Source organism: Aulostomus chinensis, chromosome 2, assembly GCF_037954235.1.
Source record: "Aulostomus chinensis isolate RoL2024-O1b breed Wild chromosome 2, RoL_Achi_v1.0, whole genome shotgun sequence".
In the NCBI taxonomy this organism is placed as follows: domain Eukaryota; kingdom Metazoa; phylum Chordata; class Actinopteri; order Syngnathiformes; family Aulostomidae; genus Aulostomus; species Aulostomus chinensis.
Genome location: NC_141321.1, coordinates 31840314 through 31979340, shown reverse-complemented (window position 1 = coordinate 31979340; position 139027 = coordinate 31840314). Strand labels below are relative to the sequence as shown.

The 139027-nt window shown below is 44.7% G+C and overlaps 8 protein-coding genes and 1 long non-coding RNA gene across 16 annotated transcripts in view; 5 read left to right on the top strand and 4 right to left on the bottom strand.

Annotated features, from left to right (window-relative positions):
• Positions 1-44311: 44311 nt before the first annotated feature.
• On the bottom strand, positions 44312-50472 carry ccne1 (cyclin E1). Of its 2 annotated transcripts, none has more exons than XM_086190313.1 (12): positions 49813-49911; positions 49564-49614; positions 49280-49367; positions 48995-49057; positions 47825-47994; positions 47587-47722; positions 47019-47165; positions 46685-46780; positions 46202-46336; positions 45755-45866; positions 45489-45646; positions 44312-45288 (listed from the first exon to the last, which is right to left on the bottom strand). In XM_086190313.1, the coding sequence occupies exons 2-12, from the start codon at positions 49575-49577 to the stop codon at positions 45103-45105; spliced, it is 1305 nt and encodes a 434-aa protein (XP_086046439.1). In that variant the 5' UTR covers positions 49578-49614; positions 49813-49911; the 3' UTR covers positions 44312-45102. The 2 variants fall into 2 exon arrangements, with proteins under 2 accessions (XP_086046439.1, XP_086046432.1); XM_086190306.1 differs by lacking the exon at positions 49813-49911 and adding an exon at positions 50149-50472 and having other exon boundaries at positions 44313-45288.
• On the top strand, positions 49709-56053 carry LOC147269753 (uncharacterized protein F13E9.13, mitochondrial). 2 transcript variants are annotated; one of them, XM_086190331.1, is made up of 6 exons: positions 49709-49750; positions 51657-51739; positions 51824-52004; positions 52398-52548; positions 53159-53286; positions 55220-56053. In XM_086190331.1, exons 2-6 carry the CDS (start codon positions 51674-51676, stop codon positions 55420-55422), a joined length of 729 nt encoding a protein of 242 aa, XP_086046457.1. In that variant the 5' UTR covers positions 49709-49750; positions 51657-51673; the 3' UTR covers positions 55423-56053. The 2 variants fall into 2 exon arrangements, with proteins under 2 accessions (XP_086046457.1, XP_086046449.1); XM_086190323.1 differs by lacking the exon at positions 49709-49750 and adding an exon at positions 51031-51160 and having other exon boundaries at positions 55220-56050.
• On the bottom strand, positions 55456-58205 carry LOC147269752 (tumor protein p53-inducible nuclear protein 2). The gene is made up of 4 exons (XM_086190355.1): positions 58028-58205; positions 56988-57117; positions 56732-56885; positions 55456-56218 (listed from the first exon to the last, which is right to left on the bottom strand). The coding sequence occupies exons 2-4, from the start codon at positions 57115-57117 to the stop codon at positions 55990-55992; spliced, it is 513 nt and encodes a 170-aa protein (XP_086046481.1). The 5' UTR covers positions 58028-58205; the 3' UTR covers positions 55456-55989.
• Positions 58206-59253: 1048 nt separating this feature from the next.
• On the top strand, positions 59254-62297 carry LOC147269751 (protein C19orf12 homolog). The gene is made up of 3 exons (XM_086190343.1): positions 59254-59430; positions 60886-61064; positions 61356-62297. Exons 1-3 carry the CDS (start codon positions 59342-59344, stop codon positions 61619-61621), a joined length of 534 nt encoding a protein of 177 aa, XP_086046469.1. The 5' UTR covers positions 59254-59341; the 3' UTR covers positions 61622-62297.
• Positions 62298-63181: 884 nt separating this feature from the next.
• Positions 63182-77796, bottom strand: LOC147269750 (AP-2 complex subunit alpha-2). Of its 2 annotated transcripts, XM_086190287.1 has the most exons (23): positions 77224-77796; positions 76235-76303; positions 74423-74565; positions 74126-74319; positions 72975-73104; positions 72764-72865; positions 72577-72685; positions 72067-72217; positions 71676-71844; positions 70352-70489; positions 70086-70268; positions 69535-69632; positions 69045-69276; positions 68665-68829; positions 68406-68492; positions 67773-67915; positions 67530-67612; positions 67051-67137; positions 66736-66862; positions 66257-66373; positions 65717-65786; positions 64843-64977; positions 63182-64763 (listed from the first exon to the last, which is right to left on the bottom strand). In XM_086190287.1, the coding sequence occupies exons 1-23, from the start codon at positions 77288-77290 to the stop codon at positions 64686-64688; spliced, it is 2877 nt and encodes a 958-aa protein (XP_086046413.1). In that variant the 5' UTR covers positions 77291-77796; the 3' UTR covers positions 63182-64685. The 2 variants fall into 2 exon arrangements, with proteins under 2 accessions (XP_086046413.1, XP_086046421.1); XM_086190295.1 differs by lacking the exon at positions 68406-68492 and having other exon boundaries at positions 77224-77791.
• Positions 77797-87953: 10157 nt separating this feature from the next.
• LOC147269749 (tryptophan 5-hydroxylase 1-like) lies at positions 87954-95133 on the top strand. Its single transcript, XM_086190276.1, has 11 exons — positions 87954-88144; positions 89234-89389; positions 89499-89682; positions 90091-90191; positions 90310-90377; positions 90775-90971; positions 91621-91756; positions 92185-92311; positions 92909-93004; positions 93240-93373; positions 93459-95133. Exons 1-11 carry the CDS (start codon positions 88049-88051, stop codon positions 93631-93633), a joined length of 1470 nt encoding a protein of 489 aa, XP_086046402.1. The 5' UTR covers positions 87954-88048; the 3' UTR covers positions 93634-95133.
• Positions 95134-102058: 6925 nt separating this feature from the next.
• On the top strand, positions 102059-125452 carry LOC147269748 (CD81 protein-like). The gene is made up of 8 exons (XM_086190242.1): positions 102059-102270; positions 109759-109873; positions 120704-120801; positions 120887-120961; positions 121396-121515; positions 121947-122045; positions 122560-122643; positions 122783-125452. The coding sequence occupies exons 1-8, from the start codon at positions 102205-102207 to the stop codon at positions 122843-122845; spliced, it is 720 nt and encodes a 239-aa protein (XP_086046368.1). The 5' UTR covers positions 102059-102204; the 3' UTR covers positions 122846-125452.
• LOC147269747 (uncharacterized) lies at positions 114206-126807 on the bottom strand. Of its 5 annotated transcripts, XR_015110710.1 has the most exons (8): positions 126714-126807; positions 126476-126620; positions 125637-125858; positions 121910-122121; positions 120371-120959; positions 120161-120274; positions 114941-115027; positions 114206-114323 (listed from the first exon to the last, which is right to left on the bottom strand). It is a non-coding gene; the product is annotated as an uncharacterized LOC147269747 (long non-coding RNA). The 5 variants fall into 5 exon arrangements; XR_015110705.1 differs by having other exon boundaries at positions 120161-120959; XR_015110707.1 differs by having other exon boundaries at positions 120161-120942.
• A 6745-nt stretch (positions 126808-133552) lies between these two features.
• Positions 133553-139027, top strand: part of LOC147269746 (plakophilin-3-like) — a 32060-nt gene continuing 26585 nt past the window's right edge. Inside the window, exon 1 of the mRNA XM_086190207.1 lies at positions 133553-134113. Within this exon, the coding sequence (XP_086046333.1) occupies positions 133909-134113 (205 nt within the window). The 5' untranslated portion in view covers positions 133553-133908. The remainder of the gene's footprint in view (positions 134114-139027) is intronic.

Sequence of the window (139027 nt, the reverse complement as noted above, 5' to 3'; positions counted from 1 at the left end):
CCCATCTCCTGATGTGCAGTTTGAGTTCAGTCTGACTGACGTGTGACGTGTTCACAAAAACAGTAGATCAACTTTTTCTACCATCGTTTAAACATCCCGACGTGCTTCTGCCAGGTAAGTTCCAGTGTCGCCTCTCCAGAGGCAGAGTGGTTTGACAGCACCGGACGTACCATCACTGGCCTGATGAGGATAGAGTTACGAACTGCACCTTTAAAATGGAAGAAATTAAAAGTACTTGGCCACATCCTGCTACATTTTCCATTCCGTGTTTGGATGAAGGGTGAAACCCAGAGATCCCTGTTACAGAGCTCCGTTGCTGAGCCCTGCACCTCCTCCTATTTCGCAGTTGTATTTGAAATCACTAGCGGAGTGTTGCCATTTCAAGGGAAGGGAGGGATGGTGAGTCACATGAAAGTTCCTTAGGCACTTTTAAGGAAATAACTTATTTGAATATTTGAGATATTGTTGTGAAATTATACTTCTAATCTACTAGATAAGGACTCAAATGTTGTTCAGTGGTATGTTTGTGTCTTTGGTCGCTTAATTAATCTGCTGGAGGATGAAAGCAGAACACAAATGCCCTGTGTGATTTTCAACCAGCCACTTCTTGAAGGAAAAAGTCTTCAAAAGCAAAAGTGGATGACTTCTTTATTGCGAGCAGTGTGTGTGTGTGTGTGCCTGTGTGTGTGTGCGTGCGTGCCTGTGTGTGTGTGTGTGTGTGCCTGTGTGTGTGTGCGTGCGTGCCTGTGTGTGTGCGCATGCGTGTGTGGCTAAGGGCAAACCTAAGCACAGGAACAAGGCCCTTTGCTTCCCTCCTATCACCATGTCAAGCGATGCACACAAACACACACATGCACTCTCTTGCCATGGAAGGGGGGGGGGTGGGGTACGTTGGTTGCCTTGGAAACACTTCGGTCCAGATAATTATTACTGTAACTGTCTCTGCACACCCCACCTATAATAGAAATGGATCATAAATTAGAATCGCTGAGTGGCAGCCTTCTGCTGGGGCTGCGTGCTCGCTGCTGCCACCCGCTGGCCGCCGGCGGAACTGAAGGACACATTGAAGCTGCTTCACTCCTCCATCTGCTGTCACTGCCCTTGCCTGGAGAGAAAAAAAAAATCAACTTTTTTTTTGTTTTGTTTTCTCTATTTTTAGCGAATTATTTTCACTCCAAACGTCAAACCCAGATGACAATAACAATCATTTAAAAACATTAATGGCAGAATGGAAATACGGCATCATGCTGGATCTGTTTAAATATTTACAAAGGCCTATTCCCATGGCCCATTCCTAAGTAATCAAAAAACAATTAAATATTCTTCCCAGTTGAAAGACACTTTTTTGTTTGTTTGTTTTTAAAACAAAATAATTCAGAGGCTTATAAAGAAGAAGTCTGGGGCTGCCGTCGTAATTGCAAAGTGAGCGCCCCACTTTTTGTCCCCCCCCCCCTTTTTTTTTTTTTTGCGAGAGCTGGGAAGGAACGACCAAAAAATGAAAAACAAGGAGGGGGGAGGGAGGGAATGAATAAACAAACAAAAAAAATAAATTAAAGTAGCATTAAGAATATAAACTAGCAGCCAAAGGAAATAAGCTAATTGCCTGGGTGTGTATTTATCATGTGCTTTGTTTAGCAATCTTATTCCACACAAATGATGAGTTTCTGGCTCCAGTTTGATAGCTATAGCTGTGTTAGCGGACGACACAGGCATTCTCTTTAGCTTAAAACTATTCATCACATTTGTGTCCCCACAACTGAAAGCTGCCGTTATAAAAGCAGCTCGACGGCTGATTTCAACTCCTATGAAGTGTTTTCTGCGCCACACCGCCAATTACTGGCAAGACGTCTCAAATCAGTTCATAAATGAACCGCAGCACCTCTTCTTCCTCGCCCTTAAGTGAGTTCGGGTGGAGCCTCATCATTATGTCGGTCATTGCAGCAGCAGCTTTAAAAGCCAAACCTCAACAGAATTGAGGCTCACCTTTTTGTTTTGTTTTTTTTTAAAAATGGGACGCAGCAAAGTTTGAGCGCGTTCAAATGACATCAGCAGTACGATTGTAGCTCCGCAGAAAGAAGCGCTCGGCAATAAAAAACCTTTTAATCATCATTTGTTGTGTCTGCTGAAATCTCTGTCTTTCTCCCATGCGCACGCACGCACACACACACACACACACGCACACACCTGCACAATCACACAGATTCTCTTTCAAAATAAAGCAAAGGGAAACATCAATCCGGCAAGGGAACAACTTTAAATTACAGTGGCTCACAACTTCATTTCAAACGACTGTTTTCACGGGACCTTTGAAAAGTTTATGGTTCCTTGTGTTAGCAGTTTACGGCCAGGGGTTTTGCTCACTGCACAAATCACAGGTGGGCTTCCTCATTAGGCGCTATTGACAAGCCACATAAAAAAGAATCCTCGGCAGCCACCTTCTACCGGGCCCGCTCTTCTCCTCTCGTCCTGGTCATGCATATTTCAGATCAGGGATGGATGTCAGGCGGTGCGTAGGAATTATTAATCTCAGGTTCTGTACTTGTGCTGAGCTGTTTAAGGATTCACACTAACAAAGGGCAGCAGAGTCACGCAACAGGGCTGACAATCTTTCCACCTCCACCTGTCTCTCGTCCAGCCGTCCACACACTCTCTGTATCTCTCTCTGGCTGACCTTTGGAGCCGCTTAGGTTCACAAAACACCTCCAAACACTTCCTCTCTAATGGCCCGCTGCTCAAACAATCGGTAGAACGACCTGACGAAGATGATTGATCTCTGACAAGCAGCTCGATGCATTCCTATGAGTCATTAGATCAGCCTGGATGGAAGACGGAGAGACAGAGGAGAGGGAGAGAGACCTATCGGAGAATTGCTGGAGCTGCGCGTACAATCAGACCAGGCATTTATCTAATGTCAAGATGTGCACACAACCTTTAGTCTGATTTTGATGTTGGAGGAGCTCAAGAATGACAACGCCATTCACACATACACACACACACACACACACACACACACACAGAAATAAAAGGCAACACTGTCCTCAAATGAAACGTGTGAGTAGAGAAGATGAGCCGTCAGCGGCGTAGCAGTATCGCTGGAGTGGCTCAGCGCCGTGCAAAAGAGAAATGTCTTCTTTAAAGATCCTCTTGTTGTGTTGTCGCGCTGGGAGATAAGGACGGATTAGGCTGTGAGACGCTCTGAGCTGAGACACGCAAACATGCTGTTGAACATGGAAGTGAAGCACTAGAAACTCTCTCCCCAGCCAATCAACACACACGCACGCACGCGCACACACACGCAATGAAGTACTGGCACTCACGTTCAGGTAAGTTTCAGAGGTGCCGATGGGACATCAGTCTCTCCACACTGGGTGTTTGGGTACTGATCTTAAGACCTTATGGATCACCTTTAAGGTTCCTCATGACCTCTGAATCCTTTATGTACTTTAGCGTAGCACAGAAATCCTTCTGTCTCCTGCAGAGTCCAGGAGGAAAACCAAAGGGGACGTGGCTCCGACCTCGGGACTGACAAAGTCTTTTAGTCTTTCCAACACTCACGTAACAAGTCAGTGGGATCCGGAAGCAAATAACTTCCCCTCAGAGTCGGATTTTGTAGTTACTGAAAATCTAACTTCAGTTTTTCCCCTTAAACAAAGCAAAATTAAATTATGGAATGTAATTTTTTTTTTTTTTTTTTTTTTACCAAAAATGAAGTTCCAGCTGCCTAACAATAAAATGAAACTGGAAATAACTGCCTCACGACTGTGGTGTCACATTGACCTCTGACCAAAAACATATTGTCTGTTCATCCTCGAGTCCAGTGGACGCTTGTTCCAAATTTGAAGAAACTACTTGAAGGCGTTCCCGAGACATGGCCTGAGCGACACTGGAACAGACGGACGGACAACCTGAAAACAGGAACGCCGCGGTGCTTCCGCGTGCATGAAAGCAGCACAAGCGTTCGAGGGTTTGTCGTTGTTGGCAAAAAAAACAAAAAAACACTTTAAGTTCCAACAAGACTGAAATAGTTTCAGATAAATTCCAGAGTTTAGTTCAAATACTCTTGACTGGACTCCACTACGTCTCTTTATCCTGATCCAGTTGTTTATCCCGGAACGTTTCCTACACAAAGACGGACTCATTTGTGGAGCAAGACATAAAGATTTTTGTTCTTTTTATCTGTGAATAAAGACGGTGCTTTTTTTTTTTTTTTAAATCACTGGCGGCGTTGAAGTTGACCTCAGATAAGAATCTGATTCCGTGGTTCCAGATGTGTTGAAAACACTGATTGGAAGTGACGGGAAGTGTCGCAGCGATTGGCCCCCATCCCGTCGTGTCCTCATCGTTTCCACCGATGACGATTGTCTCCGCTCACTTTTTATCACATGACCGCAGTGACTTCATGACTGCCTGGGTCTTGTTAGGCTTCAAACAGAGAGGGACCACCGGCCACAGAAGGTAGCCAGGATGTGGGATATTTCATATGGGGGGGGGGCATGATAGGAAGCATGTGTGTGCATAAAAGTGACACGCTGCCGATTTGATAACCTTCAACACACACAGCAAAGACCCTCCTCAGCTGTCATTCCTCCAAATAAAACATCTTTACCACTTACAGATTCACACCATAACAAACACACGCACACACACACACACACACACACCACACACGCATCACACACGTTCACATCACATTCAGGCGCCATGGGAACAAAGCAATCAGGTCGAGGGTCAGCCAATCATGTTGAGGCTCATTTCCTGGCGGCTTGTGTTTCGCCTGAGGTCTTTGATACACGGCTCGTCCACGCCGCTGCTAAACGCTCATCCTTAACAACTTCCTGCTATCGTGGCCATCATCTGTAATCCACAGAACACACAGCGGAAAAACACGTTAATGACACTCGCTGGTGGATGAAAACAGCTGGGAACGGGACGAGTGAGCAAGGAATACAGTGGCGCATGATAGACGGCACGGACAGACAGAGGACAGGAGGGAGGTTTCAAGGAGAGGAGAGAGAAACAGACGGGGGAAGGAAGGATAAATGAGGGGTGAGTGAATGATGGAGAGAAAGAGAAAAATGGGGTGCGGGAAAGAGACAGACTGAGTGAAGGAGAAGAAGGAGAGACAGCGTGGCTGCAGAGGCGATGGAGGAAATGTGAGGGAACACATCTTGGTATCTGTCGATATGTGAATCAGGTTACTGTGAAGGTGTCTGCCTCTCCAGCATCGCACAGACAAACCTTAACTCAAGCAAGATGACGACGACTACGACGACGATGATGATGACGACGATGATGATGATGATGCTTGAGTGCGGTGGAGGAGGGACCCCTCACTAGCTGGTGGGTCGATCATGAACATGCCTGAAGAAGCTCTGTGACAACAAACGGGTGTCAGGGCCAAAAGACTTCAGCTTGCATGTCCAGCTAGCACCTACAATACCAGCGTGGGAGGAAATACCTCCCCGTACCTGCAGGGGGTGGTAGCGTGTCTTTCTGAATGGGAAACCGGAAACAACAGGGCGTCTCTGTAACCTTGTGCAGACCTGGACACTCCTGAAACTGTGTTCCTGCTTTGAATTCCTTTTTTCTTTTATTTCACCAACACCTACCAATTTTCATTTGACACCGATTCACTGAACCTGACCAGCTGCCAACAATGGCTGACAAAGCGCTCACCCGTACATCCCATTTTTCATTAATGCGGTATCTCTGAAAAGCCTCGGGGTGGGGGGGGGGGGATTTCTTCACGTTAATCTCCAAATTTACCAAAAAAATTTCAATGGATTTGAAGGAGGAACTGAAAAAAGAATGTTGGTGGTCAAAGGTCAGCGTCACCACTCACCAAATGTGGTACAAACAGCCATTTGCGTAAAGGTCAAGGTCACTGTGACATCGCCAAGGCAAACAACCACCATGCTGGGTTTGTGGTCTGCAGATGTAGCATCCACTACCTTCAGTAGTCTAGAGCAACCACCATCACCCCCCCCCCCCCCCCCCCACAACAGAACTTCAAGATCCTCACGTGTCATGTCAGAGGTCGAGGGGAAATAAATAAAGACACAGCAGAACCTGCTAAACCCTGCTAGCTGCCACAGTGCTAACACTAACAGTCCGGCAGAGAGGGGAGAGTAGTTTGGACTGGCGGGCAGCAGCCGATGAATCGCACAGAGGTACTGGGGGGGTCATTCTTGATCCTGTCCAGGATTAAAAATGAAGACAACAAATGGACGCGGGACAGCGTTTGTCCTCAGTCTGACCCTGCATCAGGATGCCGGTGGAACGTAATACCAGCCCGTGAATAAGGGAAATTAGCATCAATTAACAATAACCTCCACACATCGAGACGTGTTCGCTCAGTTTCAGCTGAATTTGATGTTTGTGTTGGACATGTTTCCATTCTTTTTTTTTTATTTATTTAATGTTGCAGACGTTTCAATCTCAAGGGACTTCTTGATTGATTGAAAGTTTAAAAATAATATATACTCCGTACGTGTCCACCCACACACACATATACTTCTCCGTAGCCCCGCCCACACCTACTCTATCCACCACCATCGACCACCGCCACAATCCAGTCCCGTGCCAAGGCAGCACAGATGCAAACTCCCCCCTGACCGGGCCGTTGCCAAGGCGGTGCTTCCGAAGCCTCTCCACCAGCTGGAGACACTCTGATGAGGCCAACACATCCATTTCCCTGGTAACCGACGAGCCCGGGCACACACACACACACACACACACACACACACACACACACACACACACACACACACACACACACACAGGGACACTCTTGCATATAAACATGTATATGCCCCCATGTGAATATGTATAAGCAGTAGCACACATCACATCTCTACCCCCCCCCCCCCCCCCCCCACTTGCCCTATTTGCTGCCAGGTCTATTATCACATAGGGTGGGATGCAGGGCCACAACACAACAGCGAGACACATTTACACCCCTCTACCATATGCACTATACCTCTGATTAGCAGCACCAGAGATGTCACCTTTGCTTTACCATGCAAGTTCTGAGACGATTCAATTTGAGTCATAAATAAAACATTCAAGATGTGGATGTAAATCATTGTTTTCTGTGGAAAAATATGTCAAGTCTAAATTTGGAAACAGTTAAAGGTGTGTGTGTGTGTGTGTGTGTGTGTGTGTGTGTGTGTGTAGTGTCAGGGTATTGTCTGAAGAAATATGACATGTTTGAATGTGAATTCAGTGTGAAAGAGCATAAAGCAACACAGTTTTGGGGTGAATGTGTTGATTCTGTGTCAGCAGTTGCTCAGGTTCTCCTCCTGACGTGAAGACATATATATATATATATATATATATATATATATATATATATATATATATATATATATATATATATATATATATATATAAAAACACCGCTTTAACTAACAGCTTGTGTCTGACGTTTTCTCCACAAAAACGGTTTACCTGCGAAAAACAAACAAACAAACAAAAAACCCTAAAATGATGTACACTCCTCCAACTGCTGTATCCAAGATGTCTCCTGCTCCACTGAAAAGATCTCGCTGTCATCATTAAAGCACCGGAGGCTTCGACTTTCCATTCCTCGCTTATTTGTTGCATATTGAACTTCTGGCTCCGAAGCTGTGATGTCACTAATCGTGCTCACCCTGGATCCTGGGACCCGACTGAGAGGGTTTGATTTGCTCTTTTTGTTTCAGTGTTTTTGTGTCTTTCATGGATAAGACGGCGATGCAATGAAATGTATATATGTGTGTGTGTGTGTGTGTGTGTGTGTGTGTGTGTGTGTGTGTGTGTATATATATATACACACGTATATATATATATGTGTGTATATATATATATATATATATATATATATATACACACGTATATATATATATATGTGTGTATATATATATACACATGTATATATGTGTATATATATATGTGTGTATATATATACACATATATACAGTATATATACTGTATATATGTTTATATATATATACATGTGTATATACTGTATATATGTATATATACATGTGTGTATATATGCATGTGTATGTATGTGTATATATATACACGTGTATATATACGTGTATATATACATATATATGTGTATATATATACAGTATATATATACTGCATATATTTACACATATATACGTGTGTATATATGTGTGTGCATATATACATATATATATACATATATACACATACATACATATATACATACATATATATACACATACATATATATACATACATATATACATAAATATAAATATATGTATATATACATACATACATAAATATATGTATATATACATACATACATATATACATAAATATATGTATATATATACATACATACATATATATACATAAATATATGTATATATATACATACATACATATATATACATAAATATATGTATATATATACATACATACATATATATACATACATATATGTATATATACATACATACATACACACAAACACACACACACATATATATATATATATATATATATATATATATATATATATATACACACGTGAATATATTTAAGGAACTAGAGCTATATTGTCGTGCTTGTATGCTTCCACGATGTGTCCTGGTCGTAGTGATCGTGACCTTTCACCTCTGACTCTTTCTTTTTAGGGTCATCCTTGAGCCCTAGCGGATGCATGTGCTAAATCTGACAAAATGTCCTCAAGATGTTCCTGAGGAAATGTGTTCATGTTAGGCGACCTTTGACCTTTAACTACAAAACCCTTTTCAGTTAACGTTTGTGACAAATAAGGAGGAATTTGCTCAAAGGGTTCCAGAAATACAGTGTCTAAGACATCCCTCCAGCCCCGTCTGTCACATGATCTGTCCAGAAAGTGGGTGTGGCTTGAGAACAAAATCAGGCCGGAGACGTGGCAGTGGAGGTGGCGCTGGGAACAGCTAGGAACTGAACTCCTGGGGACAGAATTTAGGTAACTTCAGTGTAAATACCTCAGAGAATAAAGAGAGAGTGGCGGCGGTCAAACAGGAAAGAGCACAATCTGGACAGCCGCCGTTCATGCGCTGCAGCACACCTCGGAGATGAAGAAGGCCGGCAGGTGCGCAGGACCAGCTGAGACCAGGAGGGCAGGTTACGTTTACATCGGCAGGGGAAACAAAACACAAACACACACACACACACATCACGTAACATCCAGAAATGTAAAATATCAAAACAAATTTTTCTTTTGGCAAAAACTCTCGAATCATGGAATTCATCCTTGACTCCCAGTGGACATCTGCGTGACGTTTGAAGAAATTCTCCACGGCCCTCCTGAGATGACGGATAACCTTAAAAAAAACATAATGCAAAACAGAGGAGACCTCAAGGGGGCGCCACAGAGGAGGATCCTTCTCCCAGGATGGACAGACCTACAAAATTACAGAACGAACAATAACTGAAATCAAAACAGCCAAAAATGCCGTGAGTAGCATCTTTCTAGGAAAAGGGGAACCCCGCTGGTCGAGTAGAGCAGAGACGGCTGCTAAATATTTAATCTCGTCAAGCAGGGTCAAACTGACACCAACTGTGTGTGTCGGATCAACACGGAATGGAAGGAAGTAGCGTAGCATTGCATGGAACGACAGAGGGAGAGAGGAGGAATGTGGCTGCTGGAAGGGGATCAGTGGCTGAGCTTTAACCTTGGGCTCTTTGTGTTGGAAAAGGAGACGGCCCTTAGCCTACTTTGTCTCTCTCTGTCACACTGTCACACAGACACACACACAGGGCCAAACAGGGGTCTGAGGATACCCCTACCTCCCCTCACAGGCAGCCACTGCACTCATCGTCAGAGAACCAGGGAAGGTTCAGCAATGTTCATGTCGACGGAGCTCTGCCAAAGCCTTTTGATGTCCCTCTTTTTGAGGGGACCGCAGAAAGGCTGGAGGACTTTTGGAAGTGGTGCCAAGAACAACAAGCGAGGAGGCAGCTGTGTGCTCGGAGAGGCGGATCGGCGCAGGAATCAAAGATGGCTGGCGAAGAAAGGAAACCAGCTTATCAAAGGCCGGGTCCCACGTAATTGGAGTTAGTCAGTGTCTTTAAATAAATTGACTTGGGCGGAGGCCACTGAAGGAACCCTCACACACAGGCAGAGTGAGCAGGAGAGCTTATCAAGAACTTCTCAGGACACACAGTTTGGAGTAATTACATGTTAGAGAACATTTCAGCTGAAAAAAAAAACACAAAAAAACCCCAGTAGGACTTGTTACGTCACAAGCAGAGATCAGTTCGCTCGCTGCTGAAGCTGCTCTAATTAGTGTTTTTAGACGGTTGGTAATAAGTTTAGAAGTGCTGACAGGCACAAGATGCGTCTCAACTGCAGGCCGATCTCACGGAGATGACATGAAGCTGCCACCGCTAACCAACGCTGGACTTTACAGCGGGAGACGTGCGTTCAAGTCCCGTTTGAGTCCGGTTCACACAGCTTTCACCCGAGACGGCATTACCTCATCCCGAGGGCACGTAAAATAGCAGGTAGTGGATGCAAGACCCGTCGTGAGCTCTTATCAAGACACATTTGATTGAAGCACACATATCGTGAAGAGGGCACCTCATCACGTTCTCAGAGCAGATCGTCTGAAAAGAGAACCGACGGTGAAGCCAGATCTGAGCGATTGTGTGGTTTCCTACGTCCAGTTGCTCAGTAAATGAGACGACAACAAAGCAGCCGGTGCAGTCATCACGTTGTGCAGCGATGATTCTGGCGATGACTGCAAATACGATTTGATTGACTACCGAACACAGTTTAGATAAAAATCCGGGATTTCACACTATGGACCCACTGAGCGACACGGTCCTGACTGGTTAACCAGACTGGTTACTTATCTATCTGGCTGCTACGTGTCTCAAACTCTGTAGCATTCTGTCACTTAACACCAACTAAAGAAAAAAAAATTAAACTAATATCAACTCATACATTCGATAAATAAAGACAGCCATTCAGTGCAGCTGTACTTATACTTGTAACGTGTTATTATCTTCAGGATATTATAATTATACTGTACTCAGCATACTGTTTAGCCTCTGGTGTTTCTACAGGGCACCGCTTCAAGTGCAGCGTGTAACCCGGCGTCTCTCCTGATCCACAGTTAACTGAACATGAAGTGAACTTTACGCTTCGAGTACACACCGTTTTGTATGTTCCACACTCCATTACAGCTGCTGGGAGGTGGGAGTGAGGAGGGGGATGGGGAGGCAAGGGGGGCCTCCTAAGAGCAGCCCAGACATTTCCCGAGGCTCCGTGCCCCGGGGGCCTCCTCCTCTCTTTACCCTCAGCAGCTACAGCAACACTATCTCCTTTCCCTGCGGCGACTCCGACCAAACACGTGTACCACTAATGTCTGAAAATCGCATTTCCCCATCACTTTACCACCGCCGCCCCTTAAAAGCCTGCTTTTTTCCCCCACCAGTTTAAGAAAAGCGAGGAGCTAAAAGGGGATAACGCTGGAGAAAGATGCTGTTTTTTTTTTTTTAAGTGAAGCCTCACAGAGTGAAGCGTCCCACAGAAACAAAACCTTCCGCTCGTGTTTACCCACGTCATGTGTGGGAATCACTGAGTGACAGGCCGACTGAGAGAACAGTTTTTGTAATGACAAGCCTGCCTCTGTGGAAGTCGAGCAAGTGACTGACATGCTAACCGCGCTGTATGATCGTCTGTCTACCACTTGTCTTCTCACCTTCCCATCATCTCACTCTCTTCAGATGGATTTCAGCTCCAGACGACTGCAGCAACCTGAGAACGGGACGCAAAAGAATTTGATACAGTGCAGATCAAAACGACTTGGCCATTAACACCAAGGGGCGGCACCGTGGTGCAGTGGTCAGCACTGTGGCCTCACAGCAAGAAGGTTCCAGGTTCCAGCCCCGGCTGGAGCACTGGGTCTTTCCGTATGAGTCTCCATGTTCTCCCTGTTCCTGCTGGGTTCTCTCTGGTACTCCAGCTTCCTCCCACAGTCCAAAGACATCAAGAGGGGACCAGGTTAATCCAGACTCTAAATTGACCGTAGGTGTGGCTGGGAGAGCCAATGGTTGTCTGTCTCTATGTGTTGGCCCTGCCATGGACTGGTGACCCGTCCAGGGTGAACACCGCCTCTCGCCCCCCTCCCTTAACAGGATAAGCAGTAGAAAATGGATGGATGGATGGATTAACCCCAGGGAGGTCTGGGTAGGTCCTTGGCTGGAAGGCCAGACTGTGAGTGGGAAACGGGTGAGTGTCTCATCAGGGGCTGATCTGAACTCTAAAACTCATTTTCATACCTGACAGTCAGAAGTAGGAGGGCTGTTCTTAAACTTTCCCAGTGACTGAACTGTCCGTCACGTGTTTTTCAGGCTCGGTTTGATCCAGACTTCCCCTGTAGGTTTGTAGCGGATTTTGATCCTGGGGTTTTGATGGTGGACAAGCAAATAATTCTCATTTGCACACTCAAATAAGTCTAACTTGATTTCCCAGGTGTGCAGCAGCCCTGTCACACTTTTGTACTATTTCATGCCTTCTTCAACAAGTCTTCCTGCATCCACATCACCTGTACTCTCCTTCTTCTCGTTTCACACCTCTTCCTCTCCCTTCGTCACTGCTGCTTGTGCAGAGTCGTTGTTCCCACACCTTCAACCCCTCAACACCTTTACGATGACATGTCACCTGAAAACGGTGTTAGAACAATACGTTGCAACAATTTTTTTTAAAAAGCCACGCCATTTAAGATGCAGTGGCGTTTCAAACTCACTTTGTCGTTTCCCGTGGGTAGAGATGTCGCACGGTGGTTAATGATTTAATGGTATTTCATCTGGGACTTGTGATTTATACGATGCTGGGCGTCTGTGGTGCGCTCAGGTCGTGCAGCTGTCGGCTACCGTGCCTACCAACACAGGGGACACAGGATGTTGGTCTGGGTCCATTTTAAGCGACCAGTGGAACTGTCGCAGTAAAGGAAGCACAATTGTTTGACTGAAGCAGAGTAAAGAAGAGCGCAGAGACAAAGTTTGGGCTCCGACCAGTAAGGCATTCCTGTACTTGAAGCGCTTTTTTAACAGTTCAAATCCACCTTAAATGAGCATAAAAACTTCTATGGGTGAAATTTGAGTTTTGTTTTGTTTTTTTTTGGTTTTGTTGTTTCCACACCCTTCACCTCACATTATACATCCAAATAAGTTGATGGAACCAAAGGCCTGCCCGACATATCGAATGTTCCCAGCCTACCACGGATTTGTCGAATCTGGATGTTTCCAACATGCAGCGATGTCAGAATACTTTTTTGACAACACATAAATTGCAGAAACAAAAACTGCAATGATTTTAAAATGGCGTAACGCAGCGCATCCTGCAAAGAGCGCTCCAACACCTCCGCCTCCTTTATTTTGATATTTTATTTAGTCTTTATTTAAATGGTCAGGGTTGACAATCTTGACTGCTTTTTCAAGCCGTTTAAGAAATTAGCCTCTTACCTTTACGTAGTCACATCAGTGGGAAAATGGTGCACAACTCACGATGCGTTTGCGTTAAATGGTGAATTTGATCTCAGTGGATATGGGTTGTAAAACTTGCCATTATACTTTTTGTTTCGGTATTATTCTGCATTTTCTGAAATTGCGTGTCTGCGTGTGGAACTTTCCACTTCCTCCGCTGATCGCGTCTACCTTCATCTACCCTCCTCACCTGCCTTTCATGTTTCCGCCCCTCGTCTTCCTCTTAACCTCATCAGCTCACTCACAGTCGCCTCACAAATGAAAACCCTCCAGCGCTGCTGTTTTCCTAGCGTCTCATTGACAGAAGTTGTTTGTTTTTTTTTGTGAAGTGTTTAACTACAGAAACAGAAAAACGATGAATGTTTTTAGTTTGTGTGCCTGGCACAAGAAAAAGAAAAGTGATCACATCCATTTGTGCTCAAGTGCAAAAAAAAACCCCATCAGAATCGCAACATGTTGAGGTGTTAAGACGTTTACTTGCAGCAGTTTTGGCGCTCGCTCATCATATAAGTGACTCCCAACTGACTTACAAGTGAGGAGAACCAGGCAACCAAAAAAAAACCCCAACACTTTAGCACTTTTTTTGCTTACAAAGCCCGATGAAGAATGGAATGGAGAGAGTATACAAAAGTGATAATGAGTCCCCTTTTCAGTGATGAAAAACTCATTTGAAACTGTCCAGATTTCTCCCACAAAGACACAGGCAGGCTTCGGCCGTCTCGTCAGAATGTGCGTTCACAGCCTCGAATCATCCCACTGAAGCAGAAATCTCTCTGAGCGCCGCTGCTGAACCGTCTTCAACCACCTCCAGGATGCCTTCATGGAGGATCTCCCTCTGAATCATACAGATGTCAGTTTGTTCGCGCAACACTCGGCAGTTGGTCATCAGGGGTGTCCGTCTGATGCGTTTTCATAAGGAGCCGGTATTTGAAATGGAATCTGTGGAGTTCTGCTGGTGGTAAACACTCCTTTCAGGCAGACAGCTAAGCCCTACAAGGCTTTTACGCCTAAAGGCTCCACTTAAAGCAAATTATCATTTACCTTTCGACGCGTGCCAGATCATTAGGCAGAGACATTAAAACCAGCCACCGCAGCACCAGAGGGGGCCCGAGTGAACCGCTGCCCGCTACATCGCTGTACGTGTGGGGGAGTAAGTGAAAGGGTGTGTGGGCTTGTGAGAGTATTTTCATGTCAGTGCTCAAGAAAGATTGTGTGTGTGTGTGTGTGTGTGTGTGTGTGTGCGTGCACGTGTGTGACATCAAAGGGGCCCTGGGTTTCGCCTTGTGCCCAGAATCATTTGACACGAGCAGATGCATCATTAAAACACTGCCACGCTCAGTCGCCAGGCGAGAGACCGGGCAGCCGCTCGCTCTCCTGAACATTAGCATTTCTGTTTTGCCCTCGTTCTTTGCTCCCAAATTCCACAAAGACGTGAAAATTCGGAGAGGTTGACACATCCAGGATGGGCTTTTTCTGTTTTCATATTTTCCCTGTGACTTTTCAAGAGAGGCGTGTGAGTTTCGACGAGCGAGTGTGATTTCAGAGAGTGACGTGGCGGTGTCTGCCCTCACCATCCATGGCAACCCAGCCCTGCTCATTAAATGAGCCAGAGCAGCTCGTGTCTGGGGGTCGAGTCTGGCCTCATACTGAACACACACTCTCACACAAACACTCACACACACACACGGCGTGACAGCGGGGCCAACGGCGGGCCAACGGCGGCCTGTGATGTGCAGCCAGAGGATCGATGAGGACAGACGTCACCTTCTTCTGCTGCTGCTGCTGTTGGGGAATGCAGCAGATGGCTGATGGACAACCACCTTTCTCCTGACTTTCTTTCTGTCTCTTCCTTCCTGGTTTCAAATTCATCCTTCCTCCTCGATCCGTCCATCATTCCCTCTCTGTCCTGTCCTCTGACCTGCCCCAGACTTGCAGCTGGAAACAGGATTCAAACAGCTGTGTTCTGCAGCCCAGTGCTTGGAGACTCACTGGCTTTGTATGGACATCGCCACAATAACTATTATAACAGAGAACACCAGGCCTGTACTGGAAGCCGGCTTGCACAGGAGAAAGATCTGTAATTCTAATTCCCTCTGATGTTTTAGGGGGCCTTCAGTGTCCAGGAGCATGGAGACCAGGGCCCGAGTCAGCCCACGACCAGTCGTCTGTTTCTGCGTTGAGCAAACACGGTAATAGACACATTTTAATGTCTCTTCCATCTCCTCATCCAGGAGGGCAGCAACTTCCATGAGCATGTTGCTGTTGAACATTTGCTTAGTAGAAAAAGTCCACACTTTGAGCAACAAACAAACACATACACACACACACAAAGGTTAAAGGTCATGTAAGATCTTATAAACCACTACTAAAAGGATCCATTTAATCATGAGTATTAAAAAAAGAGAGCAAACAAACAAACCCTGATCTAAATTATATAGGAGCCAGCAGATGTGGTTGGATTCAGACCAGATACTGCAGAAAGGGACCTCAACTTTCCTTCCATGTATGCTTAGTGATTGAATTACAATTTCTCCATGTCAATAACCAAAACAAGCAACCACTTCCTAAAGCACGGGGGAGCGTCAGTATCACAGTGTGAGTGTGTTGAGGGAGAGTTTGAGAGAGAGAGAGAGAGAGAGAGAGAGAGTGACAGAATTGTTCAGTTGAACGCAGACAGACAAAAAAAGCAGAATTTGTGGACGGTCCCGAATCAAATGCACCTCGAACTTTTTGTGAAAGAGCAGATATATTTAAAGTTATATAAAGTTTTTTGACTTTCTGCACATACACGTCGGTCGTACCAACATGTCTGAGATATTCTGGCCTCCCATATCAAGTAGAACACATTGTATATACATTTTATAAATGAACTGGAATCATTGCAACGCTGTTATATTAGTTACAGTAAAGGTCGAGAAGTGACTCAGGACACAGTGAAGCTCTTAGCTGAACTTCACCTGCCGTGATCCTGCTATCAGGGTCATTAGCAATGCTGCTTCGCCTCCTCCTGGACTTAAGTGTCTCACAAACACACACACTGTGTGTAGAAGTGAGACAAGACATCTTAAAGTCAACATTTTGCTGTTCCGGTCTCTGCGATTCCCAGAGAGGAAGAGGATGTTTGGTCTAGGGTCTCGTGTCGACTGTCTAAGGAACTATAAATACACACCTAGACACTTCCAGGTGAAAGGACGGGGCAACGCAAACACACAAACTCTGCTAGCCCCCCGTGGAAAAGGAGCATGGGAGAGTGAGAGAGGGAGGGGTAATGCAGCCAAATAAAAAATCTATTGAGTTTAACAATGGTGTTATAAAAACGTACAGAGGTAGTTTTGAACAATGTGGTAGGAAGAGACGGTGTAAATACATCTGGGAATGATGGGCTTGGCTCGCCATCAAAGCCCTGGCGAGCACACAGCATTGTCTTTAAATTCACTCTATTGTCTGCTTCACTCACACACACACACACACACACACACACACATCTAAAATGATGATGTGGAGGATATTTTGGGGCCTAAAACCCTTTTTGTTTTGACACTGGGATTCTGAATCAAAGCTAACGGCACAGCTAAAGAGCAGAATTGATATATAACAAATATTTTAAATAGTTTAGTTCACAAAGATTAAATTCTAATCTGAAGACGATCAAGAACTCTGTTGGCCTGTAGGACTCCAAACACGACGCTGAAGAATCTTTGTGTACCAGGAAAAGTACCACCTAAGCAGCATGTATCAGGTCCAGGATCGTCCAGCACCGATCCTCCTCAAGTCAGACGTGACTCCCAGCAGCAGTCACTCGTCCAGTCGCCAACCAACATTTTGGAGCTTTTGAGGCGCTACAACAAATCACTGTGACAAATCAGTAAAAAGTAGTTCCGGCCACATGCCTGACGCTAAAACTGCAACGTCTACATCTTTTTTAATTATTTCGTAACAAATGTTATACACAGGCATGGATCACTTTGGAGAAAAATTTTAATTACTTTTTACAGGTTTATGCTAACACTTCCCTATCACTTACATTTACTGTGCTAAGCTAACCAGCGCGGGTTTCATCTCTCTGAAGCAGCACAGAGGAGAGAAGGGTCTCTATCTCCTTGTCTGGCTCTTAAGGACGATTGAAAATAAAAGATGGCGCGCTACTACAAGTATTTTACTTTGTAAAGTCTAATAAGTCGCCCAGCTGTTGTGGTAAATTACAAGCGCCTGCAAATTTACACTCTAGCAGCATTTGTGTGAATGTTTTTTGTCATGTTCCAGGCAGGAGAGTGTTTGATTCCGGTCACTTCATCACCAGTGACGGTCAACTTGTCCATTTTAGGTAAAACTATTCAAAACTTAATGGCTTAACATCACCAGGCTCCGACAACCCATGTGTGGACGGGACCACAACAGCCACATCTCCCTCATGCCTGTAATCCTCCAGTGTGCCAAGATGAGCCTCCAGCTGAAATAAAATTGATAAAAACACAAATATCCCCGACATAAAAGGAGGATTGGTAGTAAATAAGAAACATGAATATTTGTGCTCAGCCTTTTTGCTCACCGTTCAGAAAATCATCACAACATACTTACAAAGACAGACGAGGCGCGCTGCAACTCCTCCGATAGCACCTTCAATAGTTCAGGCAATAAAGTGCAGATTTATGGCAAATGTTTTCATCGTTTCGCCTCTATCAGTGCCCCCACTTCAAAATTAATTATTGATTAATCACTTTCCTTTTTAAGCAAAAATGCAGACCAGCAATATCAAACTGCCACAAAAAAATGATTACGCCCCCAAATCACATTTATCTGGGTCATTCATTCCTTTTGTATTGACAAGGAGCGAGTTGCTAATCGTCAAAGCTGAAGAAATAAAGGCTGTCAGCATTCCGGGCTCAACCAGATACACGACAGGAAGTGAGTACGTGGATTGATCTGAGCAGGAGGCAGGGCGAGGAGCACCAAGGTGCATGTGTACAATCATCAGTTTGGTCTACAGCAAAACAGCACTGAGACATGATGATACTGTGTGTGTGTGTGTCAGGGTGTGTGTGTGTCGGCATATTGAAACTGCGGCACGATCGCCAGTGCAGGCGGCCAGCAAGAAAAGGTCAAGGCAAAGTTTAGATGGCGTGTACCAGGGGCCTTAAGATATTCATAGCCAGCGTTTTAGCCGGAACATAATGAGATGGAACTGGTAAATATTTGCTGATGGCCAGAAAAATTCCAAACCATGCTGGGAGCCTATTTTGAATACAAAAGATGTCGGGGGAGGATGATAAGTGAGGGCGGCGGGGGCGGGTGGGCACCTGATAGCTAATTAGTACATTTGCCCAAATAATTAGAATGAGCGCTCATGGCTGATATCACACAGAGGAGCGGTGTGTGCAGCATCCTGAATGGGGAAATCTGCATTTCATAGGCCACTGGCCACTTATAATCCTGCCCCCGGGGGCCTTTAATGGACATGTTTACCTTTGCTGCATGTTGGTTATCTGTGATTAAGATTGGCAGGTCGATGCACCAATGAGTGTACACTTCTTAACCCTGACATATCCTGAACAACTCACCTCTCTAAAACTCCTCCTGCTGGAGGAAACCTTCTCAGGACGAGAAGAGGGGAAGACGGCTGACAGCTCCGCCCCTCCCACCACACCGCCGAAAGAGAGACGTCCACGTGTCTTTTAACGGCGTCTGGAGACACACACATTACTCTGTGCAAATAGATCCTTCGTCTCATTATCCTGTCCTTTAAGGAAAAGCCGAGCCTGGCTGTTTGTGGTGCCCCTACTATTATTACCTCCTCACTTAGAATTCAAATATGGACAGACGGGAAATGGAGGAAGACGGAGACGGTCTGAGGGTGAGGGGAGGAGAAAAGAGGGGTGGGGATGATAATTGTGCGAGAATTTGTCTCAGTAGCATAAATGCAGATATACTGAAGCCTGCAAACAAACGACTGGGCCTCGCACGCGCATGATTCAGTAGAGGTCAGAGGTCATGATAGTGAATAGGCTGCAAAAACCAAAGTCTTGACTCTTTTTTTTAAGTCAAAATGTCATTCCAGAAAATAAAATAAAAAACATGGTTTAAAGAGTAAAGGGGCCTTTTTAAGTTACGATCACATCATATTAAGAGACGCAAAACAACTAGATCAAGCTAAATGGCCGGACCGTGAGTCGGTGGTGGCTGAAACTGCTGCCATTTTGTCACGAGTGTCAACGATGCAATTTCCTACTCGCTCCTCTGCAGGTTTCCACTGGTTCCAGTAAAAGGTTTCCTGTTATGGTTGAACAGTAACATAAGATTGTTCCGTCTCGGTCAGGTAGCCTACCTTAAGGAGACGACAGTAAGAATTTCAACCACGTTTGGTGTTTCTGACCAAAACCAGGCGGAGGCACTTCCCAGCAGGTCAAAAACACCGTTGGGTCTCCACTGAGATCTCCACTTCAACATGGCGGCAGGGCTGAGGTCTTAAAAGCGCCAGATGATCCACTCTTGTTCTACTCCACCATCACCGTCCCATTGGCTCTCTATGGAGAGCCCTGGTGCATTATGGGTCCGGCGTGGTGATGAAACTCAAACTTCATGCAACTCTCCTGCGCTGATCTAACAAGAACCAAACGTCTGTGACTGTATTGTCTTTTTCTCACCTTGGATCTGGGGCGGCATCAGCAGGTATGCATCCCTTCAGTGAGAAACTCCACAACACAACCGCAGACCGATAGCACAGCCGTGGTCTATGAGCTACATGATCCATGGTCACCATCCATCCATCCATCCATCCATTTCCTTACACTTATCCTGTCTGTTAAGGGTGGTGGGGGGTGGAGCCTATCCCAGCAGCCTTCCGGAAAGAGGCGGGGTTCACCCTGGACAGGTCACCAGTCCATGGCAGGGCCAACACATAGAGACAGACAACCATTGGCTCTCCCATTCACACCTACGGTCAATTTAGAGTCTGGATTAACCTGGTCCCCTCTTGATGTCTTTGGACTGTGGGAGGAAGCCGGAGTACCAGAGAGAACCCACGCAGGCACAGGGAGAACATGGAGACTCACACAGAAAGACCCCCTGCTCCAGCCGGGACTCGAACCCGGAACCTTCTCTCTGCAAGGCAGCAGTGCTGACCACTGCGCCACTGTGCTGCCCGATCATTGGTCACTTAGCAACCAAAAAAAATGGAAATAACGTACGTGCTTATTTGCATTCAAAGCAGGAAAGTGACATCCGATGACAAGTGATCTGAAGTGACGTCAACTCAAGATGCTTTTATACGGGTGTAAACGTGCCCTCAATCCAGTGTTCAATGGGAAGTAAAAGAACTTGATAGAGGATCATCCTGCTGCAGGGACCCGTGATGTGGAGTCACACCAGTAACTGACAGCTCAACGTTTGACTTGAAGGAGAAATGAACTCTGGGTGTGAGGAGGGACGCGGCCGAGAGAGCCAGCAATGAGGTGAGAAGTAGAGAGGAACGCGGCGCGGGAGGCTTCTGCTTGAAACTTTGAGATGGAAAGTTTGTCAAGGTCCTCCACATATCTGGCCTCTCCATGTTTCACCACTTTGCTATCCTGTGTTTTTCTACTTCTCTTCGTCTGGCTGAGACAGGAGGAGGAGGAGGAGGAGGAGGGAAGTCAACATAACTGAAATAGAAATCTGAATTAGAAGCAGGGATACAGATCAAAATGTAATCCTGCTTATGGCTCGCTCAGGCCGTGGAGAGGGGGAGATCATGTGATACCTTACCCTATCTTTACAATTAGTTTCCTGCTGGCTCTGAAATCACATTGAACAACTTCGCTAACAGGGTCAAGGAAAAGATGATTTAAGCCTCGACTATATTTACGTGCCAGGCTATAACAGCATGGCACCATTTGTCTCTGTCTCGCTGTGTTTTAGCAACATCTGGCGCCCAGAGATTTAGGTTAGACAAGTAATTAGTGGCACATATTTGTCCTAAAGACAGGTGTATTTTCAATTAAGAGACACTCCATCACTTCCAAGCCTGCTGGTGTTTTCATTTTCAGGATTCTGTGAGTGAGTTTGATGATGGCGAAGACACTTAAAGAGCGACATCGCTGGCGGCGCATGTTGGCATGTCGCTCCAAGCCCTACTTTCATGACACAACCCTTGCATGATTGCAAGGTTTGGCACAGACCATCCAAAAATGTTTTCCTGCCTAAGTATGAGGCATTACTCTGTGTTAACAAGCTCACGCAGGATTAAGTATCTAATAGCTACGTCCCTCTAAAAGCACCATCTCTTTCCTGCCTCCTCTTCAGCTGCACAGTTGTCCCGTCTTGAACTGTCGCTCCACGTTAGGATAACAAAATTATCATCTTTTCATAATTCCTCTCCAATTTAAATGAGTCCGACTCTCTCCTCTGCTCATTCTCGTCGCTTTCCTTCACTCTTCCCCCTCTATCACATGACACCATACAGTCTTTTAAAATGGAAATGCACTCCATCATGGTCACTCGACTCACGGTTCTAATAAATCAAGGGCAGACCAGCATTGCCGCTCCTCGCTAGAAAACAAACTGCCACCGCAAGGAGCTTCTCAGCTGCTCCTAATGGAGGTCACATTCACAGAGCCGTATTTACCAACACGCCTAGAGGGGAGGAAACAAACACACGCTAAACGTCTTAAATCTAGAGTAGAGAAAGAGGCGCTTAACTCGTCACATGCACCAGCAAATTCTTTATACCAAGAGATTTATGCCAGGAACCAAGACAACCAGCGAGCAAATGAATCATGACCATAAAATATGACATTTGGCGCAAAAAGATTAGAGGAAAAAAAAGGGGGGGGAAAGGCAAACCTACAGAACTGCAAACATACAGACTTTTGTCTCCATCTTGTGACAAAGACAGATACTACAAGCAGCCGTTCACACGCGCTGACATCATAACCTCCACGTCAGTTCACGATTTGAATCCCTACATGAGACTCACCTGAGTCGCTCATGTGGTTTAAGGTCCGCCATCTTGGAAAGCTAGCTGCGACGACACGACTTGGACAATCCACAACTCCGGCCCCTTCGCGATCTGAGGCGGTTGCAACGCTCTTGATTGATTCATTTTAAGCTGCAGAAAGGCGGCAAGAGGGAGAAAGAGCTCGACAGGGAGCTCTGCTCTCATAGCACTGAAAATAAGATATTTAATGAACAACTGGAATATAAAATCCTGTTGAGAATCAAGTGAGATTCAGCCACCTCACAGCGCGTAGGGTTAGACCACTGTGACGCGGTTTGTCCAGGAAGTGTCGACGTAGCTAGCAGCCCAAGATGGTGGACCTCATCACGCACGCCCGACTACCATCGTGTAGGGACTCAAATTGTGTACTGACACCATTGTTGCTCTTGTAGAGGATAATTTGTTATGACTGTATCACACAACCCCCAACAAATGACTCATGTCACAATCACATTTTGGCCCATTGGGTCTGATAACATTTGCAAAGTCTTGAAGAGCCACACAACTAAATTACTTCTCCAGAGCGCTAACTGGAAATGGCAGGTTAGCAATGGCACCTTTAAATAGGGTCGTGTTTACCACGTTCACAAGGAGGGGCGAGACAAACACGCCCCTCTTGTGCTAGTCACAGCATCATAGACAGAAAGCTTTGAACGAATACGATGTGAAGTGTTTGAGGATAATTCCAGAAATGGCAGATCCCATGGAGTTCAGTTTTCTGGTAGAAGGATTTACATTTCGTCACTTTTCTTTGTAATTTTGAGACATGTCTGATTAAAATGCCCAATATTTTAACTGGCATTTTTATTCACTTTATTTACTTCACCAACTTGTGAACCTCAGTGGCTTCTAGACACCCTGAGTAACAATAACCAAGTTAGCAATTTAGCCAATATAACGTTAGCCGATGTGCTTCATGGCTCACTTGAGGCTGCAAACTGCAAAAGCCGTTTAACAACAACTTTACTTACCTAATACATTTTATAAATATATGAAGCCAGGTCAAGAATGAGCAATATTTTAGCATCCATGTTTTTGTTTGTGAACTTCACTTCACGTTTAGTAGATTAAGAGTTCACAAATTCCATTTGTATATTGTGTGATAGTGCAGGTAGCTGGTTAGTTAAAAGATTGTCAGGTGTAAAATTGGGCCGGGGTCAGCAAAGATTTAGCAAATAATAATGTTGACCAATTGACTTCCTTGAGCTCGTAGGGCCAGTACATCTGGATTGAGCCACAGATTCCAAATCTCTGGGCGAGTATTTCTTACAATCCATGATGACCTCTTTATTGTGTTTGTTATGTTTGAGCAACAGCCCTAAAGACATTCACTGTGCTGGAACCTACAAATATTTGGCACTGAAATGAATCAATTATCAAAATTGTTGCATGTTTAATTATCCATCATGGAACAAACGGATTGATTTATTTTTTCAGCTTGAATGATAATAACACATTCCAATCCCGTGTTTCAAGTTTTGATTCATATTTTCCGTTCAGCTCATACTGACCAGTAATTATCGCTCTGTCTCGTGTGGTGTGAGAGTAACATTTACATGCAATCAAAGTTGCGATAAATAAAATAAATATTTATATATACATATATATATATGCTTAACTCAGTTCTAGCTAGGAAACAGACAACATGGAGGCATTGTCAACATAAGCCACCTTCGCTGATGTTACCTAGTTTAGCTAAAATTAGCCAGCTCAGCTGCTGTTAGCTGGGTCAGATAAGGTTAGCAAGCTCAGAGGACATTAGCCAGCTCACCTGCTGTAGCTGCTAGCTAGGTCAGATAAGGTTAGCAAGCTCAGAGGACATTAGCCAGCTCAGCTGCTGTTAGCTGGGTCAGATAAGGTTAGCAAGCTCAGAGGACATTAGCCAGCTCAGCTACTGTTAGCTAGGTCAGATAAGGTTAGCAAGCTCAGAGGACATTAGCCAGCTCAGCTGCTGTTAGCTGGGTCATATAAGGTTAGCAAGCTCAGAGGACATTAGCCAGCTCAGCTGCTGTTAGCTAGGTCAGATAAGGTTAGCAAGCTCAGAGGACATTAGCCAGCTCAGCTGCTGTTAGCTAGGTCAGATAAGGTTAGCAAGCTCAGAGGACATTAGCAACCTCAGATAATGTCAGCATGACGCAGAGATGTACAAAGAGAGAAAAATGTTTTTAACCAATGAGATATAACTCTGAATTTAGTTATTCTACAGCCACAAGATGTAACATTTCCCGTTGGTTTAACCAATTCAAGGTCAGATTTATTTTTTTAAAAATTGAATAACTACATTGAGGGAATAAGTCACATCTTGTGGCCTCAAAATAAAATTGAGATAATAGGTTATATCTCACATCCTCTGGTTAAATGACATATAGGGCCACTTCAGGCCTCCAAATGCTTTATAATTTCAGGAATTTCTGTATAAGCCTATCCTTACTTCACATTTGTACTGACATACAAATGTAAAACATGAATAATAAGAATATCAACCACTTTTATTAATGTAATTAGATATTTCTCAGGTAGTTTGAGCGAGTAGGGGAAGCCATTCTCTGCTGACGTCACAGGTGAGACCCACGAGTCCAAATCAGGCCATCCATTTAATGTGAATTAAATGAAAATATAGTTTTAACTGGAGAAGCCCGCATTTAATTTTTTACTATTATTTATTTTAATTTTTTTTTTAAAAAAAAACAATGCATTAAAAGAAAAAAAAGCTTTATGGATGAAAGGAAAGTCAACATGGAATTCCCGGGGCTCTTTGATAGATCCTAAAACCACGTGTTTATGTGGAGGTAAAGTTGAATCTGACACTTACGAAGCGGTGCAGAGGGCTTTTCTAACATATAAGCAATTAGAAGATCTTATTTCATGAAATTAATTAGAAAAGTTCTCCATCACATCCTAACCTACATGCTGATATAGGTCATTAAAGGTCATTATAATAATCCCTGTGATATCATGTGTTAAGTCCACATATGCAGTTGCTGGTGATTCAACGTCTTATTATCGAAAAAGTGATGTCAAACGCGGCGACCCGCGCCAGCTTCAACCATCAGCAGCCACACAGAAATGTATTCTTCCACATTTAATTGTAAGTGGGGAGGAAAAAGAAAACAATGAGATCAATTGTGATTCAACTCGTTCCTCTGAATGGAATTATCCGCACACAAAAAGAAATTCAAAATGTCTCGGCTCAATCAAAATATTCTGATCCTAGTTACAGAAGCTGAATATGTATGAACAGCTCAAATATGCTGAATTTATTTTGAATATTTAATGAGATATAAAATATAAGTCTATTTCGGCAACTAATAAAATCAGTCTTGTATGAATGTGCCATAGATTGAAAATGAATGGTGAGAGAGGGTGAGACAAGAGGGGTTGGGGGGGGGGGGGTTGGGGGGGGTGGGAAGAGAGAAAAACAAAGGGTGTCAGAGCTTCATCAACATGCTATAACTGAGTGGCACGGCCATATTTTCCTGCATCAAGCTCCGTCAAAATACCAATGTGCAAATGTGAGCGCCTCCTCCTCCCCTCCATCTCTCCATCTCACCCCCCTTCTCTCTCTCTCTCTCTCCCCCGCTATCTCTCTGTGTGTCCAATCACACGGCAGTCCTTCTCAATAAAACAAATTAACTGATTAGACATTTTAATCTCAGTTGTCTTTGACCTTGTAGAATATATTACTGATGTCTACATCGCTGAGAGCAGATAATGCGGCAGGCAGCTGCTTTTCTTAAAGACAAAACTGCCCTTTTTAAAGAGGCGCCAGACACACAAGCTAACAGGTTGGGGGCAGAAATCACCCTCCTCCTCCTCCTCATCATCATCACCACCACCACCACCACACTCCCTCACCCTTTACTCCAAGACACACACACACACACACACACACACTCGCTGCAGGCAACCAGCAGGGAAGGGGTTAAGGCGGAATGCATTAACAAAAGAAAATTATAGCGTAAACAGTTCATAAAATCTCACAGCCCCTGATGTCGGGGCGAGATCATTAAATTTCTGCAACAATTAGACCTTTTCTCACGGCGGCAAATTGGAGCCGTTGCCATGGCAAATCCGAGCCCTTAAGTCATATATCTTTGATTGCGGAAAGGTCAGGCGCAGACAGCCTAATAACTCAGGGAGCTGTTTGACAGATTTCATCCAAGCATGATCACATAACAGAGCCAAACTATGTCGGCAGTTGTTAAAAGCAAAGGGAGGGGTCAGCGGGAAGGTTGGGGTTATGGAATGTTTCCGCTCGGCTGGGCCCAGCCTGATAATGTGCCTGACCGACTTTAAATCCACTGGAATAAAAGATTTTTTTTTTTACAGGAAAAAAGCTTACTATTTCTTTAAGTGTGGATCAATGCCAGCAAGGGGGGGGGGGGGGGGGGGTGTTGTTGTATGTGTGTGTGTGTGTGTGTGTGGGGGGGGGGGGGTTCACTTGACCAGATCTGGATTGGACCGGGAGGAGGAGATTTAATGCTAACATGATGTGAGAAATGTCTTTTTAAAAATAGAATGACCGGATCTGAATCGAATAAAATAAAATAGAATAGAGGACTGGTTGATAGGCAGGACTGAGTGACAGTGGTGCGAGATACCAATGATGAACCATGATTTATTTCCCGTTCCGTCACATATGTTAAGGGAATTGAGATGGATGCGAGCTCCTGGTGCGGTGTGGGATCAAGCGTCAGGCTGCAGTAGAACCCCCCCCCCCCCCCATCCCCTCGTCATTGACTCGTTAACGACCTTAACACAGAACTTTGAATAACAATCAGCTTCTCCTAAGACCTACATATCTGATAGTGCTGGGTTGTTTAGACCCCACCATCACCACCACCACCTCCATCCACCCACCCTTCCATCCGTCTGTCTCTGTAGGCACTGCTAGCATTTCAGCTGTCTGTCCCAAAAGGCCGGGACTGGGAAACAAGGGGTAATAGCACTCCCTGCTGGAGGAAAGAGGCTACTGCTGCTGCTCTGAGCAGGGAAACAGATGTACAGAGGGGGAGAGGACAAAATAACTGTTGTGGAGAGATGAAAACAATCATTACACAACCTTGTGACCCAACCCAGGCGGTCGAGATCACACCTGGATGAGGTGCTCATCTGTCCAGGACTCAGTGTTGGACTTTTTACTTTTTTTTGGTTTGTTTGTTTCAAACTCGGGTTCGGTTAGTTTTATTTTGAAATGCTCTTCCCTTGGGTGTCCTGTCTTGTTTTTTTTCCCTCTAAGTTTATTGTCTTCACTTGTGTCCATTTGCCCCGTCCCAAATTAGTCACCCCTCATTTCGCTTGGATGCATTTTCCCTCATTTTAGTGGTTAGCATCATCAATGGACAACAGCAGGCAGTACGAGTAGATTTCAGCTGGATACCATGATGCAATTAAAAAAAAAAAAAAAAATTCTTACCCAAACAAATCTAAAAAAAAGTAGATTTTGCATTACAAGTAGTCACAAATTGATGTGCTGAGCTCACAAAGCCATTTTTCGCTCCTAAATTACTTCTTTGTGCCTCCAGAATGCAGAAAGAGCTAGCCGCTTTAGCTCAGGCTGAAACTGACGTTGACCAATCACAGCAAATCTTTTTTAAAAACTCTCAAGTGCAACATCTGGGATAACCCACAAACGCTTAAATCCGAATTTAACCCTTCCAATTTGACACTTGTTCATGGTAGCGCCGAGTGTGACCAGCTGGCACTTTCAGGTGAATCAGCTCGCTCTCACTTATCGTGCTTGTTCACGATAGCGCTGAACCGAAGGAGTTTTTCAGAGGCACGTGCACGTTGTCAAACATGAACCCTGAAAAAAATGTCAGCTTTTTAGGGATTTAATTGAGAAAACTTCATTTGTGTGTGAATAAATATCCTCCAGATACTCTGTTCTTGGACACCGTTCATCATGGCGGATGGTTTGATTTTGCATGAGGCACAACCAAAAAGTGTGAAAAAAAAAAAAAAAAAAAAAAGCTGACAGCAGTTGAAACTGGAGAAGGCAACTCATTTCAGTCTCTCCAGCGGCTCTGAGAGCTCAAAGTACTGCAAGAGAGCAACCACAGAAGAAGAAAAATATCGCCGTAAATCCTCCCATTGGCCAAACACATTCCTCAGGATCTGGGGTCTATAGGCTGATCCAGCTTGCTCCTCGTCGCCTACCTTTCCACCAGATTTCATCCAAAGTTTTAAAATATTCTGTTAATGCACATGATAAAAACTGTCCTTTATTTAGATCTGTTCCTTAAATTAATGTGTTGTCCCTGGGCCAATGCTCCGTCCTCCCACCAAATTTCAAGGAAACTGGTTCGTTATTTTTGGGTCATCCTCCAAACAGACAGGCGGCACTGCAAAACCTGACCCCTTCGGTGGAAGTGACAATTACGAAAGAAGTCGATTCAATTTTTCCTAAAATCCTCCCAAAAAATGGGCCGCATTTAGAAACACAATGCAACTGTTGAAAGCGACAAACACGTACGGCACACGTTTGGCTTTTTTTGCCAAGCCAGACCAAATCTATCGAGGTCGTCTTTCCGTAAGGCCGTGGCGGTAACAGATTTTGCTGTGTTTCTTCAAGTTGCAGAAACCGATGACGCCGTATTTTGTTTAGTCCCGCGTGTTTTCTGAAGTTGCAGCTGTCAAAAGCCCCGTCACCCGTTTCTTTGCTTCACTACCCAATCAGCTCCTTCCTGCGCCTTCAGGTCTTGGTCAAGTCCTGTTAGCTCTCAGTTCTTGAAGCCCACCTGCCTCCACAAGCCCTCACACACCTCTGAGGTGGATGCAGTTTAGAAGGGAAGGACCGACAGTCGAGGAACGAAGCAGACTACCTCAAGATACAGCAGAGGTGGAGGTCTGTATCACGTGCATCCCCACCAAGAGCGCCGTCCCCTCATCCCATCCTGGGGGATGTAACAACCACATTTCACATTGTTCAGATTTGGCCTTGGTGAACTTGATAACGGCTCCTCAGAGGCTAAACAACCGTCTCCTCTTCGACCCTTGGGTGAGAGGCCAAACACTCAAGCAACTCCAACCACGTTGGCCATGTTGAAAGGTTTTTACAGCCTGATTTTGACGTACAGACGTCGTCCATTCGGTGCTTCCTTTGCATCGCATTTCATTTCAAAAACTGAAAAACATTTCAAAATGAAACCTACTGTCTTTATACAGACTGTCAGTGACGTCTAGCAGGGTTTTGTTAAGCGTGTAAGACCAGGCGGTGATGGTGTTAACATCCATGTCTGTCAACCCATCATGCCTCCCCTCCCTCGCGGAAGACCAAAGGCCTCTGGGAGGTAGGACAAAGGGGAGGGGCAGTGCTGAGGGCTAATGGTGAAGAGACCTCAGCTGTGGCACAGATGTCTCCCTGGCAATAAAGTCTTTAATATCCTCTCACCAAGTCTCACTGTGAGTCAAAGATTTCCGGAAGCGCCTCTTGCCTCTGTGGACTTGTGATGCCACAGCAGGTTCCTAAGACTCCACCCCCCAGCAAAGATAACAGCTACATGGTCTGTGTGGCATCACTGTATTCCTTCCCAGAACCCTACAGCCATAATGGCACAGTTCAGGGTCGGAGGCAGGATGGCCTTATAGCTTCTTTGAGTTGTGCTTTTAAATCTTCTGGTCCTCACTTAGGGCCCCATTAAAAACCCCATCTCACCAGTCTGTGGGTGATTAACACAATTTTGTGTGCAGTGTCATTACATGCGCTGCAAATGTCCAATTTTGAAAAGTCCAATTGAGGCAAGTAGCGTTCAGAAATCATCTGAGGGTTGTGATAAATAAATAAAAATAAAAAGCAGTAATGTGCAGGGATCACCACAATGACCTGAGGACTTTTTAAGTGCTGGAGCATCAACCCGGCTCAAGGACTCTACAGCATCGAAAGCATCCCAACCAGATTCCACTCGTGGGGTCTCAGGTGTTATATAATTCATTTCCAACAACCTGTTCAATCGAGTGTTTCGGTGAGTTATGGTCCTAGTCACAGAACACAAGGAGCTCAATTGGACGTGCCTTCAGGTGGTGCTCCTGCTACCAGAGCATCACTCAATAAAGCTACTCAAAGCGCCTCGCTGTGGGGGCGGGGCTGACTGCAGGGCTCACGGGCGCACAAAGGGAAGTCGGGCTGGAGTGGATGTGTTAAGGTGGAGGGGGTCAGTTAATTGATGGAGGAATTTTAAAGCCAGCTCATATCGCTCAGACGTACTCGGAAACAGCAGGAATCCACGATAAGCAGCTCATCACACTCTCCTCATCGGGAGAGGGGCGTGTGTGTGTGTGTGTGTGTGTGTGTTGTCCATGAGTGTGTGTTTGTGTGAACGACAGATAAAAGAATAAAGAACTGTGTGTGTGTGTGTGTGTGTGCTCTTCCACATGCAGCTCTCTTCGATGAATGTTGCCTGAGGTTTGCCAGGCCTCCCGCTGCTCCCTGGCACTCCAGGCGTCGGTGAGCGGCGAGGTAATTCGCTGACACTGTGTCACTTGTGATAATTGGGGAATGTCAGCGCGCTCGCTCACCTGTCTCCGCACAGGTGCCGGGATGTCATCGCCCAGCGGAGAGGGACTGCTCTTCTTCTTCCTCCTCTGCTACTCGCCACCCAAACAGCTGTTGTTCCTATCATTGCGAGAGTAACACACTCCTGTCAAAGCGTGTGTTCTCTAATGCATGATCTTTATTGTCGTCTGTCTGGGAGCAACTGCAGTCACACGATTCGGCCTTTTCCTCTTCAACGTAACACACACACACACACACACACAAATGTCATTAATGAGCAAAACGGAAATGGCAATACGAAACTAAAAAGTTCCTTCAAAATGAATAGAAATACTGACAATAATAACTACACAACAGGCAGCTCCCAAAAGCTGAAAGATGAATGAGCTGAATACTCGAAAAAAAGAATACTAGAATATTTCCACTCACTTCCATTGTAAATAAGATTTGTAAAAAAAGAGAGGCTATTTTGATGGTTTTACAACAAACTGTAGCGTGTTTCTTGATGACCCTGATAAAGGCAACAAGCACAAACGCGTCAGTCTCTTAAAGTTGTTCGATAGACTACAAGAGTTGCTGGAGCTTTTTGACCAGTCGTTCCCCCCCCCCCCCCCCCCCCCCATTCTCCACATTGCAAGTTGGTGAAGTCGTGCCAGAAACTGCATTCAGCTTCCTGACTGCCGATTCTCTGATATAATGCAGAAACCTCGCTGGCTTTTTTATGCTAATTTCCTGTTGATGAACAAAAGCGAACGTGGCTCAACGATCATGACTCAGGACTCATCGTAATGAAAGTTTTCCGATGCAACAGTCCCGTTTTAGTTGAGGGAACCGGTGGGGATGCTAACTTCCTGTCGCTCTACAAAAAAAACAACAAAAAAAACCTCACCCTGCGGCGCTCTATGGACTGAGGACAACAACTCGGTTGAAGGTGAAAGTGAGCATGAGCGACGTGTGGCGTGACACTGACAACAGCCGGCAGGGTAAGCTTGATCTATAAGGGCAAAGATTAAATAAAAAAAGAAGAAAGAGTCAAAACCAAAAACAAATGTCAAATTAGGTGAGAAGGGAAACGAGAGATGGGAAAGAGGGCTTGCAAAACAAGGCAGAAAGGAGCAGCGGCCAAACCACTTGGGAGTAATGATGTGTGAGGCTAATATTTCCTCTGTCGCTGCTGAACCCTGAAGGAGAGGGGGGGGGCTCACTTGTTGTCGGTGGGGTGTTGAGGGGCGGGAGAGGCAGGAGTGGGTCACCTGTAATGGCAGAGCGCTGCGCTGTGGCCATCACGCACTCATTACACCATTTACAATTACTGCTACCTATCAGCTCCCCAGCCACCCCCCACCCCCATCCACCCCCCACCCCCCGACTCCCCGAGAGGCCGGGCTCAACCATTAGCACCACGACTCAAATGAAGTGGATAATTGTGTCTCTCTGTGGCATATCATGAGACGAGAGAGAGTGGGAGAAGAAAAAGGGAGAGGAACCAAAGAGAGAAATGTTGAAATGAAAAGATGTGCAAAATGTTTAAAAAAAAGGAGAAGTGTTTGCAATCAAGGTTCCTCAGGCGACACAGTGGTGTAATGTGCGCTATACTTTGACGTAGTTTATGGCTGAATGTGCGTCCAGCTACAGCGACAGCCAATATCTTGCAGGAAACCACAAAGGTGTCAAGCCAACGCTCCATGAGCACTTTCATCCTGCGGCTGCATGAAATAACCCTCCACATCAGCAGGGGGCGGTAGTCTTTTAACAGATTGTTTGCATCCTGTAGTGTTCATGACCTAGAAAGAGCAAAGCTCCGAGTTCCAAACTTCCAATGTCACAAACACGAGATCACGAGTTCAACGGCACTTTACCGCTGGTTCGGGGCTGAACAATGAATCCAAATTTTACGAGACCACAGCATTTCCAAGAAGTGCAATATCTGTTAAAAGCAAAAGGTACCAAATAGCTGGTTAAGATAAAAGCACTGGGGCAGAGCTTTTCCCAGCATGCAACAGTGTTCAGTCTCAAAGAGAACATCTTTGTCTTGGACCGATACCCTGAAAATCCCATTATCATTTCAGTGTTTCTCTATTGAAATAATCTGAATGACGACACCAAAAAAAATGATGAATCCTTCCACTGAAGGCGAAAACAATCATAATGCAAGTGGACAAAAGAGAAATGGACGACTGAAGTTTGTCCCGTCTTCTGTCCAAATGTGTAGTTTCATCTGCAACCATGATGCCGTCTTAGCGCTTCAGTTTCATAGATTAAACGCCAACAGAATCATTCATGGAACTCCAGGCCAGTGCGGTGACGACTGAACAGAGTACAAACTGGAGTGATTTGCTTCCAAGCCGCATCATCTTGGTACGTTGCAATGGACATGCACGTGGACACGACCTTCGCATATTGCTAATCGCTATGACAGCAGTATTGCTACTGTTTTACTATCCAGGATTACATTTAAACCTTCAAAAAAAAAAAAAAAAAAACGAAGATTCAGAGTGTGAAACACTGCAAAGACAGAAGAATTGAGAGTTGTAATCTGATAGCAGGCTAAATCACGCTTGACACTTCAACCCGGAGCTCGATGGGCTGGCAGCGCGTCCCTCAAGTGCCACAGAGGGAAGGTGGGGCGGCATCGACCTGCCGCGTCTCGTCCCCGGAGATCTCTTGAGTGGCTTCGGGGTCTGAGTGTTCATGTGAATCACGAGAGCAGTGGCAGGTCCTGATGGGCTAACCACCGCTACCATCTCCGAACGGGAAGCCTACCATTGAGCATCTTCGTTCTAAATGGAGCACTTCTCATATTTTGCACATAGGGTGGGAAAACAGAATTCATGAATAAGAAAGTGAGCAAAAATAGAGATTCATCTCGTCTCTTGAATGTTAAATATAAGATGAAGGCCAATGATTTTAGAGCAAGCCCAGACAGACTTGTCAAACTTTGTGCCATTACTATCTTTTGTCTTAGCACAGTTGTCATGTAAGGCCTGTACCCGTATGAAATATTCATTCTGCATAATAACTTTCAAAGGGGAATAAAGCAGAGTTAATTATTAATAGCATGTGTATTCAAGGCATCTCTCTTTTTTCAGATGCACCAAAATATTCCCTGACAGTTGCCACTCGAAGGAAGAGAATCCCCACAATGCCGCGCTAAAGCAGGAGTGACAACACTGATGCAAGTTCCACGAAACATCTAACCTACATTTCACAGGTGTGTGCGATTCACCAGAGCTCCGCTTCACCTCGTATCTTCTTCAGCTTGTAAAACATCCTAAGCGCCCCTTGCGTTTCCAGTCAAACTGTGACAAACATTGTGGTTGTTGGAGTGCATCGGTCCTAAAAACGCAGGACTGACGGTGTTTATTTGCTGCCTGGGCATCACTGCCCGCGAACTTTTCAAATCAGAGGTGGCAAAACTTCTCCCCATTGAGGGCCAAAAATGACCTTCCTGGTGAGCCACGGGTCCAGAGTGAATAAATATGACGGCGTTACAATGCCGTTCGCGAATACCGCCGTACCTCCATTGAGACAAGAGTCTCTGCTGCCTGATCAAATTATTTAAAAAAGGAAAAAAATCAGCCAATTCACCTTCAAAGAACATTTTTACCCGACAACAGGTAAATATAATATGAATTATGTTTTTTGTAATTTTGAACTGTTTTACCATTAGCCCTGTCGTTATTTTCATTATTTGTGTATCTAGAAGGCCAAACGTGAAACCCGTTTTACGTTCTACACAAGCGCTGTGGCTATCCGTCACCGTATGGGGAATGTACAGCGTTTGCACCAGGAAAGCGATACAATCACCTGCTGATTAGCCGATTGATTTTTGACTCCCTAAACGTGCGTAGCGTCTTCATGGAACACTTCAGGGATGACCGTGTAGCGGGAGAAGCCCGTTACCTCGTGTAGCTTGTTGAAGCGAGCACACTGTCCACAGTCAATGTTGGAACAATCCCAATGATTTTGGTCTGTATCAATCAGTTGACCCGAGCGCATGAAAAATAGGGCCCAGATTGCAAAATGCCAGAATTCCCCTTTAAATACAGCCATGTTAGAGATTAGTTTAAAACTTGTGTTTCATCTCTTGAGCAGACAGGCATCAATACGAAGCAACGTAATCCTCTCCTTCCTTTCAGAACACAACACAATAAAAACACACTTTTATCTGCTTTTATCTCTTTGTGCCGAAGAGCTTTAAAGAATCAGCGTCTTTATCTCTCCCTCACTCCCCATAATGCAATAGTGCGAATGCTTCCTGCATGTCATAAATAAGGTATTGAAAGGTCCAATTGAATTAAACTAAAAGAGAAGAAAATGGGAAGTACTCTGACTTTTTCCCTCTCGTCTTTGACGGCAGGAATTGCTGTAAATTGACACTGAAATGGTTTCGCCAAAGCCTCAGCCGCCCCCTCTTAAACCTTCCCCCTCCCCCGCGGCGGATAACGTGCATATTAACGGGCTCTGGGCAAATTGTGTTGAAATGGGACAGAAATGCAGTAAATGAGATATCCATCGTCTCAGACAGCATCTCCCCTCATCAGAGAGGCTAGCTTGATTTCCTCCTCTGCTGACGCCTGATGGGTTTATGACGTAGCTTCCCCAAATTAACTGACCTTGGTCTCCCTCTCTCTCTCTCACACACACACACACACACACACACACACACACACCTCAGACCAAGAACCAAGCTATAATCTGAAGCATCGAGCTGTTTGTTTCCTTGCATATTTGAATGACAAAGAAGGGAAATGTGTTCTGAGTGACAGCTACTTGACCATGGTGCTTTATGGCCAAAGTCCACTCGAAATGTTTTATCTCATTATATATTTTATAGGTCTGGCAACTGCTTATTTTTATGGATGTGCGATATTGGATTTTTTTGGGCTGATATCCAATGTATAGGTATATTGAAAATCCTGTGTCCAATAGCCCGATACAAATACTGATATATCTACCCCCCCCCATCTAATGTCAGATATCCAAGTACTCTGTAGTAGAATTGACATATTCCATCAAGTATTTGACTCGTAGCTTGAAAAAAAATAAACTTTTGCTGTGGATTTCAGATGACCATGGACATTGCTAGCTAAAACAAGCTAACGTGCTACAGGCTAGTGGGCTGCGAATGAAAGAAAGAAACTGGCTATCTCTATTCCCGATCGTACATCGCACTCCATTAGTTCATTGGTGCTAACTGTAGCCCTTGAGTGGCTGGGGAAATATTCTCTTGCTTTATCCACAGTTTTTAGCTCAGTGAATGCATAAAATGGCTCAATAGCAGCGCTTAAACAGGAAATCTGAGTGTGTTTTCACTTTTCTTCTGACTGTATTTGGAATATAATGCCGTCACATTTTTTTGTTTTGCCAATCGGGTGAAGGAGCTTATCTGTCAAGGCAAATACTCAACATTCTCATACTAGATAGAATCCAGACATAACTGCCGATGATCTCATTGAGCTAGCTAACGTTCACTTAGACTCAAACACGCAGAGAGGAAAAATACCAGTGATAGTAGCTTCTCATCCTCTCAAAGTGACGATGTACTACGACTAGCAGGCCTTTCCGGTGATGTTCAGCCGAGGAAGAGTTCATCCTTTAATTTTTGCATGTGTAATAGGAAATGAATTGAAGCCTCATTTCTATATGCTCAAGCGTAATTTCCTTAAAAACAGAGAGGGAATCACATCCAGACCAAAGCAACACGCTTCAAGCACATGAATAATAGGTCAGATGTGATTGAACGGCTCAATCTCTCCTCTTTTCCAGGAATCTCAATCAATAAGCTAATGTCTCTGACTGAGTGAGATGCCTGAATCCATATTTAAATAACAAGTGTGTGTGTATGTGTGTGTGTGTTGCGGGGTGGGGTGGGGGGGTTGGGGGGTATTGTTGCACACATCATCTCCCTCAAGTCATATGTGATTAGGCACGACTGCTACACCCGCTGGAGAAAAATAAAGAGCGGAGGGGGCTGCATTAAACAAAAACCACGTGTTCACATTTGAATATGTTAAAGAATATATTTGCTGTTAATGATTTTTTTTTTTTTTTTTTTGGTGAGGGATGTATAATAGTGTCTTTTCTGCACAGTGAAGCGCAGAGGGAGGTTGCCAGATAAAACATAATAAAGTGACACATCCCCTCGCTGAGGAGCAGCGCCATGATAGCTCCAGGCGCCACCTTTGTCTCCATCGCAGCGATGACTAAAATCAAGCATTGTAACACGACACTCCTGATTTCATGCAACATGGCGGATTACGGATGTGAACTGAATGCTCAGCTTCTATTTCAAAATTAGGATTTTCTGCCTTCATAATGACACATAGTGTTCTCTTAGTCACATCAATGGCAGCTATTTATAAGAGCGCTAATCCCTCAACCAACTCTGACACGTTAAAGTAACGCTGCAAGGAGACGTCCGTCTCTGGGAGACCTGGTGACCACAAACAGGCAACAAAAAACAAATCAGCTCATTTGGTAAATAAGCCATAACTCCACGCCGCTCGCCACCAGTTCTAATAAAACCCCTCCCCTCCCCTCCACCAGCTCATTCCACTCTGTCTTGCATCTCGATAGAACAGGGCATGAATGCCTGACAAGTAGGCTATCATCCAAGAGATCATTAAGCACAAGGGTTGAAGTGCCATCTTCAGTGCCATGGCAACAGGGTTGAGAGATGAGATAAAAACAATGCGAGGCAGGAGGCAGGAGGCGGGGCGGGCGCTCAACGATCGCCACTGATCGATGGATCTCTCTCTCTCTCTCTCTCTTTCTCTCTCTCTCACCGGAGAGGCCAGGCAGGAAGGAGAGGCTGGAAAAGGGAGGAGAGCTTGAAAAGGAGAGGAGGAGGGAGGGGGGGGGGGGTGCAAGGGGCTTCATAGGTGATATAACAGTGGGAACTGTCTCTCTTCAAAGCACCAATCGTTTCACTTCACAAGGGTTTAATTGAACGTGTCAAACAGCGCATCTACATGGGGATCATTATTTTTACCTTCTAGTGAGGCCGATCGGGGGGCTGAGGAACGCCACGGAATGAAGCCACGGGCTCGATATCAAACCAGTAGGGCTGATCAAGGCCAGACGTTAACGTCAAACCAATCTGGTCCAGATCTTCGTTCAGACAAGAGGACATCAATTGTTCGAAACACAGGTGTTTATTTTGTTCTGAAAATGTATCCAAATAAGCCCAGAGCTCAGACTGGGCAGGTGACCACCACGACACAGTGCCTGCACTACAGCATTCGCCGTATCATGAAGACCTTGGGCCGTATTGAAGGGATCTATGGCGGCGCGCGTTTCGGGCGTGTTCAACTTCAGAGTGCGAACGACGGAGCAAACAGGCCATCATTAGGCACCTAATTACTCATAGGTGTGTTTTGGGCGGGACATCAATCAGACCAATCAGAGTGGCTCGTGTCATTCCCTCTAAAGCCCAAGCTGAGCCAGAACCTGGCGTGCTGCTATTTCAGTGGAGCGCACATTTCAGCTTCAGGAGAGTCCGAAGAAACGAACCTCCTTGCGCGCATTTTATGTTTCCACACGGGAGCAGCGGGAATCATCCGAAGCCATCTGCCATACGCACCAGCTTGGAACTAGCGATGACTGGCTGGGAACTGGACATCTTACAGAATGTAGCCTAAAATCAGTCCACCAAACCTGGGTTTTTTTGTTGTCGGGTTAGGGTTAAGTTTAGGGTTTACCCTAACCTTACAACCCCCCAGCTAAAAAAGGCAGTGGCTCTAATCAAATTTATTATATAAAGCACAGAACTTAAAGCAATTAAGAGGGGTGATTATTTAGCAGAGCGCGCTGAGGATGCTACAATTATCCAGGGAAGTAAAAATGTCGGCACAAGGTAGCCTACTAGCTCCCACCCCTCCTCTGAACGAGGACAGAAGACAACTAGTCTGGTTCACACGCTCCTCCGTTGAAAGTGACAGTTTTAGCCGAAGTGTGACATTTTGCAGCTCCGACCAAAAGAATGCCAAGTGTTAAATGGAACTTTAAAAAGACCCCTCAAGCGTCCTGTCACGTTGCTGCCATTCCCCTCATAGTATAACGTTAATTTTGTACTTCTAATTGCATTTACGCTTCCAAAAAAAAAAAAAAAAACAACCCCAGAAAAGCAACTTTTATTCGAGAAGATTATCCTAATCTAATAAATTTTTGCTCACAACAGAAGTCGTTTTACTGCAATAATCTGATCTTAATGGCTTTTGGCGGAGGGAAACCCCGGTGATGCTAACTTCCTGCCGGACTACAAAAATACCTCATACCAGCGGCGCTCTATTCTAAAATGTTCCAACAGAAAAAGTTGCTTCAGGAGGACGTAGAGAGGCATCAGCCCCTTTCATGTAGGTAGTCGACCGGGGAGATTTCACAGTGACATCGACCTTTAACTTAGGCGATCCCTGTGTAATGGATCATGGCTGCGTTGCACGTTTGTCAGTATCTGTTTCCTTCCTCTCTTCCTCCAGCAGCCGTTCAGAGCGTGATGGAGGTGAGGCGAGAGCAGCGACTCTATTATCTTTTGCAGCTGTCAGCACTGTTTTGTGGAGACGCTCCGCGGGGCTCCCGCTAAATGCCGTCAGGTTACGACTGTGCTTGTTTGCTTTTTATTATGCTTTTTGAAGCGAGTGATAAGAACCCCGCCCTCCCCTCCATCGAAAAAAAAAAAAAACTTGCAATTGGGGAAGTTGCCTCTCTGGCAACACGTGCTAATCAATCTGCTGAAAGCAATCTGTCAGGAAATCTTTGGCTTGAAACACGGCGCAGTGAATAGAGGATGAGGCCCTTCCACGGGGCCGGGCCCTGCAGGGACTTAGCAGTAGCTGTCTTTACGCATCCCCGAGTGTCAATAAGGATTATGAGAGCGAGCTTTTATCTCTTCAAACACACAGACCAGTCACTCATTTAAATGGATGAACAATTCAGGTCTGCTCAATAAATAAAAAAAAGAATATACTTCCATAAATACATTCAAATCCCGACTCCATTCAAATTCCAGCACCATATGCTTAATGTAAGATCTAATCTGCCGTTTTCTATTTCCACTAGGAAGGCAAATCTTTTTACACATAGTTGTTTAAGACCTCAAAGGATAAACACAGACTACCTATTGTTGATGGCAATGCACCTTTATCCTAAACTTAAGACCCCCAGTTCCTTTGAGAGTCTGCGTATGCAAAGCAGCTGCGCGGCGGGAAACACGCCCGACAAAAGAGACATTATTGCGTTTCACAACCTTCCCCAAAAGACGAGTGGAATATTAAAGGTGACACAACTGTATTTACACATCGCTTCAATAGACCTAAAATAACCTCATTTCTATCGTGCTCTATCAAATAAAAGGAGGCAATAAAATCTGCCAGGAGAACAACAAATAAAAGCAAATTTTGACATTTTGCTTTCCATTTATAGGTCAGAGGAAACACCAGCCGACCTTGCATTGTTTTTTTAAATGCCATTTTCTAAAGCAGGGAGGCAGGAATTAATTTATGCGTGGTTGGCTGCCACTGTCAAGAGCCGGCACATTAAAAATCAATGATTAATAAATTCAAAACACACAACAAACTCAGCTGGGAGATGAAAATAGTATTGTGCGCGCCATAGGAAGCGGCCCCGGCGTGGGTCCTCCTAGCGCACAAGGCGTCCACTCAGATGGCTAATGGAAAGTAGCCGGTGACAGCTGTGTGCCTGTGAATAAAATCACTTTAATTAAAGGAATTACAATGGAAAAGGAAGCGGGGATGTGTGGAGGAGTATCGACAGGAAGCAGCCTCTCATGTTTGGCGCACACGCGCGCACACACACACACACACATTATGAAATCCTATAAAGAATTAAGAGAACAGGCGCCTTTGTGTTCGCATTATTAAATAGGTCTAATCCACACGTGCTGCATTGTACTTTAGATTTACCCCCAAATACGTCGTCCTCCTCCGTCTGCATCAAGATACTGATACACAAGACTGAAGAATGAGAATATGTCATGAGAAATCCCTAAATACAATTTAACACAACGGTATTTGTTTGATTAAGCAACAGAATTAATTATGGGTAAATATTAGATGCTGCTTGTTTGTCTGGGTTTATTGAAAGGAACACGCTAATTTGCTATCGTCCCCAGAGCAAGACAGGAAGATGGATACCCTTCTCTCCTTTGTGCTGCATAAAGGGTGTGAAGGATCAGCTACCCGCTAATTAGCTTAGCATAATGAGTGGAAGTGTATGGGTAGGTTAGCATACTCGCATTACTATTAAAATGGGTTGTGCATGACATATTTTTGGTGTTTTTTGGGGTACACTCTAAGCCGCGCTCATAGTTGGAACTACTTTCCTGGACGTGGCACCACAAAATGTTCTAACAAAACATTTGTCAACGACTATAAGGAGAGGAGGAGGGTTTAATCTGGGGGGAAACAAATCAAGATCCTGAACCTGGTCCAGTTGACAGAGGTATGCTAACACTTCCCACCCACTACCTTTCCCTGTGCTAAGCTAACTAGCATGAGTCTCAGCTCTCTTAACACAGTGCAGAGAAGAGAAGGGCCTCCATCTTCTTGTCTGGCTATGAGGAGGATGGACAGTAAGAGCATTTTCCAAAAAAGCTGGCGTGTTATTTTAACGTTTTATCAAGAGAATAAAGCACCTTTCCTAAGATTTCTGATCCTGCTCCAAACCCAGATACAGGTAACATAATAATTCATCACGAGCCTGCAAAGATCCTTACCTAAAGCATCATTTCCTACAGTTTTGAGCCAAAATAAATTTGAAGCGATGCATTCAAAAGCAACAAAACGGATAATTTTATTTTATTGAATAGACGTGCAGGTGCGACACAGGGAATAAATCAGTCTCCCGAAACACACCAGTGCGGATTTTGGCAGCTATTTCAGATTTAAGACAATAAATTATATTCACTGCAGAGGCTGATTTAGTCTGAATTCAGTCTAGTTTGGGAACTGGGGGAACACGATCCTCCCATGCTGCATCCCTCCTGGCTGCCAGGTGAAAAGATGTGGCTGATGACTCCACATGTGACGGAGGAAGCATGCGGTGACCTGCGGTGCTCCCCAGAGCAGCGGGGTGCTCCAAAAGTCTCCGTCCGAAGTTTTCAACAAGCTTCTTGACAAAATAATCTCAATAAATGTGCATTTTTGAGGGGGATTACATGTTTACATATTTACCTCTCAAATAAACACAAACAACGTTAACTTTTTCTCTCACCGGAAAGACCAGGAGGTTCTCAGGTGTTCTTGTAGTTGCTTGGAGTGGCCACAAGAGGGAGGCAGACACATTTAAAGTAGACTTCTACAACATGAAGGGTCCCTCATCTCATCTCATCTCTTTAGGGGTCCTGGGGCCCCTAAATATCTTAAACTTCTTCTGCAACACTCCGATCAACTGGAAATCAGAACGAATGTTTGTGCTGCCATGATGGTGCCGATCACACAACAGCAGATAAACTTCTCTATATATATTTCTGTATGTGTGTATATTAATGAAATATTGACGAGAAGAGAAACTAAGTCAGCTGGTAACATCAAAGTCTTCTAATATACACTGAAGCAACTTGTTTACATGGGATGGCGGCGAGGCCCGGAGGGAGCTCTGGCCTGGTTCTCAAACATCAGCGCCGTCGACGTGCAGGGAGGAAACCAACCAAACAAGACACACGATGGCGGTTAACAAGAACCTCGGTGAGGACCCTGGTCCAGTTTGTGTACGGCTACTCAGAGAATCAAACGCTTCTCACGGAACCTGAACTGAAAGTCTCCAGACGCCCGCGGCCATTACCATCACATCCAGAGCAGAAACGAGTCGATCAGCAGAATATATGTTAATCACCTTAGTTGTTTTTCCTCAAAGCTTCGCCCATCTCAAGAACGAAACGCCGTTCTTCCTTTACACTGTCGACTGAAACCTCTCAGGGTTTCCTGGTTCTTGGTCAGACTGAGTGTGAACTGGGCAAACTTGGAGAAGGCGTTTCTGTCAAATAAGTCTCACAAATTATCCACAGGTAAGCTGATGAGTTTGCAGAATGGAAATGCTTCAAACAACTTTTAGAGAATTCCTTTATACCCCTAAATAATTGTATGATTACATAACCAGCTGTAAACCCCCACTGAATTGTTTTGACCTTCAACAAATTTCACAATATTTGAGTTTATTCTTGGCCTGTACCACATCGTACTAGACTGCAGGTTTGCGAACTTTCCCATGATTCAAAGCAGCTTTGGTTAAGCATTTCACAACATTCACCATTTCATGCAAACCCTGTAGAGGACACAACTGGCTCTCACGGTGGTCGGCGTGGAAGGGAATGAAGAATACCTTCTGGTATTTTAGCCTTCTGGATGGTGAAGATGCCTCCGTGTTTCCTCTCGTTTAAAAACTGCAGACCTGAAACTCCAACCCGACTCCGTTGAAGAGGGACGACTGTTCTTCAACACGTCTCCTCGAGATTTGATAACACCTGATTCTATGAACTAAAAACCATAGAAGTGAAATTATTGATCCTGGGTGTTGGCATCACTTTAAACCCTACCACTTATCCATGATGTTCAAGGTTTCCTGAATTAAAAACCCCCAGAGACAAATTGATTTTCAGCTGAATACAGGGTTTCTACAGATAAAATCCAAGGCCATTTTAAGACCACTATAACTGCAATTTAGGACACACTTATCATCCCTGATGGCATTAAAAAGCTCAGAATGCTGTCATGAGTTTACTGTATTACCAGTCACGTGAGATGAAAGTCACTTTAAAAGGCATTTAAGTCTCCGAGATAGAAGTCAGAAGTTTAGTACCATCACATAACCCCAGGTCCCCCCCCCCCCCCCAAACAGCAGGTATTGCACTAGTTAGGGTGAATTTAATCTAAAATTTAGTTTCTGGTAAAAGTTTAAAAACAAAAACATCACGACCAGTAGTGAGTTCAACATACAGTATGGTAACCTATGGTTTAGGGGCTGGACAAATGAAAACATGGAACCCATCTGATCATAAAATCAACACATTAGATGCACCTTTTTTTTTTTTAGCTGATACGTTTAACATGGAGTCACAGTGTTTTGTTTCCTAAGAGACAATTTCCCCTTTTGCTTTACGAGTAGAAATCATCTGGTACAGAACTAAACTCGCGGCATGCCACTGACATCTAGTGGCAGAAAGATGAAGTGCATTTCTGATTAGTTGGGAGTAAAAAAAAAAAAAAAGTGGTGGGGAGGAGGGAGGGTGAAGACAGCAACCATGTCACTGCATTAACAGGCTGAAAAGCCACAACAACAACAACAACAGCAACAACAACGGCGTGTGAATTTTTTCTAAAAGAGTTTCAAGAAACGGTCTTTAATGAAAAATATGTAGCAGCATTTTATTTTAAAAAGTCAGATAGAAATCTTACATTTTGGTGGTAATGGGATGGTAGTGGTAGTGGGGGTTGGGATAAAAATAGAAGTTTAAATACAATCAATATTTTAGCTTCTGAAGCCTGGCTGGTTCACTTGTCCATCTGGGTAGCCAAGCTACTGGTCCCCAAGCAAAACACTGCCATGTTTTGTCCAAAAAAAATGGCAACCACATGAACAAAACACTATTTCATATATACACACACACACACACACACACACACACACACACACAGACCCCCTCCATTAGCAAAGCCCACTTTATAGCAGCACAGAGCCAATATGACTCCAGGAATAGTTTTTGGGGCAAATGAGGCCACTGAGATTAAAAAAAAAAAAAAAAATCACGATGAAAAACACACACACAATCAAGTATCGAGAGACGCCATAAATGCCCATTCAGGTGGGTCTCTGCATAGGAAATTAAAAATGGCAACCACTAAATGAAGGTGTGATTGGTAATTAATGCTAGCATTCAGTTGAAATGCTCCAAGAACAAGGAAGTCCCGTTCCCTCCGCTCCGTGTTTTCGTCCCAACTACTAACGCAGCCTCGACTCCTGTGTGGTCAACGAGTGTCCCGCTAGACATTTAAAACCGTCCAGATCCCAGTAATCAGCATGACCTTTTCGTGAGATAATACATAAATCCCATCACTCGTACGCGGCGCAGCAGAGACGACGCTCTTCCTCCCGACAGCGTTAATCTTCAGGTCAGATTTGGCTACTTAGGAAGGAGGCGCGGAGGTGACGGAGGGAGCATCCTCGGTCGGACTTTCAGCGTTACCTCATCCAGCCGGACCATCTCCTCCATCTTCTCGCTGCTTAGAGGTGGAGTCAGCACGCCTGACGGGACGTGACAGCTGCTGTGACGCTCCAGCTCCACATCCTGGTAGGAGTAGGCCTTCTCCTGCAAACAGAGGAAGTTAGAATTTAGTTTCACTCCTGATGGCCAAATATCATCCATCCTGATGAGGCTGCCTGAAGGCGCTCTGCTGCACCGGTGCTTGGACTGGTTTACTATAATTCCAAGATGGTGGATGAATTTAAGACCTCATAAAAAGAACAACCCTTTTCTTCGACTTGAGTTCTCAATGCGGGGTCTCTTACCAGCCACATCAGGTAGGACACGTGGGTCTGGATGTTGTGTGCGTCATCAGCTGGGATCCCAGTGAACTTCTTCATGGGCAAGCCGCCGAGTTCCCGCAGCGCCATGGCGAACGGCACCATCCACCTTACGCATTCTTCTACCTCCACCCTCTTCAGAGCTACAGGAACAGACGAAGGATCAAACACCAGGAGCGGGGGCAGGATAGAGAACGTCAGAGGACAAAGCAGAACACAGTATTTATCCGTCATGAGCTGTCGCTGCTTACCTGAGACGTTCTCCACCAGCTCCAGAGAGGAGAAGTGAAACAAGGCTGAAGCCGCGAGGACACCGTAAGCGAACTCAAGGCAACGAACGTCCAACATGCACAAGTCCAACAACTGGGGGGAGAAGAATCCTGCATGAGTGGAGGGTGAAATGACTGACGACGCTGTGTCAAGCTTCTCTGAAACGAGACCCGTTTTACCATGGCGCCCCAGGTCTGAGCCGTGGCCGGGAGACCATCATTGAGGACCACTATGTCACTCGTTATCGGGACGTTACATCATGATATAATTTCTCTGAATTGTTGTGTAGGCACCATGAATGTTTTGAGTGGGTTCCAGGACCTTCTCTCACCCCCTGACCAACTGAACTAAGTACCAGTGGCGTCCAAACAGGACTGGGGGTGTGCAAAAGTCCTCTGAAGTCGGTGGACAGATGCACGGACCAATACCTCTGCTATCTGTGTGAAGGTGGCCTGAGGGTATCTGGGGATGAGCAGCTCGTCCGTCTCTTTCAGGTAGGCCACCTGCATGTAAACATTGAGCCAGGAGATGGACGTCTGCGGGCTCAGACTCCACTTCAGCTCCTGCGGAGGCGGACAGAAGGAGAGGAAGAGACAGGAGGCGTTAGGGCAGAAAATGAAGAATCTTTGGGTTTCTGGCCTGTTGGACGGAGCAAAAGAGAACACAACTCAACACTCGATTCTGGGAAGCTGCGATGAACGGTTTTTCACATCTCGATTTCAAAACGCGATAAATTGTACAAATGACCGACAAAATAACTCATTAAAATAATCAGCGAAGGAAAGATGAGAGGGACTCCAGATATTTGTGCAACTGTTGCGTTTTGGCAGCCACTTCCATGGAATATTTGACGGCCAACGTTAAAGATCAAGACTAAATGAGGAAAATGCGAGCAGAGTGACCTCCTTTACCTTCATAATTATGATTTCCATGCTGAGAATCTCATCTTCGGTGCAGGCTTCATCTGTAACATAAGCAAACTGGTGGACCTTGGGCGGATACATCTCCTGGAAGAGGCAACGACAGACAGAGTTTAGAAATCGCTAAAACCTGAAAGAGATGGATTTCATCTAAGCTGGAACTGATTAAAAACAAAAATAAAATATTTTTTTGCCAAATGCTCAAACTTTAAAAAAATTTAAAAAAAAAAAAACTTAAATGATGACAAAATGTTAAAGAAGAGAGTGAGGCAGTGCAGCCGAGGTGAGAAACAACTGGTTCAACACCCAGCCTGGCATCTCTTACCTCAACTTTGGCAGCGATGAAAAGGCAGGTGATGCCGATGAGCTGCAGCGTGGATTTAAAGACATTTCTCTGCGTGGCCATGAAGCGATCAAAGTAGTCCTGGGCGAGGTGGTACGTCTCCCTGTGCAGCTTGTACACCTCGCACACCTAACACACACGGAGGAGCACCCATGAAACCACCACTGGAGCAAAAAAACAAAAACAAAAAAACAAAAACACACATTCCTTGGCCGCCTCCTACAAGCGCACGTTTATACTAACGTTCACCCCCGTCACTACTAGATGGGATACCCTGGTCTACCTACTGGTTTAATATTACTAACTAGTCATCTAATCACTAGTTGCTACTTTGTAAGACCCATTAGCAGGATTGATAGGTTTACCCCTCAGCAGTTACAAGCTGTGTAAGACTGTGTTTTTATAGTTGAACATTTATTTTGAATTTTATGAATTGATCTTGGCGAGATCCAAAACCTAAAAACCATTGTGACACGAGACCATAATTATTATTATTATTATTATTATTATGAGAATTTCAATGTTCTGGCTTGCACCGTGTGCTACCAACCTCCATGAGCCAGTCCAGGAGAATGGCCCTCATCTTGGGCTGAAGGTGAGGATGCTTCTCCATCATGTTGACGTCTCTGGTGTAGGTCTTGTCCTTCTCCAACATGTTGTTCCAGACCACATCCTTACTCGCCCAGCTGACAGTCAAACAGATGAAAATAGACATCACTCAAAGTAAAGCAATGGTCTGAAAGGTTTCGCACTGCACCGACCACCAGAGAGCCGACCGAGGCACTCACCACAGCATGGGGAGCGGGGCGCAATGCACCGGGGTTGCGAGTATGTTGTTAAAACTGTAGTGGGGGAAGCCTGCGTTTATCAGGGTGACCTGCTGCTGCTCCTCCTCCTGGTCAGGAGTGGGAATCCACCTGTGTGGACTGGCGTAGTCAGCTTCAGAGCTCCACACCGGCTGCACAGAAGACGGTTTCAGTTAAACATGAAGGAAGCAGAGAACACACTGAAAGCCGGGACAACATCTATTCAGGCAAATAAATCTGACATTAAAGCAGAATTAACTGACGCAAAATCCTCACCCCGTCAGTTACTGTGTCTATCACCCTTTTCAAACTCGATGTTGATTTTAACGATATCAGTGAGCAACTTATTTAAGCCAAGGACAAACAGTGACGCAGTGTAGGTTTCATTATCCAACATGTTTAAATGAATTGTTATCAGAGCTTCACGATGCAGTTTTTCCATTTGTTTAACGTACACCATCGTGAGTGTGAGCCGCGGCGGAACTCCTACAAGCCTAATGACATCCCGTTCCACTCAGGCTTGGTTAGCACCTTCTTCTGCAGCGGGTGACTGCGTCATATCAAACCAATATCCTCTTATTATTTTCGGGAAAAAAAATATTACAACACGTGTCTCTAAACCTTGAGGATATCTGCTTGAATTTCTTGTTCTGGAAGTTCGTCAGGCTCCTTTGCGAATGCCAAGTGGGCTCAACCTAGGAACTGGGAGTTACATCACACCCTGCGACTGTTCCTTCCCAATACCAGCTGACGGCAACGCTATGAGGCATTTTAGCGCACAAAAACATCCTAGCAATAAGTCTACAGACCTTAGTGACACACGGAACAGCCATTTTTCAATGATTGTCTACTGGTTTGTAAGGTATTGGGGTCACCGAGCAGGACGTCTGACATCCACGTTCAACTGGAGCGCAGCATCAATTGCATCCACGCGTAATTAACTGGACAGTGGTTGCTGAAGAGAGGAGCTCGGGGAAGGGGTTGGACGCTCAGCCTGCACTTACTTGATAAAACCTCCCAAAATCTGATACAATGCAAACTTAAGTTCTGAGGCTCAGCAGCTTAACCACACACCCTCCACAAGTCTTGTGATGCAGTCCGGGGCAAGGATGAGGAACGTTCTATAAAGCCTGGAAAGATAACCAAGTTTACCTCACAGTCACGCTGCTTCTTCTTGGTCATCTCTGCTACCTCTTCATCCAGATCCTGTAAATACTGGAGGAGCAAAACAGCACAGAGCCGCTTAACTCAGGTCTACAGCAACATGTGGGCTTGACAAAGGCTGGATCCCCAGATTAACAATTGTATACTTAAAACTGAAGCACAAAACCTAGCAGCACAGACGGATAACATGAAGCACTGTTGTTGCATTTGGCTCATTACAAAAGGCCTGCTAGCTTAGCTGAGGATGGAGGTCCAGCTTTTCATTTTACTCACAATGGCAACATCTGCCTTCCTCTTCCTCGCTCGAACTGGGTTTTCTTTCGGGGCTTCGGGGGGAACAGACTTCGGTTCTGTCTCTTCCCTGACACGACACACCACAAAACGTTAAGTTTTTAAACCCGGCGGGATTCAACAAACATCTCAACAAGCTAGGAGAAACACGCTAATGTGGTCCAAATAGCAACAGGCTAACTAGCCGGACGGCTAAACTCTGCTTACTTTCGTTCTGACGTTGACACACTTTTGATTGACGGGGCTGACAGACGTTAAATACTCACCGTTCTCCAAGCATTATACTCAAAGAGTTGGTGCTCAGTTTTGGAGTAAACCTGTGAATGAGAAAAACTTATTTTAAAGAGTTTAAAAAAAAAAAAAACTAACAGATTTGAAACACTCCCAACCCCCACCCTCAACTCCCTCCTACTGACAAAGCCCAACTCATCCTGGCGCGGGGAAACGCAGACGGTACGCGATGTTACAAGTTGCTAAAAAGTGATTCAAACACCAGCAACAGTCGTAAAACTCACCAGGGTCAAACACCAAACGCTACATTCACCACTGAGTGTTGTAGTTTGGGCATATTTTTGCGGGGAAGGTGGTTATTTTCTCCTGCTAATTTTGGGCAGCTGGCTAAAGCCTATAATGGCCGAACCCGACGCAGCTGGCAGGGACGGGTTTTTTTTTCCTCCTTCTTCTTTTTTCTTTTTACTTCTCACTTTAACCAGGCAACGACATCAAGATGCAGTTTAAGTTCAAGAATCCATCTTACTAATTCTCTTTTTTGTTGTTTTTGTTTCGAGCTTGGGATACAACAAAGTCCAAAACATGGGTTCCAAACATTGCAGCTTCCGCCGTCCACTCACCTCAAGATCCTGGTCCTTGAAGTTCACTCTAGAACAAATGTCTTTTAGAGACGAACCGCCTGTTTACCGGGAAGTCGAGGGAGCCTGGTCGGGTGGTGTGTGTCCTGGCCGGGCGGCTGGTGGCTCTGGAGCTGGCGCGATAATCGAGCGGATGACTGGAGCGTCAAAATCAGGGAGGAGGCGATTTAACTTGGCGCTAAAAACACGGACTCCTCCTGCTCCTTATGCTCCAAATGTCAACCCCGCGCAGCGCCTCCACAATCACGGAGCCCCCTTCGGCAAGTTCCTTCGATAGAGCTGATATTAAACGAGTGGAACTTGGAGGAAAAAGAAAGTTTAAACCAAAAAAAAAAATTTAAGCCGGCAAGCGGGAGGCGTGACGGCGGTGTGACAGCTGCGGGGGCGGGGCTTCCGGGAGGAAGTGCTCGGGTACCGCGTGGCTAGTCTGTCAGATGTAAACAAAACCCAATGTCGTTTGGATTTAAGCGTAAAATAAAGCGTAACACGACCGAATGTTGCTGAAATAACTGAGCAGGATCGTTCTATACACCCCAGAGAGAGGTTTGGCGCGCTGTCACCCTGGACGCGGCCATTATTTAGCTAAAACTTTAGTATGTTAGCATACGGATGCTTCTACCAGGGCGCCCATTTCTGGTGCGGGTTGCCATACTTGGTGTTATCCCCCTTTGAAAACATTATCACTCTTTCAAATTCAGACATGTGTCCCTTTACATTTGTATTTTTCATCCATGTAGAAGGACAATGAAGATGATGTATTCATCAGAGGTCTTATACTCTAATCATCCATTTAATGTAAATTTTTCCCTCCTAAAAAAATCTTCAAAACAAGTACAAATTAACCTTTGGACTGTCAGCTGATCCTCAGGCTAGAGGAGAAAACACCATTTTGCTCCCTGGTGACTCCACAAAGTCAGAAACATGAAGTGGCTTGAACTTTTTGGGCGTTTAAAATCTGCAGTGATTGGAATGGTTCACGTGAGAGCTTTACCAGGTAATCTAAGACTTACCTGTCTTTCTTAATGTTAAGTTCAAACCTAATTTTTTCCCGTTACATTTTAATTGTTCAGTTGAAAAGTGTATTTTTGTGATACTATCATGGGACCAACCAAACGTGCCAAGGGTAGTCTTAAGTATTTATAATATCTTTAGCAAATCAAAATTATTTGAAAATAAAAATGAAATGATTTGACAGAAACATCAAAAGTCCTCATAAAAGAAAAAATTCTATTTCCTACTGTTTTTTGATTAAGTAGGCTCATGTAGACATTTATGTGTATCAATGTGCTTGTGTGGTGGGATAAAGGGAAGCTATTGTCTTCTAGTTAATGTTTATATTGTGTAATGTACCATGATATCGTGATGTATTTCCAGGAGCTAACGAGAGGGTTTGTGTTACAGTTCTTAATTAAATATCAATAGTGCTGTTGAGAAGAAGACTGAACGGCTCGCCTTCTCATGTTTGTAACCAAATGTCTGCGCTATCACAGGTACTCCGCTGGGACAAATGAAAATGCCCCAAATCATTGAGGAAGCATGCAGGGAGGCGACAATCTATCGCGATGCAGGCCTCGTAAGTGACTTTATTGTCACCCCGCAGTTGTTACTTCAGACAGGTGAGATTCCTGAAGGCGTGACTTGTGAACCTCTCTTTCAGGATGGCGTGATAATCGAGAACATGCACGACGTCCCGTACTCCTTCTCCGTGGGCCCGGAGGTGTGCGCCTGCATGACCTCAGTGTCTGCTGCTGTGAGAAGCGTCTGCCCATCCATGCCACTCGGAGTGCAGATACTGTCCTCTGCCAACCAGCAGGCCCTGGCTGTGGCTCTGGCTTCAGGTTCAGGCCCCACATCAGTTTTATTGCTGCAGGGTTGTTAGTGAGCTTCTAAACCTCAGAACAGATGGCTTCAGTCACTTTTGTCATCTCCCTGAAAAGATTTGATTTCACTTCCTGGTAACTTTCTCTGTTTTTAGCTGATACTTCACCCAGGAAGTATGTTTTACCTATTGAATTCCCTTAAACAGATATCTTGACTTCATGAAGACATTTTTGTGCCCTCACACGTCACTTCTTTTTGTCTGAATTAAGCACTTAAACCCCCCCAAAAATATGAGTTAAATGAGTCAAACGTGACAACCGGACATCTTTTGTGGCTTGTTTGATTGGTTTGACGTGGCCGGAGGTCACACGCCACTGGTTGACCTCAGCTTCATCACCATGTGGTCACAGGTCTGGACTTCATCAGGGCGGAAGGTTTCGTCTTCTCTCACGTTGCTGACGAGGGCTTACTGCACGCCTGCGCCGGCGACTTACTGAGGTATCGCAAGCAGATGGGAGCTGAGCACGTGCAGATTTTCACCGACATCAAGAAGAAGCACAGGTGAGGTCATCATCAGTCACACAGGAACCGGTCTCAAGTTACTGTGGTGGGAACCCAGGCAAGTCAGGTCTGCCGGGAGTTGTAGTTCTCTGTGATAAAATGATCGTCAGACCACACGAAACCAATTCTTATAGTGAAATGTGTCATTTTGACATTAGAAACAATTTGTCCACCTTTTTACTGCCACTGGCTGCTGGTTGTAAGCTTGGGTGAAGCCCTTGTAGCACGCAGTTCTTTGGCGTAACTGTCACTGCCAGGAAATGGTGTCAAAGTGTCACACTTCAGCTTTGAATATGCCTCATTGCTCACTGGGTGAAAGAGTTCTTTGACTCCGTTAATATGAGACGTTTGATACGTACAAACCAACTTTAGCCAACAGTGGTTCAATAAGTGCTTTGTGATCACAAGAATCAATCGATAAAGCTTTCCTTCATCCTCCAGGAAGCTGCCCAGTACATGAGGGTGTTTATGTAAATTACAGCCCGCACTTGTTTACAGTTTTAGGCCAAAGTTCCAGAGTCATCACATCCTGCTCTAATCAGAGGGATCACCTCTCGTTTGTACTCCATCCGGGAGGATGCATGTACGTTGACTCTGTGCGTCCTCGCAGCTCCCACGCCCTGACGTCAGACGTGAGCATCGAGGAGACGGCACAGGCAGCTGAGTTCTTCCTCTCAGACGGGCTCATCATCACCGGGACCGCTACAGGGGCGCAGGCTGACCCGCGGGAGCTCAGAGGTGTGGCCACAAACACTCCACACACTTCATACAACCAGCTGCCTACTCAGGTGTTGCAGCACCTGTTATGCAGGCCTTTACTTAGGAACAGAAGGACTAAACACGTGAACAGGGTAGGATCATCGTGGGACCACGTCATTGTGTTCCCAGCTTATTGAATAAATAAACCTTTAATATTCAAACCTCTTTAAGTGCCTAAACCTGCATTATTCATTACTTTTTTGGGTTGTGATGAATCCTACGTTATTTTTCTAATATCACACTCGTCCATGAGCACTGGTGGTTGGAGGGACACCAGCAGAGCTCCTGCTACTTCTCTCTTTTCATGAACTCTGGGCGGACATGGATGTCAATTTCAGATTGAATTTTCTAGCTTTTAATTCATCATCTAGACAGGAATTGGCAACATAAACAATTAAATGAAACTGAGAGAAACAAATTGCCTCTTAAACTTGTTCACCTGGATTTGGTACTGAGTCAGTACCCTGTATGTCCAGCAGGGGGAACCCATGTCTTAACAATACCAGGGGAGAGTTTCTGTTTAATGCTCCTCTGCTGGTCAGAACCTTCAAACCAGACCAGCAGACACCAAACACGCAGGCTCCTTTTTAAAAAAAAGTTTGATAAGATATTTTATTTTTTACTGAAAATTCTGGTACATCCATGAAACACTGAACACCGACTTTGAGATCTCTGAAGAGTAAATTCAATCGCTCAAAGTGCAAAGCTGCTGTCAGGCTATGAAGGAACAACCCCACGGACACACGACCTCTCATTTTATCTATGTGTTTGGTGTGATGGACGTTCATCCAGCACCGCAACTTTCCAGAAAATATACTTATTGTCCATCGTCCCCAGATCCAGAGAAGAAGATAGAGACCCTTCCCTCCATAAAAAAAGAATGGAGACCAAAGAATGGTGGTGAAAGGAAACCTAAGCCGAGCAACCGTGGAGGTCGTTTTGCGGGGTGTCTATGTTTGGGAGGGACATGCCATGATGTCTCCTTAGGGGTCAGTAGACCTGAAACCTGGACCGAGTCCTCTCACTGCTATTTTAGGGTTTAGTCTCTAATGCCACACTTAAAGCTGCACAGGCACTAGGTACACGTGAACAAACCCTCTCTCTCTCTCTCTCTCTCTCTCTCTCTCTCTCTCTCTCTCTCTCTCTCTCTCTCTCTCACACACACACACACACATCCTATCCAACCACAAAAATACCTCGTCGCTGCCTGCAGCTCAACAATGATGACAAAGGTGCGCTGATATAAACGTCCTGGTCAGTATCGATAGGACCATTGTTTTTATGGCTGATATTTACAAATGCCAGTATGATGGCTGGTAAAAACAAGTTCTCCACATTTTTTTTTAACCACTGAAACACATGAGTAAACACTGCGAATTTAACCAAAAAAAAATCATTCAAACATTAGAAAAAAAAATCAATCAATAATATTTTCCATATTGTTTCTCATCATGTCGTGGGTGGGAGGTTTTTCAGGGTCAGGATGTGGGTTTGTCCAGCAGTAATCCTCCTCATTCCCTCTCATAATTATTAGTAGCAGCGGGTGCTCATCGAGTCACTGACACACACGGATCCCTGCGCCCCCTCAGGAAAGTAGTTCCGACCGTGTCTCTGAGTTTCTACTCACAATGTCTTGTCATTTGAAGTTATTTTCTAATCACTTCTACACAATCTTTGTCTGAGTAATGCAGCTTTCAAGAAAAGTTTATTTGATGACTTTTGACAAAGCTACGCTATCACTTCCCACCCACTACCATTCACTGCGCTAAGCTAGCTAGCGTGGGTCTCAGCTCCCTGCAGCACAGAGGAGATTTCCCTTAAAGTTGCCGTGTTCCTCTACATTCGTCTACGGCGACTCTTTGTCACCACAAACAGTGCATTCTCTAAACCGTTGCTCTGCTGAATTTTGCAGAGGTTTCCCAGTCTGTGCGAATCCCCGTGCTAATCGGCTCCGGAGTGACCTGCGACAACATGGAACGCTATCTTGACGCGAACGGGATGATCGTCGGCTCTTACTTCAAAGAAAATGGCAACTGGGCCAAAGCAGTCGACCCGGAGCGAGTGAAGAGGTTCATGGAGAAGCTGCGTGAACTCCGACAACGAGTCGATCAGTGACGCCGCTGCCATAAAAAACACATTCAGCCCCTTTAAGAAACAAGATTTATTTGCAGTTTTTTTTGTACATTTTATAAATACACACATATAGAAAAAAACATGGTATTCAACAGTATTTACACTCTGTAAAGAATCTGTGTAACATATAAAAGTGAGCACCCACTGAGAAGTACACAAAACTGTGGTTCTGTAGAAGACGTCTGCTCTGAAAAACTCTCAGCATGCTAACGGCTAAAGCTAACACACGCTCAACACACACGAGTGGAAATGAAATGTTCTACAGTAACACAACCTCTAAGCTGTCTAAACACATCCATCATGTACACAGGCTTCATCTGATTAAATGTTTGTGTGTCATTCATGCTTGACTTGGGACGGAGTTGCTCAACAGGTCAGGTGATCAGAGCTGTTTGCTTACATCATAATAAAAGCGCCTCGCTGTGCTTCACTTGGCCACTGTTAGCAGAATTACATGTGTGAGGCAAAACAAGGATGGAGAACCTGAGTGATTCCAGGTTTGCGGTGCTGTGGTGGAGGACATTGGGCGAGCGCTCTCACCAGCGGCGCTCAGTAGTTGCAGAGGCGCTGAACCGGCTGCTTGAAGTAGCCGTAGCGCTTGTCTGCTGAGGAGAATCGTGTCTTGGCCAGGTTCTGCCTGTTGAGGGCGCTGCGGCTCAGCTTCTTGCGCTCGGCCTGGGTCCTCGCCCTTTGGACAGCCAACAGCTGGACATGGCAAGGCAGCGGGATTCCCCAGGCCGCCAGACGCCAGGAGATGTGCTGCCTCACCGCCCCTGACCTGGACACAGACAGACGAGGCGTTAGCGCGAGTTGATCAGGTGACTGTCACAGAGCAAAAACGAGTTTAGAGCCCTTGAGCGACTGAGTCCAGTTTCCTGTCAGATGTTTACTGTGTCTGATTTTCCAGTTCACGTCCCTCGTTTCCATGGAAACAACACAGCCAATGATTAGAGGTCAGGAGGTTGGAGGGATCTTTGATGTCCCCGCCAGCCTCCGCCGTCTAGTTTAGACACTCGTGACACAACACACAACATGCTCGTGATTACTGCTTCTGTGCGCTTCAAGGTCATTTTTCGTGAATATAAGCTAAAAGCTAAGAGGAGGCGGAGCCAAAAAGGTCAGTGAACAGCTTCAGGTGTGTCTGAGTCTGTTTGGGAGAACGAGACGTTGTCCCTTGTTTCTTTCTTCGTCACGGCTTCAGCTGCAATCTTTATACCTACAGAGTAACGCCGTAATTATGACCTGGACTGAGACAGAACCAAAACAGTGAGGCGTGTCAAAGGGAAGCGACCTTGGGTAGTTCTCCTCCTCCTCGTCTTCATCAGAGCCCTGCTCCTCCTCTGCTCTGCTCATCCTGCATCTCATCTGATAGACCGACATGCTGGGATGCTCGATCAGCAGGTTCTCCAGTGGGTCCACCTCAGAAGCCTCCAGTGTCGCGTTGTCTGGAACAGGAAGAAAGGGGGTCTCATCCTGAGCTCAAGTGGGAGCATCACTAGTGTGTGTGTGTGTGTGTGTGTGTGTGTGTGTGTGTGTGTGTGTCTAACCTGGGAGGTTAACAATGACCCATCCTCCCTCCTCAAACTCCATCAGCTCCTCCAGAGTGTCATGTACTGCCTCGCAGTCATCACCGCCACCGTTCCCCAGCAGGTGAGAGAGAATCTTTCCGATCATCATCTGTATAGCAAAGTTCTGTTAGACAGACAAATGTCTCCCCCTGGAGGCCATCAGGGGAGCAGCCAGCTCCGCAGCGCCTCCATGGTGCTCAGACACATGAGTCGAGGGGTCGTGGGGTCACTTAGGAACACAATGTCTGAGGGTAGGAGCGGCTGCTGCAGCAGGATTATATAAGACCGGTTTATCCCGGTTTACATTTCTTCCATGAAACCAGATTCCCAGTGACCTCAGAGCAACAACCTCATCTGTCCCCAGCTGATGACCCCGCAACCTTTGCTGTGGCAGTAAGTTTGATAGATAAACAGGACTGCCACATCCCAAACACCAGTAAACGTCTCATTTTAGCTCTCCCTCTATCCCAGTATCCAAACATGAACCCAGAACATTCCAAAGTCTGTTCGTTTCAATACTGACTTGAAACTTCTCTCATTAGCTGTTTACACAAGAGCCCGACCACCACTTTCATTCTTATTTATCGATTTTTGTCTCCTATTTAATAAGAAAAAAGAATTTTCTTCAATGTTGACAGCCTCCTGTGCGTGCGTCCCAAAATAATCATTTATCAAAGTGGTTATTACACAGACAGATCCATAAATATCCCGGGATATTTATTTATTTGGATGCCTTCCCGTAATATCAGCACACACTGTACACACACACACTGTACACACACACACACACTGTACACACACACACAAACATTGACATATCACCAGCAGGATCGAATCTTTCCCGGCGGAATGTTTTTATTTTCTTCTTCTGTCGCTGCGACTGTCACTAATCAGGTTTGGGGGGGGGGGGGGGCGAGCTTGCAGCGAGGCGTCACAAAGACAACGGGAACAAAAGAAAAACGGAAGATTAACGGTTCCGGATGCAAATCGGAGGAGACGCGGAGGTGTTCACGACTTACCGGAACAATAGAGACCGTTTCTTCTTCTGCTTCTTCTTCCTATTCTTCTTCGTCGGGTGCGGCCGGAGGACAGAAGAATGTTCCTGCCGTGCTGCTCTCCACGGATTGTTTTGATCGCTAAGAGTTGTTTATCGGCGAGAGTCCTCCCCCGTGTCCTGAAACGTCACCAGACCCCGCCCCCGACGAGGGTGCGTCACGGACACGTAACGCAGCGAATATTCAGTTTTTCTATTTATATTTTCTTCATGTGGAACGCATTCGATTTTAATAATGCAACACATGATATAATAATAATAGTAAGAATAAGAAGAAAACAATATAATCCAATAGAAATAAGCTTCAATCATAACTTCAATCACAAATTAAAGCAGCAAGTTGGAAAAAGGGTAGGATGACGTGCACACTCAAAGACTCGTAGACCTTTCCTTCACTCATCTGATTAAATCTACCGAAACACGGTCACAATATTATAATCAACTCTTACAAACTCACGACTGTAAACCCAATATCCTGATTGTGTTTTTATAAAAGGAATAGAAAAAATACACCCTCATTAAACGTTCAGAAATAATATACAGACATAAAAAAGAACCGGAGGAAACTGGTGGTTGTTGATGTTTTCCAGCTTTTATTGAGTCATTTGACAGAACACAGCAGCAGCTAAAGTTCGTTCTATGAATAATATTCAGAGTTTTTCTTTATTTATGTTAATATATTGTAAATACCTAAATAGTCTACTATAAATGTTAATATTACTTATTTCATACATTTTTTTTAAATTCATATTGTCCTTCTTCTTCTTTCTTCTGTTTGAATTTCCCCAGTGTGAGATAAAGTATTATTATTCTTAAAATGCTGCGAGAATGCAGATACAAAAAGTTACGATCCTTTTAAAGGACACAGAATGCAGCTGTGGTTTCAGGTATTCTGACATTATTTATTCAGTTCGATCCAAAAATGAATGAAGACTTACTTCTGGTCAACACTTCTTTGAGTTGTTGTTGTTGTTTTTAATTTATATATCAAAGGAAGTGAATCTGAGATAGTCGCGCGTCAAGATTGTACCCCTCCGGTCGAAGGTAGCCGTTAGCTGGCTAGCTCTCCCTTCGGTCTGAGTTCCCGGTGAGCACTTTAATTTTTGTCCACGTCAGCTTTGGGGCTCTGTACATTTTATGAAAAGGAAATAAAGGTGTAGTATACTTCCAGCAGGTGGTCCCGGCATTTACACCGACGAAGACTGACTTCTGTTCATGACCTGCGACGAGGTCGACGCGGAGGAGGCAGCCATTTTGTTCCGCCATCGTTTACTCTTGGATGTATGACGTCACAGCAGGAAGTCGTCTGTCGGCGAATGCTGGCGTAGAAGAAGAACCATCCTGCGCTACTTGCACACACGACTGCGGGTAAGAAACTCAATATGTGTATCTATTTATATGATATTCATCATATTTATAAGAGATGAGCAGTTGTTGAGGGAAAGTTGCTGCTCTTCATCACCTCCTCATCCTCGGCTTCAACGGCGGTGAGAGAACAATCTGCCTTCAGCAGCCTTGTTGTCTTCGACCGTTTGAAAACAGATAAGAAGTTTGTACCAAACATTCGCCGTTGACTTACCTCAAGCAAAAGTGAAACCATGAAAATACCTTGTTAGGGTTATATTAATTATCTTTCACACACACACCTGCGACCTTTACCCTCTGAGCAGGTGTCCATCCATCGTAGTCTTCCGCTTATTCCTTACTAGTAAGGGTCGCGGGGGGGACTGGAGCCTATCCCAGCATCTACGGGCGAGAGGCGGGGTGGACCCTGGACAGTGACAGGGCTAACAAATAGAGACGAACAACCATTCACACTCACATTCATACCGACGGTCAATTTAGAGAATCCGTCTTTGGACGGTGGGAGGAAGCCGGAGTACCCGGAGAGAACCCACGCAGGCACAGGGAGAACATGGAGACTCCACACAGAAAGATCCCGCGCCCGAGCCGGGACTCGAACCCGTAACCCTCTTGCTGTGAGTGTGCAGTGCTGACCACTGCACCACCGTGCATATCATGACAATGAGATTCTGAACCACCTCCACCTCCTCCTTCTTCTGTGTGTTTTTACTGTTTTCAGCTCCTTCCCTTGATATGTGTTTATCTACCTTCTGTACTTGAGTCTCTTTTACCTCAGGATTCTTTCAGCTGGAAACGTTAGTCGTTACTGTCAGCTCGTAACACTTAGATGAGCTGTCATGAATGTCACAGTCACAGTTTAGGTGTGTGTGTGTGTGTGTGTGTGTGTGTGTGTGTGTGTGTGTGTGTGTGTGTGTGTGTGTGTGTGTGATGCGTGGAATGCCTTTTAGGCTGCATTCCAACCGCAAGAAATTCCCTCAAGAACCAGGAAGTGTTTGAGCATCTCTGTGTCTGCACAAACCAGGGTCTTCGTAAAACTCATCAATGATTGACATTGAGAAGGAACCGTAAGACTGCTGGACAGACGAGGACGTGGCGGCTTCGCTCAGCATCTTTGCTGAGTTATCATTCAGTTCAGAACTTTCTTCTCCTGTTCCGTCATATATCAAACTGCGCTTCTATTTGTATTTCATGAGGGAGAAGTGTCAGAATGTCTCTTTAACACGGCGTTAAGAGTGTGTGACACCACTTTCCCTCAAGAAGACACACCTGGAAAAAAAACAGCAACAACAACCTTTGACCATCTCCTCTCAGTCCGTCGGTTGTCAGCCCCGTCAGCAGATATTCATCCACTAGAGAGCTCAGTCCTCTGTCAGCTGGTCTGGTTTTCACGTTTCGACAGCCCCCCAGATGCTGAAAAGTTCTCATTTTTAAGCAACTCTCTCTCTTCTCTCTGGCCAGTGCCTGGACTCTCTCAGGGATGGCTCCACGAATGGATGACGTCATGCGTCTCTGCTGTGAAATATCAGCTCACGATCAGATCAAGGTGGCGGTGAAAAACTCCGGCAAAGGAGCCATGGTGGCGGGAGGAACTGCTTTCGTCGGGGGGCTGGTGGGCGGACCTCCAGGAATCGCCGTTGGTAAGAGCGAGCGGGAACATTCAGGGTCCCGAATAATAGATGAAAAAACAGACAGACATCGTGTGATAACGACAGGAAGTCTGAGCCGTTTTAGCGGTGACCGCTTCAGATGCTGGCAAACTGTTCATACCAAGAGTTTCAGCCAGGAGCCGAAACAGTCAGTTAACAAATATTGAATTCAACATAAAAAGATAACCAGAAAACTGAGATGAAGCCGAAGGTACCAGACTGGGTCCTCACCGTCTCAGGAGTCTGTTTTTTTTACTGCGCTTCTTCTTTTGCCTCCACCAGGCGGGATAGTCGGCGGTCTCCTGGGCAGTTGGCTGACCAGCGGTCAGTTCAAGCCGCTGCCTCAGATCCTGATGGAGCTCCCCCCCGCCCAGCAGCAGAAGCTCTACAGGGACATCCTGGCGGTCCTCGGCAGCCTGAACTGGACGGACGCCGCTCAGCTCATTGCCCTGGTGATGGGTAACGCCACGCTGCAGCAGCAGGTCACTGCGGCACTGCTCAACTACATCACCAAGGAGCTGAGAGCAGAGGTGTCATACAGAGACTGAGCTACGGCGGGGCGGGGCTGGATTGGCTGGAGTCCTTCGCCTCAGGAAGGTTTCATTTTTGGCATTTAAAGCAGCTCAAAGGACTTTTGACCTGATCGTACTGGTTTAACACTTCGATGTGACTGCGAAGGTGTACGTTAACTTCAGCCTGCAGGTTTCTATTTCGTGCTGATGCTGATGATGTTTTGGGGTGGGGGGGGGGGGGTGCTAAAAAGAAAAAAAATTCTCAGACAATCCCACTTCTGTCCAGAGGTGCTGCCAAAGTCAATGTGCACAACCTTGAGGTGGGCCTGAGGAGGGAGACAGAGGGAAAGTGAAAAAATCGCTATGAGGAACAAGTTCTTTCTCATGGCTTCGAAAATGTTTTTTTTTGTTTGTTTGTATTTATGCTCGCATCATCACTTTCCTCTCGACGGCCACTCAAAGGCTGCACCCCAGAATCAAGTTCATCACTGCTGCTTTCATCAAAGGATGCTTCCAATCGAAGGGGGCCTCTGTCCTCAGTGCCATCTGGACGAGTTTTTCTATTTTGCCTTCATTTTTAATCTCTTGTGCCTGAGGAGTGTTATTCTGGACAAGAACATGAATCTCTTTATTCTCTGTATCAGGGTGACTTTTGGAAAAAGAAACACGTTTATAAATTAAAATAGGAAATAAATCTTTGATGCAACTCTCATCTGGTCTTTCACATTGACCCACAACCGTCGGCTCTCACCAGGCGTCACTGTCACGCGGTCGTTTCATTCCAGAGCAAAACGAGTCTTCTGAGCATCCGTTACGCTTGTCCCTTTTGACCTTCCATCCATCGTCGTCTTCCGCTTATTCCTTACAAGTAAGGGTCGCGGGGGGGGGGGGGGGGGGGCTGGAGCCTATCCCAGCGTCAACGGGTGAGAGGCGGGGTTCACCCTGGACACTGCTCCACCGTGCAGCCCCCCTTTTGACCTTCTCAGCTCAAATTAAAGATGAGAGCAAAACGACCGAGTAGGAATAAAGGAAGACCAAGAATTAGTAAAAAGAAAAACACGCTCTCACTTCATATCAAGTAGAAAAAGGTTGTTCTGATGAAAACATTCATCAGACGACCTCATAAATGAAGAACGTTCTCTAAATTACAGTCCCTTTCTCAGTTAATAATTAAATTATTAAAAATAATTTTTACCCTGACGCATCTTTTTTTTTTTTTTTACTCATTTATTTTTCTCACCTTGAGGGCTCCGTGTATTCGATATCCTCCGAATAATTCAGTCATTCCTTTTAAAATATGAGAACAAAAAAAAAAAAAACAAAACAGGTGAAATGTCACATGATGGAAATAGACATTATTTTAACTCGGCATCAAAATTGATATTTGATGCAGAGACAAAGACAAATCTATGACATTAAAAATGATAGTTTCTTGTAATCATCTGTATCTGATCGTTTAGGTTTGATAGATTAAGAAATACGTATTTATTTAGTTTTCCTGGTGAAAATTGGCTTCCGTGCAGAAAGACCTTCTCACCCGGCGTGAGGAGTCAATTAGGACGTGTGTGTGTGTGTGTGTGTGTTTTAAAGAATGAGACTCAAACACAGCATCAAGGTTCATGACAAAAGTACAATTTATAAAATGGAAAAGACGTCATACGGTGTTGAAGTACAGAAACACGACCAGTCCGGCCAGCGTAGTGAGGGACAGCGGTGGATGTGAGGCGTTGAACCATTGAGAAAGCTCTCCGTAGTCGACAGGCTCACGACAGCTTAAAGGCACTCGGTGTGAAAGGACACATCTCACAAAGACTCACCATAAATAACTATTAATTCGTTATCCGTAGTACATTTCTTGCCACTGTGAGTATTTGAACTGTACCTGTAAAACTGATGTAGCTTTAACATCCACTATTTTTTTTTTTTTTTTTAGCTAAAAACTACAACAAAGCAAAGCTTTGCTCCTGAGACCAGTGAGTTTGTGAAATACACACCAATTCTGAGATTAAAGGTACAGTTTGTAAGCGCCTGAGCAAACTAGCGCCGCTCTGTCTTGTAGTACCACTTTGCTCCTCTGCGGGCGACAGTGAGTCACGGTAGTGCAAAGTTACATAACGGTGTCGCACTGACCTCACGGCGCCGTCATCAGAGGCGTGTACTCGTACTAGTACGTGCTAGTGAGGAGGTGCTAGCGTCTTTCTTCAGCATTAGGTTTGTTTTTGTTTTTTTAAAGGAGTCAGAGTTAAGTCAGTGCCGTACCAGCTAGCAGCTGATTCACGAGGGAGTCACGGCTTGGCTCAGATCGGAGCTCGTCACCCGGCGCCACGGCAGAGCCGGAGCCCGAAAGACCAAAGCTAATTCCTCGACCCAAAGCTTGTGAGCGTGGGCGCATAATTGACCGGTCACTGAGTCGATTCTCCCGCGAATGCCAAGAAAGTTAGCATTTCCTTTGCAAGGGATCTTTGTGATACTCCGCTGACCCCTAGTGGTTTGGAGTCTCAGTGTTCAGTCCACTTAGGAGCAGGAATCACACCAGCAACCCTGAGCCATTTTACCTCCTCAGCCTTTTTTTTTTTTCACATTCTCAGTGGATAAAAGCAACAACTCACTACGCTTCTGTAAATCCTTTTGACCGTGTCGTTAATCGTGCGGTGAAATTCGGAACACTCGCTAGCTTGATCAGGCCTCGTAAAAAAGTAACTTTAAAGTCAAAACTCTCTTGATGAGGTGATTTCAATTTCTAACTAACAGGTGCAAAATTCTGTGCAAAAATTCTTTGGAAACAAGAAAATGAATTTCCGTGATGTATTCTAGTCAAATATTGAAATTTGAGATCATTGGTGCACGCAGCAGTTTGGCAGTATTCTCGCCGTTTCAAAGCTTCCCGGACAGAAAAGGGCGGAGCCTCTCGTACCATTCGCAACCCGCCCGCTCACAGTGAGAGTACAGGCAGGTTTAAAGCAGTGACAGGTTAGTAAAGCTATGTGCCAAAAAATACATTTCTTCTCATTTACACGTTGAGGAAGTCCAATAAAAAAGAATTTACACTGTACAATCAATTCCAATCTAAAGTGAGACGAGGGGAGGAGCGGCGTGGAGTCTAGAACTGTTCCGAGAGGAGGTCACACAGTCTCTGAGACACAGAGTCTCTGCTGGTCCGGAGGGTGAGACGATACATCTGCAGCAAACACAGTTGCGTCATCATGAGTCAGGGCGGGGATGTGTGTGTGTGTGTGTGTGTGTGTGTGTGTCCTCACCTGTGCTTGTTCGTTGGGCTCCAGTCGGAGAAGGCAGCCCACCTGAGTGCTTTTAGTGTGGATGACTCCAGCGGCAACGAAGTTTGCAGGGTTGGGGTCCACCCCCTCCAGCAGAGCTACGCCGAAGCCCAAAATCTACACAAGATTTTACAGGGAAACAATAAAGTTACTGCTGTGGTGAAACCTCGACATGCTAGTCTCTGCAGAGTCCACACTCCACAGAGAAGGTCATGTGACCGGCGGTCGATCACTGCTCTGATATGGCACTCGGATCAAATGCTGCTGCTTATAAATCTCTGGTACGATGTGGGGGAAACAGCAAGGACCGTTCGAAAACTGCCCCAAACCTTTTCTCCCTCAATGGAGACGCCTTGTCCAATAACAATCAATGTGTGGCCCACGTTAGGCCAGACGTGCCAAACGAGGCCCAAACGTGACGGCTGCCTGGGCTGTAACTGGGCGTGCCAGCCGGTTAGCTGCATAGCGGACAGATGCTAAGCAGGTTAACATCTTAAAGCTTCTTTGAAACCAACATTTTTAGAACACGCCTACGCTTGGAAGTTGGGCCGCGACGTCACATTTCTGCAAAGACCAGATGGGTGTACGTTTGCAGACGATACTGTGTCTTATGGTAGACGACGATCCGTGACGAGACGCGACTGAAACTCGCTCCTGACCGAGGTGACCTCAGCCACCACCAATACAGAGCCCTTGATGTGGGTAATAATAAACGTGGAAGAATAAAAAAGGAGCAAGAAGAGCCAAAGTCAGCACTTACAACAATCGCTTGATTCAGATTGACAGACGTCTGGACCAAACACAGCCTGACCTTTCCTTCTAGGAGCTAAGGGTTTCTGTCCTACCCATATATTACCTTGGCCTTGGTCACATCTGTGTCCATCGGGTGTCTGGCTTTGAAGATGTTCTGAACCTCCTGCTGAGGCCTGTGAAAGAGAGATGTCACATGAGCAGGTTACATCAGGCACGAGAGGCTTTCCACGTCACTGAGTACATGGGGGGGGGGGGGGGGGTCATCAACAGACGGAGTGCAAGGATCGCCTGAGAGGAATGCAGGAGCAACTCATCCCCTGATTCTGACTGCACAGGCAGCAGGGGTGAAAACCCCCTTGAAAATACAAAAAGTGAGACGTGAAATATGAAATGACGTGTTGAGCAGAAGCCTGAAATAAGACCGTGTGAGGTGTGAAAAAAAAAAACCCTGTCATTTACTCAACCCAGATAAGGCAAAGAAAACCAGAACATTCAGGTTTTAGAGAGTGAAACCCATAAATTCAATTTTACTATCAAGAGTGTGAACACGTCTCCCTTGGTTAGGTACAGCAGGGCAAAACTGATGTAGGCTAACTCTGCAGCCCTTCATGTTCCGGTTTCTGTTTGATGAAGGGAACCTTACGCGCCGAGCTGTTTCCAGCGCTGGAAGAAGTCCTGGGACGTCATCTCTGTGGGCTGAAAGAACTTGTTGAGCATGACGGGGAGTTTTATCGCGATGTTCTGGAGCGCTCCACCGTACCTGCTCAAAAACAGAGAACATATGCCAGGCTTAACGGACGACGGGGACTCTTCAGTCTCCATGAAGTCCTGATTACGGACACCTCAAAGGAAAAAAAAGAAAAAAAGAATCATCGATGAGGATTTTAACTTCCGTAATAGCTTCCCTTGTCACTATGGTTACATACAGCCAGCCAATATTTTCTAAGGTAAAGAGATGATTTGACAGGAGCCTCTTCTTAGGTGTCCAAACATCAGGAGTTAAGGATTAGGAGCAGCCAATCAGATTAGAGTATTCAGCCGGACCCATGGTGAAAAACAGCACTGATACTTCTACATTTTAATAATTTTAAAAAAGAAAAAAAAATTAATGGGGTCACTGACTTGAACTGGATGTTGAGCACAGGAGCCTCGTCGAAGTCGGACACACACTCGATGTTCAGGATCTGCTGGACCTGAGCTCCACCTTCTATAAGCGGGTCAACAGCCTTGGCATGGATGTTGAGCTGTGGGAGCTGCGGTTAAGAAACCTCAACACCAGCCAGTACGCAGAGTTGAAGTACAAATACAAAATACTAAAAACACTCTTCAGACTGGGTACGAGCACTATTTGTGGCATTATGTGGTAAATAAACTACAGCGCTTCCCGTTTGCTAGAACGGGACAGAGGAAGCTCAGGAGCAGCAGGAAGGATATGTGTTCTGAGCTTCTCCTCGCTGGTCACCGACGAAGAGAAGCTGATGAACTGAGTCGATGTCTTGTTGCCAAAGAACACGTACATGCGACCTGGAGGACAGCGGCAGGTTTGGTAGGAGGGTCATGAAAATGTCACCACCTCTGATTTGAATGGTAAACGGGCATGAAGACTGATTATGAATCAGAGGGGGGGGGGAACCTCCCTAGAACTGAAGAAGGTGTTTGAGAATCATCAAGTTTTCAGTTCTACTGATGAGCAAAGTGTATCTTAGTAATCCACTGGGCACAGGAAATAAAAACTACTACTAGCAACCTTTACCAGCATTACTGAAGTGATCTGTAAATAAAAACCAGCTTTGACAACATTACAACAACTCTACAGCAGAGACAACAGTCGGGGTCAAAGCCTTAACAAAACCTGTACAACTGACGAGTTCTAACAAGATTTCCAGATGAACAGAAGTGAAGCCGCCGCCGCTCACCCAGGTTCTGCCGGTACTCCGACTTGAGTCCAACCTGTAAAAGCTGGTTCTCATAGAGAACGCCGTTGTTCTTACAAATGAACCTGCCGAGCACACAAAGGCATTCATGAAGAACAAGATGTGCAATTCTGTTCAGTAAAAAAATACTGAAACAGTCACAGAGGCAGGATGTTGTCTGTTCCTCTCAGACCAGCTGACGCCCAAACACGAGCCAGTCCGTGACATCATTCCGCGTTTTCCTACCTGCTGAAACTTTCTTCGGACACTTCTGTGGCAGCAGCAGTAGAGCTTTCAGAAAAGACATCCACTAGCAGGCTGGGGCTGGCGGCGGCGGTGGCGGGGGCGGAGTTTAGATTCAGCAGGTCAGCGAAGGGGTGGGCGGCACTCTGGGAGAGAGACAATGGCGAGCGTCAGTACTGATGAAGCTGGGCGATGCGTCGAATTCTGCAACCGTCAGCCATCGTTGGCCCAACAAACGGCGATGCCTGCGTGCAGCTCTTTAGGCGGGAAGTGCATTTTATGCATTTATTTATGGAACAGATCAAAAATCAATAAATCAGTGGTTGAGATTATTTTGAAACTGGATGTAAATCTGGCAAGTGGAAGGACCAGAATGGAGCAATTTCCCGTCACCAATGTTAACTTCCATTCACAGGTTAAATTGGGTGCTCGATAATATCACCACGTCATTGACACCGGTCACGATTTACGTGTACAAATACACACTGAAATAGTAATGGCAGCATTTAACACTGTGAATCTTTGACTACTCCAGGGACATTTGACTCCTGACAATCATAGCAACAGCCGTAGCCGACTGGACTGCAGCAAAACAAAAGTCACCGTGAGTTGTTCCTAGCTACAGTGTCAATATACCATCATCCCAGCAGAGTGGATGGCAGGAATGGAGGAGGCAGGGCGGGGTCTGTTGGTGGGAAGGTTTGTCATCAGCGAAGGAGAGGACTGATGCGGAGGAGAGGAAGGAGAAAAGGGTGAAGGGAGGGAAAGACAAGGAGGATAAAAGGAAGTGAAGATCAAGCAAAGGCTCAAAACAGAGGAAAGTAAAGGCTGAAAACAAAAGCTTGCAGCTGATATCATGCACCCTTCTAACAGACCCCCCAGCTGGTTGAATTACCGTGACAGTGGATTCACTGCTCTCGTTGTGCTCTGCACTGCCGTTAACGTTGCGGCGGTTGTCGTCGATATCAGGCAGGTTGCCCGGACCCTTCTTCCTCTTCAACTTGGCCAGAATTGAAGACTCTCTCTCTGGGAATGGAGGCATCTCCTCTAAGACGGTGGCCTGGTGAGGAACGAGCCCGTGACAGAGGACTTTCAAAGCTCTGCTGATGCAAAAATATTACAACTGGACATGGAAGAGAGGCGACAGTGGAGCGGCAAACAGGAAATAGTTTTACTCTCTGGCGGCTCACAATTAATGAAGCGCATCGCCGAGGGAAACGGTGCAACTGAAAGGCAAGACTAAGGCAAATTCTCTCCACTGGACGACCCACTGACCAGTATGTCCGTGCTGGCGATGCAGCTGAGCCTCAGGTACTCGACCGCTCTCTGCTGAAGCTCCACGTCAGCGTTGCGGAGCTGACTGTCAGAGCGCAGGACGTCTTGGATGGTGGTCTTCACTTCAGGAAACAAGTTAATGAACTTGATGTAGGCGGAGAGCAGCAGCGCTCGCGTCGGCACGGAGCAGAGGTGGAACTTGGAGTGGAGAAGGTTGAACTGTACCAGAGGGCTGGGGGGAGAAAATACCACGCGGCACAAAGTTAGGACTACAACTAGGGTTGCCATGGTAATCGCTGTTATAGTGTCCAAACTCAGTTTGTCTGCTCATCATAGGTTCCTCGTGACATACGGTAATAAAGCAAAAGTCCTTGTGAAAACATTCTTTTTTCCAACACAAGTCAAACGTAAAATGGATGACATATTTTTAAGAGGAAAAGTAAAAGACAAAGTGAATAAATAGCCAATAATTCACATAACCTGTTTGTACCTGGAACGCGAGTCGCCGGCAATCAGGTTACCAAATTCTCCCAGGATGTAACCTCCCACTTTAACCAGGTTCTCATGGCAGGCAGGAGCCTGAAGGGCCTGAGTGACAAAGGATGAGAGTAAATTTTCAAACACCATAAAAACACCATTTAGCATCGTCAGATTGGTTTTCTTTCCCATGGCCTTTAAACAACTCACGCTTCCACTGGGAAAAGCGGCCACAGACGAGCGTTAGACGGTCACGTGACCAAAATTCTGAGCAAAATTGGTCTGAACTGCTTGCTCTGGATTTGCAACATTTATAGAAGCTGTAAACATTCCAGTAGTTAAATTTGTGCAGTTTCACAATATTGGGAGAATGCTGTATATGTCAATCATATTTTTCTTTGATATTTTCTCCAGTAAATCATCCAGTAGACACAAACGTGCAGGATTCAACATCAAACAACAGAACAGCCAATAAAAATGTGATGGGAGAAATTAAAACAACCTAGAAACTGAAGACACTTTAAGACCCAACATTCAGTTTTACTGGATTTCACCTCAACTCACCTCGAAGACGGTCTTGGCGGCGTATCCTTGGACATCATCCCGGTTTATGACGATCTGAATGACACGATACCACACCTCCTCGCTGACGTAGTCCCCGGCGATGCGGATGAGGTTGAGAATGGTGTCCACGTACCAGGTGTAGTCCACAGCATACTTCTCTGCCAGGATGGCCACCTTGAGCACCTGAGGAAGGGAGGCAACTGGCTGAGGTCAAGAGCGGGAAACAGGGCGAGTAAGTAGTGCACAGGCCTGTGTGGGTGACCCACTATCTCCTCTCGGATGGAGTAGTCGGCCGTCTCCAGGTAGCTCAGCATCTCGGCCACTATCTGTTTGGCGTTGCTGCGGTCACACATGGCATAGAGCAGATCCACAGCGCGCTGGCGAACACTCACATCACGCTCAGTCTGAGGAGAACACACACACAAGCAGGACAGAAAATTACAAGTGTCTGGCAGGTTTTAGGGGACGTGCAGACTTCATGTGAGCTCATACGGGAGTGCCACAACATTCATAACACGTCCAATGTTGCAACGAGAGAATTTCCTTTTGTCTTTTTTGGACTGTCAACCAATAAAAACACGAACGATTATGAGTACTCATGTCATGAATTATGCCTTCTTCACACTTCTAGAACGTTTCAGGACCGTGACTGGAAAAAAAAAAAACACCAAACGTATCGCACACAGGTGACTATTTGAATTAAATAATCATAGACATTTCTTGCCTTTGCATAAAGAGGTTGCATGCCTACATGACATTTTTCTTAAAAGCCCATTTTCCAACAGGAGACTTGAGAGGAAGATCTTCATTTTACCACAGAGACCTACACCATGCTGTCTAAACGGGTTTGAGGATGAGCACAACCTCTAAAATTAACGACTGATTTAAATAAAGCTGCCATGACCTATTTTGTATTGTAGAGTTTTGTTGTTCTTTTACAAAAAAGAACACTAGATGGCAGTACAGAACTACGTTTGACAACTGGCAGCTTGTTTGTGAGCAAGTGGACACAAAGCTGTAATCAACTTCCTACTGGTACTTGCAGTACATGATGTGTTTTAATACGACAGAAGAACACCTTATGAATTATATTTCATCAACGAGGCCCAACAAGGTCCTTACAGAGCACTTTATACGTCTACAAACTTGTCTGGGGGGTGAATTTAAATCAAGGACACTCCCTGAACCGAGTCAGTTAGCATCTCTGTTATGACCACAGTTTTACTGAGGCTTGATTTATATTTGTGCGTCAACCCCGTGGCCTTCAGCACAGCCCAACGAATGTAACTGTGCATCACGTCAGTGCAGACCAGAGCAGCAAGACTATCCTGCTCATTTCCACACAATTAACTCAAACTCCCAAACTATTTGCTCCACGCCAGACACCGTTGTTGGAGGTACACACAGAGACTCAACGCTCCGCCACCATCTTGTGTTCCAACTGTCTAACTGCCGAGCGACACAGCCGGTCCACATGGACCAAACTCACAACTATAAATCCGGCCTCAGGCAGGAGCAAGCAGCAGGTAATGTCGCGGCTCTGCAGACCATGTCTCAACCTGCAAACACCAATCAAAGGCAGGGACTCACCTTCAGAGCGTTGATCACAGTTTCTATGTGAGTCTTCACTGCCTCGTGAGAAAACTCTGAGCTGGCCAGAGTGCACATACTCTCCAAGGCCAAATAGCGAAGGTTGGTCTCCCTGTGCTGCAGAAACTGGCCCAGCTGGTTGCAGGCTCGCACCAACAGGGTGGGCTCACTGGGAGATGTGACAACTCTCGATTAGTACCTACATCAGCACCACTCTGACAGGCATGTGAAGTCGTGACTGATGGGTTTACAACCTCACCTTACATTAAGTTAACTTTAACCTGCTGGTAAAATTCAACAGAATTCAAAAGTCCTGAACCTCACTCTACCCAAAATTTCTTTTTATTTCCGGGATATTTCCCGGGACCTGCTCACTGTGAAGGTGACCGACCTGTCATGGTGGATGATGAGGGAGATGGCTTCAAACAGAACAGCATTCTTGGCGTTGGAGTGCTGGACCTTCTTGGACTTGGGTGGCTCCTGGGCTTTATTGAGGATCGTCTCCAGACATTCTATCAGGCGACTTCGTAGCGCAGCATCCTCTGCAACAACCACAACAAAGGAGAGCTTCGTCACGCCATCCTAGCCGGGCTGCTTACTCCTCCTCACTTTACATGAACACAAGCTGGATGGATGGTGTTACTCACCACACTGAGTATATTTCAGAGGTTACAAAGAATTCTGCATTCAAGTGTTTAATTTCAGGCTTTCGGTGAAAGCTAGTTTCAAATATTGAGGTCAAATTTTAAAACAAAAAAAAAAACGGACATTTGATTATGAAAACCAGTATTAGATAAGGAAACAAAACAAAATAGGTAAACGACACAGCTGTCTATCCGTGGGTCACTGCGGTGGAAGTGCTGAACCTGACAGGCATCCTGACAGACTGCCCTTGGCATACCAGGTGGAGGGTAACACTGCAGCAGGCGCAGCAGTTTCACGGACAGCCAGGGTGCTGCGACGAAGTAGTACGTATAGTCCTGCAGGTCGATGGACGCCGACGTTACGATCTGGACAAACAAGGAGGAGACGTTAGAACTCCATTCTGACCAGAAGGAGATGGAGACGACACATGAAACGACACCCACTCTGCTGAGCCTGGCCACAGCCAGCGAGATGGAGGTTTTGAAGTCGTCAGGACTCTTCTGAGCCAGAGTGGTGATGAGACTCGTGGCTGCCGTTACCACGCCCTAAAACAGACAGACGCACCGTTGTAGGGGGGAACCTGGTGACACGATACACCATCATCCTGAGAAAATGCGTGCCAGGCAAAGACGTCGGAGAGGATGGGAATCTCACCAGATGCTGGTCATTGAGTAGATGTACCACCCGGGCTGTCCACTCACCCATGGGTACCAGGTCAGGTGACGTCCGGTTGAGTCGTAGCAGGCACAGCGCCGCACTCTGCTTCACACTATCCATGGTGTCCCTGCGCCACACAAGCACGATATCAATCAATCACTGCTGAGGAAAAGTACTTCCTCATGGAAAAGTGTCCTCTCACCCTTATTCTGTCTCTAACTTTGATAAGACGAACGCAAACATGCCCGTTTCTGTGTGAACCGAGGTTGTGACGGGGACAGCAGCACCTCCGTCATATACGTCAGTGAGTCAGTTTCACTACAGCTGCTATCCTAGCCTACGAGCCACTCCCTCACCCGGGGAACAACTCTCAATCAGGACGTAACAGGACACCGTGTCTGAGCTTTCTTCACAACTGCAGGGGCTGGCACTCGTTCCCGCTCGCTGTATTTCTCCTCGATGAATCACGTTTGTTCATAAACGTTGGAAACTTTACGACATGGAGGTCTCCCTGGCATCTCCTTCATCTTCATGACTACAAATCCAAGGTCTCGGGAGGTTTTCCGCAACAATCATGCTGGACTTGTCAACTTGTCAAGTCTGCAAAGGCAATGGCGTTTCTATGACTCACCATTACTAACTACTAACTACCATTACTAGCTGTTCCTGGTTGGGGTTCCATCAAAAGTGTTCTGATGCTTTTTGAAGCATCACATTAAAAAAAAAAGGGGGGGGGGCAACAGAAACTAATCTCTCATTTAGTAGATTTTTTTTTTTATACTTGATTGATTTTTGTTTTGGGCTTTTTGGAGAAAAAAAATGAAATGTGGTCAACAAGAGCTGGAAACCCCAGATTTGGCTAAACTTAGACACAGCAAATCTTGAACCGGATTCTTCCTCTATTCACTCGCTGCAGACGGGCAGCTCTTCTTCTTCTACAGTTTCTCACAGCCCAACGTTGCACATACCGCCATCTTCTGGCAGCGTGACGTCGCCTTCTCCACTCTTAGGGTTCAAGACCTGCTACATTTGAAAAAGTGTCAAGAAATAGCTCCTGCTGTGATTCAGTGCTGTATAAATAGAACGGACTGGACTTGACCCGCTAGCGAATCGTCCGTGACCTACGGCCGCCACGTCCATGCACACACCCGGCCACTAAGATGCGGGGAATGTCTGCAGCGAAAGCCTCGGCCATTTCTCTGCTGCCCACGTTGGCGATGCAGTGCAGGGCCAGGTTCATGAAGGTCGGGTTGCGGCTGCCCAGGTCGTTCTTTATGGCGTTGTTGATGAGACGGATCAGGTCACTGTTGGAGTTCACCAACACTGAGATGAACAGGTAACCCTGAAAGGCGACATGAAGAAGAACATCGTCACATGACTGAAATACATCTCCCCCCCCCCCTTTTTTTTTCCATTTCACCTCAAGGACGTTTCTTTTAACTTACAATCTGTTTCTCTGTGTACTTGTTGGAGCTGAGGAGGTTGACGGCCTCCATGTGTCCAAAGTCGATATCGTGGCCCAGAAGGAAGATGAAGAGCAGCTTGCAGACGTACTTCTTTTTACTGTAGCCGTCTAGAGCCTTGTCTCCTATCCACACACACCCACACACCGCAAAGACGAATTTAAATCACCGCATTAGGCAACAAACTCGTCCTCTCAGTAAATTCAACGTGACCATGTTCAGTCATTTCACAGGGTGCATCATACCATGATTTATACTTCTAATTTTACAAGATTATGTGCCTTTGAGCACACTCTTAAATTTGACTACCAAATCTAACTACTTTCTTAAGCCTTCCTCAAAAAAAAACATTTCAGGCTTTTCAAGGTCTGGAAGACAGCTTTTCAAAATTCCACACATTTTTTTAAAGACCTTCAAGACCTGCGCCAGCACCCTGTTTCACACCCGAGCTGTGAGCGACTGAGGAAGAGGAGTGGAACTGTTGCCAAAGTACATCTCCAGTTTGAATCCAACTATCCAGACAACGGCATTCTGGACATTTGAGCATTTCATTGACCTGAAACCAGTGATTGGCTGAATCTGCGTTCCTCCTGGAGAGACTGGACCGTCATCCCGTGTACACACACGGTGAACACAGCAGATCCGCATTTAACAACCAGCGGGACCCCATCATGATCTGCCCGATGAACTTTGACAGCGTAACGCCAACAGTTTCCGTACACTTCCATTCATCGTGCTAAAGCTAACAAGCATGGGTGTGTAGCACAGAGGCGGGAAAGGTATCGGTGTTCTTGTCAAGCTCTGGGGGGGGGGGGGGGGGGGTCAGTATATCCCAAGAAGAACTGTTTCTTTTAGCGAGTCAATACTTCCTCTTCTGTTTTGCACGAGTTTAAATTTGGGGAACAAAAAAAATATGTACTTTAGACGCAAAAGTTCGGGGCTCGTTGGCCCGAGGGGGTCAGTGCTGAAAAGACCCCTCGGAACCCCGATGTCCAACATTCCATAGTTCTTGGGTTCAACCCAGGTTCGGGGCGCACAAAGCCAGACACACAACTAACGATGACACGAAAGCCAACAGCCTTATTCTAAATTTGTTTGGTGGTTTCCAGTGTCAGCTTGAGGCAAGTTAGTAAATGACTGGCATCTAATTTTGTAGAAACAGATTTCCCAGCTGCCCCCTCAGGTTTGTAGTCCTACCGGGGGGGGGGGGGGGGGGGGGGGATGGGATCTCTCTGCAGTGTTGGAACGGAGGGTTAAAAGGTGGCGGCAAATACTGTACAGCCGGGTTGAATGCTGGGCGTTACGGGTGGCGGACACAACTTCATTCTGAAGCAAACTAATTTTAGCACACATGGAACAGGTGGCAGGACAAACAACACCAGCAGGAAATGAAGACAGATGCATCCACAGAGTATGAACTCTGGCAGCTCCAAGGTGTCACCGCACTTCATACTGAAAATGCTTGGTACGGAAACAATGGAGACTCCACCGCTGAGAGAGCGGGTTGGAGACATGGCTCGGAAGTCAAACGAGCCCCAAAAGTTCCCTGTTTTCATCCAACAAATCAGATCCCTTGTGTGACTGTGACTTGCGCCCCTGCTGCTGACACAGCATAAGAACCAAGAAAGTGAATTGTGTAACGTTAGCCGCAAATGAAAGACACAACAGGGGTGGGGGTGGGGGTAAAGTTTCTGCAAAAAATAATTAGACTGTTTGACCAGGATCTGGGTGGAAGGAGAACGTGGTCCACCAGGCCTCAGGTCTCACATGGGCTCGTCAGAACCGTTCTCCTACCTTTAAACTTGGAACGGATGTTGGCCAGTTCCTTGTTTATCCTCTTGATCTCTGCCTCTTTGCTTTTGCCTGTGAATGAAAGTAAAGTGCAGGTTATGTGGCGCTACGGCGGTGAACCGTCCGGCAGGTGTTTCTGAGAACACATCCTTCTTTAAAAACAAACAAACAAAAAACACTTTAAAATGAAGCGGTCCCTGGATGGGTGCAGTCTCAGGAAGCTGTTCCTTTACCCCAAAAGTAGAATCCATCTTTCAGTAATTCACCATTAGACATCTTGAACTGGCATGCGTTTGCCCCTGCAGGCCCTTGAAACGTAAAGACAACTAGAAAGAACGATAAAATGAGTTCCTGGGTCCAATTTTTAAGGGGGGGGGGGGTAAGCAAAGAAAAATAAAAGGCAATCAATAACATAGAAACCGAAGTGAAACTTAGCAACAGTAAGGACCCTTCTGGAGCGGTTAAAATCTGGGTTAAATGAGGCTTGGTTCCCCTCAACATCTGGATAATTTGACAACAGCATCGCCTCCTTACGTCCTCTCAATGTTAGCTTATTAGGATTGCCGGTTGTGACGTTACTCAAATATCTGGTAACTTAAAGACTCAGAGGGGCGTCCAGGTCCTGGTGGACAGAGACAATCCACCGGATTTGGAGCACACACAAAAAAACCAAAACTTTATAAAATGTTAATGTGCCTCCAGATAGCGGGGAGGTCCACGCCCTGAGACATGACGTTAGCGACCGGAGGCTAGCGGCTAATTAGCCAGCTGAGTGGTTGTCAAAAGATCCGTTTTTAATGTGTGAAAGTCACGTAAAGTGAGCTTGGAAAAACCCCCCAAAAAAAGTGGGGGGCAAAAGAGACAAACTTCGTATCCGAAAATGTCCTCATAACGAGCCAGCAGACGTGTAATTATGTCGGGGCAACTTGTTCCAAGCTAACATGTTAACTAAGATGTGTGTGTGTGTGTTTGAATGTGACAAACAAGCTCACAGTTCCTGATGTCAGAGATGAACACGGCCAGGCCCCGCATCCCGTCCCCCTTAGACACCGCCGGCATGTTGGCTTCTCCCCGTTCACGCGTCCTTCCGCCTCCCGTCCAACAAGAACTCCGACTGCGTGGAAGAACTTCCAAAGTTGTTTTGCTAACCAGCTAGCAGGCACAGGACATGGAGACCCGAAACGCGACCCAGACAGGAACCACTCACACTCACACTTACACTTACACACACACACATTCTGCGGCTGCGTCCCAATACATGTCAGCTACTCTCAACAACAGGGCCGCGTTCCATTCATGTGGTGATCCACCATCTTCACTTGGAACGACCCTGGCTGTGTTGCAGCTATAGAGGCCATCTCAGCAGCCCCCCAATAAATCAAAATTAATATTAATAAAAAAAAATATGCTTTCAGTCGCTCTATAGATGGGATTCACAAACTTTTGAGTCCTGTATCCCTGACAAAATGTTGTTGGTTTTTTTTAGCCACTTAAGCTGTGTCAGGTTTTTCTTTTGACCTGATTTTGCTGAAGGTGACTGGTGAGGCTAGCGCCGCTAACGCTAACATGCGTGTCAGACACGAGAAGAAAAGTCACGTGGTTCTTTATTTTCGGGGGAAATTGGTTTTGTAGTTGACTTGCCAGCCACTATGGGGAAAAGTGGGTGTCGGCGCAGGCACACACACACACACACACACCAGTTCATGTGTCAAGTCTACAATCTGCCTACTAGTAGGAAAATAACGGAGTCAAAGTCCCAGTTGTAACATCCAGCTGTTTAACACTGTGGGAGGGTGTAGTTTTTCCAGTTTACAAATTAAAACCAGACCAGATCGGTTGATCACAAAGAGCTGATTTTGAGTTTTGGTTTCCAAAATGAACCTGATTGTATTAAATGCTGTTACACAGATTTTCCCAACAACACACATTCGTCAGGGGTGATAAATACACGCTTTGGGCATTTCAGAGTTGTGGCGCTTGCAGCCCTCTTAAAACCTCTATCCTGTCCTTCCCTCCTGCCAAGGAGGCCATGTTTTCATTGGCGTTTTTTCTGTCAGCTGGATTAACAATTATGAGCACCTGATTTGGTGGCGGGGTGTGGAAATGGCCTCAGAGGAACCCATTCAAATATGGGGCAGTGTAATCACAGCACCGCCTGATGGCAACGGGACACATTGCACCTTTATGTTCTCCAAGTGGTTCGTCCAGATTGATCTGAGACCTCAGGGGCTTGGTGACCGTGGCGAGGCGGCCGATTTAGATTTCACCACAGAGCAGGAAACCGATGCGAGAGGAGTCAAACTCCAGGCATTTGATGAGAGTTCCAGCCTCAAGACGCCATGCTGTGCAGAGAAATAACAAAAGTAATTTTTAAAAAAAATTAAGATATAGGGTCAGAAATTATTCAAGGAGGTGAAACGTCATTCCTGCTGATTGCAAAACCATCCAGCTTCTGATCCTGGATGCTGGGTCTGGACTTTGATTCCCGGTCAGTGCTTCGAACATCCATCAAGTCACTGAACGTGAACCGTATCCATCACCGCTGTCACTGTTGTAATAGTTGTGTTCTGTTGTTTGTTTGTTTTTAAAAGCCCCTTATATGTGTAGTCAACCCAAAGAAATGAGAATAAAGATGGAGAATAAAGAATATAACAGAACATAAAAAGATGCTAACTGGTTTGAAGGGTGATAAGGCATGTGATCATTTCATGAGTTGTAGTGGTGATTCGTCGCTAGCAGGTTCTGCTTCTCTGATTGTAACTACGAAGGATAACAATAAATATAAATGACAGTAAAATAATAAATAATACTAATGAAGATCGTAGCGTTTCAGCGGCCGCCTGCCGTGTCGGGTTCTGGATACAAACAGACGAATCAAGAGCCACAGATGTCTTTTATGATGCTTAAAATGTATTATTTTCTTTTGGATTTTGAAGCTGGTGTTCGGGGTGGTAAGCAGAGAGGCCGACGGGTCCGGTCCAGAAGCTCCTCCTGCCCCCTGCAGGCGAGGCAAACGTTACACATATTTCTGGCACACGAAGTATCTCGTGTTTGAACAGGACAGGTCGTTCCAACGGCCCCAGTCTGGAAAACATGCAAGAGAGATAGAAAAAAAAGAAGAAGACGACAAATCAGTACAACCATGAGAGAGCGTTGTTCTTTGTCAATAATGGTTTCTTTGGAGGTCATGTGATCGGCGGTGGTGTTTCTGTTTGATTCTTTCTTTGTTGGCAGGATATTTCAGTAACTAACGGATGAATTTAAAGGAAATTTGGTGTTAAGATTGGATGATGTTGCCGTGCCCGCGTGTAACCGAATTAGCGGCAAGCTAATCGCAGGTGTTGTTCTGTCAGCTTTATTTTTATTTTTTTAGGGCCTGAGCCAGAAGGTACTTCTGGCGAAGACCCTATTATGTTTTTATTTTTATTTTTTTAGGGGCACGACCGACACACGTGATTCCAGGCAACTTGTTCCTCAAAAGAAAAGAAAAACAAAATGGCCGCCACTTGTTTTGTGCCAACACCCACTGCGTCCATATTACGTTTTGCATTTCTATCGCAAAGTCGTCTTTGTGTGTTCTTAACTTCTCCCGTCTCATGACCACGTACCGTGAGTGCGGATAACCACGCAGTCCTCGCTGTTCCCCCAGTTGTCCGGCTGGTTATTGCCCCACTGAGTAAACGTCATGCCTCCGGTTCCATCCGTCCATTGAAATTGTCGCACATTCACCGTGGTGATGAGGAATCTACCGTCCCCCTTTGACCTACTTGATGCTTACCCCTTGTCTCCTGCCACCGATCCAGTACTCGGTCCCGCCAGTCTCCACCCCCAGGCAGAACACTTGTTTGTGCTCTTCGTTATTGGCGATTCTCACCAGATTACCGCCTTCCGTTTTGCAGATATTCTGATATTCATAGAAACAAGAAGAATTATGTTTCCATGAGACTGTACTTTAAAAAAAAAAAAAACTCGGATCTGACGAGAATGATACTTTTGAGTCACTTGAACTTTGCATCTTTCCATTTGCAAGTCCACTCCAAGGAGTATGTGCATCAAGAAGATGCTGGTACTCCTGGTGTCATGATACAGGAAGCCTGTCTGTCCCCGCCCCACCAACATGTGATGTCATTTCCCTTCATGATGATATTTGCACCCCTCGCCTTTCACAGGCTCATGTTTTCGTTTACTTTTACTGCCCGGAGTTAAATCGGTTGAACTGGACTGGGACGTGACATGAAATGAAGTGTGTGTGTGTGTGTGTGTGTGTGTGTGTGTGTGTGTGTGTGTGTGTGTGTGTGTGTGTGTGTAGTAGGTGTCTTTGACACAGAGAGAGAAACGCCTCTTAGATTATGTTGTCGTTGTTGTCGTCTGGTTGGTGAGTGCTTGGTCCTTACTAGCGGCAGACTTTGGCATGTGCGCCAGCACCGCCAGAAGGAGGACAGATGTTGCCACCACAGGACGCATGGTTCAGGACTCGCCGACTCTCCACAGCTGAAAATGACCTGGAGACATCAGACGGCCCATCAACATCTCAGCAACAGCCAGCAATGTTTGATTTCTCCCGTCAGACAGTTTTCTGATGTTGAGTTCAAAACTGATGCTCTGAAAGACGACGAGGACTCACCGCAGGTGTGTTTTCTCGCTCCTCCGATTCGTCTGCCTGATCTTCTTACTCGGCTTAAGTACTCGGAGTCGACGCCCTGAAATCATTTCATGAAAATTAACAAAAAAGGGATGTCTGGTTGGGCGAAGACATTCCGCTTGGGGCTCTGCGGTGCACCAGTTTTGGCTGCAGTTGGAAGGTTGTCACAACACAGTTGTTGCCAAGAACAAAAACAAAAAATTCATGACGATGTCATTATCTCTCAGAACAGAAAATTTTAATAAAATAGTAATAAAAAAAAATTAAATACATTTGATTGAGAGCTTTGCTGCGTCAGAGTAATTTTTCAGTTCTATCCGATGCGAATGTATTTCCTTCTCATTCCAGGAGCTCCGAGTATGCGATTTCGTTTTTGTATGAAAAAGGAGGCGAACATGAATCAGCAATGTATGAGGATTTAAGATCAGTCTCCTGGCTGCGGAGCAAACCTTTTTAATTTTAGAATTTTTATTAGCATCTGTTAGCATTAGCGAGCAGCCGTAGCTCAACTGCTACCTGAACGCAAGTTCAAAAGTTATCTTCTAACTAAATATGTATTCTTGTCGTCTAACTATGTTAGGCAATTGCTTGTACTCTTCTCAGTAACTGTTAATGCAAGGCCACAGCAACACTTGAGGAAAGTTTCCCGCCTCTCTACCCTCGCCAGCATGCTGGCAGAGGATGACATCAGGACAGGGAGGGGCTGTTGTGCCCCAACCAACTTTGGGACCAAACCTACACCACAGGCTAAATATCCTGTTTGTAGAGGGAAAGATTAATAGGTTGCGCAAACTATTGTGCCAGTCAGTTGTTTCGCTCGTATTCAAATGCCGAGCTGGAGGCATAGTAATATTGATGGAGCCAAGTATCCTGTTTCCAGCCTTCACTCTGACTGCAGGTGTTTCTGCCAAACAGCCGGGGGTGGCTGGTGAGAACCATCCTGGGTGAGGCTGTTTGGGCTGTGGTCACTCAGTTCCAGTAACAATTTTAAGACAGATTTTACGCCAACTGCAGGGCACCAGGGTTCTGTGAAATGGTCAGTAGTGACCATTGCCACGTAAAGATAAAAAAAAGACAAATGAAAAGTAGTATGACCAAACACACTAATACTATTAAAGAGGCATGGCAACATTTTTGGGGGGGAAGTAGGCTTATAATCCATCATCATTTTTAGAACCAGACCAGCAGATAGATTCACCCGTCTCCTCTCTGGTGCATTATGAAGTCCAGACCTCCACCGGAGGACTCGCGGCTAGTTGGTGAGTTAGCTGATAGAAACGCTAGCAGAGGAGGCAGTAGAGAGAGAGAGAGAGAGCCCCTCTCACGATTAGTCATGGAGGAAAAATACGACATTTTTAGGAAATAAATGAATAAATAGATAGTTGTGTGGCTTGTTGTTGTAATTGCTACATCTTGAGGAGCAGAACGTGTTTGTCACAGAGTGAGGACATTTTAGCCGCTCCCGTTTGAAGGTCAAGACTTGGTTTTAGGACCATCATCATACTCTGAATGCACAAAGAGAATGGAGAGCCATGATGGTCTTTGCTGATCGTCTCATCGTCTTCCGCTTATTCCTTTCTATCAAGGGTCGCGGAGGGCTGGATCCTATCCCAGCGGCTATGGGTGAGAGGCAGGGTTCACCCTGGACAGGTCGCCAGTCCATCACAGGGCCAACATAGAGAGACGAACAACCATTCACACTCACAGTCACACCTACGGTCAATTTAGAGAATCATTCAGCCTCGTCCCCAATTGCATGTCTTTGGATGGTGGGAAGAAGCTGGAGTACCAGAGAGAACCCACGCAAGAACAGGGAGAACATGGAGACTCCACACAGAAAGATCCCGTGCCCGAGCCGGGACTCAAACCCGGAACCGTCTTGCTGTGAGGCGACAGTGCTGACCACTGCAGCACCGTGCAGCCTATGGTCTTTGCTGATGCTGCATGTTTATTCCAATAAATGTGGAAGCAGGTGTCCTCAGCGGTTTACAGAAACTGGTCCGGGTCAGACGCTCTCCCCATCCTTCCCGGTGACGCAAGCATTGCACGACTTTTTGGACACACAAATTTTCTTGTGGCTTGACAAGACGGGCCGTGCCGGTTTCTCTCAACTGGAAAAAAAGCAAGGGACAAACATTCATCGTGGGGGGAGCGTTCACTCCTCCTGAAATCGCTCTCCATCCTGCTTTGGCCAAAGAGGTCACTTGTCTGAGTCTCAAGCTCGCATGTTAAACTTGTTCTCGTCTGCACGTGAACGTGTCATCATCAGCTCCTGCGGTCCTCCGGCCATTTAAAGCTCTGCTGGAGCAACTCTGGCTCCCTCAAAAAATAAAAAATAAACACAAAACTGCATAATCAAATTTTAGTATTTTTAGTATTTAGTATTAAGTGCAAAAGTGGAAATCCGATTCATATTTCTGTCCATAGAATATTAGACAGTCTGTGGTCGAACCTGTACAAAGAAAGAAAAAAAAAGCTAGACACTGGGTCGGTTAGCATGGGAGAGTTTAGGGGTCGAGTATCAATACAAAATCAATTTTGGGCGAAAACCGCAATAAAAATGCAGTTCCTCGATTTATTAAAAAGAAAAACATTAAAACTAGCAAATGCACCTGATGCACTTTCCCCCTTTTTTTTGTGCAACACTTCCACATTTCACTTAAATTACACGGAAGCGCGAACATCATGAGAAACACAGAGACGTGTCACTTCTTCGTGACTAATCATGATAACTAGCAAAAGGAGAAACAAGGACTTCAAAGCCGGCGAGGACGAGGGCATCGTTTACATCTCCCTTGTTTGCCGTCGCTTCAGGATGAGCGACAGGTCAACAGTCAACAGTCGTGAACCTGATGAGACTTGATTTGAATGAGGTGAGACTGCATGGGTGCTCAAGGTTGGGAAAGTTGTCCTTAAGTCTAGCAGAAGATCACCCCCACCCCCCGCCCCAACGTGAGATGGGGGTGTTAGGTGTATCTGACCGAGGGGAGGTTGATGACTGGTTGAGGTTAATCATGAGAGGAATCAAATACTGGCAGGGAAACGTGTTCGGGGCAGACTAAAAGGAGAATTCACCTAAAAACGGGAAAATTTAGTCATCAACCACCAAACCTCGTGCTGATGGAAGTTTGGGGGGAGTTCACAAAACACTGGGGGCGTTTCAGGGGACCAACCATTGACCGCACTTGTGCAACTGTAATGTGAAAACTGGAAGCAAGTTCAAGAATCCTGAAGGCATAGAGAAGAGAGGCTGTGTATCCCTGTTCATCTGGACTCTGAGCCTGGACTCATCTGAGCCTGGACTCATCTGAACCTGGACTCATCTGAGCCTGGACTCATCTGAGCCTGGACCACTGCCCACCATGGGCCTATAACAATTTCTCAGATGCAGTCATAAGCTAAACTGCCGGTTCCTGACAGCTTCAGGTTACACGTGCGCCTCCACAATCAGAACACCATAGCACTGGGTCTTTCTGTGTGAGTCTCCATGTTCTCCCTGTTCCTGCTGGGTTCTCTCTGGTACTCCAGCCTCCTCCCACAGTCCAAAGACATCAAGAGGGGACCACGTTAATCCAGACTCTAAACTGACCATAGGTATGGCTGGGAGAGCCAATGGTTGTCTGTCTCTATGTGTTGGCCCTGCCATGGACTGGTGACCTGTCCAGGGTGAACCCCACTTCTCGCCTGAAGGCTGCTGGGATAGGCTCCACCCCTCACCACCCTTAACAGGATATGCGGACGAAAATGAATGGATGGATGGATGGATGGGTGATATTGCTGATCTGCGGTGTGACAGATGAGTCTGAACAGAGATGCTGCAGCGCCACCTGGTGGTTCTGAAATGTCTTGTCAACAGTTTAACTGGGTGTATGTTGGTTTTCTATACATTTCCCCAGACTTGAATTCATCATGACATGTACGGCATCATCATGCAATAACACTGAAAGCAGAAACAGCTTTGCTTAGCAATAGATTTAGATATTTGCGTTCTGGAAGTGCCTCCCAACAGTTTTTTTGTTTTTTTTTGTCTTAATGTCAAGGTAAATTGTAAATATCAAACAGTTTTTCACCAAATTGATTCACTTTCTGCTGTGTCTAGTAATTCTTTTCACCGTAGAAGTTTGTATCGTCGACAAATCTCACTTATCTTAATGTTCGTAATGATACTGAGCGATGATGGGCTGCTGCAGCACAGCTTCGTGCAGTTGATGCGGTATTTCAAGTAATTCGTCACCCATTACTTTTTGACATGGCACACACAAAAGAAGATTGGACTGCCCTTGGAGCGGTAGTGGCCTCTCAAGCTTTAGGGTGGTGTTAAATCCCTACTTAATCTCACCTTAATCCAGTGTCACTTCATAATTAAAGACCCGTCACTCACCCTCTGTTCTTTTAGAAGCGATGTGCGTCGTGTGAGTGATGAACTCAGATTCTTCTGCATGCCAAGAATAACTTTATTGGTCTTTTTTTTTTTTTTTAATTATAATCATTTCTTGTACATTCGTGTTTGGGTTCATCTCCCAGACCGGCAGGAAGACCAGTCACATGACACGTGCAGGTTTACTGGGTGCGATGTTGAGACCTGGGAGGCGCAGGACACGTTGATGGTTTAACTCCAACCTTCCCAGTGGCCTTAGCAGTGATTCCCACCTACATCCACGTGAATTATTTCAACATGTTCCTCTGTATAATAAAATGAAAATGTAATTAAAGATTAGCACGTGCCTGCAGCATGACCCCGCAGAGGCCGCTGGACAAACTCAATGCAGCACAAAGGCCTGGGGCTCTGTAATTGTATCAAGAGAGAGCAGATGTATCGCACTCTTGGGATGGGTTTTCATTAAGCTTCTCAAAGGAACAGAGCTGCATCAAGGTCAGACTTAACCCTCAGAAAATCCTGGCAACAGACAACTTGTATCTTATGAACCTGCATCAGTGATTTTCCTTTAAGAGGGCAGCTGAAGGTCATATCCGGCTGTAAATGTGTTTACGTATGCCAGGGCCTCCATGGAGCCTCCTCGAGACAGGCTACTGTTTCAGACACAACTGAGGAGCCACATAAAGACTTCCTGTCTCTCCACGTAATTACAATTTCTCATCATAGATGGATTACTGTGTGGACTAACTGGGCGAAGCGGGTAGAGACGTGTGTTGGACTACAGTTTTATCAACATAGAGAGTGACAAAATGCACCCATACAAGGACGTGCCCCTTGAATTGAGCTGCGCCTCTGGAGGACTTTAGCCTGCTCTGTTAATCTGAAATTCCTGGAACACATTTACAGAAAGTTGTTGTTGTTGTTGTTGTTGTTGTTGTTGTTGTTGTTTTTGCCCAAATATCCACAGGGACTCAGGGATGAATTCAAAAGATTTTGGTGGTCAAAGGTCAAGGTCACCGTCATCTCATATAAATGCCATATCACTGGAAGGCCTGGAAGGAAATTCTCCAAATTTCTCACAAATATCTGTTTGGAGTTGAAGTTGAACTGAAAAGATTTCGAAGGGCAAAGGTCACTGTGACAAGCACACATCATGGAGGTGAACAACCCTGATGTGGTATTTCCCGTTTTCTCTGTCGTGGCCCAGAATGTTGTCTCAAATGTCTGAGATCTTTTAGAGCTTCCACCTCTCGCCATTCGCCCTCAGACTCGAGTGAGCGACAGGCATTGAGCACCACAACAGACCGCTTTATTCCACTTGGCCGAACTTCAACTGCTGTGTGCTGCGACTCCTCAGAACTGTGCTCCAAACCCCATTACCAGCACAGCACAAAAGCTGAGAAAGCCCCCCCCCCCAAAAAAAACCCAGCAAACTGATGCTGCAGGTACAGAGAGAGATAAGGATAGAAAGAAAGAGAGGGATAGAAAATCCTGTTGTGTAGGAGAGAACAGAGAGGGAGAAAAGAGTGGAGAGGAAACATTACAGAGAGGAGGAGGAGATGTAATGTGATGAGGAGCCAGGAGGAGAGGAGATGATAGAAATGGAAGTCTGGATGTGAGGATTGGAAAAGAAAAGGACGAGTGAGGAAAAGAGTATGAGAGATAAGAGGAAATTCAGTTATGATGGCTTTTAGAGAAAGCTGGCAAAGATGGGATGAGAGCGCAGGAAACGAGGGTAGCAGACATAAGACATTAAAGTAGGATGTCGATCTTGCTGCATCCTGCAATTTATGAACAGAATTTCTTTTTATATCCATGTTTCTCTTTCTAAATGAGCTGAGGGAGGTAACGAGAAGAAGAGAGGATGAAGGAGAACAGTATGCAAATGTTAGGGCTTTCTGTTGTATCTATTTAGCTGTCATACGGGCCACCATAGCGCCGGCCTAGTCTGGTTTCACTGGCCGGGTCCCAACACACACTGGATTCTTCATATCGGAGTTGAAGTGGAAACTAAATTGGACTCTGGCAGTTTTTTCTGGATGGAAAAACTGACAAAACTGTCAGAAATCAGCGGTGCATCGATATGGAAATTCTTGTGTGATACCACCAACATTTCAAATAACTATTTCGCCAATAGCCCAAACAAGTACTTCTGAACTTGACTTCTATCTTGCGTGTACTGAGTGTCTCTCCCAAATTTTCTTTTGCTATTGTTTGAGGGGAAGCAGTCGTGTTTTGCTGGACTCTCCCATGGATCACCGCTCACGGCGCATTGCCAGAGTCGTGGAGACACAACAGATCGATGGACGGATTCTCCTCTTTTTTTGTTTTTTTCCTCCTAGGACTGTTGATGCCGTCAATGATGACATCATTGAAGAGTTATAAAAAAAAACTGTGTTTTTGTCATAAATGTGTTAAACTCGAAACGTTTATGTTCGTCTCTATTATTTACACTGACATTAGATGGACAGATACTACTGCAAAACAATGTTACTGTTAATTTTCAGTTATATTAGTGATAAAATACTGACAAGTGATTGACTGGGTACATCAGAGCTGCTAGAAGTAATTATATTCTCTTCCTTTTGGGTGACTGTTTGGCTGTGATGTTAATCATGACATCAATCTTGACCTATGTGTAATCTCCTCTCTCCACACGCCCTCCCCTCCACTAAAGCTTCATAAATACCAGAGCATCTCACTCTGTATCACAGCTGATCAAGAAGTCTGGACTCTGCTGTCTTGCTGGGTCAAGTTCTGGTTACTCTGAACTCGCTACAGTTATTCCAGAGCAGGCATGTACGCAAAGAAGTCCGACAAAAAGGGGCCGCAGAGGGGAAGATCCGTGGACTCGGTCAACTCTGCCCATGAGGAGAAGCAGCTCAACAATGAGGTAAGTGGCACAATTGACGCTTTTAACCTCACCCGAAGGAAGAAATGTGACATTTTTAAGTAGATGGGATGTCCAGGTGACCAGGGGACTTTAGGTTTGTTTGACCGTTAAAGTGGGTTTGTGGGCTGTTAATCCTGATTGAGGGAGTTTAGAAGAACACGTGTGTAACTCACATCTTCACACAGATTTTCTCGTTCGGAAACAATAGAATTTGTTCATTCTCCCTCTCTCTTTTTTATGAATCAGATTATAACTTTGGAGGCTGCCCAAGTTAGATGACACAGTTACTGTCGTCTAGACTGGCTGGATCGTGTTGGCACAGCCAGTTTGACTCATGCCTAATCCCCTCGTGCAGTCCGATTAGGAGGAGACCATCATTAAAGCTGCTCCCTATCTGTATAAGACTGCTGCTGATGTCCAAAAACAAACAAACAAACAAACAAAACGAAGAAATTACATCAAACGAAAGTCAGACACAATCTCGGGAACCTGCTCGAGACATTCCTGAGAGTCGTCCTAACTTTGAAGAACACAACTCATATCGCTTTTCATTTCCTTCAGTGCAATTCTACAATGTCTCGTGGAAGCAGCACACGTGATTATGGTTATTCTGCATAACTACAACCATAACATCCTGCGATATCACAGCTCGGACACAAACACTGACAGTGCAAATGCATTGGTCATTGGAATTTAATACCAAGTGTTTGTATATCCTGGATCTTTCAGTGAAAATAATGAATGAAAACATTTTTCAGAATGATGAACTTATTTTTTGAAATGAAAAGCGGCAGCAGATTGAGATTATTCAAAATTCTATGATCATATACCATCAAATACTCAAATTCAAAGTTCAAGTGTGTACTCGGATGAGGATAAATACCCCTTCTGTCAGTCAAAAGTGAACTTCCGGCCTCTTGAGGACCAGCACTGTAGTTTTGAGATAATAAATGTGTCCTTGAGGGGGAGATTCTTCCAAAATGTACCTGTAAGTACTCAGGTTTGACAGGTGATGGACAAAACAACACAATACCCATACCAAAAGGAGTTCTGCTGTGTATAAATGTTGTCGTTGCTGTTGTTCTGTAGATGAATATGGTTACGTTCAATAAGAGTGAGGAGAACTCAGACAACAGGAGGGTCTTCACAGGAAGATCTTTGAGCTCTGAGAAAGGCGGCGCAACAATCATATTCTCGCTCAAAAATGAGGTTGGAGATCTCATCAAGGCACTAAAGCTCTTCCAGGTGGGTGTTTTAGGTAACAATGAAAAGTACCAATATTTAATTCAATAATCAAATGGTCAGTTCATGAAAGATCAGGTTTCTTCGAATAACAAACCACATTTTGTTCCAGGAAAAACACGTGAACCTTGTTCACATTGAGTCTCGCAAGTCCAGGCGAAGGAACTCAGACTTTGAAATCTTTGTGGATTGTGATTCCGACCACGAGCAGCTGAAGGAGCTGACTCGGCTGCTGAGGAAGCACACGGATATCGTTGAGATCACACAGTCGGACGACCCCGCTCCACCTGATGATGGTAGGATGTACTTTACTCCTGAAAACATCAACAGGTGAAGGGGATGCGCATACCGCCGCCGGGCCCTGAATGACCCAGATCCACCGCAAATGTAATGACTTCCTCAGTGCCCCCGATACACCCCACCACCATGATCTGACTAGTGGTGCAGGGGTTGGCTGACAGCCATCCGGATTAAGAAAAAAGCAATTAGGCTGATTTCCATGACCCTTGGTAGAAGGTGTTCTGTAGGCCAAGGGAGAAGATATTCAGTGTTTGAGCAGAATTCTTTCGTCTTCGGCCTTCGCAGACGTTTGGTGCCTGTCTAGTTTCGTATGCGGCTCACAGGGCTGTTTTGTAACCGCACACCAAATACAAATACACGCTAAAGCAGAAATATGTAGATTTGAAATGTGAATTTTGTTTCAGATATGGTTGATGTGCCCTGGTTCCCTAAGAAGATTTCAGATTTGGATCTGTGCGCGAACCGAGTTTTGATGTATGGGTCTGATTTAGACGCAGATCATCCGGTATGTGAGACACGGATATGTATTGTGTATTTTACATGCATTTCCTAATTTTATTTACTTTTTTTGTTTTGTTTACATGTGCTTAAAGTGAAACACAATTTTCTGTTATTTACTGCAGGGATTTAAAGACAACATATATCGTAAAAGAAGGAAATATTTTGCAGACTTGGCAATGAGCTACAAACAGTAAGTTCCATTAATTGTGAAGTATTAGGATTGATTAAATTAAAGCGATAGAAATACCACAAACACTGACATTGACAAAGGCAGAAAATTAAAAAAAACAGAGCCCAACACAGCATCACAACATTTATTATAAAAGCAATTATTTTGTTGTATTGAATATACAAGTATTTATAACAGTGTCATCTGCATACAGCTGAACAATATCAGTATAATGAGTTGAAGGTAAATTAGATTTCTTGTACAAATAATTTAACACTAAAATAAACAAAAAATATGATGTATAGCAATGCCTTTTTAAGGTAAGTAATATATTACAGTATCACAAATCATTTTTCATTCATTTTTTATGCTGTATTTACTGGAGTAGACGAACTAACAGACTCTTTCCGTGTGCCAGCGGTGAGCCTATTCCTTATATAGATTTCACAGCAGAGGAGGTGCAAACCTGGGGGGTGGTGTTCAGGGAACTCAACAAGCTGTACACCACCCACGCTTGCAAGGAATATCTGAAGAACCTTCCCCTGCTGGTCAAACACTGTAACTACAGTGAGAACAATATCCCCCAGCTAGAGGATGTTTCACGCTTCCTTAAGGGTGAGAAATCAAAACTACGCAGCAGGTCAGCTTCTGAAGATGTGAGCGTCTCAGCCGATGATATAATAGAAAGAAATTATTGCTGAGTGAGGACAATGCGGTGGTGCCGTCAGCTGCAGGTGACCTCGAGAAGATGTCTGTCTCACAATATTCACATCCAACGTTTTTGTATCGAAGCACAGAGTTTGTTGTTAATTTTAGCAAATAAATAAGGATTTTTATCTCTGATTTTTCCAAAACAGATAGGCACATTTGATCATGAGAGCTGGCTTAAAGACCAGTGGGAAGAGTAGATGCATGAGTTTGACGTCATTATCTTGCAACGCACAAGTACAGCTCTCCATGTCGATATGGGTCTCACCTTAATCCCCACGAAACCCTAACCCTGTTTACCTTTACTCCAAGCAATAATCTCTACTGCATCTAACCCTAAACCCAACAAAGGGGAAAACCTAATCTGATGGGAGAGCAGAATTTGGCACGGCACCTGCACTGTGATAAATTTGGAGACTAACGTTCTCTAATTATTGTTCCTAATGCTTGTGGTCATTCTGTGAGCCAGTAGTTTGCAGATTTTATTGCTGATTTCCAATTAAACGACTTTCTACAGAAGAAATAGAGACGTGTGTGTGTGTTTGTGTGTGTAAAGAGCACTCAGGCTTCATCATCAGGCCAGTCGCAGGGTATCTCTCCCCACGAGACTTCTTGGCGGGCTTAGCCTTCAGAGTGTTCCACTGTACCCAATATGTCCGCCACAGCTCTGAACCGCTTTACACACCTGAACCGTGAGTAACACACACACACACGCACGCACGCACGCACGCACGCACGCACGCACGCACGCACGCACGCACGCACGCACACACATCCCTGTACTTATAACTTTGTGAGGACTTTCATTGATGTAATACATTCCCTAGCCCCCGATCCTAAACTTAACAATCTCAACTGATTGCCTGACCCTAACCTCGACCCTAAAATCAAGTCTTGACCTTCAAATGGGCCAGTGAAGAGGTGAGGACCGGCTAAAATGTCCTCACTTTCCAAAAATGTCCTCACTCTGTTGGTTAAATTCGTATTCAAATCCTCGATATGTAGCAAATACAAGAACACACACACAAACACACACACACACATTTATTGTATTCACAACTTATGAAGTGAAGTAAAATATGTGTTTCTGTTTTTGTTGTGTTTTTTTGTTTCTGTGCAGAGACACTTGCCACGAGCTGCTCGGTCACGTCCCCCTGCTTGCTGAGCCCAGCTTCGCTCAGTTCTCTCAGGAGATTGGTTTAGCATCCTTGGGAGCTTCGAATGATGCAGTGCAGAAGCTGGCTACAGTGAGAAAACACATATAAACTTGTACTTTTAGGTTTGTGAGATGAATAGTGCATAATCTAGCCCCTTACCTTACCTTATCATCACAGATGCTTGCTGGACCCCAACCCTAAAACCAAGTCTTAACCTCCAAATACCCCTTTGATGTTGTGAGGACCCAAAAATGTTCTCGATGTATTCCCTCTATCCTGTTGGCTACCAGGGTTCTCCCACACCACCTACGCTGGTGCTGTGTTCTCCCCTGTTAGCTTAGCTACTAGGAAGTCGAGCCGCGACCCTTCCTGGTCTGCCATTGTTCCAGCCATCCAAATGTGCCAGAGGCTAATCATGGTTTTCCTGGGTGGCAGCGGGCCAACTTCCAACCGAGGGAATAATGAAACTGCATTGGCAGACGTTGACTACTACATGTAATCCCTTAGTCACTTGCCGAGATCCGCCACCACCATTCTCCTCTGAAACATCTTGTCCGCGCCTGTTGTTCATCCCGTGATTAGTGTCACATTGACGTAGATGTACTCTAGTGTTAGACGACATCCGTTGGTGCTCCTGCTGTGCATGAATGGGGTGATGATCAAACTCAAACACTTTGTGTGTTCCAGTGTTATTTCTTCACAGTGGAGTTTGGTCTTTGTAAGCAGGATGGAAAACTGAGGGCCTATGGAGCCGGACTCCTCTCTTCCATCAGTGAGCTCAAGGTAATCTCATTACAAGCCTAATACAGTACGGCACAAAATACAGTATGTGATTAGTTGTTCCAGTAAATCCAGGCCCCCCTCTTCCCTTCTTTTTCAAATACAGACGTTTAGTGCCATATCCAAAGTGAAGGAGGCGCGAGTGATTTACTGTGGTGCTGCAGAGATGAGCCAGCCTCCGTCTGAGTTTGTGTTTCATTTTTTAACCGAATGTACATATTTGTCTTTGTCTTGTTAGCATTCTTTGTCTGGCAAGGCTCACATCCTTCCTTTTGATCCGATGGTGACCTGTAATCAGGAGTGCATCATTACTGCATTCCAAGACGTTTACTTTGTTTCGGAGAGTTTTGAAGAAGCCAAGAACCAGATGAGGTCAGTAGAGCTCCACTCTACAAATCTACTCACTCCTTTCACTATTCGTGATTCACCGATTCAAATAACTTTGGTGCGCCTGCAGAGAGTTTGCCAAGACTATCTGTCGTCCATTCACCGTACACTACAACCCCTACACCCAGAGTGTGGATGTCCTGAGGGACACCGACAGCATCAACACTATGGTGAAGGACATTCGGCATGAGCTGGACATTGTAGAGGACGCCCTGAACCGACTCAACAAACACCTGCATATCTGAGGAGGGGGGTGGCCGGAGGAGGTCTGGGATGGGAGGAGTGCCTTGGTTTTTAGGGGTTCGGGAGGTAAAGAGGGTCAGGAGAGGATAGCTGGAGTTAGAAAAGGTCACTGATTGATTTTTACTCACAAATCACAATTTGTAAGAGCCACTGAGGACAGATCCATGTCCCAGGATGGACAGACATACAACAGAACAACAGAGTCAGTAAAATCTAAAACATTTAATGACAAATATACCATCCAACCATTATCTATACCGCTTAACCTGAACTGGGCCGTGGCTGACTTTGGGTGAGGGGCTGATGGTGCCCAGTCAGTTACAGCTGACGTGGAGATCAGGACTATCAAAACTTTCAGACACACACGAGTTCAGACCTACTCAAATTTCTATTTTTGTGTAAGATGTCAATATCAGTGTCCTTTATTATTGTACAAACCACAAGAGGACAAAACTGTGATTCGCAATGTCCCCTGAAGTCTTTGTTACACCGTCTGCATCCCTGCGCAGTATGAAAGTCGCAGCTGCGTGCTGTGAAATGTCCACGAGTGTAAACGTGAGTGACAGTGTCGTGACGTGTTTTCGTGTGATACATATTTAAATAGGTGTATAATCATGGAAATCTTTTAGATGTGATACTCTGAATATTTGTCGCCACCGTATGAGGGGTATTCTGATGCCAGCAGTTTATTCTGAAATGAAAGTTTTGTTTTTTTCCCCTTGTTTGGAACGGATATTAGAGATTTATATGGTGAAAATCCAACCAATGAAATATCTTGTTATGGGCTACGGGGGAAGGCTTTTTCGACGTGCATTACTGTGATGGAGGCTTTCCCTCATCAAGGTCTGGTCATCCTGCTGCCTGTCTTTCCAGACCACCTGTGCCCCCCCATCTTCATCTGTAACCCCATCCTCTTCTGGTTTGTTGAGACAGCCGTTTACCGGTCCACAGGGGCAGTCAGGCAGATTTTATATCACTTCTGTCTCCTCCTTTCAATGAGTTTGTGGGGATCTGCAAGCTCATGAAGAGTGTGGATTGTTGGTTTGTCTTGCTGTCTTTCTTCTGCTGATGCTTGGCTCAGCTGGCTATCCATCCACCCATCCATCGTCATCTCCCGCTTATTCCTACATTAAGGGTCGTGGGGGGGTGGAGCCTATCCCAGCATCAAACGGGCGAGAGGCGGGGTTCACGCTGGACAGGTCGCCAGTCCATCGCAGGGCCAGCATAGAGAGACAAACAACCATTCACACTCACATTCATACATTCATACATTCATACATTCCCACGCAGGCACGGGGAGAACAAGCAAACTCCACACAGAAAGATCCCGTGCCCAAGCCGGGACTCGAACCCGGAACCTTCTTGTTGTGAGGCCACAGTGCTGACCACTGCACCACCGTGCAGCCCCAGCTGGCTATCATCATTCCTAATTGTTACCTGTATTGTGTGGTATTCCGAATAATAAATGGCAATGCTTCCCTGACTAAATATTTTTTCACTGTAAACCCTCTGTCTCTGTTCACACTCATCCTCATTGCAAAATATTTGGTGATGTACTTCTTGCTGTACTCCACAACGCTTTTGTTTTCCTTCATTGAGCAGATAGACATCCATACATGGATAACAATGATAACATGTCCCACACAGTTTGTGTTTGCACAAGACTGAACTTGCACCCACTGGCAGACTGATGCCTACAGGTTTGCTGTAGGTTACAGCTGAGCGCTGCCATCTTGTGGTTAACTTATAGAAGAATACTGGTCCAAAGAGTTGCTCAACTTGGAACGCTTCAAACGCTCAGTTTGGATTCCACATCCACATGGAGTATCTACTCATCGGATCAAATATATGAGCTCACAGAAGAAGAGGAAAAACAACAACCTAAAACCACAAAACGCCAACATCTCAAACTGACGGACACACCTGATGTGGCATTAGCATCCAATCTTTAAGCACATGACCTTAACACCCTAACGGGTAACTGGAAAGGACTCACAGATCCTGCAGCTCCTCTCGGATGCTGGACACAGAATACAAAGGTGATTTCTGTGTTTATTAGGGCCTGAGCCTGACTTCAGGCGAAGACCCTATTATGTTTGCTCGTTTCTTCTTCTTTTTTTTTAAAGATAACCATTTCACACCTCCCGGTGGAGGGACTGAATTTACCTGCTAGGAGCCAGTGGGCGTTGCCGCCGTGGGCCTGTTCTCAGCCAGCATGCAAAAGATACTCAGAGGTTTGACAAAGACACATTTTAAAGGACCATCCAATAAACAAACAGCGTTTTTGGACAAGCAGTTTATTTCAGGCGTAATCCATCTCAGCCTACATCCTCGTGCAGCTCAGGTCAATAATTGTATACAATTTTGAACCAGTAATTCCCTCCCTCTCGCCCAAGTACGTCCCCAGATGCTTGTCCAGTTGTTTTATTGTCATGGAATAGATGAGCTCAGTCGTTCTCATGCTGGTCTCTGTACCTCCGAACGAATTTAGCGACTGCCCCCCCCAGATCTTCACAATTTGTCCTTATTTGTTTAAGTGGGTGATTTTGGAAGGCCCATACCAGCCCACAATAAAATAACAGAGGATGCGCTCAATAAAAAGGATTCACCGAGGGCAGATGATAATATAATCGCCGTAGAAACCGAGCTAGAAATCTGATTAGGGATTCACATGATCGCTTGTTCTGCTCTCACAGTTTGTTCTCATGTTGTTCCAGTTTGACTTTGATACTCAAGAAAGGAAACTGGACAACAAATCTCAGCCATGACAGCTCAATCCTGTATAACAACATGGCGGCTCAGAGTTTCCAACCACATCCCCCTGTTACAGAAGAAACCACCCGCGCTGATTGTGTGCTTCAGCTCGTAAAATAAGCGATCAATGGTGACTTGGATCAGTGAGGGAAAGGGTTTGGTGCACAGGTGCAGAGCAGGTGAATGCAGTACGGTTGAGTACATCTGATAGTGTATCAGAAAAACATCCTCACATGTGGAGGACAACCGGTGCAACCTGAGCCAAACTGGGTATAATGGTAATATCTAAATCTATCTAAATTACTCCATGCCGGTGGCCTATGTGTTATTTGAGGGAAGGGCGCCTTGGGTGATGTAATGTCATGAAACCTCACTGACTTTGATGCGTGACGTTGATTTCCAACACTTTGTCATCTCAGAGCGCTCGAGTGTTTGGTTTTATCATCACAAAAGTACCAGTCAGTCTGAGTGTCAGCTGCTCAGTCTGTCATTCTGTCATCTTGGTAATTCTCACTGTCATCTCAGTCATTCGGACTGTCATCTCAAATGCACAGAGCTTTTGAACCTTCTGATTTTGTCACCTCAAAGGCTATTCGGAATCCCGTTTTGTCGCCTAAGCGCGTCACCTGAAAGGCGCTGTAATCTTAGAGCTGTCTGGTTTGTCACCTCAAAATTTCAGTCTGTCATTCTGACTGTCATTTCAGTCATTTTGAATGTCATCTCAGTCATTCTGACTGTCATCTCAAACCCCAGACTCCAAATTTCGCGCCGCACTTCCTTGAGGCACTAGCAAAGCCCACTGCAAGTTTGACAATGTTTGGGTGAGAGTTTAAGTTAGTCACAGACCTCGTCCGTGGATGTGCAGACAGACTGTTTATCCAAGGGCGAGGGGCGAATCTCGACCGTGTTTCCTGTCATACCTTGCTGTGTGGAGTATGCACATGCAGCACTGCAGAGAAAGATACAGCGATTGCATGTCCGCTCACTTGTAGCTTGTTTATTCTGGCCTACTGCACACTGTCTCACAGTCTCATAAACTGAGATTTTTCAACATAGTCAGAGGCAAGTAGTGGACCAAAAAAATAAATACAAGGAGGAGCTTTGCAAACACGCTTGACTCATACATGTTCGCAGAGTTATGTGGAAACGAGACATGAGTTATTTGAGGTTTCATCGAGGAATGTCTGTTTTGTTCAGTGCTTGCGTTTTCTGATTTCTTCCAGAGTTTATTTTTTTTAATTCTGCTCAACTGTGGACACATTTCTGGAAACCCAAAAGAAAGCTAAGACGAAAATAAAAGTTGTTTGAGAAAGGGTTGAGGTGGTTTATCCTGCTGAGTAAAATCCTGTTGCCATCTCCGGCTCACAGATGTAGCTAAAAGTAGGATAGAGATGTTTCATTTATTTTACAAACCTCTAAACTCCCACCTGATGACTATGATATGAAATACTGTACGATCAGCAACTCCACGCCGAAAACCTGACGAGATGTTGACTGGTGTGAAAAGCAAAACAGAGACTTTGACCTCAGACGTTTGAGGAAATTCCTGATATCCTCTCAACTGCAGAGGAATTTCTACTTCTGAACCTCTGAGAGCATCACTGCCTGGTACGGAAACTTCAGCGGAAACACCAGCCAAGAGAAAAAATACAAAAGTCAGTGTTCTGCCCTGAATCAAGGTATTTACATCAGGCTCTGTAAGAATAAGAAGAAACATTTTGTACTCCAACACTCAGATTTCAGCCTGCTTAAGATGAGGAAGGAGGAAGTATATTGAGCCACCACTGAGCTGTCCATCAGGAGGAGGTGGTCAGGATGAGATCGCTGTCTAAGTAAGACAGCCCCTTCTCCATCCCTACACGTCTTACTTCTCCTTCACTGTAACGAATTGCTGTGTATTTATGGTGGATTTTCAACAGTATCCTACCGTATTTTATGATAATTGTAAAATACTGTCAGATATTCATCCCTCGCGTGTAAATTAACGGTAAAATCGACCCATTAACAATAACAGTAGATAACTGTGATTTAACAGCATTACACAGCATTTGCAATGAACCACTGTAAATCTATGGTGGTGTTACAACAGTATTTTACTGTTTTATAATCATTGTAAACTACCGTTAAATATCCATGGCAACACGTAAATTAACAGTTAATGCTCCGTTAACAACCAGACACTGTCATATAACAGCATTAAACAATATTTTCTGTCAAACAGTGGAGACGTGCTTTCATCTCTTCTCAAGTCCAGTCATTAGCATCTTACCGACAACTGCATTCTTATGCTACTATTTTGATGCTAACACTTCTTTACTTCTTCGTTATCAAATCCCATGAAACTACTCATTTTTGAGTGACAAGATGTGGCCTCCATGGTGTTAATTTTATTATTTTCAACATTTTATTGTTTTATTGTAATTTTAAGTACTTTATAGGCAGCATTTTTGTATGAAAGTTGCTATGTAAATAAAGTTGAGTTGAACTGAGTTTGGGCATGCGCAGTATGACATCTAGTGGCCAGACTTCGCGGGCTTTTCTGTGTTCGAGGGCCTTAAATGCAACTGCCACTGCTTGGTGAGTATTCTGTCCATTTGGTTATCTAGCGTGTAAAGTTCTTTTAATAAACCGTCCTAATCATCAATATCATTGTTAATGTTTCGAATGAATAAGTCAAAATCATGCGCAGACTGAACTAGCGCCAAATATGAACTCACCCTGTTATAACTTCGTGAACATTTGAGCTAGCGTGAGCTAGTACAAATTAACCTAGCTGACAACTATTGCACTGAACTTAACGAAGCCCCTCCCGAAATCAAAGGCAGTATAAATAGTTATAGTTTAAGCACAAAACCTTTCTGGAACTTAAAAGTATGGCTATTTTCATTTTTTTTCCCCCCTCATAAGGATACCTTTTTACATTGAAATTCAGCATCCACTCTAATACAGTTTTTATTCTTTCTTGTCGCTTCTTTCTCTCAGTAATAGGAGTTGGAAAGACATGCTGGTGATATTCTATAAAAGCTGTCACATAATGACCGTCAGCTCTTTTTGGGGAGAGCCCAGATGGACTTATGATTCAGACTGATGTGAGTATTCTGTCGGTTATTGTTTAATGATTCTTGTTTTTGTACACAAGAATCATACATTGTACTGCCGCATTATTATTTTGTTGTAACTCCTCCTATTTTTTCAGGTGTCAGCCAGTGCCGCTGATATAGAGAGAAGTTCCAGTCCACCAGCCAGTCCTCTGCTCATTTCGCTCGGTATGTATTTTGGTGTACATTTTGAAAGAACTTTATTTTCTGATGAAAATGAGGTAACTATATAAAGTGCTGAGTGCAGATTCCATGTCCATCAGTGTCATAGCATGTCATTCGGATAAACGGCACAATCATTCAACAGAAATTGCATTTTTAATTAAGACAGAATTTGCTCAACTGAAACTGAAATTATTGCAATAGAGTTTAAAAATGGGGGCAGTCTCAATTAAAATGATGTCAGATGACACTGAACAAGGTAAATACTTTTGGAACTTGAGATTTTACCCAATTCCACTCTGTATTTCATAGGAAGGACAAACAACCAGTGGATGATCAGCATCGAGGGGCACGTGGTCTGTGAGGGCATCCAGCCAACTTTGAGTGGGACTTGGTTTCGGTAGGTCACAGATGTCTTGTCACTCTTTATTATTTGCTTGCTACTAAAAACTGTTCTTTACTTAGAAACTTAGACACCAATTTGCCAAAGCAACAATCTAGAACACCACAGTCTCGACAGGGTGACTGTGCTTGGTTGAGTAGAGCAGATCATTGATCAGAGGAACGGCCCGATTTCAAATGAGCACACTGTTTTGCCTGCTCTTTGAACTTTTTGAAATAGATGAAGTACTGCATCAGCTTGTTCAACTAATGCTTCAACTACATCAGGTACTGCTTAAAATGCTTAAAACTATCTACTTTTTCAAATTGGATGCAAGCCTTCCTAAACTATAACAACCAACTAACCACCCTCTCTCCTTTCTGTCTATTGCCGTCCTCTCATCTTTGCACGTGTTGTCGTGTCCTTAATCGTTTTCTCTCTCCCCTCAACAGTATATTGCTCTGGCCCATTTTTCTCCTCTCATTCTTATGGTTCTTTCTCTCCCTCCTTTAGTCTTTCATATTTTTGTATTTTACAAGGGACGTGTTACCCATTTAAAAAAAAAAAAAATTGCCTTGCTTTACCAGCTCTTGTCATCGGTGAATGAGGATACCAGCAAAACACTGCAGTCAAAGTCGGCTGTACAAATGAAAATGAAAACTTTGTAATAAACCCCAGCAGTGTTTTGGAATGTTTATTCACTTGTGTTCTATACCAAGGGTTCTCAAACTTACTTCTTAAAGGTCTGAATCTTATTTTTATTCAAGGTCAGAGGTCAGGAATGATTGGCAATAACGAAACAAGACTGAATCAATTCAGTTAGCCTATGATTATGTGTCTTCATTGAGCCAGCGTAGAAACCCTATATTGATGACAGAAACTGAGGCAGAGAGGCTCTGACAGTTTGGCAGAAAATATATTTGAAAATAGAAAAGGTTACTGTGGTTTAAAGCTAAGTTATTAAGTTAAATAAGTTAAACCTGAGAGCTCTGTGCTGTCATTACTGGGAAACATCGTTGGAGTGAGTATTCTGCTCTGTCAGTTGCGGTTCTTGGTTTTTGAAAACAGGGTGAGTGAGCGCTGGTTTCACTGTTCACTCTGTGGACTCTACTGCTATGTGCTGTAATCTAAAATACAGTAATATACTGTTAATTAAATCATGGTAGATGTGCTATAAAATTACTATAAGCTAGTTTTCCAACTGTAATGTACTGTAATCCAAAAAATGGCATTATGTTGTTAAATAAATTGTGGTAGAAACGCTGTAAGATAACCACAACCACGGTAATATACTGTTAAAATAATTAACTGTATGTGTACTGTAAAATAGCAGTAAATTAGTGGTGTCCCTGCTGCCAGTATTTTACTTTTATTTTTGTGTATGGTGTTCAAAAGAACATGCTGACATTTTGGGAAAGTCTCTAATTCAACACCATCCTCAGATTCAGAGAAGATGGATCTGTTCTCCCCTCCGTGATGCATTCAGGAGCTGACACCTGGCTCAAATGTGTGTTTTTTATTATAATTATTTTCTGAGCATTTCTAATACTGTTTAATAGTTTGTGGTAAGCCCCCGCCCCACGACCTTTAACGGGATAAGCAGTAGAAAATGGATGGCTGGTTAGTTCACATGATCTTTTTACTTCATTCATTCACTAGATTTGGGTAATAATTTTTGTTTCCCACAGCCTCAACCCCTCGATCCTATGTGAATTTCTTGTGGAGGTTGCAAAGTTTCAGGATGTTTAGAGAACAATAAGGAAAGTCCTGTGTGTAGAGAATCCACCATATAAAACTTTTTGGATTAACTGAGATTTTCTAGATGTGTTTCGCAGGGGAAGAAGTCCTCACACACCGGGACAGCAGAACCTTCCTGGCAGGTGTTTGATTTAGGAGGTCCAGTCAGGTCAGTGGTCTGTGTCATTAGGGACCGCTGTAATGGCGGGAGTCCCTTTCAGGGGGGGCGGCGGCGAGTGAGTGAGTGAGTGGGTGAGAGAGGGAGGGAGAAAAGGAGGGAGAAAAGGAGGGAGGGAGGAGTTGGGTGTTGCCTCCGTCTCCGAGCTTTAGTGAGGGTTCCCTGTCGACACTCAGCCCCGTTATTCGCCGCGATACCTACCTGACCTGCCGCCGTCGTCCCGTTTCCTCTGCGCCTCGTATCTCAGTCTACCCGGAGCACCATGGGAGTCGAAGGATGCACCAAATGTATCAAATACTTGCTCTTCTTCTTCAATTTCATCTTCTGGGTGAGATACGGGTTTTTATGTGTGTCTCTTTTGTGTGTTTGTTCACGTGTGTGGGTGCGCAGCGCCGCCGCCGCCTGCCCGCCGCTAGGAGGTCTTGTTTTGGGCCGTTAGCCGTCACCAGCGAACGGTACGACACCCACCTTGTACCCGGGAATTCACTTACTTTATTCTCACAGAAAATTGAATGAATAACGGTCTGATTCTGCCAGAGGGGACAATTGTGACGTTTTCAATGAAGCTAAAACGGTCGGTCTCTAGACGTGCGGTTAATTTAAGCAACTACAACGCAAATGTGATTAAGCTACGCAACAAATCACGGAGTCACTGCGGGTCTTGCGTTGATAATCTGCGGGGAAAATAACGTATTTTAACCCCGTTAGGACATTTTCAGTTGATAGTTGTGATATTTAACAGTTTTTTTTTCTTTGAGATCAAATGTGAGTTCATGTAAGAAGCTAAAAAAGCTATGGGCTGGTGATGGAGGTCTGGTGCTGGGAACCCTTCTGTAGATGTTGGGAGGTGTGGAGAGGCTGGGAATGGTTCTGCTTAAGAGTACTTCCTCCACCCAACTTGTGTGTGTGTGTGTGTGTGAGAGAGTGTGAGTGAGCAGGGGGACCCATGGTGGTTTCCATGGGGTGAGTCAAGGCCTTATTAGTGTTGGGTGATGCATCTCAGAAACATTTTTGGAGGGTTTTTCCATTGTGGTCTTCTCCAGCTCCCTCGTGCATCTACGTGTACTTTTGTTTCATTTATTCACGTGTAGAAGTGAACTTAAAACAGTGAGAGGCCACGTCGTGTCTGTTGGTTCACCGATGGGGGTCCCGTTCCACGGTTAAAACAACAAAGCTGTTAAATTCTTAAAGTCTAGCTTCTGTTTCTCATCAGTAGAAGTCGGCTGGGGCTGTGGCTAGGGCTGACGTCACTCCCCAGGCTACTGCAATTACAGAATAATTAAGAGACAGGGATTGTTGCATGTACTTGGGTTCATCTTTGTCATCGGTACCATTAAGTTGTCTTGAAATGAGCTTGTGAGTGGATCGAGACATTTTTCAGGCCTTTTTTTATCACTTGGCTACAGGTCCAACTTCCTGTTTCTTCAGAGCGTCTGGGCACATCAGTGCTGTTTCAGACTGCGCAGACAGCAGGCCTGTTTGGAGCTGCTCTAATCTAGCTTGAAGTTATTGGATTTGGTGCATCATACTCCTGGACACACCCACAGTGACCACAAAGGAGCGTTTGAGGACTATGACATGTCTTTACTTGTCTGTGGAGATATTTATCATTACAACCGTGTAAGACACCTCACCAAAGATCTTGAGTCGGGTTGTTAATCAAAATGAAGTCAGATTTTAAAGATCTATGTGTCTCAAGCAAGTGCTGCAGAGATGAAGGGGCGGGGCTTTACTTCATCCAGCTGCTAACTTGCTTCTCTTTAGCATCAACTGAACAGATCTGGTTATGATGGTGGTGTCACATATTGATCTGCAGCAGTTTTATGGGTTGAGCTTTAGAAATGCTGTGCTACCATGGAGAAAACCCTGTTCAAAGTGTCTGCGCATTTATTTTTTTCTCCCAAAACCATTAACCTACCTGTTGCTGCAACTGCTGCCACCCTCGCTCCTGTTACCAGAAGGTTACAACATCTCCAGTTAGTCCAAAAATAAAAAATTTAAAAGGTTCCTATGATCATCAAAAACCTGGAACAGGTTTGTTCCATTTAAACGTGTCGCTTGTGGTTAATTTTGTTTGACATAGATTTGTCTATGATTTGAAAACATGTTTCAGTGAATGTAATTGTATTGAAATGAAATATACTGTGACGTGCGCGTGTAGCGCAACAAATTCTAACTGATGTGCTGGAGTCTGAAAAAATGCTTGTGGTGTGGAAAATGGTGACTAATTCAGCTCAATTAGTTTCATTAGCGAGAGAATCAGTGCTCATTTTGTGTGATTACGGAGAAAATAAAAGTTCGAATGCGCTATTTCGTCTTTGTTGCAGCTGCCTCCTGCTGGTATCTACATTTTCAGTTGACTTTCTTGGAAATTCTGTTAAAATGTTGAAATGCTGTTTTAGAATTAAGCGTTTACATTTAAAAGCGTTTTTGCAAAATTCTCATTGGAGTTGCTGCTATTTTGCTTTTTGATACCAAGATTTTAGTTTTAGCTGCCAATGCGTATCAGTTCCAAACATCTGTTACCAATCTTGTTGATTACTTAATTACTAATATTCAATACCAGCCCTGAAAACAAGTCAAAACACCTGCTGGTTGACCCATAATTTAAGCATACCATTGAATCCAAGTAAAAAGACACGGACTCATGATGTGTTGTTTTCTCAATAATCAATTACAATCACTCTGCGACCAGTTACTGTCCCTCTGATTGCCATTTGCCCTGATCAGGTTTATCAGGAGCCTCTCTTAAAGAGATTCCGCAACCTTGCTGCTAAAATGACTCCTCCATGATGACCCTTGCTTGACCAAACAATGCTGGCGTAATTGATTCAGTTAGGATTCCGTAACACAGCATTGATCTAGAGCTGGGCCTGCCTCTGCTGCTGGGTCAGCGGAGTAATGTTCTGTCCCAGAGTGTTCTAAGAAAAATTGCGAGGTGTCTTGGACAAACTGTGTTAAAGAGGCCAATGATCTAAGTCAGCTGACGTGCTGCTGGTGGTAGAATTGTGAGAAATCGCCTCATTCTTCACATCCTGAGTCTGACCGTTCAAGGATGAGGGGGTTAATACAAGATCCGCACAGCTAACATTATCTTACACAAATAGCAGTCACACTGTGGACAGAACAGCAGCTGTCCTTCATGACTACCAAAAAGCTAATAGAAAGTTACTCCCAAAAGGCCAGGCAGTAGTACTCTGACTCGAGTAATTATTAATAAACTTCCGATCCTCCAAAGTGCCTCTGATACAACACTAATGAAATCAACCAGGTCTCTGATAAAGACAAGAACACTGCTTCATTGGTGCTTTTATCATCTAACACTCCGTACTAGAAAGAACACTTATACCAACAACTACTGTTCAAATTATATATATATATATATATATATATAAAATCTTGCTCTGATCTTGTAAATGTAACTAAACCACATGTTAAAGTTGTTTCCTTTGTAGTAAAATGTCCTTGACAGCAGCTGTGAGCATTTTTGTCCAATTAAGAGGCAATGCTTTATTCCTAAAATGACTCAAACTCAAAAAATTGGTCCATTCTAAAGAGGTGGTCTCCATCTGGATGCATCTGATGCGGTTTGTTTGGCGTGAAAACACGTTTGGGAATGGTTCCGACTGGTCGCAGGAAGTTAAGGCAGATTACAATCACCCATCAAACAATAGAAGAAGAAAAAACAAGCAGAAGAGAAGTCAAAATGAGTCGCCGCAGCACATGGACGGCCAAATTAGCCCTGTCATTCATTTTTTGGTATTCAAACAGAAAACGCACACCCAACTACAATCAAGGCTTTTATTTTGAAGGCAAGGTTACTGCAGTGTCGCTGACAACTGATCCTGGATCAGGCCCGAGGAGGCAGACAGACCAAAAAAATAAAAGATTTACGATTACTGTTTTTACTGTTGAGAGTAGAGTGTGGAAAATATATTGTCACATTCCCGTCTCTGTGTATCAACCCTTCTGAACCTGTACAGATATTACGAGAATGGAACCCCTCCAAACCACAACCTTGATAAAAATATTGGCAAATGACTTAATCGGTTGGAGAATATTGGCATATGAGAGGAATGAAGAAAAAAAAACCAAAACTCCAAAATTAAATTAATTGCTGCCCAACCTACAAAATGCCATTAAACCCTTCCTCCTTGGCAGAGCTAGAAAATGACAGGTTTTTCACACTGAGATTATGTGCAGAAGAGTTCCTGAAAAGTCGTGTAAATGACCTCCTGGGGAGTGACTGATGCATTAGAGGGCTTAGAGTGCATCTGTGGCTCCTCCCCTCTTTTTAACACATAGCCCACTTTAGCCCTTTTAGTGTTATTGGCTTCTCTAAAGAGCTTTGTGAATGGATCTGTCAGAGCAGACAAGTTCAGTTCATCTGAGAAGGGTTTTTTTTCAGGGCGCGGTGTGGTTGCTGCTGGCTGAGGCTGTCTCTTTAAAAAGGGAGACCTCCTGTTTCCATAAATCACCCCGGACACTGCGAGGGTTAAGAGGTGGGGGTGGGGGGGCTCTGGAGTGGTATAGGGATCATATGGGAACAAGACCACACCCATCCCCCACTCTTCCCAGTCCAGCATACCCAGCATTTTAACCCACCGTACTGAAATAGACGGCGAGGAGGGCTGGCAGCAATTAAACCGTGCTGATCTCACACTTCATCATATTTGAGGCAGATTGGCTCTCATTTTGCAGCCGCATGTCCGCTTTAAGAGTCATAAAGTGCACAGACTGCAGTTACTTTGAGTTTCTTGCATCTCACAACTAATCAAACTTGCAATATGAATCTCTGCTTTATTCTCAAGGGCGTGTTCGCCATTAGCCACTGGTAGCCCCTCTGTTCTCGCCACCCACAGTGGTCCTGGTGTGATGACAAGTGTTGTGGCTGAATAAGCAACAGATGGCCAGATTATATCTCCAGCAAAAATGTCATCAATCAGGGGAAATGATGCAGGGAACCTCCCCAGTGTTGTGTTATCGTCATGTTAACCTCTGAGCTTCCTCTGTTGCTGCTGGGGTCCGCTCGCCTCAGACCCGATCCCCTTAAGATGGTGAGCATCTGTGGAAGAGTTGTGTTGTAAGAAAGTGCTCTCATCTCCAGGGCTGAGCAGCTCGTCGTATTTACCAAGTACTGCTCTATATTTACGGTCAGCTATTTTCTTTGAGGTATCCAAATATTGAGTGTAGTTTTAAGCTCTGAAGAGGGTCACACATTCCAACAACAGAGAGAAGAAAATGGTGTTGCTAGTGTGTGACCTGCAATATTTAGCAGGTCTTTGTTGAATTTGCACCTTTGAATGAATACTTCAGAAATGCGTTTGAGACTCGTGTTAACAAGGAAAGTAAGTTGGTATAATTGAATTGTTCATGCTTGTTGTTGCTTCAGAACTGGATTTTTTTTTTTTTTAACTAAAACAACAGTGACTCATTGAAATTTTTCATTTGTGTCTTGCATCATGGCTGGACTGCCGTTGGTTCCTTTTGGCGGAGCCTGCTGACCTAGTTGTGCATCATTTATAATGTGTCTCCTGAGGTGAACTGGTGAATCTTTCACCTTTGGACGGGGAGGACAGATAACAGGTTTTGAAATAATCAGCGTCAAGTGTGACTGACGGGGGAACTGGCTGGTTTAAACAAGTGCCCATATGATTTCAGCATAAATTAGTTCAATAATTTAGTTCAGAAAAACCCAGAACATTCAAACATTTGTGAAATCATCAAAACTAAAAAAAAAACACACACACAAAAAACCCTGAATTTTACAGAAGGTAAAATTGTGTATGTAATGACAAACCTAATGCTGCCAGTAGTCACGGGTTATTGAATGGCTTAATGCTTTTCTTAAAGAGCCTGATAGCAAACCACTGACACTGAGATATTCAACTACTAACAGTCTGAAGATTTAACAGCTTTTGAGATATTCAGCTCCAGGAACTCTTTAGACTTAACTACTGGCAGTGACATATTTAACTACGTTTTAGATATTTAACTACTTTTGGGATTTCTAGACACTTGGCATATTAAACTACGGACACTTTTGAGATATTTAACTACTGATACTTAGATGTTTTACTATGTTTCATTTCATTCAAGTTCCAGTGATTCTCTCCTGAAACCTGTCTGGGACGGTTCCCAGTTCTGTGGCAGAACTTTTCCTAAAGCTGTGGAGCGTCTGACTCAAACGTCCCAAATACCATAATTATGGCTCAAAGGCTGTTTTATGGATTTGTGATTAGCTAGTTTATTACTCTTGGATTGCTGTACTGGCGGTTGTGTTTGGAGTCACACCCCTCTGTCCGCTGTGTTGTAGCTAATCTTCGACCAGGACAGCAGCACTCTTCTGTCAGTTATTGCTCCGCTGCTGCAACCTCGGCAACATCTCCACTATTAAAATCCGAAATTTTGACTCCCTCTTATTGGTCAGCTGTAAAGCACTTTGAATTAAAGCCCCTCAGAGATGTGTCTGAACGTGCTCCGCTTCAGCCTCTTGCAGCACAGTGACTCATCTTGGTGGCGACTCACGTGGTGAGGAGGTGGGGCTTCACTTAAAGATAGTAAGTCATTCTGTGGCGTTGCTGTGTGGTTGTGTTGAATGTCTGGGCTCTTGGCTGTTCGGGTGTTGATCTGGTTGCTAGGCAGCAGCTGTTCTGTGCTCTGGAATGGACCTCAGTGAGAGACGAAGGGAGGGAGGGAGGGGGGAAGTTTCTGTTTTGCCTAAAATCTTTTCACCAAAACTCTGGGTGGCTAATGTAGCTGAGATATTCTGCTTGGTTTCAGCAGAGATGCCTACTTTCCTTAGCTATTTTGACATATCAGTCTTTGATGAGAGCAATTGTTCTGTCAGTCTGGTGCCATGTGTGGTCAGGTTTGCTGAGCTAAATGTTAACTCTGGTTATATTTAGGATTTCTTTGTTCTGGCCCAAACAAAAGAGCAGAGGAAGGTTCATATGAGTGTTAAGTTGCTGATTAACAAAACATGTATGGAAGATTAACATGCTGCAGTGTGTGCGCAGGGCTTCCCCCCAGGAACGTCGTTAATGCTGCGTGGAAGAGAGAAAACTAGATAAAGGGTCTGTCAGGCATCTGTGTGTCCTCAAATTCAAACTGAAAATATGCGGCCTACAAAACATCCTCTCTAAAATAATCAGCGGTTCAGCTCTCTGGGAAATATGCAGCAGTTAGATGAGAGGATCGATACCACTGTCATTTGTCTGTTAACCATTGGAACCCCAAGCTGTTTCTGATCATGTCATCCATTTGCAGTCGCTGTAATTTTTGATGAAAACATGCCATTATGACTGACATTCAGACCTTTAAATTATATTTTATTGAAAATTAAATGTAAAAGGTCCCAATGAAAGCATGAATCATATTGCACACATGTCAAAAGTAATCACAGTATGGTATAGTTCTTTCTGCTCATCAGTCGTCTCCTATTTTAATGAAATACTAGGGTTGATGTTTGTCCTGCGACATAACACGTCATATATATATATATATATATATATATATATATATATATATATATATATATATATATATATATATATATATATATATATATATATATATATATGTATTCCTTTTGTACTCTCTGAATATGAATGAATCATCTTTCCATGTAACCTCAGCCAACCATCTGGCATATCTTTAGAACTTTGGGAAATATTTGCAGAAAAATTTCTCTCTGATGGGGAGGCCAGTTTTACATGATTCACTCAAAGCTTGCTTCTGTGTGTGGGAAAGACCTCCCCCCTTCCTCTGTGCACTGACATCGCCCCAAACACTGACAGAGCTTTGTGTGTTGCAGCTTGCAGGAGGTGTCATCCTGGGCGTGGCCCTTTGGCTGAGACATGACCCCCAGACCAGCAACCTGCTAGCCATCGAGTTTGATGGAGCTTCTGCCCCCAGTACCTTCTACATCAGTACGTACTTCACCCACACTCCCCTGCTTATCCTCTCACACTCCCACTCAGTTGATATCGTCATGACATATGTTGCCTCACTCAACCACCATCGCTCTTCACACACGGAAAATGTTGGTTAAGTGTTGATTTGAGTTCATTTGCATGATTTCCATCCGGTGCTGCACTACAGCGCCACTCAGATGCGCATTTTTTTGAGATGGAAACACCCTCCAAGCTCCACTTATATTTAAGTCATGGACACATTGTGCTCGGCTTGTGGAAAGACTGGTAATGGGTTAAAAGAGAAGCACAAAAGTGTGATTATTGTGTTTTTAAAAACTCCATTAAGGCAGGAGAGGAAGAATGAAATGCAAACAGTTTAATTTTGATTGATTGATTGATTGATTGATCAAAGATGCGACAAGTGGGACAATACGTGCTCATAACAGGGTTGTTGATCATCTCAAAGTGTTTCTGGAAATCCTCTCTAAAACCCAGATTTGATCACACTAACACGCAAGCGTCAAAGTGGATCAGTTTCCGACAGACGCTGACGTGACGGGGGTATGAAATGAGGCCTCTTTCATGAAATGTTCTCAGGCTTTATGCTAGTGGACTTTTTAACCCTCCATTTAGTCTGGCAGACATGAAGCAAAGCCTGATGGTTATTGTTACCTCCTTCCTGACATGGATTTTGGTTCTCCTGTCACTGTCAATCACCAAGACTAGCCATAGCTTTAAAAGTTGCAAGAGTTGCACAATGCAAATTTTTAAATTGTTTACAAAAATTGAATATTGATATGTTCGTATTTGGGATTATGTAGCTGTATTGATTAAAACAAAAAGCCATCAGATCATTATGGTAGCCTGAAATGAGTATTGACACATCTCTTACTTTGTTTGATGCCTGACAGTGAATTACATCACATTAACTATTAATGACTGTGTGGCTCTCCTTTAGCCTGTTAAATAAATTTACTGAGATATTTATTATTAATAGATGTAAAGATGACCTCTTTGAAGCCGAATAAATCATGGACAAACTCTGTGTCAAACACACATAATTACACACATCCTTCAGAATATTAGCGAGTAGTAGAAACATGGACTTGGAGAACCCCGAGGGTACGAGGAACGTTGACACGTCCTTCTGCCAACGGTGAAAGTAGTGATCAGATTTCTTTTGTTTGTTTGGTTTTGGTTTTGGTTTTATTATTATTATTGTGGTTATGTCAGAGATGGCTCTGAGAGCCTCATTCTGAAAAATTCTGGATTCTTTAGATAGCTTGTTGTTGGTAGCTAAGCTAACACCCCTCTGTGCTATATATTTAAACGCTTAAGCGCTCCCCTCCTGTTCTTACGAATGTTACATTTTGTAAATGATCATGATCTGTTTTATGTTGTACTCTAGTGTAGCCACGCTCTTGTGTCTCTGTGTTACAGGACCCACCAGCAGGATCAATAAGCATATGAGTTATTCTGAGTCAGTTAAGTTTCCATATATCATATAGAGGTCTGTCTTTTGTTACTATGTATCTTTTGAAGCTGAGGAACTCGAGATATGCCTCCAACATGTCAATTAGCCGAACCGTGTCATCACAGCTCAAAGGGGTGTCATGCCAAAGAAGTTTTTAGTTCAGACAAATACTTGTTTATTATCGTAATCCTCAGAAATGTGGAACATGGCCTGGAATCGGCCCTCTCAACACAAACAAATTTGCCGTTATCTACACCGCCACCTTCCAGAGTCCTGCAGAGACGCTTGTACAGAAGCTGGCAGCTGCTCTGGGATGCTGTTAAAGGGGTCAGGAGGTCGGTGGTCACCTTCCTGACCAGCTGCTTTTTCTTACTGGACTCACCAGCTGTAGAAACAGTTTCTGCAGCCCTTAACTGGCTTCTCTCAGAATTTTAAAGGTTTCCCTCACAGCTGTGTGAGGTTGCATGGCATGGGCCACCATGATGGAGCAGGCTCGGAAGCACTTCAGGTTTCTATTGACCTCTGTTTTTGCTGCTGCGATTTTTTTTTCTTTTTGTTGTTGTTATGCTAACTTTTTCAGGAGTCTATTCAATGCATCATCTCTTGATGTAATACAGCCTATGACTAATAGTTGTAACACTGTGAATCACAACCCTCCACTGTGGCTTATTCCAACCTGCCATGAAAACAACAGCAACAGGTCAGCTTCTTATCTGGAACCTTTCAAAATTTGATATTTATAATTATTACAATAAAGGCATTATAACCACATCCTTGTGTTAGTGTTGCTTCAACAGTGTGGCACCCTTCCACACTGTTGGCTAATTCTACCTCTGGAGGACTGTTTACTACCAGATCTTTAGTGGCTGGTTGTTCAAATACCCCAAATGATCAGTCTATGAAATGGCTGAAAATAGCTTTCAGTATATGTTTGCGAGCCCACCGTCACTGTCTTAACAAAAGTCCTCCTAGAAATGAAATTCTTAATTATATCAAACTGTGAAAGTCTGAAAATCCTCCACATTTGACACAGCAACTATTGCATAGTTATTGATAAATCACAAGACAGTTCATTTCCCATATATTACAATTACATGCTCGAACTCAAGAATATATGGTGGTTTTGCTCAGACGAATGAATATTGTGCCTTCAACTGGCACATAACTTTGAAATGAACTCTTCACTTTAAAGGCTTCCATTGACAAATCAATCAGTGCTAAACTTCAGTTCCCGAGAGGATGGTTTTACAAGTTTGATTGACCTGACTGTGTGTTGGTCTCCGGGAAACAGCTGGTCAAACACAAATATACACCTATACTGTAGCTGAAGAGTGACAGCCTGAAAGCCCATTCAGCAGCCATCAATAGACAATGAAAATTTTAGGTACAACATCAACAATTTGGTCAGTATCTTTGTATATTTATTACCTCCAACAATGAGGTCATGCTTTCTGTGCAGTTTGTCAGTCAGTCTGCTTATGTAAAATCTGTGAGGCAGAATCTGACCAGACTTGGAGGAGGGATGCAACATTGGCCAAAGGAGAACCCTTTAAATTCTGGAGCAGATCTGTTTAATATAGTGAAAAATGTTGGGTTTTGCTGACTGAGTCTGTTCAAGTCCCCTCTAGTTAACTCGTTGGATAGGTTTTTGATGATAAAAAGTGGGATTTTTTTCAGTTTATTGACATTAGCTTAGCACTTTTACAAGCATGAGTCAACAGTTGGTCAGCAAAACACCTAAAACAAACTAGTACTCATCATAAACAGTTTCATTGGAGAGGAACTGCAGTGGTACACAGTTTTGTTTTCATCAATGATGATGACAAAATTCTCTCACTGATACCCCTCTTTTTCATGGCGATAACGAGATGGTGATGAAATAAACACAGCTCTTTGATGACTAAAACATGGCGAGACGTGTGAGTTTTTGTTGGCGAGAATGGACATAAATGTTAGTGGGCGGCTGTCCGACGTTCAAAAGGCGTGACATTTCTGCTTATTGTGCGTGGAATCTTTCAATTAAAACCTAAAAAGTGTCTGCAGTGCTGCTGAAATGGCTGCCACAAACAACACTTGTCGTATGGAATTCCAAGGGTAGTTCACGCCAAGCAAATCATCAGTACACTTAGAGACAAGCAAACTGCACATGAGAATGGCAAGCTGGTGTGAAGTGGGTTGATAATGCAGGCGCCACCCCTCCCAGCGACTCGTGATCAGGCCTAACGGAGGACAGCAGCTCATCATATGACTCTGTTAAAAGCTTGAAGTTGGTCTCTTTCATCCACACCCACTTCACACCAGTCAGTTCCTTTTAACCGCCTTGACAGTGTGAGTCATCTGCCTTGAGACGGATGACAGAGATGACACTATCATGATGATAGGAGGATGCACCATCATGACAAAGGAGGGAGATGCCTCAGTTTTAATTACAGACGCAGAAAAAGCAGTTCTTGCCGCCTTCTGAGGCTGCGTGGATGTGGTTGAGGAGGAACTACTTTCTCCAAAACAGCCTCGATGATTGCATCCGACCCGTTACATAAAGCCTCCCTCTCATTCCCGAGGACAGGAGAAAAAGCCTGGTCGTTCTAGGAAAAAATTCCTCACTTGCCCTCCCTTCTTCTCCTCCTCCCTCCTCCTCCTCCTCCTTCTCAGGGGCCCCACCCCTCTGCCTCCCTCCTCTAAGAAAGTTTTCCTCTCCTTCACTCTGGTCGGTTTTCTTTCCACAGTTGCCCCCTCACTTCTCCATCTGGTTGTGGTTAGTGTTTGAGTCGTGCTGTCTCTTTTCTTTTTATTTTTCCCCTTGTCCCTCCCTCCCTCTATCTTGTGTCTGCTCTTTCTCCCTCCCCTCCCCTCCCCTCCCCTCCACTCTCCATCCCCCGCTGCCAGGAACTTTTCAATATGGAGTCTTACATCTGCTTCTCTTCTTTCTCTCACCCCGACACACTCCCTGTCACCCAGCAGCTGCCCGCCTCTCTCTGCTGAATCACACATCTACACACACACACACACACACACACACACACACACACACACACACACACACACACCAGCTCGACAGTTAATAGAATGATTTCCAGAAGCCGTTTCTACCTAATGAGTATTAATAAGGTTAATAATTACGGAGTTTTTCTCAATGGAAAAAATAAATGCAGCAAAGTGTGAATGATGTTTGAGAAGTCAGAAGTTCCTAAAACTGGATGTCTCAGTTCCTGTTAAGTCATTCTGCTTTCCATTTAAATGCAGTTCCTCAGTAGCCGAGAAGTTTAAGGGTCATTTCTTTCCTAGTTTACGCAATCCTTGAAGATTCTGTGACATAGTTAGCAACTTTTACGAGAGTGGAGGTTGATACTGGTCCGGAAACAAAACATAGAATTTCTTTTTCTTCCTTTTTGAACAGGTACACAGGACAAAATCTTTCTTAAAAGTCAATCAGTGGCCTCTTTTCCCCAGAGATCACTCAGAGTACCTCGCTATTAAGAAACTCTGCTTGTTTGTTCTGAACCAGCTTAGTGCTGCACCAGTGTGAGCATGTATTTAACATTCTGGTGTTCAGCAGCAGATGTTCAGCCTGTAAACTGTTTGGTTGAAACTGTTTGTGCTGTGACTACCTTCGCTGTTGTGTCAGCCAGGAAACTGTCTGTCCTCATGCTGTGTCCGAGCACTTTTATACAGACAGTAAACATCGGGTTAATAACCTGCCAATAATAAAGACAAATATAAGTACATTAAGATGAAATATTGAAATAAACTTCAGATACTGCTTTGTGGTTGTAAGCCTCCTCGATGTGTGCCTGTCACAATGACCTTTGACCACTAAGATTTCTTTAGGTCATCTGTGAGTCTCAGTGGATGTTGACGACAAATGTCGTTCCTGAGGTAGTAACATGTTAAAAATCACAACTTCTGTTTAACTCAGAACTTGGAGGTCAGAGCTGAGTGACATCACACCTGAGTTAATCACCTTCCAGCAACAGAAGAGGGGAAAAGTCAATGAAAAAAACTACAACACTGTAACGTTTTAGCAATTCACAAATCCAGTCGATAACATTCTACACGTTTATGCACATTGCAAACGTTTGAGCAACATGTCTTCAGTGAAAAGATGAATGGAACAAGTGATTTATTTGATACAGTTGTGACATTAAAGTCCTTAAAACAGTTGAAGTGTTGATGCTACTGGACAGCCATCTTGAATCGTGATCTCAAGGTTCGTCAGGTATCTCTTGAGATTGAGCGGGATGGGTCAGAACTCACGTTGACACTTTCAACTGGGAACTCGGAAATTCCAACTTCTAAATTCAAGCCTCTTGATCAAGGTCAGAAACTTAAATTGTTTAAGAACCACTTCAGAGCCTCCAAAGTCAGATTCTACCTCCTTTATGTTGTCACAAGTTGAGCTGTATGTTAATATACTGAAAAAAAGTAATTTACAAGATGCTGTTTTTACATCTGTAGCTCTTAACACTGGTTTTATTTGCTGTAACTCACAGACTCTGAGACCTATCAGATGCTTATTTAGTCAGATTGGTTGTTTGTCTACATGCAAACATCCCGGTTGCCTTTGGTATGCTAACAACAGAACATTCATTCAGCTAACAAATTAATTTAATTTTTTTTAAGTTCAAGGAAAGTCACAAGTCTGTGAGCTTGTGATGAATTCTGAAATGGTTCCAAATGTGGCCACCGAGAAGTTGATTTGAATTCAATCTGACAAACACCATATGTTAATAATTAAGAATCGGTTGATAGTAATAGAAGTTGTGAATGTCTTAATGTGGTTCGATTTTAGAGTTGAGAGGAGTCTCGTCTGCTTCGTGGAGCAGTTTGGAAACTGCAGGCACAATTCCTGGTCTTTCAGTTCTAATGCAGCTCCCAGCAAATGTGGAGAAGAGTTTGATTCCCAAAAAGTTGACATGAAAGCCAACATGACACACTGGAACATTTGTCCTCCAGACGCGTACACAGGCAGTACTGTACAAACCACAAAAATAGAATCTGAGTCAGAGGAATATCCCTGCAGAGTTTCCCAGACAGCTCAGCTGGGATAGGAATCGAACCGACGTGTCCAGGAGGGGATGGCAACATGAGAAGTAAATATTTAACTGTAAGTTCTGCCTACATGAATGTTGAGAGTCCTGATGGGGCCGACACACACGCACCAAAACAATCACGTCGCCCTGATCTGACACTCTGAGACAGTAGTGGTGGTGGTCGTAGTGGTAGCAGTTCCAGTAATAAGTTCTTCCTTCATGTTTGTTTGCATGAACAGAAATATTGTCGTTGACACGACAACAGCAGCAACAGCCAATCTGGCAAAGTGCTAATTGGGAAGTGCTAATTAAGAAAACCTCATCAATGGTGGTGTGGTGATGTCATCAGCTGTCAGGAAAAACAACTGTAACCAAGACACCCACTGGCCCCACCCCTCTTGTGAAAGACAAAACAGCTGCCTGCGTAAGGTTACCATAGCAACAGCACAGTAATCAAACCACCTCATGACACTGAACAATAACCTCAGAGTAGTATTACAATACAACTAAGACTCTTAATGTTAGATCTCAATTTAAAACCAACTTTAATCTGTACACAATCATCTGTGAGCACTTAGAGAAGTGCTAAATAAATGCTAATGTTATATTCATCACTGTTATTTCGTACAGTCATTGGACTCAACTTTATACAGCGCTTTTCCACCTTAGCGGCACTCAAAGCGCTTTACAGTGTCATCTCATTCACCCATTCACACACACACACACACACACACACTGACGGTGGAGGCTGCCATGCAAGGCACCAACCTACTCATCAGGAGCAATTATGGGTTCAGTATCTTGCTCAAGGACACTTCGCCATGGTCGAGGATCGAAACAGCGACCCTTCGGTTGCTAAACGGCCACTCTACCCCTGAGCCATGCCACTCATTGCCACCTGTAAAAATAAATAAATAAATAAAAGAATAAGGTGGAAGAAATTAGTCATCATGATAAAAAAAAATATTCCAGTGGTAAATCATTATTGCAAGTTAAATATTTTTAATTACAAAGTCAGGCTTTATAGGACAATTATTTTCCACTTTTTATTTCTCGTGTCTAGATCATGAAAATCATTTTGAGAGATTTCTCATTTTTTGTCTCTTAATTTTTAACTTTAATCTGGTAATGTCCTCGGAGCGAGCAGTGCCTGTTCGCAATCCTTCGTGGTCGGTCTTGGTGTTATTCTCTAATTTGCCGGAAACATCCGCAGCTTGACTCATACATGCTGTTCTATCGTATAGATCTTTTCTGTCGCACTTCTCCTAAATTCTCTTAGGACATCTGATGGTCATAAATGTCCAGACTGCAGTATTAATAATAAACTACCAACACGTAGGAGGCAACAGGAAACAGCAGAGAGGAAGGCGTCATTGTTCATTGTCGTTTCGTTAATAAACAATTGTCGGATAATTTCATGGAGGCAACTAATCGCATCTGGATAAAATATTTGAAGGTGTGCTGTTACATCTCAGGGAAATTCCTCCAGAGCTGTATGTTTGCAGCAGCGAGCGGATGAACGGTCACAATGGACGGACTTTCATGTTAAACTTCTCAGAAGGTCCATAGTGGAGGGGTTTCCTTGACACCAACCAGTTGTTGAAAACACCCAAGAAAAACAACAGAAGAGCTGCTTTCATACCTGGCCAATCTCTGAAAGTTGCATGAATTTTTTTGGCCTCCTCTCAATTTTTTAGTCTCCCAACAGTTCCAACGTGAGACGGATGTGTGTAAAAGAAGTTTTGGATGAAGCGCATGAAAGATGCAACAATTAGATCTCATAATGCTATAAAACAAATTCAATTCACTTAAATAGTGTGCGAACTGCGCAGAACATCTCTGCAATATGGCAGAATGCTTTATCAACTGTCTGCGGTTGCCAACCGGGATGTAGTTGCTACTGAGAGCACATCATATGTTGAGACAAAACCAAATAAAACTTGGAGAGCGTGTGCTGTTGACAGCTGTGCTTCATGCCAGAAAGACTAGATGTTAACGCTGCGTTCTTTTTAACTCGGCACTCAGAGGTCAGAACTGTTCCAGTAGAAGTGGGAGAAGTACAAAACTCCGAAGTCCTGAGTCGGAAGTTCAAAGATGGGGGGGGGTTCTTGAAAAATTCTGACTTCTGTGTTCAATTGGAACACCCAAGGGTAAACTCTTACCTGATACGGTGATACCATATCACTGCGTAGGTCTCTTGCTTTTGGTGGCTTTATTTATCAAACAGTTTTTAGGTGTAACGCAAACCTGTAACTGTTTAGGTGATCAGATGCTGTTTGTGGTTGGCGGGCGAGCTAGTTTAATGCGACATTTGGTGTCTGTTGAGAACTGACGTTGGTTCCAATGGAGGAGCTCTCATTCGACATCACGGGGTAGCTGTTAGCGTGCTCCCCCAACGTCAGACAGTCTGACAAAAAGATGCCTCTTAGGTATACCCAACTATATTTGGGTCAGAGGAGTGCAGCTAAGAGGTACTACAATGTTTATTTCTCCAGAGCCTTTAAAAAGTATAAGCAAAATCAGCCTCAGAAACATTAATGTTCAAAGTCACATTTACTTTATCCTGCTGCTCAGAGATTTATGGGTAAAACGCAGCATACTGGATACTGGATCGATGCAGTTTCAAGGCATCTCAGTTGAGAGGAAGAAGTAAACACACTTCTCAACACTTCGTTGTCATCTTAGACCCTTGTAAGACTGCAGTTTATCTGACTTTGTTGCAATGTTCTCTTTCAAAATACAGCGTTACAAATTATTTTGGGAAAAGGTTTTTTTTTGGGAGATTTCATCCTCCGGGTCAACCTTTTCCCTTGGATCTTTTAATCTGGTTGTTATTTGCAGAAAACCCAAACTGCTCTCCATCTGTTGTAGTAGCAACATTACTTTGTAGAAAAATAGGAAGGGTTTTTATTTATGGCCTTGAAACAGACATTTGAAATCTGCTGCAACATTTTTAAAAGGTGTTAAGCAGCAGTTCCTCCTCTCCTGTGGAGGAAGGAGATGCAGTCGCTCTGATGAATGAGGCTGACAGAACCTAATGGGAGATGATCCATGAGGAGATTAAATCAACACTGACAGGAAAAGACATTTACGTAAGTGGAATTCTTGAGAGCATCATCTCAAACGAAGAAATGCAACACAGAAGAAAGATGGGAGGTGGTGGCGGTGCTGTGGTCAGAGAGGAGGGGGAGGTTGAGACTGTGAATATATGAGATGAAGGGACGTCTTGGTCCGACGCCCAGATATCGATTTAGAAATTAGCATCAGTGTATGTGTGAGTGGTTTGTTGGTGGTGGGTGGGGGTGGGGGTGGGGGGGAGTGTTCTTGATACAGGACCAATTCAGAATTGAATAATGTCTGGGCCGGTGAGTAGGCACTCCACTCCCAGTCTGATATGAGTTCATGATGACAATGGAAGAATTCTGCGCATGATGTCACTGATTGTGCCGAGGCCTTTCTGGTTGGTTAGGTGTTTTAGCCTCGTCTCTGCTATGACGCCTCCTCGACCAGCGTAGATGCATTAGTTACTGTTCTGCACTGTGCATGTGTGACTGAGGCTTCTGATTCCACAGGACCAGACAGTTTGGAACTATTTGTCAAAACTTGATCCAGGGAATGCAGATAGAAAGTCCTCATGTCCATAAATGTGCATTGTCTCTTCTACTATAAAATAAAATACAAATATGGTGTAAGCATTTGAGCTGGTTCTATCTTAGATCCATGCATGTTACATGAGTAGTGGCCTAATTTAGCCTCCAGCTACCAGCACAGACGAGCAGGCTAATGAGGTCGACTCACCTCTTTCAGTCTCCACAACCCTGACTTGTCTTCAGCCTTGACGAATCAGACGTCTGGTGCTGGAGCTGGAGAGATTTCTACATACACTGTATGCTCTCTCTGAAATCTTCAAACCTGAATATCCCAGTTTGGTTTGGAACAAAAAATTCTGAAATGATAATGGGGCTAGAGTCGATTTTGGCCAAATGATCTTCAGACTGTTCCACTCACGTCAGCTTTTGGTGAAAAGAAAACATTGCTTTTCTGTAAAATAATTTTGCCATGAGAGCGTTGGTTCAGGAATACACACGCTGGAGAAAGTGTTCATTGACTGAAGCAGGAGATTCTAAATGTCTGCTTGGAAGCATTTTCAGTCGGGATGTCCCACACCAGTTTGTTGATACTTTAATACTGAGTGTCTCCCAGTTCTGATCTGATCCGATCCCTTTCAAAAAAAAAAAAAAAAATCCCAGTTCAGCCCAGTACTTCAGATCGGATGGGAACATCCACATCTTTATGCTGTATAGCAGAATCTGTGTTAAAGTGGTTTGTCTGTCTTTCCAGGTGTCCACATCCTGATTGCTGTCGGTGCCGTGATGATGGTGGTCGGGTTCCTTGGGTGCTATGGTGCCATCCAGGAGTCTCAGTGTCTCCTGGGAACTGTGAGTCGCATTAACCTCCTTTCCATCGCCACAAGATCTTCATCTTCATCATGTATTCATGTCTCTGCTCTGTCCGTCCCTGCAGTTCTTCGCCTGCCTGGTCATCCTGTTCGCCTGCGAGGTTGCAGCTGGAATCTGGGGCTTCATGCATAAAGACACTGTGAGACCCCACGCACACACACACACACACACTAGAGCTGAACAACACCATGCAACAATGAGCAGTACTGTAAGTGCAGTGTATTTATAAAACCTTTAAATACCACTAGACAATGGCCTCTAAGAGTATTTGAAATACAGTAATTCACTTTATTTATGCCAAATATGAAGAACCATCTTCATTGTTTGTCCCTGAATTGGATCTTTATATTTCCAGGTTTCCTGGTAAGAACATTTTTAATCTTAAACATCATGATTCTCTCCTGTATGATTATTTTTCAATACAAGAAGTCAATAATCAGAGGTGTAAAACCCATTTCTGAGGAGAGATTTCAGCACTTTTTATCGTCTTTCTTTGTTTTCACTGCACATCAACCATTCCTCAGCTGGTAAAAACAAAACACAAAAAAACAAGTGTCTCTTTTTGAGTTTCAGGTGTCGAAGGAGATGATCAACTTCTATGACACCGTATATGACAAAGCCATGACGCAGACCTTAACTGACAAGGACAAGCAAAACGCCGCCACACCCGTACTCAAGGTTTTCCACGAGACGGTAAGAAGTAATGCGGGAGAAGGGAGAAGCGTTTTTGTGAATTTCAAGACTGCCATTTGTGAGTACTTGAAAGGCAGAGGCTTCTGCTTGAAGTATCTCTTTAAAAAGCTACTGTAATGTTCAGTCCAGCTAGATGTATGTGAGATTTACTGTATAAACATCACCACAAGGTGGAGCTGTGCAAGATATGAGCAGTCTGGACAGTTCTGAAGCTGGTGGCAGTTGAAGCTTGGAAATGACAGTTTTTGCTCTTTGGAGCTTCTCCAGCGTTTCAGAACCCAGGTGCTCTTCCACAGTTGTAATCATGACATTTTTAAATAAATGAGTAGGTTTCAGATGCCACATGCTGCTGGTTCTCAGTAATGAAATTATCTGCTGATACAGATATTCTTACTCGGAGGAAGTTGATGCCGGTTGTTTTTGCGTTTCAGCTGAACTGTTGCGGTAAAGGCCAGGGCACCTCATTCTTCACACACTTCACGGACACGTTCGGCCTGACTGACCTCTGCCCCAGCTCCGGAACCATGACTGTAAGTGATGTCACCTCCATCTATGTCAGTCGTTCCTCTTCACGCTTGCACAGCAGCAGGGGGTTTAGTCAGACACCTGCAACACGAGGGGCTTGTCAGACAAGAAACTGCTAGATGTGATCAGATCTCCATTTAGAAACCCAGCACTTTAAATGTTCCCTCTCGCCATCCTGCAGACAAACCCAACAAAACATGAATCTCCAAGTTGTACGACTGGTTCATGATGTCATGATTTTAGTCTTGTTTCCATCAGTTTATTCTAAGTACATTACCAGGACTCTGTTTGAATATGGATTAATGAAATAATCTGGACTCTCCAAATCTTATCAGACCAAACAGATCATACTGTGCTAGTGAAATGAGTCATTTGGTGTGTGTGTGTGTGTGTTTCAAGATTATCTGCTAGTTTAAAGCCAGATGAAGGAGACAGACGTTCTGTACGCTAGCTTTAACATCAGCGAGCAGGAAGTTCTCCTGAAGGAGATACACATTACCACTTGGTTTTCCCCTGCAGAACTGCCACAACAGGATCCATGAGCTGTTCTCAGATAAGATTTATCTGATTGGTATTGCCGCTCTGGTGGTCGCAGTTATTATGGTGAGTTTCTATGAAACGCTCTCGCTTCCTCTTGAATGTATCCAAACTATGAGTTACAGCAACAGCATACTGAGCGCGTATCAACGTCATCCGCGTTCATACGGACATCTGAGCTGACGTGTCTGTCCTCCCCTCCCAGATCTTTGAGATGATCTTCAGTATGGTTCTTTGCTGTGGGATCCGCAACAGCCCGGTCTACTAAAGCGCCCGGCCGGCGTTCTTGCTCTTGAAGGAAGGACGACCTTGCCATTTAAGTCTCATTCTTTCTCTTTTCTTTCTCAAGCAGGAAACGCCACATATTTAGCTTGCTGGATGAAGTCGGCTCTTTGAGAACATAGAGCTTTTTTTTTGTACACTGTCCATGAGTTTTTGTTTAGTCCCAGATGCTGTCGTGCATATCTGAGCAGTGCTATCCTAACCCCACCTGTAGATACAATGTCACACTGAGCGGCGCCGTCCAGCCAACGCTCTAATGCTCTAGTGATTCATTAGTGGTTTACTGCTTCCTCGCCTATGAACATGCTCTTATATTCTTGGTTTTATGGATGTTTTTTGACTGTTTTATGTATAAACTGTATATAAATATATATATTAACAGTGCTTTATGACTGCCTGAGCATGACCTCGTATCACCGTAGATCCTTCACCTGTAACCTTCCTGCTTGTTTGCCGACACTGAACCAGACAACGTAGTTTAGACTCACTTCCCTGACCTGCTTTGTCACAGAAACACGTCGTCAACTCTGCAGGAAATGAAGAAAGAACTGTAGCTGGAACCAAAGTCTGAACGGTCCCATCGTCCGCCATTTTGGCTCCGTTGACTCGTCTTTGACTGTTTGTTGTTCGTCACGTGTCCTGAACCATCTGAGCTCAGTTGCATGAATCATGTGAAGTATTTTCCTCTGTACTTTTACTTTAGATGTCCACATATAAATGCAAACTAAAGGCAGTTTAAAACATTCAGCTCAAAATGGTTTAAAATTCCATATTATATATAAAATCACATTTTTGGCTGTGTTATTTTCTCTGGACAGTATTTGTGAACTTTAGGAAATGTAATTTAACCATTTTCAAGGTTCAGAATGTGATTAAATTTCAATTTTCCCATTGGGAAAAAAAAAAAGATTAATTCCTACTACAATCTGTCGTTTCATCCACATAACCACTTAAATGAACCAAAAATTTTTACATTTTTGAATAAAAAAAAAAAAACTATCCTGGCATCAAAATTGTGATCATTACATCACAATCACTTTGATAGTCCAGTAAAGTCGCGATCCTAAAGGACTCGAGAGTCTTGACATTTTTGGTTTAGGTGCCTTGGCAGAGATTGAAAGGCCAGAACTAACGAGTGTGGATTCATTTGACTGTTTTTAGAACATTTCTGGACATTCTGGGGACTCCATGACGTAAAATCTAAACGAGGGAAAATGTAACGTTTTTATGCAACTGTTGAGGCGGCGTGCTCATCACTGTCATCATCTTTGTAGAATTCATAACTCGCAAGTCAACCGAGACATAATCTGTTAGCATGAGATGCTCTTGTTGAAATCTGCTGTCGCTCCGGTTCATATCGACTGTCCCCTCATCTGCCTAGCAATCATTCCTGCTCTTAGAGGAAACACAACGAGGCAGCCGACCTGAACCCGTGTCGCCTCCCGCGGCACAAAGTATCAACTCTGATGCAGTTTGTCTCGTTACGGGGTCAACACGCAACCTCGAACACGTGTGCCCTCTGATATACGAAGGCTAAAACCTGCCAGGAAAATTAATTTCACGAAAAGCTAGAAGTGCATGGAGAGGATGCAGACCCGATGGGCTCCATGAAACACTTCCTGGGAAAAACGCCAGAATTTGCCCCAAAAATAGAATGTGTTCCTGGGTGGGCTCATGTTCAGCCTTTCCCCCGCAGCAAGCGGATGCTAACAGACGGCTACCCGGCTGATTCCTGTTAAAACGTTAGAAAGACGTTGAACAGCTGTTGGAACTTTTGAAATCCAGCGTTCGTCTGACATCAAACTTGTCAGTTTTCTATGTCCTACTGATGTTTGCACCACAAACTGCATTCAATAAAGTAGAACACCAAACAGCATTGGTAGCGAGCTAAGAATCATGTTAGCACAGGACTGCGTTCTCCAAGTGATTCACTCGTCCTTGTTTTTTTTTAAAGTCTGGAGCTGCTTGTCGTGGCAACATTGGGCACCGGAGGGTCATGCAGTGACATCAACGGGTACAAATCAGCCAATCAGCGCTTATATCTTTGTACTGTGGTGTTTCAATTCCACCGTGACACCTTAAAGATCTGGCTCACAACTACTGCTCCGCCTTTCACACGCCGTAAACACACTCATGACACGCCTCTAACCTCCATCTTGCCACAGCTCTTGTCTACCAACCTAAACTTGTCTTGTAAACGTGTCATTCTGAGAAACAGTCCAAGTGTCTTGTAATATTTGCAGCTCTGAAATATTGTACTAATGAAATCATGCCGGCTGTAGGAGACAACGTATGCCTTTGTTTCTCTTTGTATTGTGATATCTTTGTCTGGTACGTTGAAGTATTCAGGGAGGTCGGGGGCGGGGCGGCGGTGGGGTGGCGGCACCGACTGAGACGACCTGAACACACCCATTAGTTTCCTCTCTAGAATTCATCACACCGACGTCACATCAGTCCAGGAAGGCCCCTGACAGTTTGTCCTCATTGCTGCCTTCTGATTCGCTCTCAGGCGGCGCCGCCACTTCGACCTCGGCCCTCCCGACTCTCGTTGACTCTGGTTTGCCCAAATATAAAGGGATTAAATGTATTTTACAAATAATCTGCTGTCTTGTCATTTTTTGGGGTGGGGGGGGGGATTCTGATGCCACAAGTCCAGATGTTTTTAAGATCCTAAAATACTTCACGTCCGGTGGGATTTTCTGCAAACAGCAACCTCGTCCTCTTTGTTATTGATGAAACATGAAAAGTATTTCTGCCCGACACCAAATACTTCATACATCTGGAAACTTCATCCTTGGTGTTCTTGCACTCGTGTTAAGTTTCCTCTCACTTGAAGTTGAACATTGATACACAAGCGGCCCCAAATTAGTTGGGACGACTTGTGAATTGGCGGCACGGTGGAGCAGCGGTCAGCACTGTGGCCTCACAGCAAGACGGTTCGGGGGTTGGCGTCCCGGCTGGAGCACGGGGTCTTTCTGTGTGGGGCCTGCATGTTCTCCCTGTGATGAGAATGGAGGACTCAGTCATGGATACCTGCTGGTTGTTTATTTTCACAGGACAGTCGCTGCATCTGAATGATGCATAAAAGAAAACGAAACTGTGACAGGGTTTCACCCAGCAGCAGGCCCCTGCTCTGTGGGCTCAGCTCAGACTGTAACCATATCGCTGACTTTATACACTGAACTCATGTCCATCGGGTCAATGCTAACCATCACAATATATTTTTAATTAAAAAAAAAATGAAATAAATTTAAACAATTTTTTAAAAAAAAAGATCTGACATCAAATTGCATCTGTACAAGAATTTAAATCTAAATGGGACAACCAGTTAGTTTCCAAAACAAAACCCATAAATACGATGACGCAATTAACACGTTTCTATACCTGTACGATGAATAAAATAAAACAAAACTGTGCCCGACGCAGCAGGCCCCTGTTAGCAAGCACACACACACACGCACACACACACACACACACACACACGTAAATACGCTAAGAAAAAGAGCACGTGTGCTTCACGTACACAAACGAGGCATCCCTGTGACGCTGTCCCGGCGAAACACAAACTCTTCACAGTTCTTATTTAACATCCATACATGTCTACGTTTATGCTTACGGTATATTTTAACTCCAAACAAAGTTTGGGTATGACGAGGAGGACGACGCCGGCCCGCTCTCAGGTGGCTCAGCTCGGACAGGCAGCAGCGAACACGGCGGACTCTTGAGGACACAGTACAGGTGTCTTGTCTCTGTCGACCAAACTACGAAATAAAAGTGAAAATAAATAAAAACCGATTCCCTTCGATATAAAATCAGGATTTGGTGAGATTTCAAAAGAATAAAAATAAAAGTACATTTTCACATTGGCTACACCTGCGTGGGTTCTCTCCGGTACTCCAGCTTCCTCCCACAGTCCAAAGACATCAAGAGAGGACCAGGTGAATTGGGTACTCTAAATTGACCGTAGGCGTGGCTGTGAAATGGTCGTCTGTCTCTATGTGTTGGCCCTGTGATGGACTGGTGACCCGTCCAGGGTGAACCCCGCCTCTCACCTGAAATCCGATGGGATAGGCTCCACCCCCCCACCCCCACCCCCAGACCCTTCACAGGAATAAGAGGAAGAAAATGGACAGACGGACTTGAGAATTGCTTTTGTAAATAATGAGTCAACTCTTCCTCCTTCCTCAATTCAAATACAAATGGCAGTATAAAGAAGAAATAAAGTAGGCCTCCCCAGAGGATCCCAGTGGAAGGAGGTGGGCCTCCCCAGGGGGTCCCAGTGGAAGGAGGTGGGCCTCCCCAGGGGGTCCCAGTAGAAGGAGGTGGGCCTCCCCAGGGGGTCCCAAGGAGAGTTAAAAGGAAGGAGGTTAAGGAGAGTTGGTTGTAAAAGACCATCGTGTACATGTTCATGATGAGGTTAAAGATGTGGTTCCTAAGAGATTGTGGTTTGGGGGAAATTTCTTGTCCTACCTTCCAAAAGTCAAACTTACTAACTCTAGACAGTAAGTTTTCCTACATCAAGAGTACTACGTACTGTATAGTTACAGCAAGGAAAAGCAGGTTTAAATATTTCTACACAGCTGCAGTTAAGTGATGGTAGCAGAAGTGGCTCTTCATGTTTGGGAGTGACTCTACATTATTGTGACACTGATCTGGTTCTTGATCTCTTCCCACTCACAGGGACAAGACCAGACTGAAGAACGGATGTACAGTGACAGCAACAAGGGCCCTCATTCATGACATGTTCTTTAACTCATTACAGCTTTTGTAGCCCTCAGTTTGGTCTTACAGGCAGGAAACATGGCCTGATGTGACTCCTCCCTGCTGGTATCAGTTGTTTACCTTTCTGTAACTACCGATCACCCAGCCTCGTAGAGACACACGTTTAACTCCCGTCGCGTCTACATAAGAACATTTTTCCTGAACGGTCCAGTGTGGTTCAGCAGTGAGAGGCATTCCCTTCCCCCGCCAGCAGGGAGTGCACTGGTCAAAGGAGTCAACACCAGCCAACCCTGGTTTGGAAGGTGTTGCTGGAACTGAAACCATCTGTGGCTGGACCGACCTCTCAAAGAGCTTTATGACACTTTCACACACTGCTGGTAGAGGCTACTGTGAGAAGCTAACACTAACACTTTTGTGTTGAAGTGGAAGTGTTTTTGCTGATGTTTAACACGCTCATGCTGGATGGCAGCAGGTCGATTGGCCGTCTAGAGAGTCCAAAGGTTGCAAAGCTGCAACGGTGAATTGATCAATTGGTTGGGAAGAAAATTAATCACCAATTAACTTTCCAAAGATGGCGAAACACAAGCTGATAAATGTCTGGATTTGCTCCTTTTTATTGTCATTTATTAAAAAAAAAAAAACAACAATAAAAAAAACTTTATTGCAGAAAAGCATCAACAGACAGGAGATCAAGACTTCTTTTTTTTAGATTTTCCAACTAACCCTTTCTACTCCCTCTTATCCCATCAGAATTACAACCCTGAAATGAGCACAAAACAGGAAGTGTCTGCGCCTCAACACGCCACATACAAGCAAATCTTAGTTTAACTGACACCAAATCGTAAAGTAGATGCAATATGTGTTATCGAAGAAATCAGTAAAAAACAACGGACAGAGAAAGGCTGCAGTTTCTCAGTGTCCTCCATGAGCAGGTTATCGCCTCGTATGGCGCCCTCCATCGGGGACGCCGTCTGTCCAGCTTTTTGATGAAGTTTGATAGCAGATTCTTAAAAAGTGGAAGGCAGCGGGGTAAACGGGGATGACCAACCCCGTCACACCCCCCCTACCTTGGCTTCCACCAGTGCCGAGTGCCATAAAGGTGGAAAATGTGGCCCGTTTAAAAACCATAAGTACAGTACAGAAAACACAATACACCACGCAGGCAAAGCCTCACTGAGTGTTCGCGGCGAGCAGGGGATCAGCGGGCAGCGTCTCTCTCCACCTCTAAACCTGGCCTATAAAATTCACCTACGCAATAAAACAAGAATCCTCTCAGAGAAGGTCAGAGACTTCTGAGTGATCCGCGTTGATGCTGCTCAGCCCGCCAGCAGGTTTTCATGACCTCTGTTGGCTCTTTACGTCCGAGGACAATCAGATCCAGATGAGCATCTGTAGGGCATCTGGTGCGAGGAATGCCTTTGAAGCCACGCACCCTTAAATTTTAGTGGATGCATCGATTATGTGGATCTGCTGACGTCTGCTTCGGTGGGCCGGGCCAGCAGTTTTATTGTTACTATCTTTGAAAGGATTCGATAGAAGGATGAGTTCAGGCAGGCGGCACAACCACCTGGCAGGCGTCTCCGGAACGTTGCTGGAGGGACAAACATTCCTCCGGAGGATATTCCCTTATTTGGTGTTTTGATGCTCCAAAGTCAAGCTGGGAGTAGCGCTGTTGACTCTTTCATCCCCATCAGAGTGACGTGTCTGTTCAACACTCATTTATGCAGGTTTCCTTTAAATTAATGTGTGTATCATAATTATTGCAGAAGTTGAAGTTCTTGTTAGTAGCTCTGGATATTCTAGTCTGCAAAGGTGCGGGATGATGAATATGTTCATTGTTACTGGTGGCAATATGACCAAGACATCAAATCAACCATCGGCTGGTGGAACGAGCAGACTGACACGTTGCGTCACGTCGCCCGTTTCTGACCTTGAACACATCTCAAGCGGCTCATTTTTAATAAAGCACTTATCTACGTGGCGGCACGTCACAGTGTTGCATCCTTCATCACACACCGATGCTGGAGGCTGCCGTGCACAGTGCCAATTGCTTACTAAGGGCACTTCAACATGGCCACGGGCGAGCGAGCGTCAAACCAGCCAGCCTTCGGTTACTAGATGGTCACTCGACATTTGCTGTTCCCGTTGTGGATGAAAGCCTGATGTTAGCAGGTGTAGAGCCTGAAACACGCTGGAGATGTGTGCTATGACTCCCTCCGCAGTGGGGAGTGGTGTTTTTTTACACAGCTACACTGGCTGTGTTTGTTCTACCCACAGAGTTGTGTGTGTGTGTGTATGGTTCTGGTCGCCCTGCAGCACAAACAGAACTGGTAAGAAAAACGACCTGCGGTGAAAAAAACAAACAAAAAACATAATAAAAAAGCGATTCGCTGAGGTGATGTTCATGTCTTGTCGGTGGTCAGCGTCGCTGCTCCAGTTCATCACGATGATCGGTGACTGCAAGCAGGTTGTTGTCCAACGGAAAGGGACTTTTCCAACCATCCAGCCATTGCCTTCCGCTTATCCTGTTAAAGGTCATGGGGGGGGGGGGGGGGGGGGCTGGAGCCTATCCCAGCAGCCTTCAGGTGAGAGGCGGGGTTCACCCTGGACAGGTCACCAGTCCATCACAGGACCAACACATAGAGACAGACAACCATTGGCTCTCACAGCCACGCCTACGGTCAATTTAGAGTCTGGATTAACCTGGTCCCTCTTGATGTCTTTGGACTGTGGAGGAAGCTGGAGTACCAGAGAGAACCCAGCAGGAACAGGGAGAACATGCAGACTCACACAGAAAGACCCCGTGCCCGAGCCGGGACTCGAACCAGGAACCTTCTTGCTGTGAGGGGACAGTACTGACCACTGCACCACTGTGCCGGGACTTTTCCCATTTTGCAAATATTTGTGGAATTTTCACGAGGAAAAATGTTCAACTGCACTCTTATAAAGTGTGTGGATGTGTGCACGCGGGGGGGGCGGGGGGGGGGGGCAACATCTAAAACTGCCCAGGACGCAGCTCTGCACATCCTGGTTTCTGTCATAAGCTACAAGATTCAACACGTACAAACGTGGACATGAAGGTGGGTCAGGAGGAGAGGAGGAGGGGTCACCGAAAACTTTACCCATCTATTTGAATGGCAGTCAACTTATTCTGGTTGTGTCTCGACGTCTCACGCTGGGCCGAGACTCAGGCATCGACTGAGCCTCTCTCACGTCGAAGGGCAGCATGTTCCAGATTTACAAAAATAACATGCACACTCATAACTTTGCAGCAAGGAGGGGCAGCGAGGGAGGGGGAGGTGCAGTCGGATGGGGTCAGATGGTTAACAAGTTTAACTAGCACGCTAATGACATTCCTGACAAACAACCAGGCCGTGATGTCACACCAAAGTCCTTCCAGAGTTCACCTGAGGTGAGTCACAAGGTGATTCAGTCCAGGGGAGAATCAGACAAATACACCGTTATCCCATCCTGTTGTTCTTGTAGCAATGTTTCAAATGAATAAATACGAAAAGAGAGGGTCGAGATGTGGGCGCCGCTCCCCTGCGGACCGCTGGTTGTCTAAAGGCGCAGGAATGTGGAAATAATCCCATCATCCCAAGCTAACATGAGAAATCCTCTAGGGAGGTCTGAGGAGAGGTAATATGTCAAGAGCAGAGAGGCTCGGGGAGGAAAACAATCCTGACAATGACTGAAACCACTGGATCGCCGTGTGGAGGAGTGACGGTAACCAGCCGTTTTTTTTTTGCAGCACACAGAGGTCACGACCTCTGTTGTTATTATGTGGGAAACCAAGGAATGTGACCTGCGCTTCAGCAGAAATCTGGTCTGGCCTGGAGGTTTTGTGCATTAAGTGTTAAGTAAAGTCGGTCCGGCTGAGCTCTCGTCTCTAGTCATCGCGACTTTGAACGATCACGTTTTAATCAAAACACACTTTCAATATGTGATCATGAGTAAAAAAAAGAAAAAGAAAAAAAAAAGAAAAAAATCATCTAAATGTAAGAAATCTTGTCTGTTTGAGGGGTGGGGCCATGGGTAGTATGATGTCATCGAGCATCAAAGCTATCCAACCAGAATCCTTTTATCTAAGATTCATGATCATCTCACTAAATTATGCAATTAGATTATGACCTAATAGGAAAAAAAAAACCCAAAACAAAACGCTAAACTTGGCAGCCGTTAAATGAGAACCGCTCATCCAAACTCGCCGCTGCGCTTCCTCCGCCAAGTTTACCCGCACGGACAGTTGTTGAGTTTATGAAGAGACAAACACACAACCAGCGACCCTCCACTTTATCGAGTTCAAACACAAGCGTGTCCTACTTCTTGTGAGTCATTGTGGATAAATCCGTGTCTATTTTGTCATGTCAAAATGTATAATTACTAGCAGCACTTTGGAAAAAAAAAATAGTTTTCAAAACAAAACATTTGCTTTGAAATAATTTTTCATGGTTTCACAAAAGTGTTGGGATTGAAATGGTTGTTTTTGGCTCCTAGTCTTATTTTTGTGCCCCCACCTTGAGCAGGACTCACTGGCAGAGGAGATGCTGTACCTCTGCTGGACTTTCCGGATTGAATAAAGATAAAACCTCAGATATATCTGGACTGTACCGGTCCCTGAGCCTGAATCTCTGCAGTGACCCCAGTAATATTTCTGATGAAAGAGAACAATCACGTCTAGAACAGTCAACCCATTTCTACGTGTGGTATGATTGTCCAACCAGCCAACTGCCGAACCTCACCGTTGCTGCTGCGACTGCCAGCTGCAGACGAGTATTTGTAAGTGGAGTAGTAGAGAATTTCAGTGTTGACATCATCCATTTTCTACCGCTTATCTTGTTAAGGGTCTTGGGGGGGTGGGGGTGGGGGCTGGAGCCTATCCCAGCAGCCTTCAGGCGAGAGGCGGGGTTCACCCTGGACGGGTCACCAGTCCATGGCAGGGCCAACACATAGAGACAGACAACCATTCACACTCACAGCCACGCCTACGGTCAATCTAGAGTCTGGATTAACCTGGTCCCCTCTTGATGTCTTTGGACTGTGGAGGAAGCTGGAGTACCACAGAGAACCCAGCAGGAACAGGGAGAAAATGGAGACTCACACAGAAAGACCCAGTGCTCCAGCCGGGACTCGAACCAGGAACCTTCTTGCTGTGAGGGGACAGTGCTGACCACTGCTCCACCGTGCTGCCTCATTAAAACCCATACATGTTTATTTTCTCTTATTTTATACACGCACATGCAATATAAGATTGGCAGTGGCACGCTTCTGTATAAAACGGCAGCAGCTCTAGTTTGGTTTTTAACAAAGATGGCGTGGGTTCGTGATGGAGGGACGTGGATGTTTACTGCTGTCCCGAGTCACATGAAGACCAGAACTTCTGCACTGAGCATTTATAACATTCCCAGCATTTATTGTTCAGAAGGACGCTGTGTTTTGTGTTCTCAGTGTTGGGTGGATCTTCATGTGAATAGAGAGCCAGTGTTGGAATTCAGAGCCTCCAGAACCATTGCTGACAGCAATAAATCACACAACAGGGTGAGAAATTTGCGTGTCAAGATAAACTAGCAGACCGGGGAGGTTACTAGATGGTTCCTAAATGAGAAGCAGGACACAGAGGCTGAGGTGAGGCTACATAGATTCAGTTAGAACACACACACAAAGCCCTGGGGTTTATCGTGGTCCTCTGTTCGAGGAAATTAAGGCATATAACATGTAAAAGTGCTGGAAAAAAACAAAAAATTCCCACCAAGAAACAAATGAGGAGTACCTGTACACGCCCCTGGCTGCAGCAGCGCTCTTTTCCATGTAATTTTTTTAAAAAAAATCTTCCTCTCTATATCCTGCCAAACCCATGTGAGGTATTGACAAAGGACTGAATATTTCCAATGCTGATTAAAAGTAAGTCAAGGAGGCTGGCAACCAGTAATTGCAGCCGATATTCAGTTGCTATAAACGTTGAAAATTTCAGCACTAAAATCCCAAGCATTGCAAACACCAGGCTGCCTTTAATTAATGCGAGTTTGATGGAAAGTTTCTTGATGAACGGTTTACTAAACACAAGAAGACCTGATAATATCTTGTAACTAACAACTTTTTGCACTTTTCTACTGGTTCGGTTGTGTTGTTTTATTACCATGAGAACGTAGCTGGTCAGCAGGTGGATGGAGCCTCTGGTCCCGCCTCCCTGAAGGCTGCTGGCTGATCTCCGCTCCTTCTCTGTCAGTCAGTCAACGGAGCACCGCGCCCGCTGCAGGACCTACCCGTCTCTACTCTGCCGTTCCCCCGACTTTCTGCTTGTTTCCCCTCCCCGGCGTTGGTGAAGCCATGAGTGTGGCGGTGGCGGAGGGCTGTTTCCTCTCCGCTCTGCAGCCCAACTCCTCCTGTACCGCTTATGTGGTTCCCTCCGACGGTCCCTGTCCAGACCCGGGGGCGAGAGCCAGGAGGGTCCGGGAGCAGGTCCGGATGCGCCTGGCTGAGAAGAAGTCCTCCTCGCTACCCCGGCTGGATGACTCGGTGCTCGGTTCAACAGGTGAGTCCCACCTGGAGCTGTCTCAAGATGGCGCCGTGGAGCACTGGCGGGAGTAACGGTCCATTAGAATAGTAAACATTAACAGTGGAACCATGAGCAGGTGCTTCCTCAAAAATGGTCATTTAGCCCGAGCCTACTTTCGTTTCATCATTTATTTAACAATTAGTTTGTCTTAAGGAAACCCTCAAAGTGACTTTTGTTAAATTAAAGTCATACTGAGTTAGTGAATGTCTCGCCAAACAGTTAGCAAGTCAGTTTTATTTAAGCTAGGCTATGTTGCCCCAAGAGGGCTTTAGGTTTAGGGCTCCAATTGATGATTATTTTCATCATTGATTAACCCGACAAGTGTTTCCATAATATGTCAAGTAAACTGGAAAAATGCTCTGTGCCGGTGCCAAGTGTTTAAATGTCTTATTTTTGTCTTCCCAACTGTCCAAAACTCAAAGACTCATCAGTCTCTCTCATAAATAACACAAAAAAGCAGCAAGAACTAATATTTAAGAATCTTAAACCAGCAATTTTGTCATTTTTTTGCTCGATGCTAACATTTGAGCAATTGTTTTATATTCTGTGTGTTCTTTGACACACCCATATACAAAATATATGGAATGTCTTTTGTTCGTGAGTGGCAGAGATTTGGCAAAGGAGCTTTGTGTGTTAACAAGTGGGACGGAAAAAAAAAAAAGGGGTGGAGTGAAGAGACGAAGCCTTAAAAATGTAGTTGTACAATTTGATGTGATCCAACGGTGGAAGTGCTGAGTACTTCATCCAGTACGCTTACAGTACAGTTATTATAAAGTACTACGTGCAGTGTGCCCCCACAAACCACCGACTTGAGTGATATATTTAGAATACAATTAATATTTCTGACGAAAGCAGAACAGTCACGAGCTCCGTAATTTAATTATTCTATGGTTACCAGGTGTGTCTAATGAAGCTTGGGGGTGTGTATTCCATTCTGATTCAACTCGTCCCAATGGTTCTCTGTCTCAGTGGTTTATGGAAGCATGAGCTACAGACGCATGTTTTTTTTAATGTTGATTGAACTCTTAAGAGTTCAAGGACCGGAGGCTGCTGTCAGGCCCTTAAATAAACAGCCTGGAAGGGTCAGCTGATAAGCTGGCCGTGCGAGCAGATGGCCCAGAAATGAGGAGGACTGATGGCTATGGTCACGGGAGACGCGGGAATATCTGTTGGTTGTGTGGGATAATTATGGCCACGTTTAAGGTGCTCAGTCGAAGCGTTCTTCATCAGTGACTTGTCTTGTTTGTGCTGAGTGGAGATAAACCTGATGTCCCCTCGGCAAACTTCACCCTCATGCTTTTGCAGTGAGGTTTTTGTCTCAATTAAAACTGAGGAATCCCACATCAGGCGATGAATCAGTCCTTCGGGCAATGAAGTGTAGAGCCCAAACAACATTTTACCTTTTTGTTTTTTGTGCCAACAGTGACCAATTGTCACCTGACCAAAAAAGTGTATGAGGCCAACACATAGCAGATAACCACATCAGCAGTTATTTGAATTTGTGTGACTTGAGAAATGAAAGTTCACCAAAAAAAAAAAAAAAAAACTTTGACAGGATGTTAGGGTCAATTTCTTGTGTGCGAGTCCAACAACAAATGGGCTTTTGAAACGGATGTAAACATGTTTGTCCGACTGAAATCGTACCAAGTAGAATTTCTCAAAGCCAGACTGACACGCTGAGGCGGTTTCCTTCATTTTTAACTGAATTCCTTACCAGACTGATCATTTTATTGTAGTACATTGTTGTTGAACCTGATATCTCTTCTGTATTGAGGCATTCGGTCCAAAGTGGTGGCATCACTGCTGACAGACAAGCACCGGAGTGTCTCTCTTCTTAAGCTCCTATTCTCTTTGTGCCCATTACTCACTTTTAGCTCATATTTAAACTCCAGCAGCTCCTGAGAAGGAATTGAAAATGCACCGTTATGTTAGCGAGTCGCTAACCACCTGTCGAGTCGAGGGAGGGGGGGGGGTTGAACTTTAGTTTGTTTGTTCAGGTGTGAATTAGTTGAGGAGTTTGATAACTTGATGGGTTTTCCCGTTGACTCAGTTAATGTGTCACCACGAGACACGAGCGCTGTGTCTTGATGAATCAATTCAAATTCATATTTTAGGGTATTTAACTGTGGTAAACAAGGGATGGAACCTCCACCACCTCCCACGGCTGAGCTCGAGCTCCTAGTAGGCTCCCCAGAAAGCAACACATGCGGGCTTAATTAGTTATGGGGTTAAGAATTATGATGTGGCCCAAATGTAATGAGCTGTGCTGGACTTGGGTCTTACTTTGGCTGAGTTAGAACTGGACTGAGGAGAGAAGCGGGCCGCATTGGAGCCAGATGATCCCTGTTATGGGCGACTACAGTCTGTGGCAACTAAAGGCAGCAGTTTATTCTTCCGTCTCAAACAGAGGTACTGCAAGCAGCACAAGAGGGTGTCATCAAAGTCACCAAGGTTTCTAAATTCCGAGGCACTCGTCGTGTGGGAAAAGGGCGTAATAGTACACCAGAGTAAAGGCTCTCATAACACAACACAGGAGATGTGAAGCAGTTATTATGTAGGACAGGATGTCTGAGACACACATGCAGGGAAGTGATGATGGGGAATTTGGAAACCCAGCTCCTCTCCTGACATGACTTTCTGCTTTAGGACACTGGACTCACCAGCCACAAATAGAGAGAGAGAGAGAGAGAGAGAGAGTTTTGGACCGAGGTAGGCTGTGACATGGTGATGGAGCTGTCAACATCTCGGTGTTAAAGCTGAGCATTCAGATGGCGTGTACTTGTTATGGTGGTCCAGCTCATCCCAACGGTGTTCAGAGGGTTGATGTCAGAGGGTGTAGTGGCCAGAACATTGAGTAATTCCTCCGGAGTTTTAGTCCATCACTAATCACCATCACAGTCCGCCAAAACCTCTGATTCCTACTGATTTTGATAAAACAATAACCTAAAATTCTGTGTCCATGACAACCATCTCTGAGTGTTGTCCAGCATTGATACACAGATGTGTGTATGTTATGGGAAACTGCTGCAGCCTTGTTTCCTGCTCATTTCCTGTTTTGTTTTTTTTTTCTGGAAAAATTTAAACACATGCCATCGCAGATTCCAGTCAGTCGGGTTTTGTATCGTGTGTTTACATGATGAACAAGACCTGAGTGCAGTAATTAACCCCACACATGTCAGAGTGTGTCATTGTCTTGAGGTGTGGAGGTGGACTGTAGTATGTTGGGAAGTTCCCAGGATTCTCGTCACAAGCCGGCCAGGGACGCTGAAATAATCTGTGCAAAGGGAAAGAGGAAGGGAAGCCCCCTCTCATTTCTCCTACCCGTCTGTGCGTCTGATAAGAGGACAAGACCTCTGAGTGAGGGAGGGAGGCAGGATGTCGTGGGTTTGTTTGTGTGAGATTGCCGCTGGCTAGCAGGACTACAGGTTGCAGAATCTCTCGTTTTTGACCAACAACAGTGAATTTACATTTTAAGCATGTCATGATGAACCTTTTTTTAAAATTTTTTTTACAAAAGAGTGCATGTACTCGGCAGCGTTTGTCCAAGCAGGATGACACAAAAATTGTGAGACTGACCAAGTTTTGTGGACGGCTGGAACCCTGGGCCAAGGAATAACCCGTTACATTTTTGTACCTGAGGGTGACAGGAAATTAAAAGTTTTCTTGTACTCTTTGATAGCCTCCTCCCAGTGGGTCAGCCAGGCCCATCTCACATGTAGTCAGAAACACGTTACGGTGATGGGTTACTGTCAAGACTGTAAGTTGTCATGAGGCCGTGTTACCGTGGTGAGACGGCCAAGTTTGATATCAGACTTCACATTTTTGGTGAGCACTCCGGAATGAAGACATCTGCAGGCTGAATTTAAGCCGTAGTTACTGTGCAACTCAGTGGCCAGGTCAAATAAGCCCGACGTTATGAGCATAACATAACAATGCTATAATATGAATCGCAAAACTTGTTTTTTCATTTGATACAAAGACGACACAGGCTCAATCAGAGATTTATAATATGATATGAATCAATTAACTGAAACTACTGCAGGAACCGACGATGGGAATTGTCACGTGCCTCTGTGTTGAGCTTGACACCCGGCCATCCATCGTGATCACCGCTTGTCTTTGTTTCCTAGCTTAGGAAAGTGACGCTGCACATCCATCCTCATCTGTCATACCATGCAGGAATGCATTTTTGGGAGAAGTGTAGATGCCCGGGGACGCTCTGCCTGGGCTCTAAGGTTGGCATCATTTCATGAAACTCAGGATTTTCATCCACACTGGATGGTTGCATATCTTTGCAAGCCACACTAGAAGGTCTTTACCCATCAACTTTACCTATGGATGGATCTTTGAACATAGATCAAGGCTATAGTATGATAGCTAAGTCACGATAGCCATAACAAATGAAATTTGATTCCAGTGAGTGCTCTCGAGTTCCTGATGCCTTAGAAAACTTACATTTTCTACAATATCCCATCCTGGCAATTGTAGAATTGTGAGTGATAAATCAGCATCTGTGTTATAAATTGCTGTTAAAGTCTTTGGATCTTTTGACTTGAGTAGGTTTGGAAGCAGTTGGAACTGAACGGGATAAGAAATTTAGGTAATGGACGCTGTGGTCTAACGTCCAAAGCCTGTTGGAAGTAAATCATAATGAGTTGGCGTGTGGTTTAACAGCCTCTCAAGCTGATGGACCATCATGTGTGGAACATTCCTGTCCAATCTCTCCTCAACTGTCTTATCAGAGTCTATTTTAGCCGTCTGGCACCAAACCCTCCGCTGACTGAGTTGTAATGAACGTCTGATATTTGCCATCGGTCCATCGTACGTTGGTGATAAATGTCTCATACTGTACTAAACCAATTTCTTATGTACTGTCACTGATTTGATTTC

Excerpts from the sequence above, each read along its gene's own strand:
- ccne1 (XM_086190306.1), bottom strand. Across the intron at positions 47,723-47,824 it reads GCCCCGCTCCCCATGCTGTG|CTGGGCGAGTAAGGATGTGG; the intron begins GTGAGTGCCTCG and ends TTTGACTGTCAG. Across the intron at positions 45,647-45,754 it reads GCTGGTGGAGAACGTCTCAG|CTCTGAAGAGGGTGGAGGTA; the intron begins GTAAGCAGCGAC and ends CTGTTCCTGTAG.
- LOC147269751 (XM_086190343.1), top strand. The coding sequence starts at position 59,342 with ATGTATGACGTCACAGCAGGAAGTCGTCTGTCGGCGAATGCTGGCGTA. Across the intron at positions 59,431-60,885 it reads ACTTGCACACACGACTGCGG|TGCCTGGACTCTCTCAGGGA; the intron begins GTAAGAAACTCA and ends CTCTCTGGCCAG. Across the intron at positions 61,065-61,355 it reads ACCTCCAGGAATCGCCGTTG|GCGGGATAGTCGGCGGTCTC; the intron begins GTAAGAGCGAGC and ends TGCCTCCACCAG.
- LOC147269752 (XM_086190355.1), bottom strand. The coding sequence starts at position 57,117 with ATGATGATCGGAAAGATTCTCTCTCACCTGCTGGGGAACGGTGGCGGT. Across the intron at positions 56,886-56,987 it reads GGTCATTGTTAACCTCCCAG|ACAACGCGACACTGGAGGCT; the intron begins GTTAGACACACA and ends TTCCTGTTCCAG. Across the intron at positions 56,219-56,731 it reads GAGGAGGAGAACTACCCAAG|GTCAGGGGCGGTGAGGCAGC; the intron begins GTCGCTTCCCTT and ends GTCTGTGTCCAG.
- LOC147269749 (XM_086190276.1), top strand. The coding sequence starts at position 88,049 with ATGTACGCAAAGAAGTCCGACAAAAAGGGGCCGCAGAGGGGAAGATCC. Across the intron at positions 89,390-89,498 it reads AGGCACTAAAGCTCTTCCAG|GAAAAACACGTGAACCTTGT; the intron begins GTGGGTGTTTTA and ends ATTTTGTTCCAG. Across the intron at positions 93,005-93,239 it reads CTTCCATCAGTGAGCTCAAG|CATTCTTTGTCTGGCAAGGC; the intron begins GTAATCTCATTA and ends TTGTCTTGTTAG.
- LOC147269753 (XM_086190323.1), top strand. The coding sequence starts at position 51,088 with ATGAAGTGGCTTGAACTTTTTGGGCGTTTAAAATCTGCAGTGATTGGA. Across the intron at positions 51,161-51,656 it reads TCACGTGAGAGCTTTACCAG|GTACTCCGCTGGGACAAATG; the intron begins GTAATCTAAGAC and ends GCGCTATCACAG. Across the intron at positions 52,549-53,158 it reads GACATCAAGAAGAAGCACAG|CTCCCACGCCCTGACGTCAG; the intron begins GTGAGGTCATCA and ends GCGTCCTCGCAG.
- LOC147269748 (XM_086190242.1), top strand. The coding sequence starts at position 102,205 with ATGGGAGTCGAAGGATGCACCAAATGTATCAAATACTTGCTCTTCTTC. Across the intron at positions 102,271-109,758 it reads TCTTCAATTTCATCTTCTGG|CTTGCAGGAGGTGTCATCCT; the intron begins GTGAGATACGGG and ends TGTGTGTTGCAG. Across the intron at positions 109,874-120,703 it reads CCCCAGTACCTTCTACATCA|GTGTCCACATCCTGATTGCT; the intron begins GTACGTACTTCA and ends CTGTCTTTCCAG.
- LOC147269750 (XM_086190287.1), bottom strand. The coding sequence starts at position 77,290 with ATGCCGGCGGTGTCTAAGGGGGACGGGATGCGGGGCCTGGCCGTGTTC. Across the intron at positions 66,863-67,050 it reads CAGCGAGGAGAAGCTCAGAA|CACAGCTCAACATCCATGCC; the intron begins CACATATCCTTC and ends AACCGCAGCTCC. Across the intron at positions 65,787-66,256 it reads CGCTGGAAACAGCTCGGCGC|GCCTCAGCAGGAGGTTCAGA; the intron begins GTAAGGTTCCCT and ends TCTCTTTCACAG.